This window comes from Empidonax traillii, unplaced genomic scaffold (assembly GCF_003031625.1).
Source record: "Empidonax traillii isolate 1590-97213 ecotype Southwest subspecies unplaced genomic scaffold, ASM303162v1 scaffold178:size2223814, whole genome shotgun sequence".
Lineage (NCBI taxonomy): Eukaryota > Metazoa > Chordata > Aves > Passeriformes > Tyrannidae > Empidonax > Empidonax traillii.
This window is the reverse complement of record NW_020955371.1, coordinates 857,105-1,001,283: the sequence shown is the minus strand read 5'-3', so window position 1 is coordinate 1,001,283 and position 144,179 is coordinate 857,105. Positions and strand designations below refer to the sequence as shown.

Genomic DNA, 144,179 nt, shown 5'->3' with positions numbered 1-144,179 from the left:
AACAGCATTGCAGGAAAGACAACAGAGTGACTGAACTCTTTATTTTACACATGAAATCTTAACTCTGAGAAGTTGTGAAGAAAGTAGTCTAAAGAATTATTTACTCAGGTATATATTGCATGAGTTATAAAACTCACGCCAACCTGAGCTCTTCAACAGAAATCAAATGCTGCTCATGGAAACGGATGCCTGGTTTTCAGGTACCAATTTTTCATAGCTGAATGATCTGGACATCTCCTTGGCTGCTTCCAAAGCTCTGAACTATCCTTTATCATCCTCTTCAATATGCTCCAAACCCTTGTGAGGTTTTTTTTTAATTAACAGAAGAAAAAAAGCTACAAAACACTAAATGTCTTCGAGCCATGAAAAAAGCATGTGATAAAATACCATAGTTAACTCTGAAAAATCAACCATATTTTTCTAGTACTATACCCAGCACGAAAAAATAAACCCCAAAATTATACTTGAACTAGAGACAGACTTTAAAATCCCTGAAGAACAGAGTGGGGAAGTCAAATAAATATCTTGGAACACCAACCTAAACATTTCCAATCCTGCTGCATCTTTTTTTGGTAAAGTTAATTGCAGACATGCTCTCATTCTTGCTGGGATTCAGCTGCCACTATTTCCCTCTGACTGCAGCCACGAAAGCCACAGCAAACGTGGCAGAAGTGAATTTGTGCTACCAGTTCCTCCAATTCACCACCCAGTATATTAATCATGGCAATAGTGAATGTTCAGAACTCAGCAGTGGCACAGACGGGTACCAGACACACCCTCAGCTGCCTCAGCTTCACCAACAAGCAAAGGGACAGTGAAGAGGCTGGGGGCAATGCCACCCTGAAGGGTTCTTGTTTGAGCCACAGAATATATCTGAAGGTAAACTAAGGCTTTGTGGTGAAGAGCAGATGCTTGTTGCTTCACTGAGAAAATGTTCCTATATTGTATTTTTCCTGTTGTTCACTGGACACTATTACTGTTTTTCCTTCATTGACTAAGCCAGATATAAAAAAAGGGCAAGAGGGAATAAGAAGAACCATGTGTTTCCAAGACTGCAGTTCCTGCCTATTAAAAGAACATTTAAAAAAAGTTACAGCTACATCCAGGATTCTATTTATCCAGATTTAAAAGTGGGAGCTTTTAGTCCAGTAAAGGAAAAAAATTTAAAGGACCCTCAAGCTTATTCCTTCTTTAGGACTTCTTTTGCAGTGTACAGTATTATAGCATTATAACCAAGTATTGTCTAGATGCTTTTAAAAAATGAGAAAAATTACTCCAGATGTGAAAGTCTTTGAGGCTGAAGAATTCAATAACACATCAATACTGGGAACATTGTGGGGATTAAAAATAGTAGCAGAAGCAGGTTTTGTGTTCACTTCAGTTCTACTGGAACAAAAAATGCTGAACACAGTGCAGTCTCCCAAAATGGCTGAGATGTCTCATACAGTCTTTCTCATTCTGAATCCCTTGCAACACAGTTGAACTCTTCTGGGATTATCCAGGTATCCTTTATTTTTACACGACCTTTTGTACGCTGCCCTCTTCTAGCTCCACTTCTGTAATCTATCCTAGACAGCAGAGTTCTTAACCATGCAAGCCCCAAGTATATGCCCACTTTTTAACCATGTGTTTCAGCTCTAACGGGCTTCAGTACTTCAGCCCATAATAAAAACACTATGTCCCATGCAACTGTGTTTTTACCTACACACTCCCATAAGCAAATACTACAATCCACAGTTGCACAACTTCACAATGCTATTCTGATATAAATTTCTTCTATGTGAGTGCCATACTGCAATTTCCAGCCAGTTTTTCACAGGACAATCCACAATAAAATGCCCCACAGCTTTTTACACTAGTCTGTAAAGAAAGATGTAAACACTTGGCTTTAAGTGGTAGCACTGTGCTCCCACAGTAGCAATTCCATTTCTCACAGTATAATGGTGTCCAGCTTCAACATACTAAGTTGTATCACTCTCACGTTTGTCAATAATACATAACTTCATGTCCAAATCTAGTACTTTTTTAAGAAGCCATATACAGTATTAGTTTCCTAAACATAAGAGCCTGTTCTAAGACCTAAAGATGAATCACCACTGGAGAACTTCCATCTGGAAACAAAGTACAGTTTAAACCTCCCACAGCACGGGAAAGGATGGCATCTAACAAGAACTGTAGTTCATACACAGGATATTAGACCCAAGGTAGGAAACACAGGGAGAACATTTTCATGTCTGTGTGCAATCAGCAGACATATTAATTTCTTCTGATCCGAAAGAAAAACTCAAACAAAACATCTATCAGCTCATGAATCCTTGAAATAGCACAGAATAAAAAAAAAAAAAAAAGGAGGGGGGGAATCACTGCCCATGTCTTGAGCTATTGCTACATCATTATTTATATGCTGAAGCGCTTTACTGACATGTTGGATGGAGACTTGACTTGAAGGGCATATATTTATCTAAAGATACTTCAGGAGAACTGCTTGTGGACATCAGCAAATTACGCTGCTGCCAGTGCAACCCCTGCCTAGGAGAGTGAAACTGCTGCAGCTTTGCTGCCTGTTTTCCTGAGGCTCCAAGAAGGAACCACTGCTTCTGCCCCAGAGCACGTATGTTCAGCCACCAGCCCAAGGACAGAGGAAGGGCTCTTGTTCAGAAGCAGCATTCACCTCTGTCTAATGCTGCTGGGGAAGTCTTTCAGCCAGCTTTGGGTTTCAAAGCTCTTTTGCTTCCATCCAGAAACTTTCTGTATGTCTGTGTCCCCATCTGCCAAATTGATCTTCCCTCTCTCATTATTTTCCCAACCAATTATACGAGTCTGAATCTGCTCCAGTTTTAAATTTGGTTCAGTGGGAGCCAGAGCATTTTGTAACAAAATGCCCCTACAGAGATCTCCAGACACTGCAACTGGAAAAGCACAATATGTTAAAGTAAACCTCAAGATATATACAGTAGAATTGTACTTTATTCACTGCATATTTTGAGGTAGCAAAGGTCATTATAGCTAATTGTTCCAAGCCAAAAGACATCATTGTAAATTCAGCAACAGCACCATGTAATTCATTTCATGTGACTTAATAGAAATATACACATCACAAAACTAACTGGAATAAAGATATCTGCTAAGTCTGTTTAACAACAAAAGCATCGGTGACTCCTTTGAAAGGGTGGGAGTCAGTATAAAAAAGCCAAAACACTACTGAGAAGCAATAAATAAAATAGGATTAAAATTATCTTCTTGTACCAGACAGTTGAAACTGAGCATCAAGAAACCCACAATACCCTGCTATGATTTAGAAGGCCTCCCAGTGACAGTGATCTGTCCCTTGTCCTTCTTGACCTCGGCTGCTATTTAAGGAATTGGGAGCATGATGGGGAAGGGGCTTGCACATCTGAGCCACAAAGCTGAGGAAAAATCCATGACTCAGAGCAGGGGTAACTTGCGCATGTCTATCCCTAAGGGAGCTGCTGCCTCCCATAACATTCCCTTAAGTGGGAAGATTTGTTCAGTTGACGAGTCAGTGTGTGAGGTTTTTCCTTCCCCATCTTCTGTGCATGTATATGCCTTTACATCTTTAAATATGCCTACATGCACGCACAGACTGCATGCAAAAATAATGACGTCTCTGTACTGATTTTTTACAATTTAAAAGCTACTTCCTTAAATATCTCCGAAAATAAATCATTGCCTCAAGAGGTGTCTCCACAGCTAAATTCTTAGGTTCTCTAATGTGTCATATTTAGCCTTTAATGGAATACATAGTCCTTGTCCAAATACATTTTCATGCCTAAATTCTAGTTATTCCATCAGTGACAGAGTAACTTCTTACCCTTCTCACCCTGTAGCAGTGGGTAGAAACAACAATTGTGCACCAGGTTTTGTAGACCATTCCTTTTACTGCACAACCAACCAAAAGTTTCTGTTATTATTCAGATCTTATGAAACACAGTAACAGAGGACTAAACCACCATAAATGCTGGGTATTACAAGAGGACCAGGCTCTTTGAACCAAAGCTTAATGAAGCAAAACAAACTCAGTGGGAAAACTGTGATGCTTCAGACCAAGTTCATTAGATCCCAGGTACACTGAGGAAAACACTGTAATGAACGGTAAAAGGAAGATGAAAATAAAAATGCAAAACTAGTCCTAAATGTATTGCACGATCCTGGACAGAATCTTCTATGTCGTGTGTTGATCACAGCAATACCTTCTCAAATTCCTAAAACTGATACATTTTATGCTTTTGCCATATGACATCAAAGGGCAAAGAAAGAGATACCTATCACTTGGCCTCTCCCATTCTTTAACATTTTGAAAATCCTCCAAAGAAAATAAAAGTAACTTCTCATCCATCCCTCAACTGCCTTTTTCCCATAAAAGAATGGCTTGAATACAGTCTTTAGAAGACCAGCCTGTTGGATCCAGATTTTCCGTATGCCTGAGCTGCAAACTCAGCCCTGGAAAGCAGGCATTTTTGTCTTTGGCTGGTGATGACAGCAATTAGCCTATGAACCACTTTTGTTACGGCAATCCTAGAAAAACCAGAATGGTTCCAGCCTTGCTCTTTCTTCGTTGCTTCCTCCCTCATCCTGCCTTGCAGCAAAAGGTAAAGAGAAACAGCCTCAAAACATCTTCTAGAAAATGGCTGGCTAGATCTCCTGGTATCAAGGAGGAAAGGCAATTTTTGCACTCCCTCATTTCCCCTCTGTCACTCACAGACATCAGGTATACTGAACACGAGGACCTGCCTCGGGGTTTCAAGGTGATTGCACACGTGTGGCTGCAGACAGGAGGCCCCTCTCCAGGACACGTGGCTTCTGACAATGCGATGCAGGCATATCGAACACATCCTTCACCAAAACACACATTGTGTTATATTCTTCCGCTGACATGCACTGTCTCACGGAGTTACTCCCTTTCTGTTACCTGGTTAGCCTGATTTTAAAGCGGATTCTCTAATATCACAAAACTTCACACTCTCCTCTCCTACCCATCTGAGAACTGGGGTTACCACTGTACCCTGCAGCACAGCAGGATTTTGACTTGCTTACATCAACCAGATTTCAGGCCTTGGAATGCAGTACTACCATCCTGACACCTGCAATCACTATATTTAACCTGAAGGCAACCAAAGACACTTCTTCATACAGAATGTGGGTGATACAATTCTGTTTCTGAGGCTGTGGCACAGAAGCGAGCTAAGCTTGAGGACCTCAAAACCCGTATCGTAAAAATGAAGAACATCATCACCCACAACCTTTTAAATCTACAAATTCAGTAAAGCACAGAAGAAGCATAGAAAATGAGACCCAGACAAGGACAGTTCTGTTGTTCTTTGTCGAACACCCTGAACTTAAATATATATAATGGAGCATCATTTAAACAAAAAATGCTTTAAGATCCCTCTCCTTTTACTAGGTAATCTGAAAGAAAGACTGTTGATCCCTTGATTTAACACTGACTCTGTTTTTTAAGCAAGCAATGAAGATGCCCATGATTTTTTTTTTTTCCATGAAGGAGACAGATATGCTCACTCCATGTGTGACAATTTGGTTTAAGTTAATCTGGCAGTACCAGTGAGACTGAAGCACATACTTAAAATGCTTTTCTGAATTGGGACCATACTCTACATAACTTTCTCTCACAAAAGCTATGTCCAGCTGCTCACTGAATAGTCAGGAGACGATGTGGATATGGAAGTTCTTCCATATATAAAAGCTGTGTTCATACCCCAAAAAATACGGTCCAGTTTCGCTTTTTATAGAGAGGAAAAGAAAGCCTGGTGGCTTAGAAAGAATTAATAGTGTGAGGCCAAACATTCATCTGAGGACCACAGTCACTAAACAGCTTTCATAAGAAGATTTACTGTGGGTCATTCTACAATGCCAAGGTATTGATGACTGATTTCTAGCTTAGTCAGAAGGACTCATTATTGCTTTATTGATGTGAAACTCTGAAAGAATATGCAGTATTTAACTGCATGATTACAGCTGCATACAACTCTCAAAATAGGTTTCAATAAAAATAATAAAAGATCTCATCAACATTCAAGATATTCTCATATCTAAAATCAGTGTTAATAAGCAATTGAACAAAATTATTTTCAAAGTCTTTCAGTTCTTTTCATTTCCCTGCTCCTGACAGAACCAAAGGAAATACTTTTCTACAGATATAAACAAGCATATACTTCCATCATACAGAAAAAAAACAGGAATTGTCTAATTGACAGTCATATACCTGAGTGATGATCCTAATGACAGTATTAAAATCATCACAAGCACCCTTACTCACGCTTGAATTCTAGTTAATTTACATAAGATGTAAATTTATTGCCACTATCAAGTTTTGCATACAAAACCCAATAACATTACTTTAAGTGAAATGGTTTCAAGATTAAATATCTTCTTAATGCATTGTGCTTCACCTCTCCTGTGGCATATTTTTGTTGACTATCACTAATGTGCACGTGGCATAATTACAACCAAAATTTAAAAAATCCTGTGTTACTGAAGATCTGGGGGCCACTGACAGCAGGTATGGAAACTGCAGGCGAGGCTGAGCTCGCCATTCCCAGAACCACATACAAAGTGTGGTTCTTCTTCGTCCACAAGAAATGTACTGGGAAACACAGAATTACTAATCAGTGAAAGGGTGGAAATTTAGGGGTGTATCACAGAATGGTTGAGGATGAAAGGAGGCTCTAGAGGTCCCTTGTCCAACTCTCCTTCCCAAGCAGGGCCACCTAGAACAGGTTGCCCAGAGCCATGTCCAGACAGCTTTTGAGCATCTCAAAGGAGACCACAACCACCCTCTGCAAGCTGTGCTAAGGCCTCTCAGTAAAGAAATGTTTTCCTTATATTCAGACAGTGGAGTTACATAAATTATTTTATTCGGCAGCAAAACTGGATTAAGATACTTCTATACATGCACCCCTTCCCAATGCATCCATTTTTTTTCTCCATTCACGCTTTTCAGATCCCTGTTCTCAGCATGGTGCAGTTATTTCTGAAGTAGCACTGTATAGCAGATTGCTGAATTGAACTTTAAAATGCTACAAAAAGAAACTTACTCAGGGGAAGAAAAAAAAACCTCTAAAAGATTCTCTTCCTTTTTTTGTTTTCTTGTTTCTTTTGCTTTTGGTTTTTAGTTTGTAAACCCAGGCATCAGTGGGATCATAACCCACCTGCAAACAGTAATATGGCAGCAGTGACAGTGTACAGGACTTTCAAAATCCAGCTTCATGCCATATCATGTAGCACCCTCAGTCCTGTTGTCCAGAGTTCGGCTCCCCAGGGAATTGTATTTTGTGGGTACTCACATTAACACCAAAGTCTAAACTGAGCATAACACTTGCACTGAGCAAAGAAACAGGATACAGCAATCATACAACCCAACTCTTCTCCTGAATATAGGCCGTGCTCAAAAATAGGTGCAAGTAATGTGACTCTGCCTCAGCTGGTGCTGAACCCACCGGAGCTGGGAAGTTAATAGAAGACAAGAAGAAGGCCCTTTAATAATTTTTTTTCTTCTTTTCCATACACAAGTGTGAAAGGAGACACGCTTCAGTATGTCAGGGATGTTTTACAGCCACACTGCATGCTGCACATTGTGCTAAATGACAGTGCTGGGGAGGGGCAGGGTGGGAGCAGGAATCTTTATATAGCACTGAGAGCAGTAATTCAGCCCCTGACAGTCACATGAATACAGCCCTGCAGAACACAAACAGTATCTTTCCCTGGTATTAGGCTATTAGTCAGATAAGGCTCCACTTTGGATTTGAAAGACTTAAACTGACAAACGATCTTGTTTTTCTTCACCCTGCTAACCGTGGCACAGAGCTGGAGGAATCTCAGCACTTTCCACTGCTTATATAACAGGTGTACTCATAAATATGCAAAGATGATTTGAAGATACAGTTTCTAATCCATGCTTTATGCCTGAACAATTTAAATGGCTTTCATCATGTAGACAGCATTGCCGGCTCTTTGCAAGCAGTTCCTTTTTAATTTTAGGCTCTATTAGCTGTATTTTTGTTTAGTGTGGGTTTCACGTGAATTTAGGGGAAAAAAAAAACAAACACCCCCATCGAATGGGGAGATTATTAAGAGAAACGCATTTTTAGATAGAAAATAGGTGTCATGACTTATCTCCAGATCAGGTTTCAAGAAATTTAAGATGCATATTTCTCTAAAAATGCTTCACACTGCATGGAGAACATCCTATCCTAGCTCTAAGCAAACATGATAAAGTAGAAGTAAACAGTAATAACCAAAAACGCAAGCATTGAGTATGATTAGCAGAACACATACCACACCAAGTATCTCTTTGAGATTCAGTAGTTTAACAAGTTTGTTACTCCAAGACAAGAATTTGTTTTAAATCAACTTAATTTCCATTTTCAGCACATTAGTCCTGACATGCCTCATGAGTACTCCTTCACATGCGAAAAAAAGAAGCTATTGCAAAAGGAGGCATCAGATTAGACATCATGATCCTGCACCAAGTCTCCTGCTTAAGAGTACTGATGGAAAGACAGATGACCAAGGAATGTGGAGCAGGATGCCAGACTGACCCCGCCACACCAGGGCCAGATGCCTTTATGGAAAAACCCTGAAGGTCAGAAATTAAACAATGGGTGGAAAACAGAGAGAGAGAAAGGTAAGAAGAAGGAAAAAAATGAAAAGGAACATGCAGCGGCTTTCTGTCACATAGAAAGAGGTGATACCAACCATGTGTTACCTTTCACTAAGGACCAGAATTTCTACAGCTTTTAATTGGTAACAACTTCTGTAAATATGGACAGGTTTCCCAGTCCTCAGTGAGGGAGGAAGCACCTCATGGTCTGTTGGTCCATATATGTAAACTCTCTGTCTGAAATGCAAAATGTTCCCTTAGAACCACCAGTGAGTAGACACAAAGAGAGGAAAAAGTATCTGTTTCTTTCTACATACACCCTAGCATAGGGCCTTAAATATCACAGACTGTTTCTGACTATTCAGACATAGCTTTAAGGGGAAGTACATCCATTAGTGCAGTCCTGATGCCAACATAGTTTTTGCCATTTATTTTTAGGTGAACTGAACTTCATTCTGAGAAAAAAAAATAAATACAAGAATATATTTTGGTAAACTTATACTCCCTCCTTATTTAAGACCCTGAAAATTAGGCTTCAGCTTTTACACCGAAAGTACTCCCATACTGCTATTTTGGGGTGACTTCAATCACCCTCTGACTGTGATTCCTATTGTAATTTTCCTGTAACTCCTACTTCACTCTCCTAGGAGCCCATCTCCATGAGGTGTGGCTGCATTATCGTCCGTGCTGGGCTCAGGGGTGGAATGTAGAAACCAGTGAGGGGAGTGACCCAGTCCATGACAACAGTTACACGATATTTTCAAAAGGAGCCTGGAGAAGAACAGATGTCACAGCATTTCAGAAGGATACAGTTACTCATATGCTTTAGCCTCTCCTAACTGTAACATAACCATGTGAGCAATTTTTGATGCATGTTTTATTATTACTTAAATAAGACATTTAGGTAGCATCTATCTCCTCCCATTTTCAAACTTACTTTTTAGAAGATCCTCACTAGCAGAACAACCTTTTAATCTGGGGAAAAGTCAGAAGAGACTTCTTTGGGTGTTTCAGTTAGAGCACATTTATGACAGAGTAAAAAAATGTAACATTCAAAACACAAAGCTGTTTGTGTTTAAAAAGCTCATTCTAAAGAAGAGTTGGCTTCTTCTGCCCAATTTAAGTTTAATATAATACTAGATAAATTGCTTTGGGCCTAAAAAGGTACAAAGGATCAAGTTGGCAGATGAGGCATGGAGTTATTTCTAGTTTATCCTGCAAAAGAATGGTTTGTAAAGGAAGTCAAACTTGAAACTATATTTATTATTTACCAAAAATAATCAATTATGATCATGAAGAGCAATGAAGAGCCAGTGTGCATTTCAAAAAACATACATATCTAATGTGACATTTTGAATGATGTGTAAAAGATGTAATATTGCAGGTGATATAATCTTATTAAAATATACAGAAAAGCATTTTGCAGGTCAGCCAAAGCCAGACCACCACCTAGGAACGACAAACAACATTACACAGTAAGAGGACTTCAAACTGAAATTCTTTAAGCTTCAGAGTTGCTGTGGTCTCTGCACGATCTTCAGGACAGAAAAGGGTCCAGCATATGTCTTGAAAAGTACAAGAGCTGGTGGGTGAACCAGCCTGGACTCCTGCCAAGACAGAGAAGTTGGCACTGATGAGCACGGGTCCAGGCTCCCTATACTTGTTAGAAAAGTATCCTATGGAGAGAAAACTGTTACAGAGTCGTTTAACCAGAAGTTACCAAGCGTCTCTGAAAGGTCTCACAGTCAAAGATGAAATTCAACATCACTATGGCTATTTCTGGCTCAATGCATCCCACACAAAGCTTCTTCACTTTTCCCAAGGTGACCCAAGTCACCTCTCTTGGCCACACAGCATCTTCTGTAGAACAAAAAACAGACAGGAGGCTGACCTTCAAAGCTGAAGAAGAAATATTGGACTTGCCACGAGCCCTCACCTTCCACAGAAGTACCACCAGCACACAATTCCAGCCAAGGCATCATTGTGCTCAAGAAGAAGTGTCTGGGCTCAGCAACAGCAAGTATCTTCTCCCACTGCAGACAAAGGAAAATGTCTCTGTTTCACTGTGCTCCAGAAGTGATTGCTGCTGGAGGTCAAAGATACCAGGCTGGTGAAGCTCCCAATCAACAAAAGAGTTTTTCACAGACCTTCAGATGGCAGCACAAAGGCACAGAGTCACTTTTACTGCTCCCACACTCCTTTCACCACAACACAGAGAGCAAATCCAAGTTGCCATGACTGGTCAGTGAGGCAGAAGCAAAGATATCAGAGCAAAGAGCAACCATCCTGATGAAAACTTCCAATGAGAACTGGGTTTGCCTTCAAAGTAGGAAAGAGCTTCTCATTAGCTGCAAGTTAGTATGCTGGAACAGCATGGATTCAACAAATGAATTACAGATAATACTAAAAACTTCAAGAAACACTAAAGGTAAATGAAAGAAACAATAATCACAGATCTGTTACCTAAAAATATACACCATGGTCTACATCTAAAGTATGAAAGCTAAAAAGAAATATGCAACTAAAGAAGGAAATAATACACTAGCTGACTTACTGCAACTCATTTCAGTTTTGAGTACAGACCTCACCTCCCTGAAGCATCAAGGATGCATGAAGGATTATTCTTCAGAGGAAACGAGTGCTCTATTATTTTTTATCCAAATTGTTAAAACGGACAATACCTTTTTGTAAAAACCAATGATCAAGCTAAATACAATAAAGTTTAAGGAAGCTTTTAAAAATATTATTGTTCTGCCACTCCATGCTTATACAGAAGTCCCTTGAGCTACTGGTAAATATATGCGTAGTCAGTATTTAAGCAAGTATTATCAGAGAGGCTGCATTTGATACCCTCTCAAACTCTAATGTATGCACATCCTTACAGTGTTCAATATTGACTTAAAACAAATTACTACTGCAAGTAAATGTCAAGTCATCTCTAGTAAAATACTGAAAACACACTAAACCTAAATTTCTCAGCTGTTGCAGTGCTTTTTGAAGGTACCAGCAAAACATATATCATAATACTGGACGAAAACATTTTTAAAATGCCACTAAAAAAGTACTTATTGTACTTAAACCAGTATATTTCTGGCCAAGGGCAGATTCAGCGGTTTATATACCTATCTACTTAGATACAGAGACTTCTTCCATTCAGTATGTCTTAGAAAGGAGTCATCTATCCATCCTGCTGGTGGGTAGGTATTTTTTAGAAAGCTGTTGAATCTTTTTTTCTATGCAAGTGCTTCAGTGTTTATCTAGCCTTATTAATATTTTCTGTCTTATCTCCAACCTGCATTTGTTTAATTTCCATTCCTAGGAGTTCAATTTTCTCATGTTTTGAACCATTAACGCTGCATTAACCTTGCACTACAAGAAAGTATTCTTCCTTGACCAACACTAGGCTTGTCAAATAACCAAAATAAACTCCCATCTTTCTCCTGGTAAACAATGTTTATTAAGACTGCTTTAATCCCCAATGTCCATGCTTCTACTCTTGGTCAGTCTTCCAGATCTCTTCTGAACTGTTTTGACAAATTCTCCCAAGACAGTGGTACAGATGCTCTTATGACTGAAGTCAGCATTTTTAAGAGACACAGATAAATTCTTGTGACTGTAATGTGCCAAAAACTTTAGCAGCATAAAATTCATAAACAAAAACCGCAAGATTTTTCTTCATCATCATTAAAAAAAAATTTAAATTTAACTGCTGCTAGTCTCTTTGTGGTTGCTCAACACAACAAATCAACTTTTTTCCATTACAGCATGGAGCCAATTTAAAGTAGAGGCCAAAGAAAAAGTACTGCCTGTAATTTCTTTTTTAGAAGTAAAAATCACAGTCCAACAGTATTTTTTCCTAAAACAGGTTAACCCCTCATTTCAAAAACTTAGAAAACTTACAGCATCTTCTAAAGAATGCTTTTTTTTTTAGACTAAAAAAATACGGCCAATGAAACTGGGCTCTTCCAGTGAATTCAGCACAGGGGTTTGCCATTATCATCATTCAGGAAAGAAGAGGGATGTTTCTGTATTTTGTTGTTTCACTAGGTTGTTTCACTGTTTTTTGCTCATCCTCAGGCATCTGTCAAAGAAGTCTAGCATTTGAAACACAATTTCCATTTTAAGATTCTTCACCAAAGTTGAACTGCTCACATGTCTCCATAATGCCGTCATTTTATTTGTTCAAACATTCATCAAAAATACTTTCTCATTATTTGAATGATATTTCTTTTAACAAGGATAAGAGAGGCAAAATTCTAAATTTTGCTCACTCTCCTTGCAATTGTAACCATGAAAAATATGAGCTAATATGACTTAGGATATCACCTCAAAAGAAAAAAAGGTGAAGTTTCATTATTTGCTATTACGTTGGTGCATGCAGCTGTATGAGACTAGTCATAGATTGTATGGATTTCAGAAGGAAATTTTCTGTACAATTTCAAAACTGTTCCATAATGAGATACTAGAAGCCCAAAGACCATTTTGGTCTATTTTCTCATTAAATGGCAGTAATAGATGCAAAAGCCCTGTAATCATCCTGCTGATACCACATAACTCTTTCTGGAGGGTCCACACAGATGGAACAGTCCAGGCCTGCTTTCTCTGAGGAGACTGTTGCTAAGGTCTCTTTATTTTGCCAGGCTGTTTATGGACACATGGGCATCCACATAGTAGGAAAAAGAGTGTCAGAACAGTTCCTTTGGGTCTCTAAGACAACCAAAAGTCTCTGAACTTTTGCTAGTCTAGGCAAACTTTCAACCAGCAGCCTACCAGTGAATGGGTCAGGATCCATTATTTACACTTCAATATTTGTCACAGAGTTAATTAAGAAACATTTTCCTGGCTTCTGAACAGCTCTTACCAGACCAGATTTACAAGATTTTTTTTTTTTTAAATTGTAATCTTACATATAGATCAAGACAAGATTTGAATGAAGAAACTGCAGATATCATAGTTAGGAGATACGGTTTCTGGATCCAGACAGAAATAGGACCAAACAAGTCCTAAGACCCATTTTTACTTTCATATTAAGCAGACAACATTTGAAAAATCCCTCAACTGCCACCATTCTGCAGACCCAGCCACACACATAAAAGCATCCTAAATGATGGCATATTAATGGTCCAGTCTTTGGAAATCAAAAACCATAGGAAATAATTTCTCTTCCGAGTTATCAAGATCCTTTATGAGAATCCTTTCTTTCTCTAGCTGTTCAATAATAACCATGATAGTCTTAAAAAGAGATCATCAAGACATCATGTATTTTTCACTGACAACCTCTGTTGTAAAATAACGTGGCAATTATCCACACCCCGGCACTTGATGCTGCTCTAAGCTCTGCAGGTTATGTGTCAAAGAGACTTTGCCTATCAAACTGCCGAGAACCAGCAAAGAACCCTCTTCTCAAAAGGGGGGACTACAAGAAGCACCCCGGCATGGCTCCCTCCATCCCCCGAGAGGAGGGGCTGTCCTGGTAGGATTTCACATGGCTCTAAGGCAGAAGCCTTCTCTCCTGTGGCCAGAGGCTTAAATCAAAGCTGTGGCCACAGTCTTCCCAGCATCTGTCTCAAGCTGTATTAATTTAAGTTTTCTATTCCTATATTTGCTGGTTTATTGCAGAATATCATGGCATCCCCAGTATGTTTTATACATGTTTCAAAGTTATATTTAATACTAGTGATAAATAATACTGGCTAGCAATTAGAAGCACTAGCTAAGATTACCCCCCAAAAAAACACAAAAGATTTATTTATACAGCTCTAAAATGAGCAATTCCCTAATGCAATGCACCAAGTGGAGTTAAATGAAACCAGTTCCCATTTTTTAGTGTATGTTTACCCTGGTAATACAAGGAAAGACCAGAACTCTGCAGAGAGCAATCATATTTTGGAAATGCCCCACCCCACACACAGCCAAGGGGAGAATCAGGGGCTGTTCTTAACAATCAGGAAAGGCTCTTCACAAGCCAGGAAAAGACTGCTGCATCCAGACCACTGGAGCTACTGACTGCAAGGAGGTACTTAAGAAGAAAGGGGAGGGGAAAAAAAGGCAGGCGGGGGAGGAGAGAAGGCAGAATGGGATCATCAGGAGTTTGGAAAAAATTGAAGCTCACCCACCGGGAAGATAGGGGAATATACATGCATAATTTTACATGGATTAAGAGTTTGTGTCAATTCTGTGATGTGCTGTGGTGAATTCTTATACTGCAGTGAGTCATCTTGTCTGACAGTTGCTGGGGAATTAAAGCAGTTATTTTTAAAAAATTATATGTCCTGCTTGATGCGTTATACAAATAGCCTCTTAAAAAATTAAAACGCAGTCAATGCATTTTTAAGTATAGGAGAGCTATGGTACATTTAGGATTCTCTGTACCACACCTCAGACATCCATTCGCAGCTACGAAAACCTAAAGGAGTCCATCGATATTCCTTCAGAGAAACTTTGACCTTTTTGATACTCTCAATCCAAATCTTGCCTCAACAACTAGTTTATTATATATGCATTTTATACGGCATGAAAATACTTTTCCCCGAGAAAAAAAAAAATAATTAAAAACAAAGAGGTGTGATAAACCTCAATCCCTTTGATACTGAAAGGGTATTTGGTTTGCTCAAAATCAAAATGACAGCAATCCCCTTCTAATGGATTAACAAAGGCAGGTCAACACCCTTCCAGAGAAAAGCAGCATGTTGACTCACAGCCATAGGTGCACGTTGCGCTGCTGGTTTGGCAAGGGGAAGCAGCGCTGGCTCCTGCTCCCTGCTCTGTACAGCAGCATCACGCAGACGTACCCTGAAGCTGCAAAGGGCAGCTCCTTACAACCGTGTTCTCGTTCTAAATACATTGCTTACTCCCTGCTTTGCCTATAAAACTGACACCCCCGTGGCAATTTTCGCACATCCTTGGGAGAAGTGTTTTGAGTACGTCAGTTGTGTAACACAGTAAAGATCATCTGAATGATCTATTAAGTGTAACCCTTGGGCATCAGTGCTGCTCAACATCAGCTGGCAATAAAGGTATATTTACAGCATGCCTTCGGGACAGCTGTTCTGGGAACATCCTGGAGATTTGCATAGTCTATTTTACAAGGCATTACCATGTACTTCAACTGAATGAGTAGCAGAGAATTCTTTTGACATGACACCACCCATTAGAAGCCCTTAAATCCAAATAGCACAGTAAAGTCAAGCAGGTAAAACAAAACAAAAAAAACAAAACAAAACCAAAAAAAAATAAAAACACACAAAAAAAACCCTCTTCAAATTTCAGTGCCTTAAAATGCAAATGGTTAATTCATGAGTGAATTGAACCTGGTTTTAAAATAATCGAGTTACTGTCCCTCTCCAACTTGAGCACCATCAGAGAAACAAAACAGCTGATGAGAAGAGCTTTATCTTACAAAGAAAGAGAAGTTTCTGTTGCCAGCACTCTTGATTTTATCATAACTCCCATGGTATCCAGTATATTTTCTTAAAAGCCTTAGATCTTGTACGTAACTGACGTGAAAATTTCAGCTTTATGTATTTGGAGTAAATTAGTCCTCTCTTTGCCAGAAAAAATAACCGAAAACATGAGCCAACTGCACCCCAATGACTCAAAAAAACAACAAGAAGCAAATGTGAGTATTGAATTTCTTAGTTCATTTCTCACCTAAACTGAGGAAGTATTAACACACTGTCATTGAGCAGGTGATACCCACTTGCTAAGCAGAGCACTATCTCTCAAGGAGTGAATTAAAAGGATGACTTTGCCTCCCGAATCACAGAGGTGTGCTAGTTATTGAAATTTTCACACTTTGAAACCTTACTGCGAGTGAAGAGCCGGCTGGCAAATGTTATGGAGAAATAACAACTAGAGGAGTTAACTACACATTTCTGGTCCCAACCCAGTGACTACATGCATACAACAAAAGATAGAATTTATATCTTATAAAATAATAAACCTGGCCAGGCAATGACTTAATCAACCCAAGTAATATAATCAAATATAATCAAACCAGTCGATACAACGAAAGCTGAGGACCAAATTAATTAGGTGACTGCACATCCAGTGCCTTTGGGAATCAGTAACCGCTCATTAAAGATCTGCTGAGACTCTTTCTGAAAGTGCTCTTTGGAGAAAAGTTCAGACTTTCAAAAAAAGAAACCTGCTATGCCTCATATGTTTAAAATGGAAGAGGAATGGAAGGATAGTGTGGAATACAGGGAGAACAGTTTCTGAACAGGATGGTTTCCACATTTTCCATGTGGCGTCTGTGGTTCTTTACGTGTTTCTGCTATGTTATCTGACACTTGGATAAAATACTGGAAGAACTATAGAGCATCTTTACCTAATTAATTTTGGTTCAGGAAGTAATTAGAAGGGCAATATAACCTTGTATACCATAAACTGAGGGTAAAATGAGAAAAGGGGTTGGAATTTTTTTTTTTAATTTTAAAGTGTTTTTAAGAATGGAGGGGTTGTAGAATTACTTTTTTTTAATAAGACAGCACATTTCAGGACTCCTGGTTTTATTAAATCAGTCCTTCAGTTAACAACCCCCAAGCTATTCTAAAAAACAGGATGATTCATCTATTTCCACCCAGTACAATTTTATACATCGTTAGAAAACTAAAGCCTCGTAAAATTCTAAGCAGCCCTGAAGAACAGCTACTGCAGTGACATGTTGATTGCATCAGCCTAGAAGGGCTACTTCTGAGCAATGCAAGCTTTAGTAGGCTCAGTGGAAACTATTGGAGTGTCAAAGAACATGTATGTAACATACCGGCATCAAGCACCTTCGCTCAAGCACAGCAAAACAAATGTCTCCAGAACATCTGCTGGGATAAGGATGATCCCACAACTTTCAATCTTCATAAAATTAAAGTGCTGTTGAGCCCCCATGTCCTGAGAAACACAGAAGCAATTTTCCCTTTCCAAAGTGACATGAAAACTACATCCAGAAGCATACTATTGATGCCCTAAGCTGAAAATAGTGTTACATGCCAATGCATCACTGTGAAACTCATCCTCAACACCCCTCAGAGTGCCAGTTGCCTCTGGCACTCACTCCTTGTGTGGGGCAGGCTACCTGCACACAGACATGGAGCAACCTGGCAAGGGTTTCTGGCTCTGACTGATCTTCACCTGACAAATCATCACAATGAAACTAACAAAATCGAAAATGGTTATTCTAATTTGCATCCATAGTACCTTTTAAATAGCTATGTTTAAACCAAAAAAAAGCCCATTCAGACCACAGCAAAGGGAAGGTGGAAGGCATGTGGCTTGCCCACAATAACCAACAGGTTAGGACTGCCACAGAGACGAACTTCGCAGAACACCAAGTAAACACCTTCTTGACCTTCTTCCTCCCTCTCAAGCAATGAGAAAGGCATTCGGCACTATCAGCTACTAAGCACATGCTACCTGTCCGGCAGACAATTCCTGAGGCTCTCCTGCCACATCCCTGCCACCAGTGAGGCTGTTCTGAGTGCGCAGCTTAAGGAGGAACACAGAATTTGGCTACAAGGTGGGGGAAAATGCCATGGCCAAATATAAACGTGTGATGACTACCGGTGGAGACTGTAATTACAACACCTGCACGGTGCCTGCTGTGTAAGTGGCACAGCACCCAGCAGTCTGGTCAGTCACACGGACACCAGATATTTTACGTTCAGCTTTGAGATGCACTGCGTGGGCAGGACCCACGCTATCACACTTCCTAGAGTTAGGAACGACACAGCTTTAGTTCACAGCCAAGGAATAACCTTGCAATAATCCTGCTGGTGCTCCTCTCTTTTCCACAAAGCAGCAGCTCTTTCAGAAGCTGTTCCTAAAGCTGCACTGTCTGTCCGTAGCAGGTTTTGGCACCAGAGAATCACGCTGCTTGGGTACAAGCGGCATTTGTAAGACCCACTGCACTCAGTGGCACCAAAAATTAAAAACTCACAGTCACAAACAATGCATGCAATGATTCAGCCATGCAGCACCTGAAAAAACATCCTCCTAGCAAGTCTAACTCGGAAAAGCACTTTAAAAAGGGGCACAAATTATGGCAGTCACTCAGCTCCCAATGTCATCAGTGAGACCCAAACACACATTTAAGGATGCAGTTACCTGTCTATTGCCTTCAACAGTTTCCTGCTTCACAGAAGCAGCAGAGACACCCTAACATGTCACAAGCATAACACGTGTTAAAACCTCAATCTTGCACATGCATAAGCTTATCTCAGTGACTGAACTCCGCTGAAGGCGCTGGACTGGCTCATTATGGACTGGCCAAGAGAAGCACATGCGTAAGGTACTGCATATTCAGGGTGTAAAGATGCACAAAGCTGCCTTGAAAACCATTTAACTCAAGAATTAGCGTGGCCAAAGTACGAGCAGACTTCTACAGCACAGCAAAACTCTACAAATTACTGATCCCACTATCTGGGACCAATTTTGGGAACTGGCCAAAAGTTGCAACATGGGATACCTAAAGGTAGGAGCTTTAAGCAGTAAATTGTTTCATTTTCTCAGGCACTGAGCACTGTCACGTACTTGACTAAGAACACATCAAGAGCATCTTGGGGAAAGACATTGAAAAGGATGCTGCCTTTTCTGCACCTGCCTCCCAGTTCCAACTGATCTTCATTTAGGCTGCCACAGTCAGGAAACACGAGCCATCCCATCTGCCGGGTGTAACATCAATGGTGCAGAAGGAAATAGATTGTCAGTGGGTTAAACTCATTCCACATCTAGCTGCAGGGAAGTTACAGCACTGCAGATACAAATGCCCAATTTGAAACCATGTCCCACTTCCTCAGAGCCTTCTTGGATTATGCTTACGGCAACAGAAACTGCACCGTAAAACTACATTACAACTTTGGTACACTGCATTAGCATATTTATTGAAGGTCTATGCCAGTTTGATTTGGGTTTTTTTGCAAGCATTTACTAACAGCTGTTTTAATTAGTATCTCATTGGTGTGTAGACAATGAAGAAGCACACCAAGAAGCATTTTCTGCATAAAGTGGTAACGTTACATATACCATGGCATAAACAGTCCTTCCTCCCACCCTCACTACCGTTGATGAGGGCCAATGGACAGGCAGTGCATCACAGAAAGGTAGTACTGTATTTAACTCCTCTTATTTCAAGTTTTCAGGGCACCCTCAGGGAGGGGGAGGCACAGAAATGAGAGCCACATGCAATCTCAGTAGCTCATTCTCTTCACCCTCAAAGCGTTAAAAGGAAAATACAATGTCAACATCAGCTCCTCCCTGCTGATGAAACTGGCTCCAGTGCATTTTACTTTCTGGCTCTGAGCCCTTACAAACCGTTACAAAAAGACAGAAGACAGACAGACAGCTCAATATATCGACCACTTCCAATAACTAATTTGGGACACGCTGGGTCATTTTGTTCCTTCTGTTAAGTGCTGTAGTCTCTCGGTGGTGAATGAACCCTGACAATTGGGGGGTTTTATTAAAAAAAAAAAAAAAAAAAAAAGAGGGGGGTAGCTAATAGCAGATTTGCATTTCAGGAAAGAGCCAACCCTAGCATGAGTATATATAAATACTCCCCACTCTCTTCCTCTGGGAGACAGATTGATCTGATACACTAAAATCGTCTCCACGATTCTGGGCGCTCAATGCCCGCCAGCGAGGGCAACTGACAGGCACTCATCCCTGCCTGCCTCTCGCTCCTAACCCCGGCGCAGATGCACATGGAAACGGGGAGCGGGAGTCGGGCTGAGGAGAGGAGGGCGGGCTGGGGCTCCTGCTCATCCTCCCTGCCACGGCAACAGCATGGGCTGCGTGCGCGCCTTCCCAGCTCGGGGACCGGCGGAGCATCACAACCAACCACGCCAAGGAATCACCGCGAGCTTTCAATTGCACATTAAAAAAAAATCCCGAAAAAAAAAAAGGCACCAAATATCGTTTCCTCTGAGTAACCTGACTGGTATTGTCCAAAACGACCTTATCACGGCGTGTTTTGCTGCAGCCGACACACACATCCACACACACGCTGCGTGGACTCCGTGGGAGTCTGTCGATGCGGCCACAGCGGGGTTTGGCACGCAGGTAGCACGGCACGTTTCGGTGAAGCCGCGTTTCCCTGGCAGGGCAGGAGCCCCTCCGATCCATCCCCGCGGATCTTCTCCCACCTCCCGCAGCACCACCGCGTGCGCGGCCGAGCCCCCGCCGCCAGAGCCCCGCTGCCGCCCCCGCCCGCGCCGCGCCGGAGCGCGGGGGGCTCGCAGGTAGAACAAAACCACCCGCGCCGGGGTCCCCCCGCCGGCTGCCGGCGGGAGGGGCCCCTCCGGGGAGCCCCCCGGGCGCCATCGGGCCGGGTCCGGCTCCGCAGGGCCGCAGGGCGGAGGAGGAGGGTGTGCGATGGGGGAGCGGGCCGGGGGTGCCGCGCCGCTGCCGCCGCCGCCGCCGCGCCGCCCGCGCCCACCGCCGCCCCTTTACCTTCGGAGAGCTCCAGCTCCAGCTCGGCCAGCCGGGCCCGCACCTCCAGCGGCAGGGACACGCTCTCCAGGCTGCGGTCCGCCATGCTCGCGCGGCGGGGACGGGCTCTCCCCTCCTCTGGCTGCCCGCTCTCCCCCTTTGTCCGCGGCTGGCGGGGCGCGGGAAGGCGGCGGGGCCGCGGCGGGTGCTGAGTCCTCCCCGCGGTCTCAGCCGGGCATGCAGGGGGGAGGCGGGCGGGCGGGCGGTCCGCGCGGGGGGACGGGGCGCGGAGGGAGGGAATGCGGAGGTTTCTCCTCTCCTCCCCTCTCCTCCTCCTCCTCCTTCGCCGCCTCCTTCAGCGGGGCCCCGCCATGGCTGCTGCTCCCGCCGCCCGCCCGCGATCGCTCCGCATCGGCTTCCCCGCTCCGCTCCGCGCCCGGCCCGCCTCCCCCGCCCGCCGCCGCCCGGCACCGCGGCGGCGGCTACCCGTGGGCTCGGCCCGGCCCCGCTGGCCCCGCTGTCCCCGCCCGGCTCGGGCTGGCGGCGGCGCTGGCGCTGCGGTGCCGCTGCCGCGACTGGGGCTGGCCGGGCACCGCCGCTGTCACATCCACGTGACCGCGACCGCCCCGCCGCCCGCCCGCAGGGGGCGCCCCGCGCTCCGCTCACAGCGCCGCCCCGCCCGGGACTCGTCCTGGGGCTCGTCCCAAGGGATCCTCCCGGGGCATCCTCCCGGGGCATCCTCCCGGTCATCCTCCCGGGGCGTCCTCCCTGGCCATCCTCCCGGGGTATCCTCCCGGTCATCCTCCCGGGGCATCCTCCCTGGCCATCCTCCCGCGGCTTCGTGTCCCGGCGCCGCGGACGCGTCCGGCGGCTCCGGGGTGATGCAGGTGAAGCGCTTCGACAGTTTTTTATTCAACCCTGAACTGGTGCTTCGGGTCCTCGTTATACCGAAGAAGGCGCGGAAGGAGTGGTGTGCCCGAGACAAGTGGAGATTCAGCACCAGCACTCCGACCCCCCTGCTTTTCCTTCCCCACCTGCTGAACAACTTCCTGAATGCCTGTTTTCAGTTTCATTCTCCTCATACAGCCAGTGGTGGACTATGTAGTTCCAGGTTAACAGTGGCACTTGATGATCTTAGGGGTCTTTTCCAACACAAAGCTATTCTATTCTATTCTATTCTATTCTATTCTATTCTATTCTATTCTATTCTATTCTATTCTATTCCTATTCTATTCTATTCTATTCTATTCTACTCCACTCTATTCTACTCTATTTTACTCTACTCTCTTCTACTCTACTCTACTTTACTCCACTCTACTCTCTTCTATTCTACTCTATTCTATTCTATTCTACTCTACTCTATTCCAAAAAAGCCAGGCAATTCTGGCACATATATATCATCAAACCCTGGGTGCACATTTCCATGAAAGAGTAGCATAATCTTTACACAATGAAGAAGAACAAAGTTGACTCTGTGCTGTGTTCATGCTTAGCACCAGCATGTATCAGTTGACACCAAGCCTATATCTGAGAAGCATAGTAAAAAGAACTTAAAAGGTAAAAAAGGACTCTTAATTACACCACTCCAACATAAGAAGGAATGTTTTGAAAACATTTAATAAAACTCCCTTTCATATCAACAAATATATTCCACAAGGAACATCTTCCTTTTTCTCTCTGTACATATTCCTGTCTTTGTTTGGGTTGGGGGTTAGTGGTTTGTTGGTTCTGGTTTTTTAAAATGTCTCGCAAGAAGGAAACGGCAAGATACCACAACACCTATGGTTTCAAGAACCCTTGGGGGTCCCAAAGGTAGAACAGGTCTTAGTGGGTCACAATGTCAGTAGAAAGGAAAAGTCATCATCAACCCAGGCCAATCTTGACTTACCAGCTTACCATTCCAGCCCGTGGAAGAAAAACAAGGATGTAGGAGTTCCTTCAAAGATAAAGCTTAGGCTGCCTCTATACTAAACAAAGTAGATTTTTAATATGCTGTGGAATGAAACCAAATTACATCATGTTACCAGCTGTGCTGAGCAGACATCTGCACATGGGAGCCATTCCTGCAGTATGTGTAGGGCTGGTGGTTTCTCCTGTTTTTGCTGGTTGCCAGCCCCAGACACAGGAGAGCTGTTTACTCCCCAGCATCACTCCAGCCAGACCAGTGGCAGAACTGGTTGGGATACTTTGATGAGTTTGCCTGCCATAAACAAAGCTTGAGCACACGAAGTCCCTTGGTTTTACGTTGCTGGTATTTGTTTTACTGTCATATATGTTGGTTTCTAGTAATCTCTTCTGGGCTACTCTTCAATGCAGTGAGAAGGAGAGCTGCCTGGTCAGCCTCCCTTGAGTAGGGCCATTGCTTTTAGCAGCATGGTGACACACACTATTTAGGGCTATACGAATGTCTCTCCCCCAGTGCTGTGCTACACAGGGGTAAGATTTTTACCTTTTGTTGAGCACTGCGTGTTTCAAATACAAACACTAAAAAAAAAAAATCCAGGTCTCCCTTGTTCATTACATCCAGACCTAAACAAAGAAAAGCAATTAAATCCAAATGTGCTCCAGGGTTCCTACCTGCGAATCTGAGTTTTGTTTGTTTGTTGTGTTATGTGGGATGAAATAGGCTGAAAGTATCAGCCTTCTGCAGGAGCAGCTTTTTCAAGTATGATGGAGGCAGCCAAGAGGGAGACAGGGGAAGGTTTTGCAGTGATCCAGCTTCCTCTGCTTATGTGTATCTCCAAGCTGCACCTTTACCTCCCTAGTCCTGATAGGTGCTGATTATTTTACTCATTACCTGATTGTTACAGAGTCTGTATTGCTAACATTCACACCGCTTTCCAGACTTTTCCTTTCATGAAGTTACCCAAAGGGACCTAAAGAGAAATAGTTCAATAATCACATCATTGTGCCTGAAATATTCTTAGTTCTTCCCTGACGTGCCCAGGGTTTCAGGTGTTGGGTGCTTTTAAAGGAAGAGCAATCCCTTGGGGTTGGAACTCACCCGGCAGAAATGGAAATGGCAGGGAGGTGTCCTGGTGGTGGCTCCTGTGGAGGGACTTTGAGGGGCAACAGAGGCCCTGCCTGGGCAGGCAGGGCCATCCCACCACTGGGACTGGGTACAGACAGTGGGAAGTACTGTGGGAGCCTTCATGTGGGACTCCATCAGCCAAACCCTGGCATCAGGATGCACACAGGGCCATGGCAACCTCCCTTGGAAAGCTCATCTGTTCACCTTGGGCTGATCACAAGAGGTGAGATTTCTTACTAATGCAAAGTATCGGAGCCCAGGCTCCAGGAATGAAATCTCAAGCATATGAATTTGCGCAATGGTTTTGATGAAACACTGAAATTCCCGTGAAAAAGAAGCAAGTCAGGAGATTTGAGCTAGCTGGTCTTAATTCATTAATCCTTTCAGGTTTATAGGTAAGAGTCAGGTCCTAATCATCCCTCAGAATGAGATGGGAAAGTTCAAAACTCCAAGAAGTCCAGGATACTATTTGTATTTTGAATGCAGTGATTAATTAGCATGGTCAGCATTTGTAGAATGCTTTTCTATCAAGACATGCTTTCAACAGGCCTGGCCATAGTTACATGGCATATGGTTTATCTGCCTTAAACAGCAGAAATGAGTCAGTGATGCCATTACAACAGAGACCCTGGTCAATGCAGCTTACAGTGACTTCATACACAAATGCTTTTGCTAAAGTGATTTGGATTATTAACACGTAAGGACCCATTTTAACGTGTGTATCTTCATGGAAATTAAAGAAAAAAAAAGTGTATTTTTATTTAACAATGTTTATGTAGTTGTCAAATCTTACTCGTAAGTACACTCAGTACAGATTGTGTTATGGTGTTGGTAGCTGAGAAACCTCTGAAGGACCACATAGAACTGACTAGATAAAAATTTCCTAGTTCTCTCACAGCAAAAAATGTATCTCATTTTGCAGAGATTTGTCCCAAAGTCAGGTTTATGCTAGAAAACATTCCCAGCATCCCATAACTTTAGGAAGGTGACAAGGCAATAAAGGTATTCGGAAAAAATTAAAAAGCTCTAGTGTAGAATCTGTTGCCTTAACCTAAAGCATCCTTAGCAAAAGCAAGACAGCCATATCTGTGAATGAAAGGGTGAGCTGCTTTTCTGTGTGAGGGGGGGAGTTGGCATTTGGCCAACACAGCACAAAAAACCCCAAAGTCAAAAGCAGGAGGCATTCACAGAAAAACAACAAAAATAATCAGCTGCCTGGAGGGATTGGGTTATAAGAGTGCTTACTCAGCTTGAGAAGCACCAGCCAGGGATGGCCCAGATAGCTGCCCATGATTATTTGAAGGGTGGAAACACTGAGGAAGTTGAAGTGGGGAAAAGAGCAGGGAAAAGAGGATATAACAGAATAATCTAATGGAAATAAGATAGGCAGCCGGAACACGTATCAGGGAAAGCTTCCAGGGGATGAGCAGCATTAGACTGCAGAAGAGGCTCTCAAAGGAAATGATGGAATCCCCATAATTTGAAACATTAAAACCAGAGTAGACAAAGCGATCATGAATATGCTGTAGGAAATAATCCTACCGTGGGATGGGATGAACATGCTTGTCTGGCATCACTTATGCAAAGATGTACTGCTTTTTTTTTTTTCTCCTGTTGAAATCAATTCATTTTTTCCCCCTTCACCTCTCCACTTCCATTCCCTCTATTTGCATCTGTCTGTTTGTGTCTCACAGAAAGATCAGGAAATGCATTACTCTTTTGCAGTTTCTACCACAGATGTGGTTGGATGGCTACTTGCTGCAAACTGTAAATAGAAAAAATATAATAATGTATTAGATACATTGATCAAGTTACCTGTGAATGGCATGCAAAGGGTTCTATAATTATTTACAAGTTGGATTCTAATTCCTTTTCACACTTAAAAATAAAATCACATTGTGTTTTCCAATTCCTGTCCTGGGGAAGGAAAAGGGGTTAGGGAAGGGGAAAGGGTGGGGAAGGGGAAGCAGAAGAGGAAGGGGGGAGAGAAAACAAAAGGGGAAGTGAAGAGGAACCACTCACCACTTATCATGTATGAATTTCATTCTCTGTTGTGCCATCCTGGCAAGTACCATGTTACACTTCTCCAAGCTTTTTAGACACCTTAGATCCCTCTAATTACCATGGGTGCATGTCAGATGTAAATTGCTGCGTATCTTGGCATTTGTTTCTCTGCCTCAATACTTTGAAATTATGTAGATGTCCTTCTCTTAATTCACTGTAGTTTATGAAAGTGAACCTGAGGAAAGCCAAACGAATACTGTGGATAGACTGATCTACTTCAGTGTACAGAAGAGTGTGTGAGCAAATCCTGGAAAACTGAGAGGAACCTTCATGATCCTCAGTCATTTTCTTCCTTTGCACCATTGCAAATGATCTCTGGTAGTGAAGGAACTGTGAAGTTCCTTTCTCCATCTGTCCCTGTGCCAGAGCTTTCTGACCTCGTAGCACAGCTGGCAGCAGGGAACATAAATTCATGCCTGAGCTCCTTCTGCACAGTTTGGCATATTAGTTCACATGCTGATGAAACTGGATTTGAGCTAAGACACATAAAAGGGAACTTTCTTGGCTAAAAGTGAGGTACTACATGGGAAAACGAAGGAAAAGGAAACCTTGGGAAATATAATTTCCCCTAATATATTAGATATTTCGCTCTCCATGTTACATTTCCATTGTTCTTAAAGGAACAATTTGATTGCTATCAACTTTAAAGTATTTTTTACAATGATATTTTGTGCATTTGAATAATTTTCCTACCTCTTTCGTTTTATTAAAAGCAAAAATCTAATAAAAAGCTTTTACTGGCACAGTTTAAATTAACTTTGATTTGAAAGTTAGTCCCACATAAGACATGTTTATTAGGCTCCTGCAGTCTGGCAAAGTTTATTTACAAAAAAAAAAAAAAAAAGAATGTCTCCACTGTTGCATTTCAGATAGGAATTTATAACACATTTCCCATGTTCAGAGAAATTGAGGGAACTGGCATCTGAAGATAGGAGACATCCCAATATTCTACAAGGAAATTCTGCATTATACTACAAGATCCCAATGCATACACATGCACAGTTGGTTTCTCAACACACATAAGAATAATAGTTCTTTGCTCTTTCATCAAGGTTTGAAGCTCCACTGATGCTTCCAGTTTTGTGAAAAGTCATCAGCTTTTCTTCAACAAAATTTCTTAAACTATATTCAGTGAATTTTTCAATCTACTGAAATAGAAACATGAAATTGAGTATTTGAGAGCAGATTTCCTGGAGTAAATTCCCTGGAGCAAATTCCTTTCCATTTTTTCTGTTTTCTGCTAATGTTTTTTTTTGAGGAAAACCTACATGTATGGACAAGGAACTAGTAATTTTTAATAGCTTGCCCTCCATTATATCATAATTTTTAGCAAAAAAAAAAAAAAGATTGGTGCTTCAATTTGAATTATCATTGACTCTTGTAAGCAAAAATAGTGCCTTTCTGCCATATCCAAATGACCCATCTCAATAACAATGGAAATATTCTGAAATGCTTTCACAATGTCTGTGGCAGCACCTTTATGTTTTCAATTTTTTATTTAGCAACAAAAACAGACAAATAAACAACACAAAGAAAAATTTAATTGTGTTCTGAGAAGTCATGTTGTAATTATCTTTACAATCTGTTCCAATTGCATACTGTCTTACATCTGACATTTACAATTAGCAATTTTGCACAAACGGTAGTAAATGTATGACAATTACTGGTCTCACTGCTTAATTGCATCAAGTAATTTCTTCTATCTTCCTGAAAGTAGAAAGTCTTTGCATTTCCGAGGCAGTGACTTGACATTTGAGAAAATACTGCTGTCATCATCACTTTCACCATCACAATCCATGTGAGAACGTAACTTGTAAGTACAAATAAATAATATTCAGTCTTAGCTCTTTATCACTTTTTAGTCTGTGCACATTGGTGCTGCCTCAACTAGAGCTAGATACTTGCTCCAAAAAACAAGTACACATTTTGGTCAGCCTCCAGCAAATGTAGTGCATCCTCAGGGATAACTTTTGGAAAGTCAACACTCATGTTATTCCTCCAACCTGTCTCAAGATCAATTTCTTATTCTGGTTAGGCTCTTCACCTCTGAGCTCTTTCCATAGGGAACCTATTTTTTTCTTTTTTTTTTTTTTTTTTTTTTAGAAAATCTTCTAATTCAATCCTACCATGAAACTCCCATCTCTATTTTTCTCTGAGGAGCCATTTCTTCCTTCCGATGTTACTATGAGGCTCTGACATATGTCTTCAATATTTCTTGATACTCAAGTTTGCAGTACCAGCTTCTGTATGAGCTGAAGTCCCTTAGGGTTTGCTGAAACCAGGAGAAAATTGAGAGAGCTGTACTAAAGTATTTCTCTGTAGAAATACTTCTCCTGAAAGGTCTAGCTTGCTTCTCTCTTTTTAAACTTTACCCTGCAAAAAATATTCTCACTGGTCCTTTACAAAAAAATCTTGCCAGGGCTTAAATGACCATTAATTAAATGGCCCAGAGGTTTTCTTCTTTGTATGCCATTTCCTTACTTGGTTTTGAGTGCAAAACCCAGGGCATTAAACTAACTTGGTTCTGCAGGCAAAAACTCCCATATGAAGCAACATCCCCACTTTTTATATAAGGTGCATGATTTAGCCCTGCCTTAGTGCAACACAGAAGAACTTCTTATTTGTGATTCTGTGTCAATTTTTGTTAATTAGTTTCATGGAAGTTGAGTTCAGTTCTGGAAACAAGATTAACAAGCAGTTGTTTTCATCTCTGTGTGCTCTCTGCAAACCCTAAAGTCATTGATTTAGTCTTCACCTTGCTTACACAGCAATTCAATGAATTATTGTTGTACTCGATGATCTTAGAGGTCTTTCCTAACCTAAATGACGCTGATTCTATGAATTAATGTGTACTTCTCAAATGAGAGGCCAGTGCTCAATGTCCCTGATGCATGAATAAATGCACTCTGCAGTGAGAGTGGCCACATCTGGCAGCAGAAGGGGACCAAACAGCTGGGCAGCACCAGTCAGGGCCTCAGACAGGGAATGGCTCACCACACTACTGCTTTTCACTGTGCATGGACTTTTTCCTTTCTTTTCTAAGCAAAAAAAGGTTAATGTTTGACTATTTATTTGGCTGAGTCTCCTTAAAGGCATGAGATCAGTGGACCATTTTAATAATAGTAGACAGTGCTTCCTGCCCCCTCTTATCTCTGGCCCTGGGAGCTGTTCTTACCAGAAAGTCCAAAACCACAACAGCACTGGCCTACAACCCCATGTCAGCAGCTCAGATTAATCATCCTTATACTGTTTAACTCTCAGTGACAAGGTTTTGCATTTGTGTTTTAAATAGTCCAGGAAATTCAGGACAGGATTGACAGCTGGGAACTTCAGTTTCCCAAGTTTAAAATTACTTTTTTCTTCATCTTCTTAATGCTTTTATGTACAGATACCTGTCTAAGGTATCTTGGCTTCCAGAGGCATTAGAGCTAACAGTGAAATCATTTTTCTGGACCATCATTGTCTAGAGAACAGGGTAAAATCTAGCTGTGTAGAAACATTATAACATTTACTTACATCATCAGGTGTTGTGAGGCTCAGTTATTAACAGTACTTGAGTGTTTCTCCAGGGAATGCCATGAATGCCACAGATACCATGTTTATCTAACGGTAAACGGTTTTTTGGCAACATAAGAAAGCAGTTTTACTTAAGAACTAAGACAATTCCTATGCTCTAAAATACCTTCAGTATTTCCTTCTGGTTTTTAGAATGTCCTTGAGATATTACAAAAATATCTTTCACTGTAGTTAAGAGGGGTAGCTTTCCAATTGCAATTTAAATCTTGCCTTTAGGAGAGAGCAAGAGAGCTTATTATTCTCCAAACAGGGCAACCCTGCATTCCAAGACTGGTAGTCTTTCAATCACACACTTTGATCTTGCTTCCTTCTCTTTTCTTGCTCTGTTTCTACTGTTTCTTGGTCTGATTTTTAACTGACCTATTTACTGACCTTTAAAACCTCTCCTGCACCACTTCAGGAGGACTTGCAATGTTATCAGATGTATGTAGTGCTGAACCACTGCAAGTAACTGAGTACCCAACCTCAGGTTTGTCTGGGTGATAATGAGAAGGGAAAAAAATAGGTGGGTTGAAATTCAAACCTTTGGATATTTTTGATACAAGCCTGTATATGAACATCTTTGATTTGATGTGAGGTCTCTGGGTTGCATGGAAGTAGCTTACAGACTGCTTCTAAGCAGTTTTACTTAAAAACTATCTAAAACACTTCTATTTCAAATTAAACTGAAGTTATATCAGTTAGCTTGCCTCAGCTGGGAACAAATCAAAACTAAGATGAAGTAAAAGTACCATTAATCCAAAATCAGAATGGCTGCAGCAGTTTAATTGGTGTGACTGTCTGTAATAGAGAAGACTTAGTGTCATGCATAGTTGAAATAATTTATTCAGATGAAATTCTGCCCAGGGGAAGGTTTCGAGTAATTATTTCATTTTTCTCAACCTTCTTTGCATAGAAAGTTTATTAAAAATCCTGATGCTCTGTCACCTTTTGTTATTGGCGAGAAAAATTTCTTCTTATTGGAGTTAACTTGTGTCCTTGGCTCTCTTATATGTAATTCCTCTGAAATAAAACAAACAAACAAACAAAATCCCAAACCAAGCAAATAAACAAACAAATTTTTTATTGCAGGAAAGTATTTGATTCACAGTTTTTTCAATATTTCACCTCTATCTGAGCTGTGATGTTGATTCAGCACAGGTGAGGTAACTCCAAATTTTTTTATAATGTTTTCTGGGAGTTCATGTGAAAAAAATCCTGATGTGACAATTTCACACATCCAAAGGAAGAAGTAGGATATTTTTATTTCTTTAGCCCAAGTAGTCGGTCAAGATCTTGCTTGAGTGCGTCTGTAGTATGAAAATACAGTTTACACGAATGTGATATATTCTTTCATGTAATGTTTTCATTTAGCAAAGACCTTGGTTTCTGAACACACCAGGTATAACTCTCCTAGATCCCCCGCTTCATCTTTCACTTCTTAAGCCAGATGTCTTTGTCTTTGCTGTCACTCACTCTCCACACTTCCCACATCCCTTTGTGCCCCAGGACCCTGCCAGACTGGGGACCTTGTGCTCCTTGTGACTTTGCTTCTGAAGAGACCCTGCACTCTGACCTAAAGCCTTGGCCAGGGCTCATCAGTCCTAGGGGCTTTCTTGCACCTTCTTCTCAGCCTGAATGAGGGATCAGCCTGGGCTGTGACAACTGAACAGTCCAGGACCTTGAAGCGACAATCAGGAGAGAGTCTGGAGCCCTGTGGGGCCGGTCCCTCGGGATGGTGTTGAAGAAGCTGCTGCTGGTGGGTGAGGAGAGAGCTGCTGGCTCTCAGGCTCAGCCCAAGCAAGGGATGTCAAATGCTACTGCTCCCAGGGACTGCTGTTTACTCACCTTTCCAGGTAACATTAATGGCAAGATTGGTGACATCTGTTCACCCTTTGCTAGTGACACCTGACCGGCTCACCACCTGCCCCATTATTTCAGCTGTCATTTTTCTGGGAACCTAAAAGGTTTAGCCAAAGTTTTGTCCCTTCGTGCTCATTTCTGTTACAGAAAGGGGAGTAAAACCTTCTGCTTTGTCTTGCTTTCAATTACCACAGGACAAGAATGCTTCTTATGTAGCTTGAAAGCATAAAATAGATGTTGCAAAACAAATCTCTGTTTCTTCAGTGAAATAGCCTTTTTTTTTTTTTTTTGTACATTACAGTGTAACCACTCTTGGACAATTTTTTTTTTTTTTTAATTGGAAACTACTTGCAGTTTAGGGAAAGAGTAGTATCTGGATCACAATTAGGATGGATAAATTAATGGAAAGGCATACAACAGAAAAAAAACACTCTGTACAATGCAGATATGATTGATTATTTTAGGGGTATCACATTAAGGTTAAATTACCACTGTGAACAAAGTGGCATTTAGAAACTCTTGAATTTCAGTGCTATCATTTCTGTGACCAATTTAGAATCTCATATGATTTTAGGATCATGTCTTGTTATGTGGCTGTATCATGGAAGTGACATATAGGTAGTTTTGCTTTTCCTTCAAAGATCTAGATTGTTATTATTATTGCTATTAGGAATGAAATGCTATAATGTTTTTTCTAATACAGACTTAAATGATGCTAATAAAACAAGGTACTTAGTCCACTAGCATGTCAATAAACCATTAAAATAATCCATATATAATTCTAAATCTAATTGGTAGTATATTAGCAGCCTGAGTTTTTCTTAGGGAGACAGAATAAATACTTATTACTTTCAGCTGGAGTTATATATGTTGTGGAGTGATGTACTGGATGACTACTGGGAATTTTGCTTGGTTTGAATGTGTTGTTTTTGTTCAGATGTGAGATTAAAAATGTACAATGTTTTTTTCCTGTGTTTGTTTTTATATTGTAAATATTGATCAGATTTGTTACATTTGGCTTATCCTGCCGAAGAATGAGAGAGAGAGACCTTTCCACTGCCTTCCAACTCTAATACAGGAGTGAGGATTTCAACCCTGTTCCTCCTCAGTCCCGGCCCCCCCAGCAGGGCACTAAACCTTAGCCCACCTGGGCTTGACCCACAGCCCTTCTCTCTGGAACAGTAATGGGGGTCTCCTTCCTCTGCCCACTGTCCATTTCCTTGAAGTCTGCAGGACTCCAGAATCTTTCTCTCCTCTGCCAAATTCAGCAGAAAGGGATAAAGATATGCTTATTAAAAAAAAAAAAATAAAATAAATTGAGCAGAAACAAAAAGGTGTTTCAGTTTTTTCCCCTCTTTGTAGGTCACTTACAGTAAACAAACTAAAAGATGATATCCAATGCCAAAAAGGTTGACACACAAGTAAAAGCTATTGATGAAAAATCATGGAATCATGGAATTATTTTTGTTGGAAGGGACCTTAAAGATCATCTGGTTCCAAAACTTCCATCATGTGCAGAGAGACACATTCCACTAGACCAGGTTACTCAAAGCTTCATCCAACCTGACCTTCATCTCATTCATTAAAAATGTTCTCAAATTGTAACCATGAAATAGGCTTTCTAATAGTCATATGAATATTCAAAGATATATTGTAGTCAAACAGTTCTGTAAAAGGCTGTAAAAGTGAATATTTCATAATGGTCTTGTGTCAGATATGTATGTGTATTAATTGAGACTTACATACCTCAAGTTGAAATTACTTCAAGGAGAAACATAGAATATAGTTCTTACTTCAGAACTATCTTTAAGATATATAATGAGATGGTTTCTGTCTTTAATGAGTTTAAATGAACTCATTTATGTTGGGAGTGTAGGAGGTGCCGGGTCAAGAAATGGGATAACGGTTAAAATGAGAACACGGAATGGAGTTACAAACCTTAATACCATTTAGTATGTAGTTTACTTTAGTACTCAGACATGTCTCTTACAACAAGTGGATGTAGACTATTATTTAATATGACTTTTTTCATACAAAAATCAAGCCATGCTCAGTAATGTACAAAAGGTCAGGGAGGAAGCCTTGAAATCTGAGCGCTCTTCAGCAGCTGGGCTTGCTGGTACTCCAGGGTATTTCTAAATCCACAGGAGCATCCAGCTAGCAAGTCACACTTCTATCTTTGGACAATAAAAATCACTGTATTGTTCACTAAAAAGGTAATGACACCTCTTGAGATATCCAGTGCTGCATTTTTAAGCTAGCAACAATGTACCCCAACGGTGATTATCTTTTGGCTAATCTCTTCATGTAAAGGGTGATTGATTGCTTCAGTGCAGACAGAAGTAAAACTGCTTTCAGAAGGTTGTCTGCTACCCCTGACACTAAGACACTGACTCAACACCTTAAGTAATTAGTACAGGAAAAAGGAAACTTTAGCATATTTAATGTCAATAGATGCAAGCAGTCTGTTTTCCAGGAATGCTGAGCTTTTCTGGGTCCCACTGAATTCATAGCAAACTTTAAATACCTTCGGTGGTAGCAACTGAGCTACCACCACAGCCCTTCAATGAACAGTGCCAGGTGCTCCTTTCTTTCCCAAAACTGAAGTTTGAAGGTGTTGGTAGCAGCCTATTTTCACTGAGTCCAAAAAAGAAAAATTTTAAGTGTCCACTTTGCAGAGAAGAGTGTGACTCCTGGTTGGACATGCTACTGATCGTCAGCTGGGCCAGGGTTTTGGAGCACATGATCGCTTCAGTCAGCTTGTAAATCAGTTTTGCTCAGTGTTTTACTTCACATTTACCAGAGGGAACCGACATGTATGTGGTTAGGGGCAGTGGCTGAAGTTGCCTGCGATGACTCATTAAACTGGGGAAATTGAATTGTGTGTCTTAACCCATACTCTCTCCATTCTGGTAGATACATCTTTTGCTATCTCTATGAAATCTGGATTCTAATTTATATTCTTGATGCACAGAAATATCATCAGCTTCTGAATGCATTTTGATATGTGCATAACAGGCTATAGCTTGGTGAACATGTGAAACAGTTTTCCAGCTCACTTTCATCAAGCAAGCTATATTTGCATCAGCACCATCTTGCACTAATCCTACCCACACAGCAAGAAGTTTCTGAGTATTACCAGAAATACTCCACAGAATTAACATGCAAAGCCCAGTAAAATCAGCACTGTGTTTCCTGGGCAGTGAGAAAACTCTACAGCTCTTATACTCCATCAGATTTCTTTCAAGCAGTTCAAGTAATTAATTCTGCGGACACTGGAATTACATTCAGGTAACAAGCATCTTTCCTTCTTATTTCTGTTTACATCAATTATTTTTATACAGGATTCTTGAAGATCACAGGTGATCAGCAAATCTGCCATCAGATATTCTGGGAGGTATATGAGGACAGCAAACCCTTGGTTTCCTTTGTCATCCTCAGTAGGATCAATAGTTATGGGTGGCAGGTACTGGAAGACCACAAGCTTTACAATTACAGTTTCAAGGTAGCACAGGTGGGGAAAATAAATATTCAGCCAGATAAAAGGGGGAAAAACCAACTGTGGAAAACCTGTGGAAACAAGTGAATTTGCTTCTGCATAAGACTTGGGAAGATATTGCAATGGAAATCTCTTTACTTAAGCTTTACTTACAGCACTCATTTCCCTAAGATTGAGGCTTGGTGCTTCTATTTACCACTAGACGAGTATGAAACATTGGGAAAGAGGTCCTGAGTGCTCACTCTCAGTGATAAAACCACACAACTTGTTGCTTTCAGCCTAATCTAGAATTCATACATAAGGATGGAATTTAAATTTATTAAAGTGCTTTTAAATCCAAGCTAAAGTGTCTTTGGCCATAATGGAACTTGAATTGCATCTCCACCAGCACACCTCAGCACATGACATGACTTATACGTCAGTTTCACTTAAACCATTCACTGGTGAAGTGGGTCTGCGTGGATCACACGCAGGATTTCTCACCTATGTACTTGAATCCAAGCTCCGTGTTGTCCGACAGAAGATCTGGAAGTGCTCTCTCTGGTGGTGACTCGGTGCTCCAAGCAGTGCAGAGCAGGGGATTGCTCCCCACAGTGATGTTACTGCCGACCAACAAAAGCTTGTTCGGTAGTTACGGGTCTGCAGAATCAAGGCCCCAGCCCGGCAAGGCCCTTTTCCTTCTGCTGGAACCTCGCCTTAGTGAGAAGGCCAGCGTGCTTCTCCTGGGCCAAGTTGACAGCAAAAGCAAATTATTTCCCTATGCCTGTTTAACTGAGAGACCCCCAGCAGGAGACATGACCATTCTATGTGAATAGAGCCAGTCCACAGTATGGGCCATTTTAGCAATTTTTCTCCTCTACCTTTCTTCTCCTCTCTTATTACAGAAACTCTTCCATGGCTGTTCTATCTCCATCTCTGCTACTTTTCATTTCTTTGTCTCTGGCCACATTACAATTACCTCTTCTGGAAAGGGACTCACCCCCTGTGTACTATCAGCAGTGGAAAATTTCAAGGTGATATTTTAGAAGGGAGTAACTACACTGAATATACAACCCATTAATATCAATTATGGGTGTCAGGTCAATACCAATAGCGGTGATGTTGCTTCAAAGCTTGAATTAATGTCATTATGCTGCCCATTCAGCTATGGGCATTTTCAGAGACAGTATGCTATTTGCATTTTATTATAATGTATCTTTCCTGAAAACTCCCATCATGGTGGGTACACCAGGGAAACTAATATTGATGTCATGAGGCAGCCATTCAGATAGGTGATATACAGTGCTGGGCTCAGAGGAGCACCCTGTGGTTGCACTGCTGTGATCAGGAGTGTCCTTGGGGTAGATCTTTCTCTCCCAGCCTCCCTCTACCCCCTGCCAGGCTTACCAGGTCTATTCATGCCCCAGTCTCCTCCTGGCTCTGTGCAGTTCCTGGGTTTCCTCACTGGTTTTGGTTGTGACACAGAAAGTGTCAAGCGCCACAGCAGGGAAAAGGAATATGATAAAGAGAAATTTGGCTTTTAAAAAAATATGTATTACAAAAACAATTGCTTAAGAAATTATAACTAATGCTCCTTTTTCCTCTTTTTCTTTCCAGACTATGTGTGCTTTGAGATGCCTGGGGACCTCAGCCTCACCAATTCTGTCTCAGCAGCCAAAAAAGCTGCCACTCCATCAGCTGGGTGCCCACGGGTATATTTTAAATAACCTCATCAGTCTGGGTAATTCTTATTGGTTTCTTATTTTCAGACCTATCAGAATTACAAAAAGAGAAAGACTCTCAGGAGGCTTTCCCCAACAAAACTAGGAAAATGTTATTGCCACTTACATAATGTACTGGTTAGTCTTATTGGAAAAAACCTGTACAACTCTAGCAGGATCAGGGAAGTGGGGACCAGCTTCAAGGAGACTCACAGAGCTTCACTTGTTTAGTCTGTCCAGTGCAGGCTGAGAGGGGTGTGATTACTGCTAAATGCATTGTGGGGTTAACATCAAGAAAGGAGAAGAGCTATTTACACTGAAAAGTTATACTGACACACTAGCAAATGGGTATAAACTGGTCATGAATACATTTGGCCTTGGTTTTAGAAGAAAGTACCAGCTATCCTGGAGCAGTGAAGAATAAGAATAAGAATAAGAATAAGAATAAGAATAAGAATAAGAATAAGAATAAGAATAAGAATAAGAATAAGAATAAGAATAAGAATAAGAATAAGAATAAGAATAAGAATAAGAATAAGAATAAGAATAAGAATAAGAATAAGAATTAGTGTGGGTCAAAAACTAGAGTTACTTTAAAAGCAATAGTACTATGCATTTATAGAGAGAGCTGTGTACTGCAGTGCTGCTGTGGCATCAATTTTGTGACCCAGAAGGATTGCTCAGTCCTATTTCCATGTTCCTCACAGCCTTTGTCAGAAAAATAAATTAATAACAACACTGACCATTCAGAGACAATCTTCAGTCTTCAGCCTACTGAGATGAAAGGTGGGAGATGGGGAGGGAGTTAATCTTTCACATCGCTATTGATTTAATATCTCATCTTATAACAGAGAATAGCATCACTTTTCACTCAATTCGTACTTGAAAGTTGTTTTTTTCCTCTTCAAACACAAAGATTAGAAATGATTTTGTTTAAAAATCAAAGCTCAGATTCTGCAGATGCTCAAGAATCTTTGATGGGAGCCTGGGAGGGACTCCGGATTCATCAGTGATTGAACTAAAATGTATTTGAGTAGGATATCGTTCCTTCATTATAAAAGATAATAGAAGAAGCAGGAACACCAACAGTAGCATTTCTTCCTCATTTCATAGTACTCAAAAAGCAATGATGTTTCCCATTCAGATCTTGGATTTGACAAGTAGCACTATCTGCTTTGCATAAAGTCTTTTCTTCTGAACCACTCTTGATGAGAACTGGATATATAATTTTAGAAAGTCAGTCTAACAGATTATTGTCTTTTACTCTTCATACAGTTTCTAGTCAGGAAACTGGCAGTCCAGTATTTCCTTTTCTCCTCATATTTTTTTTCCTTAACAGTTTCAGGTCCTAAAAATCAATTTAGGATAACAGACTCTTTCCTTTTTATTTTCTTCTTTCATGCTACTTTAGGAGATCTGTCATTCAGGATTAAAAGGAAAATATTCTAGCAAAGCTTGTGATTACAATTTCTTGATAATTTTATTCAATCTGCAGAAACGTTGAAGCCTTTCATGGGATGTTCCCCATCAATTTGTTCTTTTTAATGTAGCATCCCATGAGTTAAACCTTTATGTAATCCTATTCACCAGTGTCTGCAAAACCATTTATACAATGAGGAATGCAGTAAGTGGTCTCATTTGTCATCAAAATATTGAATTCCACATGTGGCTAGTGTAGCAGAGTACATGGTTGAACTAAAGACACCCTTTGCAGTTGTGTCATCCTGTGCTAATTATTTATTTTCCTATTTCTACATAGAAGACTGGAAGAAATTATTTTTGCTGTGTTGTAATTCAAGGCAGATGATTATGAATTAGCTCATGCCAGAAAGGCTGATTTTTCATTGAAGGAAAAAAGTATTGTTTGCCTCATCAGCTCATTTTTTTTTAAACATTAATTATTAAACTTTGCCAGTCATATTCATAAGGGGACATCTGAATCTTCCCTATACAGTTGCAAATGATGAGTTAGAAGCACCAGCTTTCCCCCAGTTCAGTCTTATCTGGATGAGCATTGGTAATCGTGCTGGCTAATTAGATGGAACCTGCAAGCAATTGAATTTGCAGCAAAACTGGGACTTTTTATCAAGAAAATCCTGACCAGCCTTGTTTCCTGCTGCTTCGCACATCAAGCAAAAGCTCTTGCCCCTGCCAAGGGATGTAAGACTCTACATAGATGAAATATGTATGAAAGTGGTGAATCTGTGGAAGGGGACCCATAACTAACATGCAGTAATCCTGTGTCCTGTGCTTAATCTGCAGTGATTCTGTGCCCTGTGCTGGAGCTACATCACAGTCATATGTGAGGGTTGTTATTCTGGCCTCTGAAAACTCAGATATGAGTACATAATAAATCCACCTCTGCCTATGTGTTGTTACTTTCATCGTGAAAAGCCTTCCTATGTCCGTACCTCAAAAGTAATCCCCTCAGCTTTGCATATACAGCTTTCCAGTTACATACTCGCTAAATCAAGGCACCTAGTGTTCAGCAGGTGGAAGACCATCACACCTTCAGAGCATGCACCAGAGCCTGGCAGAAAACCTCTCTCATGTCAGTCTGCAGTGGCAGCGAGTCAGCTCATGGGAAAGTGTGTGTGTCTGCACTGCAATCGATAAAATGCCAGTCGCAGGCCCTGCCTTTCCTCTCCGCAGGCAGCTGCCATGGGAATCGGTCTCTCCTTTCCCTAATGCTGCTCAGTGACCATCTACTCTCACCTCTAACAGGGAAAGACGCTGGGAAACAAACCTCAGGGACTTACGTTGTGCTGGGGCATCACTCACAGGCCCACATATATGAAGTTTCAGGCAGAGCAAAAGACATATGTGAAAGATGGCTTATTAAAATAAAAAAGAAAATTAAATATGCCACTGTATAAATGAATTCTAGCCAGATTTATGTTTGGGTCTACTGCTGGTTCCCAGCATCAAGGTAATGGCAAAGACACTACCATTACTTTCAGAGAGGACAAGACATGATGCAAAATCTACATGGGAAGAAGGAGTTCAAACATTGCAAAATGCAAGAAACACACAGAACCTGATTTCTGTACACATTCACTGGATCAAAGAAGAACTGAGAATATGTGTGAAATCAGTGGGACATTTCCACAGTAGGAGAAAGGAATTTAACCTGTCACCTACATCCTGGGCGAATGTTCCATATGTTGCATATGGCTATAATGAGAGCTGCCTCCTCTTTGAAAAAAGGAAAGGCACGTGTAACAATCTTCTTTTTGCAGTGCTTAGTTCTCACTTTTCTTCCCAGAGGATACTCAGGACTAGAAGGCACAATAATCTGAGGAAAAAATTTACATTCCATCTTTATCTCACCTTGGTGTTGGTACCTCTTATTCTAGGTACCCAGGTGTTACCCAGCTCCTACCTGTGGATAGGAAACATCTTCAGTCTGTTAGCTGTCCAGAAGCCAGGCACCAGCACACTCAGTGTGTTCACACCTGTTTTAGCTGTAGACTATTGTGGTGAACACAATGGGAAGACGGATGATGACATTTTTTATCTAATAATCTCTTTCTTTAGAGCAGAGTATAAACAGTTTTCAGTTCATAACACAGTACAGATAATGAATGACAAAACACTTGCCCACTTCGTGAGCACGCTTCTCAGCAAGTCATCAGGGCAAATCTATCAGCTGCTTAAGCTGACAGGAATATTTTATGATATCTGATGGACCATAGAACGAACAACATGGAAGTGGTGCATCAGACCTCTGCAGACAAAACCATTGCCACACAGGTCACAGGTGCAGGTCTGGTTCTCCCCTGGAGGAAATAAACTCTTTAATGGACTTTGCCACATTCATGACAAGCAATTATGTCCAGGTCCGTGACATTAAATGCACAGACGTGGCAGCACAGATCCTGTAGGCTGTCACAAATTGACACTAAATAAATTGTCCAGGACCCTGGCTTGGTACAGCAGTTGCTTTCTTTGAAAACAACACGGTGTTTTTTCTCTGCGGCCTGGATTGGAACAGCAATGCAATTGCTTTCTGTTGCGAGGATTAATTGACCCACTGAGTTACTTCAAGTCAGTGAAAGTTAAATGGGGACATAAAATCTGAGCATTAATCAGTTATTTAGACCCTAACCAAGGACTCCTGCTTTTATCACATCTCATTCTCTGTGTCTCATGTTGCCGAAATGTGACTGTACTTAAAATGATGACATACGAGTTTGTGCTGTGTAGGCAAACTATTAAAATAAAGTTGTTCAAGTTGCTCAGACATAGAAAAGAGAGGGAGTGACAGAGCTACGAGTTTAAATGCAATAAGACTGGTCTGTCCACTTTCCAACTTAGTTCCTAAAACAAATTTATTTATTTAAGATCCCTCACTAGTAAATCTGAATGGGAGATACATGCTGGTACACCATGTGACTCATGGCTAGCAAAATGTGCCATGGAAAGTAGAACCATCTTTGTAATGACTGAACAATCCTTTAAAGAAGTTTTAGCTTTTGTTTTGTTTTGTTTTGTTTTGTTTTGTTTTGTTTTGTTTTGTGGGGTTTTCTTGTGGCCTTAAAATCAAAACTACAAGCTCAGAGCTACAAGCTGTATTCCTCTTTCAAATTAGGTGAGGTCACAAAGTAAGACGGATGCTAAATACAGAACTGACGTGTTCCCCAACACTCTGGATCTGTAGCCATCTTCTGTACTCCAAAAAATAGATTTCTTTAATCACTGCTTTGCTGTATGTAATCTCAGCCTTAGCCACACCTAAGGTTGCCTGGCTATGAAGGAGGGATATTTGACAGACTACCTAAAGTGAATAAGAAGGTTTTCTTAAGTTGCTGACTCAGCTGAGTTTTCTGCCATTATGGGCAACATATTACATCTTTGAAATTATTGGAGCACCATTTTAAATCTTGAGATTTTTTTTCCACAGTAGGACGGTGCTTCTTTGCTTCTTAAATCTCAAGAATCGTCTTGAGTAAGCTGCAGTAATGAAGTTCATTAAAGCAATGTCTCTTCTGATGGTCAAACCCCACTGTGTTCCTTGTAAAATACCTTCCAAGTTAGGAAGGTATTTTACAAAGATATAGATACTTCAGTGAAAGAAAGAGCAAATTCCAAAAAATGAAGAGGAGGTGGGGCTGATGGAGCTGGAATTAATACATATATGTTCATTTTTTTGTATATAAAAAAATATATATGTATATATATATGAGACAGAAATGTATGTCAGTATAAGATGCTGGAAGAATAATCTCTACAGAAAAATCTCATTTAAACTAAGGACTGGGAAACATTTGCAGAAATGGTAAGAAACATTACACTGGGAATTGGTCTTCCCTGGAATACATAGGTTACTTTGATCTTCCATAGAATTAAGAGACTGCATGTTAGACATAATTGCTTTGCCCCTTGTTTTTAACCTTATAGTTATTCTCAGCTTTCTCAGACTTTGAGAAAGTCCTTAGAAAATATTATGTTTTCTCTTCAAGTTAGAGTCAAGCAGCATATATTGTGCTCTCTGCATGGCACTCTGAAGGGTTAAATTTATCCCATAGTTGGCTTAAAGGACAAATATGGCCCAAAAACTTACCAGCTTTTTTTTTCCTTATGTGTGAACTGGGAAGATTGTACCTTGGTGCTGAGCTCCTTGACTGTGTTTCCCCATGTCCCCAGTCAGTCTCAGAAAGAATCCATTGTAGACGTGACTTTCTGGAAGTCTTGAAAGAATAAGGAACTAGTAAAACCAAAATTAGAGGTAAATCTAACTCCTAATAGCATGACTGAGAGGTCATACTCTTTTATCCATCCAATGGGCACAGAAGCACACCCAGAGCATAAGGAAGCTTATTTGTATGAATAAATGCCAACATTTGTGAGTAAGGCTTTCAAAATCCTGTCTGACATTTTAATGTATAATGAATTAGTGATTTAGCAATGAAACAATAGGAAGAAAGGAGCCTCCTGCATCTTGCAGTTGAGACAGATGTACAATGGCACACCCAGCACTCAATCCTGCGAGTCAGTTTTAAATACAGAGTGTAAAGTGGGGAGAAAATAGAATAGTAAACATGCCTGGGGTAAACTGCAGTGAGAACCAGGTCTTGCAAGCTGTGGTAAGAAAAAGCCTCTCTGGCAGCATGTGCTCAGGAGATCCCAGGGTGCAGACTGTGATTCTTAACTTTCCTGGAAGCAGTTGGGTTCCGATGAGATTGGTTAATTTAGATATCACGGAAATGTCACCACACCCAGCCTTAAGGCAGGCCTAGGAGACAGGTAAAGTGACTAAGCTGTGTTTAAACCACTGTTTCACACACAGAAACCACAGCAAACCTTGCCATGGAAGTTATGGAAATAAAAACAACAGATTGTGCCAAAAAAGACCAGAAGAAGATGCTCCTCAGCCTTGGGGTATCCCCTCCAACCTCAAACCTCCAACTCAGGAACTCATTATAAGCCACGACTTAGGCCAGGGTTGGATTCAGCCCCTGAATGAGGGCAGAGATGTCCCTGTCTTGGTACTGAGGATGGAGCATCACCAACCACCTGGGTGAGCATGAGTGCAGGCCAGTGCTGAACTGGTGCCCAGCTTCAGTCAGTGCAGGACACTGTTGCAAAAGCAAAAATACCTGTCTGGGCTCAGAGTTGGGTAGGAATTAGTTTTGTCTGTATCACAGGTTGTGCTATATCCTTAGAGAGACTGTAGCCCAACTCAGACACCTCACTGCTGGGGAAAGACAGTTGGTGAAGAAGCAGTACAGAAAGATGTGTCAAAGCCTCTTTTTAACAAACTGGACTCCTTTTCAGCTTGTAACTTTGCTTAGTCTGTCAGTGTATTTGTAATATTTTAGCATCTGTTTCACTGAAAATAAGGGTTTTTTTAAAATCACAGTTTTATCTTTTTTTTTTTTTTTCTATTTTTACAGAGCACAGTATCTCTCCCTGCTAGTATCATTTCCCATCCAAGATGATTAACTGCTCATTAATTATGTTACAAACTGGCTAGAATTTGTCGTTGACTTCCACACATTCCCAGGAGTTTCTGACCAAACTGTCCAACTTACTCTTGGTCATGAAAAGGGAGCAACATAAGAGACACAAGGAAGTTCAGCACTGACTTTGCTAGTAGGTCACTCCTTCAGTAGGGAGACATTTGGGCCCAAATCCACAGTGTCACACAGAGTTAGCTGAAACCCTCATCTTCCTCACGTCCTTATTGTAGGCATGTTGCTGGGGCCGACCTGTCCATCCATCCATCCATCCATCCATCCATCCATCCACCCATCTCATGATTAACACCAGGGTGAGTGAGTCCAGCTTTGTGTTCTGGGTATGACCCCACAGCTGATCCTCTCACCATACATATGAGCCCCTGACTCTCTTTGGGATGAACCGTGAAGTAAAAGCCTGAATTGGGTTGTTATGAGTATTGGTCACCTGAGAAATCTGTGTCTTTTCCCACCCAAGGGTTGCATCAGCCCTCTAACCAGTTGTCTGTCATGGAGAAAAAGCCCCAGTCAGCATTTCTTCAAAAGTGAGACACAGCAACTCCAGGAGTAAATGAAATAATCAATCCTCTTTCTCTGCCAAGCATCACAGTCACTTCAGTGAGCTTATACTGAGCTCCAGGGAAACATCTATGCCACCACAGAGACCTCCACAGAATGATCACCCAGCTTTCCTCAATTCTTTTTCAACCAGCAGGACGGAGCAGGGTCTCTAGCTTTCTGCAGTTACTCATCTGTGACTGTGAAAGAAAAACAGCGGCATCCTCAAGGAGGTTGAAAAAGAAATCGTGACCTGGAAAGACCTGTAAAGATGGATTTTTTTTCTGCCAAAGGGGCCACAAATCAGTTCACAGTTTCCAAGGTGGTAGCGTGGGATGGGAACTGCAAAGTGATCTCAAGGCATATCAGTAGAATTCCCTTCCATTTCTGGATGTGCCACAAATCCCATAGTAAATAAAGGTTTTTGTGTGTACCAGGTGTCCAAATGGCAGAACTGAGGCATGCAGAAAAAAAAAACACTGGTTAAGCGATGCTTTCTGAGCATTGGGATGATTTCATTCAGAGTTCAGGCTAAGGGGAGGATGATCTTGTACCCAAAGTATTCTGAGAGATTCCGTCAAACCCTTGCTCTTTCACAGGGAGCTGTGGGGATGCGTTTGTAATCTGGTGGGAGGCAGAGCTGAAGGCCATATATGTAGATGAAGAGAGAGTGAAGAGAGAAGATTTTTTTGATTTATCCCTGCTGGCTCAGGCATACATCTTAACCCTTCCAGCATTACCCCTCATAAACACAGAGCAGTACCTCTGTGGGAGGCCAGGAACTTCGGTGTCTGCCATGAGCTGTGTTTCCTGGCTGTTTGCACAAAGCCCAGAGCTAACGGCAGATAAATCTGTGCAAACAAACAGAGGCTGCATAACTGTATCCTGAGATGGAACAAAATCCCCAAAGCTCACAATCATTTCCTAGAGAGAGCTGGATGGAGCCACAGGGCTGCAGTCCTAGAGGAGCTCAGACTAATGGCAGGGGAGGTTTCTGTTGCTTGAGGGGGTCCCCTCAGTGCTGCCCTGCCCTGGCTCCCAGCTCTGGTCTCATCACCAGAGGGTGCAAATATTTGTGGGACCTAGGGCAGGGGTAGCTGAGTGCTGCTGCACATGAAGGGATCAGGACTAGACACTTGGTAAAAGGAGGGAAGAAGAGGAAGATCTTGAAGTCAGAGGCCTGGAGACAAAAGCATTTTCGATCCCACTGTGAGCTAGAAACAGGGTGGGGGAAGAGTGATGGCGGTAATGTGCCTCTTAGAATCCCTTCCATACTGGCAGAAGGAAAACCCACATTTCATTTGCCCTCCTACCCTGTCCTTCCCTGGAGGTTGCAGGCTGCAGGTGCTGTGCTGGCCGCAGAGCACCTGGATGGGGCATTTTGGAAATGAGTAGAAGAAGGACCAAAGAGGGATGAAGCCACAATGACATTCCTGCTGAAGCTGCAGAGACCCCACCAGTTGGTGTCCTCCCGAGTGAAGACAAGGCTTCATGCTCAGATATCAGAGCAACCTCACATCAGCCTCTGGCCCCAGAAAGACCTCAGTGAGGACACTCGTCCCACCACAAAGCCTTTATCTGCAGAGAAGGATTTTGGAGACAACCAGACCTAAGAACTGGTTTCCAGATACAGTTGTTTCATTGATCATGTCTATCCATGTCATCCAGAGTGGCCAGGGGCCACAGTGAAGCACCTTGTTCCTCACCAAGGTCAGCTTATGCCTTCTGGGCTCTCCTTCGCTGTGTGCACACACGCAAAAATGCAATTACTTCTCCTGGAAAATGGTGCTGAGCATCACAGAAGGGCAGAAAACCTTCCACAACCTGCAGGGCCCCCACAGTCATGAGGGCAGTGTGGAGGGAAGAGCCTGCAGGAAAGTCGTGTCTCAGTACCATCATTTTCTTAACTCATCTTTCAGTAAAGAAAATGAATACAGGCAAAATCCTGGATGGACAATATGTCAGATAATAGAAAATATAGAAAGGACATTCCTATATTGCTCTAATCATCTCTACATGTGAATTAGGGCATAGACTTTTTTTCTTTTTAAAGTTCAGGAGAAAGTGAAAGTGACAGTCCAAATCTAACAGGCATTATAGACAAAAGTTGTTTGTAAAAATCGTCTTATTTTATACGATAGTTACATGGAAGTATTCCACCCTGAGTCAGCTACCTGAGATCAAAAACTCTACTGGGAAATTAGATTTAATTCCCTCTCCATTGCCATTTTTTATGTGATGCTGAACAGGTTCCTTAATTGCTCCACATCTCAGTTTCCCATTCATAAATAATTGTACTTCTTTTCCTGCAGATATTTTTTTCTTCATTTATAAATTATATTCAAAAAAAAGCTACTCAGGATGCAAAACTGTGCATTGCAAAGTTTGGAAATTAATGCTGCATTAAAATTGTCTTGGTTCTGCCTCTTGAACTTCCATTTTGGACTGTCCCTGGGGCACAAGTGATTTGACAATTAAATTCTGTAGCATAATGCAGAGAGGGGACACAATTAAGGCTGCACACTAATCACCCCTTTCCTTCATCTCCAATGCATGACTTTGAAGCCTAAATAGAATTCTTTTAATGTGTTGCTAAGTGTCACTTTCTATGTAATTTTTTTTTTTTTAAAGAGGTAAAAACTTAATTATTTAATGTCTGCTACTGCCTTTTTTTGGTGTGCATTCATTATACCATGTTACCAGAAAGGGCACCCTGACTCCTTGGCACTGCTGTCACCTTTGCCACCTCTGCCCGTGTCTGGTGACACCAAGTGGTGCTTGTGTAAAGCTGCCACGCAGGGTCCTGCTGACAGGGTGAGGGGTGACACACCAAGAGACAGGAGGAGTAGGGGGGATTGAAGAACCCAAGTCTCTCTTCCTATTTCCACAACATCCTGTCCATTCAGAGCTGTTCATCAGACCTGTAAGGGCCTCACAAGGCAGCTGAGGCCACTCCAGCTCACCCTTGCTCTTCTGTCTTGGAGGCTCCAGAAGTGCTCTTGGCTGGAAGAGCATGACCCACCAATGGGTCTGAGGTTGCCCTTCTCAGCACTCCCAGCCCTGCTGTGTAGGCTTTGGGGCACAGTAATAGTCACAATCAATTAGTTTGAAAATCCACTATTATCTTTTTCTCGGAGAAACATGAAAGGACAGGAGAGAAATTGCCATTTTCAAAGTTCATAACTCAGCAAAATCTAGATGAATTTTTATGGAAAAAGAAAATGCGTTTCCATAGCTCCAGGGATACCTTCTGCAACATTTCAAAGGCTGGCTGGGAAACCAGCAGTGCAGAACCTCTCAGTAACAGAAAGTATTAAATGGTCCAAACAGATGGGTTGGTGTTGGCAGCAGTGGCAATAACACAGTCCTGCACCTGTCTGATGATGCTGTGTTCAGTTCCCAGGTCAGTATGAGACTGCTGGGGTTCCTTGTGCTTTGTGTGTGTGGGTGTCACTGGGTGCCTGTGTGCTGGTGTGTGTGTTCCCTCTGCATCCTCCTGGGCTGCTGTGGAGACCAGAGTGCAGTGAGGTGTGTTGTTCCATTGTGCCTCCCTAAGGAGTGCTGGCAGCTCTTGCTGCAGGGGGAAAGAAAATTTTCATTGACTCTGCAAAGTGGCAGTCAGTGTGGTGGGTTTTGTGATTTATTTTGTTTCCATTTGGTACAAAACAATAGTATAAGTAAGTCCTTGTACAGCAAACGCCTACCCTGCCTGTGTTGTTTGGATTGCTTGGCAACAGGCGAAGACATCATGTCGGTATCAAAAACTAAGAAGACTTAGAGGATTGAAAACCTGCTAGTAACGTCATCCAACGACAAGAGCATCACTGCCTGCCTGTCCTGCCCAGGAGATTGTAGGAGTCACCTGCTAACCAAACTTCTGTTAAATGGTCCTCTCACCAAGAAAGTTAATGGTCTGAGCAGGAACAGAAAAGGAGTAGCTGGGATGACTCCTGTTTATTCACAATTAAAATGGAAGATATAACCATTTCTAAAGGGCTGATTAGAAGAGAAAAACAAGTAAAGAAGTAAACAGAATGACCAGGATGGGAGAATGGGCCATTTAGCCTCATTGAGATGTCAGGTTCAGCAAACACAGAACAAGCCTTTTCTGTGTTACATTGGTCAATTCAAACAGATCCAAGAACCATAGTTGTTTTTCTAGGTGCCAAGCCTCTTTCTTCTCATCTTCAGAGTTTTTCTGAATATATTTGGAGTTAAGAGAGCTGGTTTTGGCTGAGAGAGAGTAAATTTTATTCACAGTAGCTAGTATGGGGCTGTGTTTTGGATTTGTGCTGGAAACACTGCTGATAACAGGGATATTTTAGTTACCACTGAGCAGGGCTCGCACAGCGTCAAGGTCTTCTCTACTTCTTCAGTGACTTCCCAAGTCACTGATACACATGATGGAGCCTCTCCTCTCCAGAATACGGAGGAACACCTGCCTGATGAGGGGGAGTGGTGAATGAATTCCTTGGTTTGTTTTGCTTGTGTGTGCAACTTTTACTTTACCTGTTAAACTGTCTTTATCTCAACCCATGAGCTTTCTTCCTTTTAACCTTCCCATTCACTGCACCAGCCCACTGGGGTCAGTGAACAAATGTCTATGTGGAGATTAGCTGCTGGCTGGGGTTAAACCACTGTATTCTGTCATTCCAAGATCATTTTTCTTCCTGATGTATCTTCTATGGTGAACATTTCATATAAAAATATGGCCTTCCCTGTTTCACCTGTTCGTAAAATCCAGATCTGAGTTTAATAATCATCTGAGGGAGTGGTAGCTCTAGGCTCTGACCCCAAAGATTCACAGACCTCATCACGTAAGAAATTAAAGAGGAGAAAAAAAGAGAGAAATCAGATCTCTTCATTTGGGCACCCATATATCCAGAGTTATTTGCCAGCTATTTCATTTTGGTAGCACTTCAAAACAGTCTCAGCTTGGTGGCTGATGGGAGTTCATTGCACTTAGTGCTGACAGCACTCTTGCCTCCTTCAGAGCAGGAGTTTTTACCTGAGATGGCAATGGCTGCAGTATTTCAGCTGTGTGTAATGCCAGACCTGTGGAAGCACGAAGCCCCAGCCCCCATGGGTGGAGTGGCAGAGAAGGTCCTGATAGTCCCTGGCCATGGCAGAGCTGTGCATTGTGGCAGAGCTGTGCAAACCACTCCAGGATTTATGACTTGCCTGCCCAGGAGTTCAAGGTGAAATGGTGCTTCCCTTGACTCCCATGCAACACCAAAGGCTCCAAACTCCTGTCAAGAAACGCTTAAAAGGCTGCAGAAAAAGCCAGAAGGTGAGTGGGAGCAGGCTTTTCTCCCTGCTCCCTGACTGAAGAAACTGGGAAGTTGCCATAAAAAAAAATGGTTAGTGAAACTTCCTTTGTATTTTGCCAGTGTGCTCACTAGGACCCAGATCCACTCTATTGATTTCTTGGTCCTGAAATGTAAGCATAAGCCCTTATCAGAGGGTAAACATACTGCACCCAGGAATTTGTTGACCACGGTCACAGCAAAGAATGTAGTAAACTCACATATTGGATTATTTGCAAATTGCAGCAGTGAAACTAATCTAACCTTTCAGCGGCTCTTTTAAGTGGCATTATTATTAGCCCTTGTTCAGAGGATGGCAGGCAGGCAGCCAGTAAAGCACTTAGGCTTTGCCATCATCCATCTGCTCCTCTATAGATTTGAAGATTGTAGGAATTTTCCTTTTTAGGATTTACTTGGAATATGATTAGTGGGCCCCTTGCCACGTTGCTATTACAAGTGTGTCTGTGTGCTTTAGGCGGTATATGTGACAGGTATTTTATCAATGAGAGACTCTCAATTGAACAGTATTTCCATTCATTCCTCTGCTTGTTTATTTGTGTAGTAAAACTACCCCTGGTGTTCTCAAAACACAGATCAGGATAACAAACATTTTTCGCTGCAATAAGAGGGTTATACAAGCAGATACCCATTACTTTCCAGCTCTCCAGGAAATTAAGGTTAAAAATAAAAGACCTTATTTTTAAATACCTGAATGATGTGGTTTTGTTCTAATTTTGATAGCTGTAATTGCAAGAACAGCTAGTGGAGCAGTGTCTGGGATCCTAGGTGGTTGTCAGGGACTAGTATCATGGCAGTGTGGGATATGGAGAAGTAAGAAAAATGCAGCCGCTATCCCTAGACCTGTGCAGTCCAAGCAGCCATGTTATGCTTCTTTCCCTGTGATTTTTCAAAATGTAGCCTGGACAGCACTGGCCTGGCAGAGCTCACTGCAGAGCTGACATTAATGGGGCTGGAGACACAGTTCAACCCTTCTGATGAGGTACTGGCAGCAGGGGAAGGTGATTTACAGCCAACCTTGGTTCAAAGGGAGGGTTCATATAAAGTCAGCTCTTCCTTGAGTTCCTTCACTGTTTCATAAATATGGACAAGATCAAAGGTGTAATTATGTCCAATTATGTTAATTTACAAGAGCTACAATTTCCAGCCCTCTTGTGATACCACAGCTTTTACATGGGCTCCCAAAAGGCCCTGTAAAGCTCCTGTTTCACCTGCACTGCTCTGCTGCTCCTGGCTCCCAAAAGGTGCATTTCCAGAAAGCACCTTTTGTTATTTTCCTGTTTTTTTCTACTTACTCTCTGATGAGCTTGGGTGGGGATTGGGGCATAGCATCTCCCATTAAGCCTACAAAATCCCCAGCAATGTCTCTGAAATGGTCTGTGTGCCAGAAAGCTGGAGCTTCTCCTTCCAACAGGAAATTTGACCTGTGGGGAGGTGAGCTGTATAAATATATTCGCATTATGCTCTGATGACCATAGCACCAAACTTGCATCTTGGTTTCTAAATGCAACATCTCATGGTGGGGCAGTGAGTTCAATCAAAATGCTATTCTTACTCCAAGGATACCATAAAGATAAAATTTTTTAACCCAGAATAGGACATGGCAGTTTTATCCAGCACACCCTTGTCAAGGACACTGTGCAGATGATTTCCAAGAGACCCAGATCTTTAGGCTGTAGATAAGCCAGCTGTACCATGAAATGCATAGATGAACAGAGGGTCAAAATGTTGCTTCCTTAAAATTTTTACCTGGGGGATGGGGACAGATCCTGCAGAGTAGGTAGTACTTGTGAGAAGGGCAGCTGACAAGGTCAGAATTTGGATGTGGGACCAGATGACATGAGAGCTGACTGCTCCCACCAGCCTTGTGTTGGTCACACTGATGGGGTACGTGTACCCCTGCGAAATCTTTCCCGTGCTGCTCAGCCAGCGCTGCTGCTCCCGCCACACTCCATCCGCCTGGTTTTCCCAGCCTGTGACCTTCCCCAGACACACTGAGAGTGAGTGTCTGCTGACTGAGCGCACCACCAAACCTTTGAAGACCCATTTGGTGCGTCTTCCACGGGCAAAGTCTGTTACATAACATTTCCTCACAGCTTTTGGTGGGATTTGAGTAGGCAGGGGCCACAGGTTTTGAACAAACAGGGGCTAGAGTGCTGTGATCTGCAGGCAGCTCTGCTGACTAGTTGGTGTGGCTTTGGTACACGCACCAGTGTGGGAAGAACATAGAAACGGGGGGGGGGGGGGGGGGGAGGAATGAAATTAAAGTCTATGGCTTTGAAAGCGTTGAAGCGTGTGCTCAACTCCTATGGACTTCAACAGGCTGTGAGGAACTGCTGAATGGGGCTTTTGACTTGAGTAAGCATACTGGGATTAAACTTGGACAGAGGAATAACAAGCTCTTCCAGGTTCAAAAAGTACATCTTGTGGCTCATTAAAAGTGGTTTTCCCCGAGGCTCCTCCGAACATCTGCAGTCAGTGCTGTCCCTTTCTCCCATACAATACAGTCTGTCCAAATCCTTTCCTGGAATACAAATGTGTTTTTATCTGCGAGAAGGCCCTCTTAACCAGAGAGGGCCCCTCTCAATAGGGCTTCATGTCCCTCTATTTTGGTAACCTCTCTCTCCAGAGTATAGACCCTCCTCTGACTTCCAGGAAGGACAACCTCACACCTCTTGGCAGGCCCTAAAAAAAACCCATTCCATCACTGGTTCCCAGAATCCAGATGCCACTGTCTTAGGTACACTGGAAAATTTTTTGAGTATTCAAAAGTAGCAGTCTTTTTTTTTTTTTCTTTGTATCCTTTCTGCCTGGAGAAGACATAAGGAAAGGTGGATAAATGGCTTCAGAGACACTGGTGGCAACAGATTCCCTGCTTGAAATACCTAAGCAGTGGTATGCCTTTTATTTTCTGGTTTTCAGGGATTTTTTTAGAAAATACCTCTAGAGCACGTCTAGTTTTCAAATCAAGTTTCTCTGAAGGCTTCTCAAATTGGCTGTCCAGACATACCAATCATTTTTTTGAACATTTAGGATGTGAAACTCAGGCAGCTTGTTCCTTCTCTATATAAAACTAAAAGAACATGAGGAATAGGGGGGGAAAAAAAATATTTTGCATAGGAAAATGGGAGTTAACAACCATGTTTAAGAACATTGCAGAACAAAAAAGAAGTAAAGAACTTCTTCACAAAGTAAGGCATTTTCTCAGCACCTTAATTTTCCCACAGGAAATTAAGAAAGACAAAGCTATTACAACAGGTGTAAAGAACAGTGATGAAAAGTCAGATGAAGTTAACTCTGTACTTGGAGTTCAGACTATTTTTAGACAGCATTATTTTCAGGCATTTTTATTTTCGAGATGGCCTTGGCTGAGCCATGTCAGATATAGGAAAGGAGCACTGAACATGTAAAGACTTTCTTTACTAAATTATTTAGTGCTCATGAAAGGTGCCAGATGGAGAGCCTTGGGGACTCAAACCTCCTTTTCATCTGCAAAAATACCTTAGAATAAGAAGCGACAAATTTACCAAGCTCCTTTCACAGGCAGCTCCTCTGACCCGGAGCCCTTGACCCCAAGGGGCACAAGTTTGCTTTGCCACCTTGCCCCTGCAGCTCTGGGTGTTCTTGCTTGGGCATGTGATGAAGGTGACACGTGGTATGTGAGACAAGGCAGAGACCCAGATCTCCCCCAGCAGAAGGGCTGTTGCTTGCTCATCCTTCGCATGTTCTGCCATTTTGGTGGGTTTGAACTGGTTCAACAAGGTGAAATGTCCAGTGATAAATAAAACAAAAATCACTTATTGACAGGGGTGGGGCTGGATGATTTAATGGACTATTTATTATTATCTGTCTCCCACTTTAATGATCCTGTAAGTAATGAGCCATCCAGTCTTCTGAAGCACTCCGGATTTGCTAAGCCCAGTCAGTGTGTATGTAAAGTGCTTTGCAGCTAAATAAGCTGATGGATCTCTGTTCGTATCATCAAAGTCAAACATATAATAAAAAATGATACAATAAACAAGACAAGTGCTAGGGAAATCCATGGCTGCCATATGCTGAGGCACAAACAGGTAAAAATTCTCTTTTTGCAATTTTGACCCAAGGCAGAAGGGCAGAGCTGTTCAGTTTGAGGTGAGGTCCTTACCATGAGTGCAGCAAAAGTCTGAACTACAACTGTTCACCTTTACTTAATTCATTGCTGCAAATGGCAAACTGACATCTCAAAAGTGATCTGAGTCCATTTAAATGTATTTCTCTTCGAGCCAGAGAGGGATCACACCAGCCATGAAACAATGGACCATAGAGATAAGAAAGAAGGACAAAAAACAGAAGTGCTGACAAAGCTCTCGTCATAGCCTAGTGGTGTATAAAAGGAATAAGAGATAAGGAAGGAGCCTCCAGCCCACAAAAGGTGTGCCCATGACTGATATATGGGTTTATGCCAGGGGTTCAAGAGGAGTGTTTCCTTCTCCATCAGAAGAAACCTGATTGCAGAAACAAGCTCAGATTCTGAGAAGGTCCTCGTAGAAAACCGCATCAGCTACCCAGTGATGTCTGATCATAGACCTGTCAGATGGAGATAAAAGCACTGTCAGTTGCCTCAGAGGCCACAAAAGAGGAGGAGGGCTGTGTGTGCCAGTAGGCTCCATGCCAGACTACAAGTAATAGGAGTTTCTGCAGCCCCTGGAGAGGGAATGTGTAGAGGATCAGCTCTGATGTAGTCCAGACCTTGTCTGTGCTCTTCCAGTAGAAGTTTCAGGACACCTGCAAGGCAAACATTCTCCAGACCATTCCTCTGGAGACTAGCTGGTGCACCTCAGACTGATTTTGAGCCCTGAACCAGTGCCTGAGAGAGGATGAATGGGACCAACCTCTCAAGGACAAGGTGAGGAAGGGGCAAGAGGTCGACTGTCCTGCCTCGGAGCATGGGAAAAGCCTCCTGCAAAGAAATAAGCACCAGGAGAAGACGATATGAGGGATGGGTGAGCCATATTCCAGATGTTCACATACCTGATCCTATGGAAACACCATCCAGCTCCAAGAAGGCAAGCCCCGGAGGGGCCTTTTTTCACTGCAGCTCCAAATGAATGAACTCAAAGAGACTCAGGCAGTTGGATGCATCATTTTTGTGGATCTGAGCTGTGATGTCCCTACAGAATCATATTACATACTGAGAACTAAGACTCAAAAAGAAGTGAAAGGCCTCCCTGACTATTTTGGTAGTTTTCCATTCCAGTCTGCCATTGTCTTGTACAGGGGAGCCCCACACTGGACACTGGTGCAATTTCACACGTCCTGCATGGAGAAGAATTATATTCATAGCTAAAGCTAAAACAGTTTTCTGAGGAGTGGTTGGAGTCAGAAAACTCCAGCATCCATTGGAGACAAAGCTGTGGATCTCAGAGATTCCCATGTCTGTCATGTGATACCTTGTCTTGACCAAAACTTGGTCAGCAGAAAACATGTACAGAGAAGAAAAAGAAAAAAAAAGAAAAAAAAAAACTACATAACTAGGAGGTTGCTGAGGTCAGGTGGTGTTTCACTGCTGTGAAGAGTGCTGCAGAAGCCCAGATGTCAGGGAAGTGTTTCCCATGAGAAGCTGGGAGGTGTGAGAGCAAGAGCACCTCTAGTGCAGAGACAACACAGTTACAGGGCTCAGTCCCTAGGTGCAGGCAGGCACTCAAGATCTCAGTGAGAGCCAGGCTGCCAAGCACAGCTTCCATGGAGTATCAGAATCTTCAGCACAAAGTTTCCTAGCAAATACAAAGGAAGGGGGTAAGTAATCTCCTATCACAGAAACATCTAAGATTTGAATTAACCTCCCTAGGCCTTAAATTTCATTGCTTCACATGGGGCTAGTGTGTCTCAGGTTAATTGTATAGACCTCTGATAATTGGCCCAAATACAGCACAAGGAGATTTTCATGCTAAGCCAACATCAATACTGTGCATCAAAGGCTGCCCTGAATTCTCCCCCTTGGTTGCTCAGTCATCTTTGATCTAAAAAATGAAAAGAGTAAGGGATTTTGTTGTTATTTTTATTTCTTCTCCCCATCACAAGATTGAGGTTACTGAAAACATAAACAGAGAAAAGGTGGCAAAACATTAAAAAAAATTGTAAAGAGAAACAGGAATGATGGAGTGAAGTAAACAGAAAGAAACAGGATTAGAAAATAAAAGAGTTACTGGAAGAAAGAGAGATGCTGTACATATGGAATATGGCAGTGAATGGGGTGGTGAAGAAAAGCCCAGGAGAGATATTATGGATGAGGAAAAGGGATCAGCCCCTGACTTCTGTAGGGTTTGAGAATCTGATCCTGTCTCCTTAAACCACCTGCATTCTGGCCATCTGACCTCGCAGGGGTCTGCTTCAGAACCACCAGGAAGCCACTAAGACCTGCAACATGTGTGCAGAAAGGTCTTGTGCATTTGAACCTCGTTGGGAACAATAATCACTAGGGAAACAGATGTTCCTGCGTGACCCTCTTATTACTCATATAAAAAGCAAAGGGGACCCATGACACCCCCTTTGCTGCCTGCAGAGGAGGGGAGAAACTGCTCCATCAATACTGAGCTTGAAGGAGTAAAACAAGGCTCTTGGGCAAAAGAAGGAAAGCAGAAAAGCCAGAGAGAGTAATATGTAGAGGGAGGTGGAAATCAGAAAGGAGAGGACACATGGAATTTTGGGCATTTGGGTATTCAAAGTCTTTGCTCTAAGATTGCATTGGGAACTCAATTCTCCCATCATTCCTGAGTGTTTCCTCTTGGCAGCACCACAAGGAGAACAACTTGCTTTTAGCAACACTGAGACTGAGTAGAGTTAAGTCCCAGGATTACAAAAGTCTGGCTCCGGGAAGGGTTGTTCACAAGCTTTCTATTCAGACTTGAGCTTAAGGCCCATTAATTACAGAAGGACATATCCCCAGTGTGGAAATCTGGATGAACTCACAAAACGCACGAGGACACTCAGACCTTAATCCTCCATCCTGGCTTCACTCCCAATTTACAGACCCAGGAAATCTGTTTCCAAGAAAGCGTCTCTTCCTCATCCTGTGCTATTATCCCTCTCCTTCCAGCAATCTTGTATTCACCTCCACAGAGCACAGGTTCAGGGAATGAAACCCGTCAATGGGTTTCAGACAACAAAAAAAAAATCAGGAGAGATGGATTCATGACCTTGCAAAATGCAGTGTTTTCTCTTGTTTGATGCTGAGCTAACTTCTTAAAAGGGGTAAAAATTAGCTCCTGATGAAATATTGTGTTTCAAATCAGCTCCAAATGTACGTAGTCTACTGACCCTTTGTTTTCCGGATTGGCCACTAAACTGGAAAATTTGCTGTTTGCACAGCCTTAATTGTGAATAATTTGTGTTCTTGTCTATAAACACAACTTTAAAAATATGCAAACAGGAACAAAGAGAAATAAAAAATCAGGAATGCGTAAGAAGCAAAGAACCAAGAAAAGAGAGAAAGAGGAAATTTATTCCTGAAGAGGTTTGAGCTAGTTTGATAGAAACGTCACCAGAAATCTTTGCTGTATTCAAATAAAATGTCACAAAACATTTCTGTTCTGTAACTAAATAAAATAAATAAATACAACATTTCATAAAGGTGCTGATGTGAATTGTAAGCTAAAGAGATCCCATGATTTTTATTAAAAATTAAAGTTATAAAGCAAAAGAGAAAAATTTTATTGGGAGTGAAAGTGTGTTTGTCTGGGCATCTGATGCAAAACAGCATCAGGCAGCATCACCAAGGTAAACAGATGAAATATGAAGCCTCTCATGCATCACTGCCAGAAAAACAGCAGGTATGTTTGACATGCTAAAAATGTGCTTATGTTGACTTTTAATTGGAATTGCTAGAAAAAATGACCTTATCAAACACAGCTTTACTTTTTGTTGCTGTATTTTTCCAGTCTCACTGGTGGGCTCTGGCACTGCAGGCTGGTACCTGAGCCTTGTCTTTGCTGCACGTCAGGGCTCTCACCAGAGTGCCATCTGGAGCATCGTGCTTATGCAGAAATCACTATCAGTGCTCCTGCAAAGCCAGATAACGGGATGCACTTTCTCCCTTCTTCCCATTACAGTCTTCTAAGGGCCAAATCCTCCCTCCGCTTACAGACCAGAAATTTCCCATCCACCCAGTGATGTTGTGCTGCATTTACACTAATGCAACTGAAGGCTAATTTTGGACCTAAGTTATTTGTATATTCGAGTATTAACTTAATGTAGGACATTTTCTGAGCTTGGTTCCTCCCTGCAATGTGTATCAATTTACTGAAAGAGAGAGCATCCTTCTTAGCTTCCCGTATTGCTGGTGGATGTTCAGGGCATAGGCAGGGAGTTTTCATTTTGCCAATTATGGCTGTGGTGGCAGTAGGATGAGATTGACTCGCACTTACATCCATTACTGCTTTGCAATTTTTGTTCAGTGCAGAATATTTTATATAATGGGCTCCTTCTGTATCATTTGGCAATCAATCCTTCATAATTTGAAGTTCCCTTTCCTTGTTGAACTGCTTTCCTCCCGGTGGAGCTGGTTTGCATGTTGATTTGGAATAGAATGAAAACTCAGTGAACTACAAAAGCCTGTTGCAGAGATTTTTGGCGATGTATGACCAATGTTCTCTTTATTCCTGACCCATTATTTTCTTCAGCATCTGCTCAGCTGATTAGTTTTAATGAGCAGTAGCTCCACTGGTGCATAAGGGAATTCACAGCTCAGTAGGTTGGGGAAAAGAAAATGAGCAGTGGAAAATGGCTGTGTGCAGGTAGCTGTCTCCACAACAGGCACCTTTATATGCACATCAAACATGGGACAGGAGGAAACATCCTGCTTGTACACTGCAACCGCTGAGAAACTCCTCTGTTCTGGGTAGTGGTTTCCATTGGAAGAGGCTCTTTGAGATCCAAAACCACAGGGTTACAGATACACAGGGAAAAGCAAAGCTGTGTCTTGGAGCTGTTGTGGTTTCATGTACATGTAAATCAAGGCAGGTTATTTCCCTAAAAAATACCATGCCGTACTGTGCACGATCAGAGGAGGGAGTCTCCATACTTGGATTTTGAATTTTGCAGTTTCCCACTGTCTGGCACATTTTTTCTGTTGTTTTTCCCTGGGACCAGGTTTCCCTCCTGTCCTGTGCCTGCACCCGCAGCAGAGCAGCTCCATGCTGATCAGGGACTGCAAAGAACAGGAACCAAACCACAGCAGTGGGAGAGACAGCCCTGCAAACACTGCTTGCAGACTAAAGCTTCCTGATTCAGCCCTGATGTTTGCTCCAATCTCCATGGCTGGAACACCCAAAAACCTTCAGGGTCACCGGTGGCAGCAGGAGAGCACCATTCTGTAGGTCTGCATGCTGGCTGCACATCTGAGTTACAGAAATGTCAAGGCAAAAGAAGTCAAAACAGAAGGAAAACTGTCTTACTCCTGGCCTGGTGTCTGTCATTCCCTCGAACAGTGTCACTCTCTCCATCAATGCAGAAATAATTTCAGCAGAAGTCTGAAGATGACTGAAGAAGGTTGTAGAAAAAAAAATGCAGAAACGGTAATAGTCAGGTGGGAATTGTTTATTTTCTGTAAGCAGACAGTACCAATGGTGCAAGCCCTGCTAACAGAACCAATCAGTGAAAACATATGAAAGGGATCTCCTTACTCTCTCTGTTGGCTTTTCAAACTGAGACTTAATGAGAGTTACTCAGCAATCCCTACTTTTATCTCCCCACATAGGAAGCCCTGCTATTGCCCTGCTGGCAAATGTGCCAGCCACAGGCCACCCCTCTGGATATCTCAGCCCTTGGCAGCAGCGTGGTCCCTCTCCTGTGCAGGAATGCTGTGTGCTGCAATTTTCCAATTGCAATTGGCCAAATCTGGGAGACTGGGCTTGCGTGGGCAGCTGTGGTGTGGTACTGCAGGAGAGGCACTGCAGGAGAGGCAGAGCAGTGGTGCTGAGCACCAATATCACCTTTGCATATCTGCTCCATGTAGGGTTAACTGTGATCTGCCCTTAGGGTCCCCTTCCCCACCCATGAGCCCCAGATTTCAATCAGCTCTGGCTGTCTCCTCGTGAAAAAAAAAAAAAAAGAAGAGGAAAGGGGTTGGCTGTGTTGCTGCATCATTCAAGAGGCTGGGTCTGTCTGAATGAGCCTGGACACATCCTGCTGGGCAGCAGGACCAGTTTTAACACTCTCCCCTGCATCCATCCTTGGTGCTGCAGGAAACAAACAGTTCCTTCTTTCCCTTCCTGTGTGCATCTCTCCTCTCTGGAGTGGTGAGAGTATTTTGCAATATCATGTCATGTTTGTAAGGTATATTTGATAAAAGGAAAGTGTATTCTATTGTCCTGAAAAAAAATGGCATAAAAGCCATTCTCCAGTGCTCTCACTGTGAAGGCTGTTGGAGGAGTAGTTCTACCACGGGGATGCCTCTCACCATAGGTCTACTGCTGCCTGAAAAAATGCCAAGATCTACTGTATGTGTGGTCAGACTGCACTACACACAGCCCATATGGAGTCTATCTTTAGCTTTTAAAAAAAAAGGAAACAGTGATGGTTGCTGAGAGATACAGATTTTCCTCCCCTTTCCATCTTGCACAGAAGGAGCCGCCAACACAACGGTGCTGAGCTACATGGAGCAGAGGAGCCTCTTTGTCCCACCTGCTCTGCTGACAGCCAGCCTGGTCTCTGAGACCATGAAGGTGATAAACACCTGGAAAGGTTTCTCAGCAGCCCCTCAGGCCTGTGTGGCCAAACTGCCAATGGCTGCAGGGTCATGCTGGGTTGGGCTCTCATCAGTCCATTTAAGTTAAACACTTTTTTTGACTTGAATATTTTCAGCACAGGCTTCAAGAGGCAGGCTTTGGGAGCAGAATGGGCGTGTGGAGCAGTGGCGTGTACTGGTCTGTGGAGGTGACCATCTGCTGAGGTGGTGTGAGGGAGGTGCAGGGACAGGCTGGGGCAGCTGCTGCCAGGCCAGCAGTCACTCTGTGTCCCCAGCTGCCATTGTCAATGATGATGGAAACGCTCCCCTCACTTTCTAAATACTGGTCGAACAACAGAGCCGTGGTATCACACCCCACAAGAGGGAAGCTCACAGAAATCCTCTTTGTTCTCCCTTTTCCCCCTTTTCACAGCAAACATACATGAGTTATACAGCTTGCATTTATCTGGCTGTCTTGAGTGCACTGTTTTGCTACAAACCACAGTCATGGCTTTTGTGTGCTAGAGATGCCACAGCCAGGTTAGACAGGCTGACATGTGGGGCTGGAGGAAGCCTTGGTTATCCAGACCTATGCTTGTCCTTTGGTATAGTTCCTGGGACACGTTTGCACTGCAACACAAAACAATGTGGGGAGCTACCAGTTCCATAACAAACACAATTCAAAGAAGCCTGTACCATCCTCCTTCAAGCTTCCATCTTATTATGAGTCCCCTCAGGTGAAGACGAAGGAATAAAGTGTCTGCCCTAAAGAGCTTCCAGCTGAAGGAAAAAGATAGGACAGAAATGTGCAAATGTTCTATTAACAAAATTATTTCACAGAGCACTCTATGACCAGCCACACATTGGTTTATTCTGACAAACAGTGAGAGAACCTGGTGACTCTTGGACTCCAGAAATTTTAGGAAAGATGGACATCTCTCCCATAGAGTGATCTCATGAGGCAGACATGCCGTTAGCAGTTTCCCTGCAGGGATTTTGAGGTTGCTGGTACTGTTTATGTTATATAGCAATACTATCAGACATAAAACTGAAGTTTCTTGTCCGTGAGACCCATTGGTCTGACACGTTCGCTAAGGAGTAGAGCAAACACAGATTGATCAGCGGCTGTTTAAGGCCAGCAGGACTGAACACAAACACTGTCTGCCTGAAACTGGTTATTTCCACTGGAGAAGTAATAAGTCTTATTCCCCGTGAGGATAATTTCCTATGCTTGTCCCATATTTCTATGTTCCTGTTCATATATTCCTGACATCTTCCAAATATTATCCCTGGTAAAACACTCACTTATTCAGTCACTTGAAATCTTGTTGATGTTATAGGGAAACCCCAGCCTGGATGCCCCTTGCACATATTTTGCTTTGATTTGATCGATTACTCTTTATTCACAGTTTATGACAAACATTTTTGTTTTCACATTTTATTTGGGAAATAATCCTAATTCCCAGCAAGGTATGATCCATTCCTATCAAGGTATGTGTTATTTGCTGAACAACCTTTACAAATGAATTTCAGCCAATGGATTACTTGTTCACCTAAAAATCTGTGTATGAGAGTGTGTCTTCTATTAACCACTTTCTGAGGTTTTCTTTCAGTCTTTGAGTTAAGCAAGGTCTAATTCTGCAATCAGGTGTCACTGCAGAAGTGTCGTCTGTCCAAACATAGAGTAGAGTTTGTGTCCAAGAGACAGCTCTTCCTTGATATTGTCATTCCATTCATCTCCCCTAGGGCCAGGAGAAGGAGCTGGACATTGCAGTGGCTCCTGAGGGCCAGCAGTGTGGGCCCTTACAGCAATGAACAACCATGCATTAGACCATGAACAACACTGACCTGCTAAATTACCTCCAGGACGCAAATATCAGCATCCTGACATTGCAAGGATTGCAATGCAGGAAACAACCACTGTTGTGGTGTCTCTGCACAGAGCTTCAGCACAGCTGGGACCCAGGACATCACTCCTTCCCAGGTGCTGCTGCAGCATGTGGTGAGACAAGGGAGTGCTGGGTTTGGTCCCAGCTTCTCTCAGCATTTGGTGCTCCTGTGGTAAGATGTAGTCAGGAGATTTCACAGTTGTTTTCTCCATTAAGGAAATGCTGATCTGTTGAAATCAAAATTTTGTTTGAAGAAACAGTGTTTTTCTTGGAAAACTCAGCATAACATAACAAAATGAGGGGATGATAAAGCCAGTGTCAGGTCTTCCACAAATTGGAGTACCTACAAGCTCTTTTAGTGTCCTTTTTACTCTCAGCATATGTGAGTTTCCTTTTCCTCTGTGGAAAACAGAATAAAATTCTTAATCTCAGAAAGTGTGGCAGACTGTGAAAACCCTTTTCAGCAGGATTTCATTTGAATTTAAGAAATACATTTTCTCTCCACTGCCCACAAATGTTAGATCATTTCATACTAGTAAGGTGATATGCTGAAGAGATGAACTGAATAAAAAATAAAAACGAAGGATATTTTTAGTCTTATTTGCCGATTAAATAATTACTTATATCATGCGTGCCAATTACAGACGTTGCAAAAATCAGAAGAAAAATGAAATTAATTAGTTCAACAGGAGCATAAAACCAGGGAGTTGCCGTGGGTTGCCATCTGCCCCTCGCCCTTCAGCCATCGAACAGCAGCAGCTGGGCACGCAGAAGGAGCTGGTTCAGTTGGTTTCTGCTTCTCCTCATCCCAGAGCAAAACCGGCATTAAACTCACCGTGGCTTTCCCACGGGGACTCCTCCTTATCTACAGACAGCAGCAAAAATCCCAGTGGCCACGGGGCCTCCTGACCGGGGCACGTGGTGCTCAGCCTGTGGTGCTCAGCCTCCCGCACTCACATGCTCTTTTCTCCTCCCGACAAAGGCACTCTGGGAACCGGGGGCATCCCTGCGGGGTGTAATCCTCCGTGCCACAGCCCTGGTGGCTCCCGCACAGCGCTTCCCTGGCAGGGAGAAGGAACATGTGATGAAGCATCCGTCTGTGTGCTCCATGAAAACGGCCTCTATCTTCACTGGGTTTAATGAGAAATCTCTCAAGCCTGCTAAGAGCTGGGGTTTCCTGGCTTGTAACGTGGCTCCATCACCACTCCCCGGCAAATTCCACCCTGTGCATCCCGCTTACCTCCCCCCTGCCCTGCTTTGGGGCTGTGAAACACCCTCTCCCAGGCACTGGGCTGAGGGAACAAGGCTTTCAAAGGAAAGGGATGCTAAGGATAGGCAGGCAGCCTTGCCAAAAGGGCAAAAGCAAGTCCTCCATCACATGAAGTCATTTCCCAAATTGCAGAAGCCACCAATGCCCACTTTACATCCAGAGCAAACGTGGGTGCTGCTTAGACAGGGTTCCTGCCAAGGACCACATAGGGTTGCTTTGCATTGTGTTTCCTCTGAAACACAACATTAAACTATTAAACTTTAATAGCAGTAAAGAGGCTGGGGCATGAAATCCTTGATGCGCACTCGTAATGGGCAAAGGGAAAAGCCTTTCAAGATGGATTTATTCCTAGACCCTTGGATAGCTGCTGAGATAGGTCTGTGTTACAAGGTTCCACCGCACTTCCTTCTGCCCTCTAGTGCCAGAGAGAAAAATTAAATGTAAAGAAAGGAGTCTGCGATTTTCTCCTTCCAATGCACAAGAGAAAAGGAGGGGGGAAACAATATTTGTAGCTGCATGCTTTGATACCAGTTTAGGTGAAGCATTCCAGAAAAAATTATGTCACAAAAGCCACTGTCAACAGGGTTTATAGTGCCCTTTGGTAGCCAGATGTGCCTCTGCAAAGGGCAAGTTGGGTACACAGCATGTTGATATTGCCTCTGCTTTTGAACTGGACCCAGGCCTGCCAAAAGTGATGGAGACTCCCAAGTAAGGCAGGAGCTCAAAGTTTGTGCTGCAGGCTGAGACAGGGGTATCTCTGTAACCACCCAAAGTTGTGTCTGTTCCAGTCCCCCTGATTCCTTTAGGTTTAAACCCTGGACTAAGTTTTGAGCCAAAATGTTTACACTGCCGAAGTGCCTGCTGCTGAACACCTTGAAACTCATTTAATTCACACTTGCTCTTAATCTCTGCCTCTGAACACCACCTCTCTGGGCTGAGTCAGACCCATAACCCTGACTGCTCTCTTCCAAAAACATGGTGGGAAAGGCAGCTGAGCTGGGGAAGTGCCCTCATGCCGGTGTTCACTTTTGTGTGTGTGTGTCTGTACTTGACACCTTTTGTTCAATGGAGATGTAAGGGAAAAGCCACGCTGCCATGATTTCAGCATCTTCTGTAAAACAGAGGAGCTGTCACTTGCATATTGAGCTGCCAACAGTAGGTGGGAGCTCCAGGATATCCCAGGTACAAACATCAACAGGAGAAGACATGAAAGGGAGATGAAGGACTGGCCCAGTCTGAACAACTGGGCTGACTGATGCAGCCCAGGGATGATGCTGAAGATCCAGTAAACCAGTACGTGGGGCTGGGAATTGGCTGCTCCAAGTGACTGATGCCAAACAAGCCTAGTGAGGACTAACGGGGCTGAGCCAGCTTGGCCACCAAATGGGCAAGAGGCCCATGGGAGGACAGACAGAACTCCATGGAGCCATGGAGCAGTGTCACACTGGTCTCAACTCTTATCAGACTGCAGTTTTGAAGGTCTAACATGCTTCTGATGCTCACGGAAGCACAACGGATGGGAGTTCCTGACCAATTGTTCAACCCTTCAGAAGGTTCCTGCCTTGGGATGTGTGAGTTCTTCTTGTATTTCTTCCAACTTCACTATTTTTATCCCTTCTTACTCTCCTGCTGCTTTGCTTTTCACCTGGCCCAGCAAAGTGAGACCCTGAACCATCCTGTCCAGTCCAGGGGCCTTCCTGCCACCAAAGGCTCCCTTTGCACTGCCATGGGCACCAACAACATCCTGAAAATAGTGTTACCCCCCCTCTTTTCCCATCCTCTCCCTTTTCCTCCTCTGGGCCTATCTCACAGTCACAGAGGAAGCAATTAGGAAAAGTGGCCAGAACTAAGTCTTCCCTTGTCTTTGTTACTTGACAAAACAAGAGTTTTAAGCCACATCCTCCCTTTGAAAAAAAAAGTTGTGATTGTGTACATTTTGCCTAACTACTCAATTTCAATTTCAAAATGCTTAGTCCTGTTTTTGATCTATTTCTCTTGTGTATCCTCATCAGGATGTTTCAAAACTTTGGCATGAATTTTTCAGTGTGTTACCCCCTCAACTCCAAGCCCTGCAAGGTGACGAGCTGTTCAGTGTCACACAGCAAGAAAAACTGGTTTGAATTTCTGCTTCCTTTAGTCTGTTTATTTGTTCAATTAGTTCCTTGAATTTGCCTACAAACAAGATTCCTGCCTGCACAGGTCATGAGCAGTGCAAGGTACCAGGAAAGTTCACCAGGGAAGCCACTGCCAGTTTGGGGTTCCCTACCAAAACAAGGATCCAGGGGATTCGCATTTGAGAGGGATGCAGGAGAGGACACAGCAGTGCAGCTTCAGCTAGGATACAAGGAGTGAGCTATGATGTTGCTACTGGAGAAAAGATAACAGAACAACCCCCCAGCTTTATTCAGGGATCTGCTGTGGTCCTTTTTCCAAAATCAAAGTTGAGGTTTCAGGAGGACATTCACTTTTTTCCTTTTTCTTCTGCTCCCTGCTGTTCTCGGAGACTTAAAATCTGACATAGTAGGAAGAAACTATGGAATACAGAAACTTCTTATGGCAACTGCTGCAGCAGACTGGTACAGCAGGACATTTCAGGGAAGTTACCAGCCTCCACAAACCGTGCTGTAAGCACAGTACCTGCTCATTGGTCCCTTTTCCAGATAGTTGGGGTAAGTCCCAGCCTTTTTTTATAGTAGAATCATCACAATTCCACAGCAAAATGGCAAGATCTGAACTCACTTAAAAAAACAGCACTAGCAAGGTACAGGGGGTTCTCTGAAGGTAGTGAAACAGAGGGAAAAAACCTGGAAGAGGACACAGAAAAGGCATCTTGTGCAGGCAAGCTTGGATGGAAACTCTGAGGGAGAGCACTTCTGAGGTTCATCTTTGTCCGCCAGAGGCTGAAACTTACCTTCACTTCAGTCATTCCTGTGATGCAGGAACTCCTTGCATGCTCTTTATGAGTAAACAGAGTAGCATCACATAAAATGAGCTTTCCACCATAATATTCTCCTCATTATGGAAACAGTTCTCAGGATGGCTGAACAACTCTCTGGTCACATAAAGAGTAATGCACTTACACACAGACCTGTGTCTGCTCCTTGTGCTCACACCCCCACAAGAACATTTCAGATGTGACTCAGGTGATGTGCCGCTGCCTTCGACGGGGACAGTCACAAAAGCACACTGAAGGATGCTGAGAGATAAGTCAGCCTCCTGTTCCCTGCCCCATAACATGGAGTCCCAGCTCCACCAGCGCTGTGCCAAGTCCACAGGCAGCACTGACCCCACCCTGGCACTGCCTGCTCCCACCCATCACTAATCTGCCTGGCCAAATGAGTGCCACAGCAGCCTGAGACTGGTGTCCTCCTCAGTAAGCTGTTATATTCTAATGCCATCTCAGCCTGAAATGATGCTAAAATCTCTGGCCTGCTACCAGTTAAAACCTTTTTTATTTTATTTAAGAAACAATCCAAATCTCTTCTAGTTATCTTCTTAGGGAAAAGCTCTCAGATAGGGCAGCTAAGGGAGGGCAGCGCTGGAAGCCACAGGCTTTGCCTTCATGTCACAAAGGCAATTAAAAGAGAGAAGAGAAGCTCCTTTCTCCCTCACCTACCACTCAATCTCCCTCAGTCTAAAGATAATGTGTCACTTTATTGTGCTTTAGTGAAGGTGAGGCATCCATCTCTCTTGACACTGCTCAATAAGAGGAAGAACTCAGGGGCTTCATGAGTAGGAAGACAGCACCAGAAACAACTTGCTGGAAACTATGCATGGCTGTGCCAGCTGATCACATGGCCAGCAGGAGCTGGGGAAGGGATACAGGAGCAGTGCTATACAATCACACATTGACTGGCAACATCAGGGACTTTTGAGATAATCCAGTCCAAACCCCTACCTAAGCAGGGTCAGCCAGAACAGTTTTTCAGGGCTATGTATTATCAGGTTTCCATACCTCCAAGAATGGAAACTTCACAACCTCTCCGGGGAACCTGATCCAGTATTTGACCATCCTCACTGTAAAATACCTTTTTGTTATGTTTCAGTGTACTTTCCTGTGTTTTGGTTTTTGTTCATTGCCTCTTGTCCATTCTCTGGATACCCTGAGGAGATCCTGCTTCTGTCTTCTCTCATTGCTTTCCTCAGTGTGTATTTTACACACAGAGATACCCCTGCAGTTTCTCTTTTCTGGTTGAACAGTTCCAGCTCAGGACTGGAGAAGAGATGCAGCAGGAACAATGTAGGTGATGGATAAAGAACCAGCAACAACTCCATAAGCAAGGTGATGAGGACCTCATCAACAGCAGGTCCCCCTCAGTGCCTGCTGGTCTCGGTGATGGCATGAATATCATAGCCCAAATACAACCCCTTCCCAACCTGGCCCACCCTGCCCCCATGGGTGTCCACAGGCACTGGGGCTGGAGTGCACCAGGTGGCTGAGGCACTGAACCCACATCTGAAACTCAAGGAAAGGAAGGGAGATGATGGTGCATGAGCTCTTCTTACAGCGATGGCACTTGTGTTTTCCTTACAGATATGTGGTCCTCCTGGGTTTTATTTCATGTTTTGTTCTCTCTCACTTCTCATGTTTGTGTTTGCAGAAACCATCCCGCAGCTGCTATGTGTAAATATGTCACCTGTCGAAGTGCTGCTTCTCCACAGAAGCCTTCCTGTCCCAAGCTGAGTGTGACAGATGCATCCAAGCCCCATGTCATGCCCTCTGCTGCTGCACCCTGTGGTGAGGTGTCTGAGTGTACTGCCAGTCAGAGCTGCACCGTGGGACCCACTGCCACACAGCCAGTGTTTGCACACACTCAGAGTGATGAGTAACGCAGGATCCCGACGTGGTCCAGGGAGGTAGTTCCTCCTCTTCCACCAGCTCTGGTAGAGTCCTTGGTCAGGCCCTGCCTGTGACCTCCTCCTACCCAAGCTCCCCCAGCTGCCTGCCTGCCCCAGCTCTGCAGCAAAGACTCTTCCTTCATCCAGCAGTTTTGCCGCCCCATGTCAGGTGTGTTGAATTAAACCCACAGTTCATCGCCACTGGCGTTGATCTGGGTTAAGGCCAAACCTCTGCTTCTCAGCTTGGCACCCAGAAGAGATGCTTGCTGTGGGTGCCCTGGCCCCTGAAATTCCAGCAGCAGGGCCTGATGGCTGCTCCGTGCCTCCCCTGTGTTCCCTGCCGTGCAAACCCATCAGATTCCCCATAGCCTGGTCCCTGGTGACTCAGATGCTTCGGAGGCACCACAGTGCATCAGCTGCTGCAGAGCAGCACTGACAGGCATGCCAGGGAGAGGAACAGCAGAGAGGAGCTGAGGCACAGCCAGAGGCTCCCGACGTGAGACAGCGTTTATTTTTAGTGTGGTAGCACTGAGGATATGGAATGAGCTGCTTCCCTCTCATCATGCTGACGCCATCACCCACCACCCACGCGCCCACTAAGTGGGTTATCACAGCCCATCAGGCTCCCAGGGAGAGGGAAAGAACACAAAAAAGTCACTTCTCTCCTCTTGTCAACAAACAGCAGAATACGTACAGCGCTGTGATGTTTGTTAATGGACTTTGGTTTAAAGCGCTGAAGGCGTCTTGGGCAGGACATCGTCTCTCCTGCTGTGCAGAGCTCCAGGACCAGATGTAAGTCACTGTCCTCCCAAACCCGTGATAAACACCAGATCTAGAACACTTATGGAGAGCTTTCCTCTGTCTCAGCTGATAAGATACTCCCTGTATCCTTGAATTTTCCCTGACCTGTCAGTATCCTTTCCTCTCAGCTAGACATCTCCAAAATCACTGTGATCCCAGCTACCAACCCTCTTCTCAGATGCCTTCTCTGTCATTTTAATTTTCCCACCTGACATATCAAAATTCACACTTTTCTGAGATGTTTGTGTCCTTTGTGCCATGGTGTTTACAGTGATTCTCATGGGATGTTGTTATCCTCATCTAACACAGTGCAAACTTCCCATCTTCCTTGCCACTGAGAGATGAACAATGTGCTCAAGACAGCAGAGCCCATCCCAGCCCTTTGCACCTCAGGGTCACACTTTACCCTCCTTGCCTATTTTTCCTCCAGTTAGAGTCAATTCACTGATCCACAGGCCCCACTCCTCTCTATTCACCATCCTGCATGTCCTTTCAGCACAGAACTCCTCACCAGGAAGTTTCAGCCCATGCTGTTGAAGATTTTTTCTTCCTCCAACTTGCTTTTTAAAATTTCTGGCACCAACAAGGTTCTTGCTGAAGTAGTGCCTCTCTGCTCTTCATCTGCCTCACCATCTGCTTAAGAGAGCGTGGGGCAGGGGGATTTCTGCAGAGATTTGTAGACTGAAGGCCAGAAAGAACCAGGAAAATCTATATCCCCAGCATATAATAAATGCTGTAGACAACCAGAGAGCTGTTCCCACAGCCAGTCCTTCATCACTCAGTGCTCCATCCCTAACCAGTGCAGACCCAGACTTTTTGTCTTTTCCTTTTTTTTTTTTTTTTTTGGAATGGCACTAATTAAAACATTTTTTGTACTATGAAAACATGTAACTATTCAGGGAGGGGACAGCTAAGGGTTTGGAAACCTTAATGACCAGATTTGGGAAGGCTGAATTCTTGGGAAGGCAGCAGTTTTTCAGGCACATGTACACACAGAATGTTGAGCTTGCAGTTTAATTAGAAAACAATTCCATCCCGTATAATATGTTGACATTTCTAAATGCTTTGCTCCAGTGGATATTGACACCCATCTCCTTGGGGAGGCAGGACCTGTTACTGTGCTGAACGTCATCCCTTGCCTAAATCCAAAGCTGTGTAATGGAAACCTCCTACTCCTGCCAGCCCAAACACTGATGGAAGAAGCCCTAACAGCACATGAGGCACTACAGACAAATGCCACCTTGCCATCCAGCCATGGTTCAGTAGCCCTTCAGGGGGATTACTGAGTCACTAACCCCATGACTCAGGTTACTCCAAAGACTCTCTGCAGCTACTGATCCTGGGTAGCTGTGCATCCATAAGCACAGATCCAGCTTTCTCCCTGCCACCAAAAAACTCATTTCACCTGACCTGGAGCATCATCATCATTCCTCAGCCTCAGGGGACTGAAGAACCTAAAATTCTTAACCTAGATGGAAGTCTACTATGCTCTATTCCCAGTCAAGGAATACATGACAACAGAGGGGTATTTGCCCAATCCTATCTCTATATGGTGTCCTACAACTCTTCATTTTATTCCTGCCTTCCAGGAACACTGCCAGACCCAGGGAGGACTAAAGCCTCCTCACCCCACAGCCATAGCCAGTAGACTCTGATTTGGTTCTGGCAATAAGCTTGCTCTGACTAGCTCAAGCCAGATCTCTCAGTAAGTCTGCTCAAAACCCTAATTACAGCCTGACCACCGACATTAACACTAGCCTGGACAGTTCTAGGAATTCCCTCCTTGGTGTCAGAAAAGGTCCAAAGCTGAAGCCCAGCAGCACAGCTCTAACCTTTACCCCAGAGCCTGAGGTGGGGTTTGACTGGGATGATTTAATCAGGTCAATCTCCCTGAATAAAGAGCAAGAGAAGCTAACAGATACAAACTCATTAAAAATGTGCATGGAAGTATATTTATTTTCTTTCTTTTTGTTAAAAAAACCTTTTAAAACATTAGTGCTTTCTTTTTAAAATACGTCTAAAGCTTCCCCCAGTACAGGCTAAGTCTCTAACACAAGACAGCGTGATGCACGGTGTTCATTTAGGTGCAGACACGTGAGAACACACTGCAGGCATATCTGTGATACAAAAAGTCATTTTATGAAGCACTTCACAAAGGGCTTCAGCATCTCCCTGGGTAGGAGCTGACACTGTGCAGGTGGTTCACTGGGGCCTCCCACGGAGAGGAACACAGAAGCAACACACAGAGCTCCCCACTGCAAGCCAGTGGGAGCAGGCTGGTGTGCCAGGCTGCTCGGGAATTTCTGTCCAACAATATCTATGTAATTGGACAATCTCTTAAATACTGTAAAATATAAACAGGATCCTACAAATCTTTATCTGCAGATTTCTTGTTTAGTAAAAACCACATTCTCGTGGTCAGAGAGAATTGACACTGATAATGTAGCATTTAATGCCATATTTTAGTAATTCTAAGAATCAATAAACTCTAAATAGCGTGGCAATTTGCTATCTCGGGCAAATACCTTTTTCTAATGATGGATTTAAGCAAAAGTAGAGCAGTTGAGAGATACACAGTTGATTTAGCAACACTGGTGACTAATTCTTTTGGAAGACACTCTCCTGAAAGGATACTGCTTTCTCTCCAGACTTCTGGGCTTAGACTCAGGGTTCCCAGCAGGAACAGGCAATGTGCAGTAATCGACCCCACTTGTACCCTTTGTCTCTATCAAATGCAAGCTGATCCCAAGTTAGAGGCGTGCACACACCTGCAGGGCTGGGGTCTTACTGGCATCACGGAGACATGGGGGGATGGCTCCTAAGACTGGAGTGTTAGAATGGAAGGATACAGGCTCTTTAGGAAGGACAGGCAGAGGATACAAGGAGGGGGTGTTGCCCTCTATGTCAATGACCAGGTGGGGTATATGGAGCTTTGCCTTGGGATGGATGAGAGCCTAAGGGTCAGGATTAAAGGGAGGGCAGGGACAGGTTACACTATAGGGGGTGGTCTGCTACAGGCTGCTCCAAAAGGAAGACCAAGTGGATGAGGCACTCTACCAACAGATAGGAACAGCCTCATGTTCACAAGCCCTGGTCCTCACTAGGGACTTCAACCACCCCAGTATCTACTGGAGGGACACACAGCAGGGCATAGGCAATCCAGGAGTGTCCTGGAATACCATGATGATGAATTCCTTCTCCAAGTGACAGTGGAGCTAACATGGAACAGTGCTATGCTGGACCTTGTTCTCACCATCAGGGAGGGTCTGGTGGGGAACATGAAGCTCAGGGGCAGCCGGGAGTGCAGCAACCACGACATGGTGGAGTTTGAGATCCTTGGGACACTGAGGAAGGCACAGAGAAAACTTGCTACCCTGAACTTCAGGAGAGTTTGGTAGAATCCCATGGAATAAAGTCCTGGAGGGAAAAAGGGCCCAAGAAAGCTGGTAAATATTCAAGAATCATGTCCTTCCATGCTCAGGGGTGATGCAACCCAACAAAGAAGAATCCAGGCAAAAACACCACGAAGCCTGCATGGAGAAGCAGGGAGCTCCTGGACTCAAACACAAAAAGAAAGCCTATGGAGTGTGGAAACAAGAACAGGCAGCCTGGGAGGAATACAGAGAAATTGTCTGAGCAGCCAGGGATCAGGTCAGGAAAGCTAAAGCCCTGATAGAATTAAATCTGTCCAGGGACATCCAGGGCAACAAGAAAAGTTTCTATAGGCATGTTGGTGATAAAAGAAAGACCAGAGAGAATGTGTGTCCTGTCCGGAAGGACACGAGAGATCTGGTTGTTCTGGTGTTGTTCAAATTGGAGAAGAGAAGGTTCCAGGGAGACCTTAGAGTACTTTCCAGTACCTAAAGGGGGTCTACAGCAACGATGGGGAGACAGTCTTTATGAGAGAGTATGGTGATAGGATGAGGGTAACAGATTTAAACTGAAAGAGGGTAGATATAGATTAGACATTAGGAAGGAATCCTTTACTGTAAGGTAATGAGGCACTGGAACAGGTTTCCCAGAGACGTTGTGGCTGCCCCGTACCTGGAAGTGTTCTCAAGGCCAGGCTGGATGAGGCTCTGAGTATCCTGGTCCAGTGGAAGGTGTCCCTGCCCATGACAGGGTGGTTGGAACTGGATGATCCTTTCCAACCCCAAGCCATTCTATGATTCTATGATTATTTGAGTTAGTTCAGCCCTCTTTCATACAGTCCTAAACCAGTGCTCAGAGCAAGAAAAAGCAGATGCATCCAGATGATTTGCTTCAAACAGAACAGCTGAGCCACATCCGAATGACTAAGTTCGGATAAATTGAGCCATCAGATGCCCACTTAAGACAAATTAGTTTAGAATGGCCACGCTGCATTTGTCAATGGTTTAATGCACTAAGTGTATTTATAAGACAGGGCTAATTTCCTAGTCCTTGAAGGAGAACACTTTGAGAAAGCAACTGCTCCACCTAGCAAAGTATTTTCAGATGCAGCCAAAAAGGCATTTGGAGCATTAGTTTACTACAAAACAGCTTTGGCCAGGAGTCACTCTTCAGGTGAGGAGATATGGTCTTTGGTTTTTACAACTCAAACAGCTGAAGTAAATGGCAAAACACTGAAGACATCAGTTCTCTGCTTCTTCTCTTTGACCAGATTATATAGCAGCTGCAATGCAAGACAGAACAATTACTCCACCATATTTTATAAATTGGATTTTAGAATTCCAGCAGGGAATGATCCTCTTCCTTGAACATCAGCAAAGCATTTCACTTGAGCCAGTGTCTTCTGTCTGGGAGAGGTTTAAAAAAAAAAAAAAAATAAAAGGCACCCCACTGGTGCCAGCAGGGTGGGGCTGCTGGGACAGGGAGACCATCCAGCTTGTGCAGCCTCTTCCATCGCTGGCACTGCTGCCTCACGGAGGTGTACAGGGCACTGAAACCCTCTTCACTGCAAGTGGAGCAAAAAGCCTAATTCTTTGGGACTGGAGCTTTATTCAGCTGGGCAGAGAGGCTGAGGGAGCTGGCACTGGTCAGCATGGAGGTGGGGTGACTTTGCGGAAACTTACCTCCAGCCCCCCAAACCTATGGGGAGCCATCAAGGAAGCAGAGCTGGACTCTGCGCATCAGGGCAGAGGGAGGATGAGAGAGAACAGGCAGGGTTTAAGGAAAAATTTCTCCCTAAGGACAGTCAAACATCAGAGCAGATTGCACACTCTCCATCCTTGGAGACGTTCACAATCCAAGTGGATAATGCCCTGACAAAGGAGCTCTGATCCTCCTTTGAGCTAGATGCTGAACCAAACACCTCATGAGATCCCTTTGGGCCATAAGCATCTTGATTGGCTGAGTTTTGATTCTGCATCTTGATCAGCTTGAGTAGCTCTTCAGGCTCTGATGAAGTCTGAGCATACATATTTACACAGCTTGTATAGAAGCCGATCAAGATGCAGATGAACAACTCTCCAGGCTCCATTGCCTATTGATCCAATCTCCATGGACTAAGCAGACAATTCAATTTATGTGCATCTGCAAGCTGAGTCCCAAACGCTGCCTAGTAGTTTATAACTTAATTTCTGTGTATTATGTACACATTCCTTGCTCTTTTATGCTGTATTAGCAGACAACAGCCTAACACAATCTCCCATTTAAGTGCTTACAAGACAATTCTCGTGTCATTTTCTTGGGAGTTTTTACCATGCTGAGCTCAGTCTATCTTGGCAGCTGCGGGCAAGGGATGGTAAGACCTTGTAAGAAGCAGAGGAGACCACCAACTTTTTATACATCTTAATGGAGAATTGTCTTTAGTCATGGTGCTCAAGTCTCCATGGAGCGTGAGAAGCCGCTACAATCACCTGGCTCAGCCTGCTGTTTTCTTCCTGGTGCACAGGAATTTTTAAATCACCAGATCTTAGAGAAATTGATCAAAGTCAAAAAACATTTAGATGTCTCTGGAAATGCTGCTAAACACCTGAAGGTGGCTGTGGATCAGGTGAAGCGGTGTCTGGTGAGAATGAGTATCTCCATGGATGGAGACAACCCCTCTAGGCAACCTGCACCAGTGTTCGATCACCCTTAGAACCATCAGAGGGGTTTCTTCTGTCTGAACTGAATTCCCTGTTTCAGTTTATTCCCACTGTTTCCTGAACTGTCACTGGGTACCACTGGGAAGAATATGTCTCCATTGTCTTTTTGCTCCCCATCAGGTATTTGTACACATGGACAAGATCTCCCTGAGCTTTTGCTACTCCAGGTCGAACAGTCCCAGTTCTCACACTCTCCTTCTGTGATAGATGCTCCAAATCCCTCAGTCATCTTCACGGTCCTTCACTGCACTCACTCCAGTGTGTCCATGACTTTTTTCGGATGGGGGAGCCCAGCGCTGGCCCCAGCACCCCAGATGTGCTGAGCAGAGAGGAAGGATCATTTCCCCTCACTCTTCTGGCAATGCTCCTCCTAGGGCTGCCCACGGTGCCACTGGTCTTCTGTACTCTGTACATTGCTGTCTCACATCCAACTTGCACCCAGATGCTCCTTTTCTACAAAGTTGCTTTCTCGCTGGTCACCCCTGGGTGCACAGGGTTAATCCTCACCAGGTGCAGGACTGGGCATGCCCCTTTGTGGAACCTTGTAAGATTTTTGTTGGCCCATTTCTCCAGCCTCGTTGAGATCACCAAGCCTACAACATTCAACAAGCCTTTGATATACCATGGCCAGCAATACAGTGGATGAACATCAGCAACTCACCCTCTTACAGTTAAAAGAGCAACCCTCAATAGAAACTACAGCTTTAGGTCACAGGAAAAGGGGTTTGTACACCTGATTTCAGGCAAGTCTACATCATTTAACGCAGAAACAAAGGAGTGACTTTTCACACCAAATCAGTGCTAATGTCTGCTGTGCCCTGGGATGTCAGAACCACCGAGACAGCAGCACCTGCCACGGCTGAGCACTGAAGCATGTGGTGTGCTGCTTGCATGACTTGCTAAGTCCAGCTCTATTGCACTTCCCTTCCTTCCCATTTCAGAACCACTTGGGGCACCTATAACCCCTTTTCCATGTCAGAACTAAAACACAGTTCCACAGAGCATCTCTTGCCCTTTTTTATTTTCAAGTTCAATGTACTTTAAGCCTGGCACATAACTTCCACCTATCCCAACCCAGTAGATTTCCTAGGCTGAGATGAAAGCATGCCTTTAGCACTCAGGATGGCAGCCAGCACGGCTGAGCTTCTGTCTCCATGGGAAGGGCTAATTCAAATGAAAAGTAAAATACAAAGGTTTATCTGAAGCAGGATTTGCTAGCAAGGAAGCATTTGATTGCCAGTCCAAGCAGTAAGATCCGCTGAGAAAATCACTCCAGCAAATCTGTCACTTCAGTGTCTACTGTCTGAATCAACAGGTCTCTCCAGCACTTATTTGCTTCAAGGCAGGCATCTTCCCTCGGCAGCAGTATGAGTCATACCAGAGAAGATGGAGCCAGCATTTGCCAGCATGTAGGAAGCACACAGAACTTAGTATGTGACAAACACCATAAACCCAGCAACAGCTATAAATACTCAAAGATAGAGCATACTCTTTTGAATTTATTGTATACATTATAGTTTTGGACACATACCTAGATAATCCTCCTTTGAGTGCCAAACTTGCTTTAATGAGTGGGAAAAAATAAAAAATTCCTGCAAACTGAAATGATTCAAAGTGCCGAGTCTATTGTATTTCAGAAAATAGGTGCAATTCTTAGAAGCAGGGATCAACAGTTGCCATCTACCACAAGCAATGTAGAATGAGAACAATGAATCACTAGAAAGGAAGAGGAAAATTTACCAGGAGAAGGGAAATGACTCAATTTTACACATCCCATTTATAAAGGGGAACAAGATAGAAATTGCATTCCTCATCGAGTAAGAGACTGTGTAAGGCCAGGTTGGCCACAAACATTATGGACAGTCAAGAAATTCCAATTAGGAAACAGGCCTGGGAGACCCCCCTCCACAGTCTATTTAACTGCCCACCTCCAAACCTTCTTTCCCACCACAATGCATCCTGTTGTTCTCCTGCTGGAGAGGCACACAGCAAACACTGCCGCCTCCCACAGTACACAGGGTTGGTTTGTAGGGGTTCCTCCACCATGCCGAGCCAGCTCTGCTCCATGCTGACATCCCAAGCCTGAGCCAAGTACGATGACGTTGGAGACAAAAGAGCAAAACGACAAAGGTTTCTCATGCCTGCTATAGCCTATGAGCTGTAGGTTCCTGGAAAACACCCCCAGCCTTGGAAACAACAGGATGGACCTGCTGGATTTCACTCACTCGTTCTACCTGGGCTGACATCTCAAGCAGAATGGAGAGCATATGTGTGACTTTGTTTTGGAAGACATTAGACAGATTTCATTATGTACCACTGATTCCATCCGTGTAGATTTCCTAGATCCATCCAGCTTTGGTGTGTTTTATGACTCTAAATTCTTCCATTCTCCTTCCTCAGAGCATCCTTAGCCACGGTAGATTTACTGCTCTGCAGACGCTGCCTGCCTACAGCAAATGGGATGTGAAGCCATCAGACTGCAGGATGGCTTCCGCACCTCACGTGCGTAACACAAGCACACAAAGCAATTTACTCCTCAAAACTGATGAGAATTTAAGAGAGATTAGTGAGTGATTTTATCTTTGACTCCCTCCCCACAGCACATACCCCTTTTTCTCTCCCTTTTGCAAAACAGTGAACCGTGTCCAAACCGGTTGTGAGGAGACAATGCACAGACTCCTCATAGTATCTCACCATGAGACAGATTTAAGATTTAGCACATTTACAGCTTGTACATAATAACCATACAGGTTATAGCAGAAATTGGACTCCTTCTCCTCCCCATTGTGAAAACAAGGCTCAAAAATGACCAAGCTTGATGAGCTGAGCCACATTCAGCAGAGTGAGCAAGGCTACAATTAAACCAAGATTTTTACCTTCCATTTGCCATAAGCCAGTTGTACCAATGTTCAGCTGGTTTACTTCAGCTGATTGTAACACTGCTCCTGCCAGGACCATCACCGCACCAGTCTCCTGTGGACATCAGTTGTGCAATCCAGTCCATTCCTCCATTCTGCTGATGGTACAACAACAGCTTGGGACCTATTCCAAGAAATCCTTTCTCAGTTACTTTTTAGACCAACCATTGTGCTGAGGGAGCAGACAGGCAGGATGGACATGACATAGCTGAGGCTGGTCAGCCTCTTTACAGGATTTCTGTGCGTATTTGGCATGACAGCGCAATATTCCATGTGTCACTCCAACAGGAGTTAAATTTCTACCTGATCAGCTTACGCTGGGCATTGAAATATAAACAAGATCCATACGCACGATGAGTGTGGATGCTGCAGTTACTGGTTGGCACCAGGCTGTTACGCAGCTTATTCTCTCAAAAGCAAAGTATGTAACATGACTTTCATCTACAAACCAGCAAAATTTGCAATTCCATCACTTCCCTGACTTAAGTTGCACCCATAAAAGCCCAGCTATACCAGGAGGTTTTAACTGAAAGGTCTGTGAAGTAAAAGCGCATTAGAAAACTTAAAACTTCATAAAAACTTTTCTCTAAAGAAGCCTTAGGATCAAAGCGCAATGAATTACAGTTTCTGTGATAATAAGTAATCTCTGGATGCTCAATTGCATGTAATCGTCCATATTCGCTCTTTCTCATTGTGCCCAGGAGGAAATGAAACCATGTGTTCGACATGAACATTGGTGCAACCACCACCAAACATCACCCTGTTCTGGGGAAAACTGGCACTAAGGGGACACTGCCCAGTTTGCTGTGTGGACAAAATAGCTTCTGTCAAAGCTGGGGTGCTCCTCGAGAGCCACACTAGGATTATGGCAACATTGCTGACAAATTTCCATGCATTTTTACACAGTAAGGGGTAGAAAACTTTGTCCCAAGGGCAGAACAGGATACTCCATGCTGAAGTGAAAACCGGTTGCCTTCAACTACTTGTAGTCCAGGCCATCACCAAATTCCAAAGTTTAACTGACTCTCCCAACATGGAGAAGCTCACAGTGCCCAGTGTACACTGGTATTCCTGTGTTGCCTTACTCTGCTGACAGACAGCAGTGGGGAAGTAAATCAGCAAGCACTTTAACCTGTCGAGGAGCTTACAGAACAACCAGGCTGAGGAAGAGCAGTGCAATACTTCCCAAGATGCTTACAGAACATAGTCACTGTTAATACTTCCATGCTTACATGGAATTTGTTCAAATACAGCTGAATGAGAGACAAACCTTAAAAGAAAGGAAAAAGGTGTATTTCCAAAGTATTTTTTTAGGTAGAGAGAAGATATCCCAGAAGCTCTTCTTTCCTAGTGGTGAGACCAAAATAATCTCTAAAGTCTGCTAAAGTAAAAAATAAGTCCACGACATCTCCACATTTGAGAGCCATGAAACCAAAGCACCAACCCAAACGTTAAAATATATATTTAAGACCAAGTCAACACCTTACCTAATAATTTGATGAAACTACTAATGAAGAGATCTTCCAGTAAACAAAAGATCATGTAAGTTTTTTTGTTTGCTTGTTAACCAGTCATAGCTCCCTAACAGAGATAGATACTGCTGCTTTCAGAGATATGTTACAGGGGTTCCTGTTGCTGCTACGTAGCCTTAGGTGATGGTTACAACAGCTGTGTTGAGTAGGAGAGCAAGCAAACATTCTTTTCCCAAAATCAGAAATATACAATTTCCAAAAATGGGAGCGAAAGACAAAAGGTAATGAAAAATACTGCTGAAGAAAGGTTTAATTAAAAAAATCAGGAATTCAACAGTGCCTAAATCTTTATTTTTCATAACCTACATATTTTTTTTTCAAATTAGACAGTTTTACATTTTATGACACAAAAGGAAACTTAAATTACTGATAGTTTACATGTAAGCTTGATTCCAGTCTTAATGGAAGAAGAACAAAAACAAAAACCCTCAAAAAGGCTCCCATATTACACTTCTGTTTCATGAATTGGCAGCTGTTAGGTCTCCTTAGAAATCTCAGATTGTCTGCTGCTATTAGTGTAATCGGTTACAAAGCACAAAAGTCCCTACCTGTAGCTACTGAAGGAGATACAGAGATAGGTGTGCACCATTACAGTCAGCTGTTGCTTGTGATACACTGCCCCATGTTCCAACAAGGGCCTTTTCCATGCCAGCTGCTCAGGGCTTTGAAGGGTAATGCAGCAAGGTAAAAAAAAATTGCCACTGTTCGCAGATTTCCAAGTGGTGACTGACAGTGTCACGGTGAGGGACTGATCTGAAACAACCTTTGGTTTTGAAAGCAATCTTCATTTTTTTAAATTCCTGGAAGGAGAGTCTCAGATCCCATTTTGACTTGTTTTCAAAATGAAAAGCATCACCACACAGTCCTACGAGGTAAAATGCCAATTTTAATTACTGCATCCCTGAACTCAGCTACTGCTTTTGGGAGGTTTTTCATTTTAAAAGCCACATTTTAATCTCTCTCTGTATCGTAGCAACAGTCTGCATGCAACTTCACAACTCTACTCTGAAAACTCCATTTTGTCACTGAGTGGAAAAAAAAAAAAAAAAAAGGAAAAAAATCTCAAAGTAAAATGCAGTAAGAAGTTGTATGGTATGTTACACAGCGATTTGGCGTGTCACTTTGTTTGTTTTTTTTTAAAAAAGCTATAAAAACCACGTCAGAGGAAGGTTTAAACTTTTGGTGCAACAGACTGTTGCTGGGTAAGCAGTAATTACAGTGTATTGACCTAGCACAAATGGCAGCAGAATACATTAGAACAGCACAACACACCCCGCTGGTCTCAATATATCACCTCAGGTACCAGCTGAGTATCATGACGAGCCATACACAGTCGCTGTAAGGAACCACTCGCGATTGTTTGCAGCTGGAAAGCCTTTCACTTGCAGCAGACAAACAAAATGAATCATACAGCTGGCCTAAACCATACACAAATCTAGCTACCGTGTTCACTGCTGCTGGGGAAAGGAGAAGCGTATTAAAAAAAAATAAATCCAATGACAGAACGAGTTGAGCGCTTTTGGCGATGTTGTCGGGGTCTTATCTCCTCCCACAGCGTTCACAAAGTGCGCTTTTCAAACGAGAAAAATTGACAGACTCCAGCATGCCCTGTTTTGACCAATTCTGCAGCACACAACAGGCTGGATTTTAGAATCTCAACTAGTTACCAATTGACGCTTGTAATAGGAGATTTATCAGGAGTCAACTTCTATAGTTACTTTACAGTTCTGTGAATCATGCACTGATACTCTTGAAAGCACACAAGTAAGCTTCAGTGTATATTTTTGCAGCAGTCAATTTTTTCCCCAATTAGACTTGATTTTTATTAATGACTTTAAAATTACAGTTTGACTGCTGAAATTCATTATTTACATTGCAGAACACTTTTGAATTGGTTAAATCGCTTGTTTTTAGAGGGACTTTGGGAAAACATTTGAGGGCTTGCAAATAAGACTTTCGTTCCATTTCCCTTTTGCAGTGAAGAGGCAGAGTCAGTTCAACACACCAGAATAAAATAAGAAAAAGAAAAAACAACGAATTAAAGTAATATTCAAACCACAACATTTAGTTTATCTACATCCAGCTCAACAGCAACATTTATAATATCAATAATTTTTATCAGATTTTTTTCTTTAGGGTACCTTTTTATATGTTCTGATTATTTACAACTGTACAAGCAAAGCACACACTTCCAAGTGCACATATTTAATACAGTATTGACTATTTGCATTTACAGGTTTTTCAACAATCTGAAAAAGATCAACTGTTTAAGATCTTTAAGGTATATTACAAAAACTGCTGCTAGTTCCTGTACTACAGTATGTTTACCCAGTAAGACCAGTGACAATAGATACATACTGTAACTGAGTAATTCTGTATTCCATTCATGCTAACCCTCCACGGGGTCAGACCTCATTAACTCTAAGCTGTCTTGTACAAAAGTTAAGGCAAAGTCATTTTCAAGTTTAAATAAAATTCAAGTCTTTAAATATTGGATGGAAATAATTCTTTAAAAAAATCAGTTGTTTAAATAAACATTTTTGTGGAATAAACTGTACTGTCATAGTCAGCAGGAATGAGTTTTGTCTGAACTTCCTGCAGTTTAAACATTTAAAGAAAAACTTTAGGCATCTTAAAACAAAAATAATTTATATTCAACTTTATTAGAAACTTGCTAATTTAGTGCATCCTTGTCCTTCAGAAAGCGCATCACTTCTAAAGTAAATAAGTGTGAGAAACCTCATCCCAGAGGTAAATATCAGGGATCTCTTCCTCCACCACACAAAACAAACACCACTATCTCACGTCTTGAAAAATTTAAATCCATATGCCAATGCTTGTAGTTACAGGAAGATGTCAACACAAGGCTGACTAAGATATGAACTCTTTCAAAGAGCACTTGGGGCAGAGCTTAAAAAAAAGTCTACACAGAGCACAGGGGTAACCAGAATATACAGCGCTGACTCAGTTAACTCCCTTACAAGCACAGGGAAGCTAAAGTTATCACAAGAAGGCTACACTGCTTTCTCCTGATAACATCCACTCACTAACAGGCTTCACCACCATAGAAGCTCACAGACTTGATTCTTTCTATTCACAATGTGCTTTGTATTTGCAAATTATAACATCAGTTTTATTCTGGAGTGAGAAGATGGTTACTTGCTTGCAGTAAGTCAAAAAAAAAGGAAATATTTTAGAAAGACTGCTATGGTGCCCCGTAGAATTAATTTTGTGTGTGCAAAACATCAAAAAAAGATTATTTTTTTTTAAAAATACTAGAAACAGCTACTCATTTAACCTAAAAGTGCAAGTTCATTTGCTGACACTTAGTACAGCAGCCCAATAAAAAAAAAATCTTCAAGGTCACATACTAATTTGTAAAATATGTTCTACTTCCTTGCACTCTACACACTAGCTGCCGTTATCAGTCTTTTGGACACTTTAGATATGTACTTGCAGACCTGTTTATTAAAAATATTGCAGCAGCACATTTCTGCTTAACAGTTTAGAAAAAACTCACTATACAGAGCTTGCACTCACACAGCCACAGAGAGGCTTAATAAAAAGTTGATTTTTTTTTTAAAGACAAATATTTTACACCTTGAAAAAAAGGAAAAAAAAAAATCACACTAAGCTTCACCTCCAATTAAGCACCAATCTAAATGTAAGGTTTAGAACAACTATCCAGAAATACCCAGAAAAATAGAATGTTTGTTCAAGAGGGGAAAAAGTATTTCACAGAAAAATAACTTGCAGGCATTGTTATATGCCCAGTATCACTGCAAGCTCCTAACCAGCAACTCATTCTCAGGTATCTTAGTGGGAACATGGGTTTAATTTGTGGGAAGCAGACCTCTTCTCAGATCCCTCCCAGGTGTTAGTTTCACTGAGGAGATTTTGGAGGGGTACTCTGTTCTTTATTTAAGCGTTTGCCAACGGCTGGAGGGGACGATCTGCGTCCTGACTGTCTCCTCTGGTCTTTGGGTTGTCCAGGATGTGACTTTGCAGGAGGAGGTTCTCTGTTTTTCTCTATTGTTTCTGTGGGCTTTCTTTCTTCTTTCCCACATGCTACAGTGTTTGGCTTCTGTTCTTTCTGGGGTTGCAATGTAGGAGGATCCTTAGTTGTTCTCTGGCAAATTTCCGCATAACTAGGTTTTCGCAGTTCCTGTGAAATTGGAAGCAAACAGGACAGAGTTAAGCGAAGCACTCTAAGGAAAAAACAATTTACTTTTATGAATAGAAAAAAGTTTAAGTCCTTGTCCCCAAAGACTGCTGCATTAAAATATGCAGATGAGTTGTAAACTATGAAGTTTACAGAAGCTGTATAATACAATCAACCTGAAAACAAGGTAAAATGCAAAACAGTGTTCCAGAAAAATGGGGTACTGGCACAGGGCAAAATACTTCCCACTGAAACAAACTCTAAACCAGCTGAAAGATGATGAATACCCTGGTTTAAATATCAACATATGTACTAATGCTTCTACCTCAAGTATACTACCAAGGAGAGGATTTGGGTAAGGAGCTATGTTTTGCACTCTTAGTGGCATAATTGTATCATGCAAGTGATCATGAAGCCATCGACGCACAAATTTAAAGCTGCTCGGCAAATTCAGGGTTGCTAGGCTCACATGATTAAGCAAAACTGGCTAGCAATAAATACTCTGTTAAATGCATCAAACTGTATCATTAAGAGAAAGTGAAGTAATAAGGTCACTTACTATGGCAGCCCCATTGACTTGTACCGATTTACATGCAGTACTGAGTGTGGAAGAAGAAAGTCTTTCTGTACTCTGTGTCTCTCTCTGCTGTTTATCCACAACCTTGGGGTCCCTGTAAGCATCCAGCAGGAAGCAAAGCTCATGAGAAGTGAAACTTTAGGAGAGATCAATGATCTAATAACAGGTCTAAAAAGTTTGAGTAGGACTACAAGTAGTTAAGAGATATAATTTGCTTAGCAAATTATGACTAGCATTGCTTTTTAAAATGCTATCAAATTAAAAAAAAACCCAAATTTCTGTGGAACTTGACACTACCTGTAATTTATGATGTTCTGATAGCATTTAGTTATCTTTCCCCGGTACTCAAAACACCTCAATTTGATTTGCAGGTTTCAAATAGTGTATTACCAAAAACTTTCATTATAGTATGGACATCAGTACTGCCCACAGGGTCATGGGTTTACTCCCCATGCTTCAAAGCTAGCTAAATACAAGACAGTAAGGTATTCATTAAACTTCTAAATACATGCAGAAACCAAAACACAACACTAAACTTTTGTCTGCTAAATGACTATTATGATTGAGTCACTGTTATATTGTTATATATATTTATTGCCTTTACTACAAGTACAGTACACAACAAAATATTACTTCTTTCACTGATTAAGATTTTAATAGCTATTTACATTGTTCTGCCTGATGAAAGAAAATGCAAATGTGATTTAGAGCAGAATAATTATAGCCATGTAATTAAGTGCTTACTCAGAAGACTGGGGTGGCGAAGGAGACCTTTCAAAGGTCCTGGGTAATGTAGAAGAAACTGGTAACAAGGGCTCTCGAGGAATTCCTGATGGAATAGTGTTTGTACTTGCATCCACATTAATGTTCTGAAGGAGGAAAAGAGGTACAGAAGGACAATCACAATATCCAATTAATATGGAAAATTAGCACAACCTGAAAATTAGCACAACCAGGAAACAGCTCACAATTTGATTTATAAAGATAAATTAACTATAGGAAGGTACAGAAGCGGTCAATATATGCAGTATAACAAATATGTTATTTTTTTCCTTTACATTTATTTAGAAACATAGACAAATAAATAACACGCTGTGGTTGTTTCCAAAAAAGTTGTAAGCTTAGGTCCCTTTGGGACATATCTAGCTGTCAAACTTACTTAGAATCACAGAATCATTAAAGTTGAAGAAGACCTCCTAAGATGAGAGCTCAACCTTTGATCGATCATCACCTTGTCAACTAATTCAGCTGTTTCCTGAACACCTCCAGGAATGGTGACTCCACTGCTTCCCTGGGCAGCCTGTTCCAGTGCTTAATTACCCCTTCAGTGAAGAAATTTTTCCTCATGTTCATCCTGAACTTCCCCTGGCACAGCTTGAGGCCACTTCCTCTTGTCCTGTCCCTGGTTTCCTGGGAGAAGAGACCAACCCCCACTTGGCTACAACCTCCTGTCAGGGAGTTGTAGAGAGCAATAAGGACTCCCCTGAGCCTCCTTTTCTCCAGGCTAAACAATCCCACCTCCCTCAGCTGTTCCTCGTGTAACTTCCTCTCTAGACCCTTCATGAGCTTTGTAGCCCTTCCCTGGACATGCTCCAGCACCTCAATGTCTTTCTTGTAGTGAGAGACCCAAAGCTGAATGCAGGATTTGAGGTGCAGCCTCACCAGTGATCAATCAGGTGGGGGATACAGGAGATACAGGGGAACAATCACTGCCCTGGTCCTGGTGGCCACACGATTTTTGATACAGGCCAGGATGCCTTTGGCCTTCTTGTCCACCTGGGCACGTGCTGGTTCATGTTCTACCGGGTGTCAACCAGCACATCCAAGTCCTGTCCCACACGACCACTTTTAGCCACTCGTCCCCCAGCCTGTAGCACTGCAGGGTGTTGTTCTGAACGAAGTGGAGGACCCACCACTTCCCCTTGTGGAACCTCATACCCTAGCCCATTGATCCAGCCTGTCCAGGTAACTCTGCAGAGCCTTCCTGCTCTCCAGCAGATCAACACTCCTGCCCAACTTGGTGTCATCTCTGAACTAACCGAGGGTGCCCGCAATCCCCTTGTCCAGATCGTTGCTGGAGTTATTAAACTGGACTGGCTCCAATACTGAGCCTTGGGGAACACCACTAGTGACTGGAACTATTGACTTCTTTCAACCTGGAGATTTTGCACCTGCTGGTGACAAAGTAGGCTTTGCATCTGTTCATGTAACCACAGGCAGCCTATGAAGACAAAAGTCTCCTAGAGCCATGCACTAAGAACAGTCTTCAAAGCTCTAACTCTGTATCATCCCAATAGCTGGTGCTAATAACCCCAAAGCCTAAAAAAAAAAAAAAAAGAAAAGTTTCTGCCAACTAGGATCTGATCATCATTTAAAAGTCCCTTTCTTATGCTATAGCACAATTTGCTACCAAGCAAAAGAGGCTTTTTCCATAGCCCTCAAAAGATTCTCCTGGTGCCAAGTGATATTGTACTTCCAGATAAAGGCCAAATAGGTTCAAGATGCATGCAATGAATTTAAATTGTCAAAAAATAAGAAAAGAGAAAGACAAATTTGTATCCTGAAAAATATTTCTCACATTTATAACCATTTTGTTTGTTTTAAAAGGTGCTACACTCTTTGTACTGCTTGTGATCTGTTTGACCCTAAGAACTCTAAAACCTGAAAAGATTCTGGTATGCAGAAGAGAAAGCAGAGGGAGAACACAAGCACAGAAGGAACAAGATAGCCATTCCTTTCCCCCAGCCCAACCACCATTCAAAGGGCACAAACCCTAAGACTCCTGTGGTCACTGTTAGAAAGGAAAATGGTATTTGATATCACTGTTTTAAAATCAGACAGCACAGATTATTGCAGTAGATCTAGGCCTAGTCTGACTCAGAGTAAAAGTAAGACAGTAAAAGGTGGATGTTTAGAAACAAAAGAACAGTTTCTCTAGTTTTACTCACTATAATAGTGTGCAAAGGCTTGAAGTTGCAAGCTGCTGAGCATTCTGGCCCAAGTGCATCGGAGCTTCTAGGTACATAGTTAAGTGTGAATAGTTTCAAGTCAAGCAGACAAGCAAGTGCTGTTCCTCGTCAAAACAGCCCTTGACCTCACATGCTGCATTTCCTAGTTACAAACTGTGGGATCTTTACTACCTGCCGTTCCCCAGAGCGACACCTAGAAGAGCATCACAATGCAAAGAGTATAAAGATATGATGCTTGGATAACTATGTTGGGAATTATACAACTTTAGTCCACTCAGCTTCTGTACATTCAACTTGCCTGTGTATAAAACAAGAGCAGCACTGTGTAACTCTGCTTCAGCGCTCTGTAACCCTACATCAGGTGACATGAAAAAATATTGAGATCAAAGTGAAAAGCAGACTGTATACATTGGCAAGATTCTGATGTTAGCTCAAACACCTTTGTAAAAGAACACAATCGCTCTTTGGAGCCAGCTGCCATTACTTTATTCTTTATTTAAATGCCAACAAGGAAAGGCAGCATAATCCCTTTCCTCCACACAATGGTACAGAATAACTCCTGGAAACTGGAAAAATAAACTTGAAAAATGAAGTATACTTTTTAATGTGTCAGTGCATTGTACTATCACTAAACCTCAGAGGCTGACTGATAGGAAGACTGCCTCTACAGGGGAGAAGCCTAAGTTCTTTACAATAAGTGAAAAGCAAGTACTAGATTTGTAATGGGGGAACAAGGGGTTTTCAGCTGCAGGATTATTAGCAAGTGCTGGAATTATATATAATACATGAAATACAACAGTCAAAAAAACTAACAGTCATAACTAATAGAGGCACAATACTTTAAAAAATGAATACATCTTGGCCAAAAAAGAGCCTATAATGACAGTAAGTTAAACACTGCTTTTACCATGGCTCTGAACTGCACATTCCCCCTAACTGCAACCCTGGAATGTATCTGCCCCTCTTACCACTTGCAGGAGAGAGTAGACGGCTTGTCTGTACAATCACTGCTTTGGGTGCAGGTTGCCCTGCTGCTTCCCCTTCCCTTGACCACCAAATACCCAGTACCCACCCCTGACACGTGGGCCCAAAGAAAACATTTCTCCAACAGGATGGTTTTAGAGACGACATGAGAGATTTTGGTGTTTCACCAGGTTGATTTGAATTCTAATCCAGGGGTTAACTTCTTAAGTTGTGGTACAGTTAGAAAAACACAAGTTAGATTAGAGTTAGCAAAAAAAGCCAACATAGACTTCCAAAGCCTAGAGTGTTCCAGAGTGCAGAGGGTTATATGAGTCTTGCTGGAGGAGAACACGCTGGCACTCACAGATGGCATGGGAGAGACAGTTCTAAGAATGAAATCTATGAACAGCTACTGAACATTAATTTTCAACTGCATCTCTACTACATCTATACAGCAGTGGTTGCCAAGTTATCCTGGTGTATTTTTATCTTTCTGAGCAATATGACAAGACAACGCTGGGATCCAGCTGGTTTTGGTAACAGCTCTTGTTCCAGCTATGACGCTGTGTGTACTGAGATCATGTAGGCAGTTTCATTATTTTGGTGCTTAAAAGTTTGTCTCTGTCACTTTAAAGTGTTTTATATACACCTTATAAGTCTTTCAAACAGGAGGAAAACTTATACTTTTCACCTGAGTCTATCAAAAAGCCTGAGGCAGTAAAGAACAGCAAGGAGTATATTTTCTAATCTCTGCTATTAACACCTACTTATTATACTGATGCTCATATTCTACACTAAGGAGAATATGCAAGAAATTCTAAGACGTAAGAGAAGAAGGCAGCAGCACATCATTTGACAGCTGAAAAGCATTCCTTACAACCCACGTAAAACCACAAGTTATTTCCACGTATAAGCCACCAAATCTGAAAACACCAGGTATGCAATTCTCTGGTTTCCCAACAAAAATGAACACCCACTACTCACTCTTTCTTTTGACGTTCCTATTACCACATTGGACAGTCGGTTTTCAAACAGGTCTTCAGTCTTCAAATTGCCAGCAGCCCCAGGTAATGGAGGAAAGCTGGATAAACCCAATTCAAAGCTGGGAGATGGAGGTTTTGGGGGTGGTGGAGACTGTGTTTGGCCTCTCTGGAATAGAAGTAACATGTTGAGGTTACTGCATGAGATGACAGAAAAGACTCGCAACTCTAAACTGTATTTTGCAGTTGATTTATATCAGCGAAACCCTAGAGAAGCTCCCCCATCCCACCTCTCAAGAAAACTACACGGTACCAAGGAATAGATGCTTTCCTTTTCCAATGTTGCCCTTGAAATATGTAATTATTATTTAAATGGGATGGCATATGCATAAGTTTTAGTGATACTGGAATAGTAAGAAAAGTCTTCTCCCTGACCCTTCCTTCAGGACAGACACACTGGTACAGAAAGGAAAACACTGGTTTAGGCTGTCATGATATAGTGAAAATATGAAGCCCATTTATGTGCAGGTAGTAACATTCTAAATAAAAGACAGGAGTCAAAAAGAATGTTATTTTCAGATGTATCAAGAAATAGCAAGACAGCATGCCTTGTGTGTAGTACAGACAACAGCAATTTTCATCTAATTAGTAAGAACTTACATGGTCACTATGTAAAAATGCAAAGATAAGTGTCAAAACTATTTTTGAAATAGAGAACTCACTAAAGATTGACTAAGCCTATGAAGAAAAACAATGTCCCAGGCAAAAACTCCCAAGATCAGTGGGATAAATGCAACTATTATGCAATACAAACAGCAGTTCAGGAGTTACAAGTACCACAGTTAAAGATCATTTGTGAGGACTGCCTGTAAGGATTTGTAAAGCTACATACTATTTACACAGAAAAATAAAGTTCCTTTTGTAATATGCTGTAACTGAAGTTACCAATTAACTCCACCTGCACGAGGCAAGCAAAGAAGTAACTGTTTCTTGACTGTGCTCAGGCCTGTGCTAAGATGATCTCTGCCACAAAATGCCAAATGCAAAGCACTCTTTGAAACAGCTCCTATTTTGAAAAGGAAAAGATGAGTATATAGCCAAGATGGTCTGAATAGGAGAACAAAGCTTCTGGACAAAAAGAGCAACAGATACAAGACCACCTTTGAGTTCTTTTCACAAACTACAGATTATGTCAAAAGAAGTGTGTCAAGAGGGAAGTGGGGAAATAATAAATACTGAGGCAAGAACAATTGCAACTCCCAGGACCGCCATTGACCCAGCATTACCCCCAGGACACAGTCTAAGAGTGCTACAGCAACCAAGACTGCACACCTCCAAAACTGAAGTCTGTGACCTTTGGCAGGTCATCTGAGAGAGACTACACTTATCCAGCTCAAACTGCAAGAGGAAAAGCTTGGGTTTTTCTAAGAATCATTCTTCAAATTATAGCACTTGGTTTTCTTAAAGTGGACTGCAGTTCTGCAATAGAAAGTGCTCGTATGTTACAAAGTTACACAGTTGAGTCTAAAAACCCCAACATATTAAGAGTCAAATGGCATTAGCATCTTAAATTAGCAGGATGAGGGAGGAGTTGAATGAATTTTAAACTAATTGCATAAAATTTCTCAAGTTACTTTGTTACAAGTTGAGTAATTATGACTGTAGCCTCAGAAGCAATCTGATCAAACAGTTCCATGCTCTTTTTCATGCAAATATGCATACTCTCTAATTTTTTTTCCTTTTAAAGAAAGATCTTCTAAAGAAGTCATTACTCCATTCAAATACAACTGGTTTTAGTGATGTCCTGTGTACACTATCGAATGGCTAAGGCATCAATCACACAAGAACTAGGATGCCGGAATCAATTATTTCCACAGTCTAAAGGGATCAAATTTTAATCTTTTGCTTCAAAGTATGCTCCTTCCCACCGTACACGGTCATGTGTGTGCAGCAGCTCTCACCTCTGCTCAAGGTACATCACTGGACAATACAGACTGAAGATTCCTGGGCCAGAAGAGACTAGAAGGAACCTGGCTGCACAGGTTGCAATTATAGCCTGGTGCTGAAGAAGAGAACCATGGGTCTCCAGAGAAGTCATGTCTTCCTGTTTTTATACTCCGAGTTACAATAATCTTTGCAGTCAGCTCAGTCAGAAAGTGCCACTCTGCTCAGTAAGAGTGTTCAAGGCAATCCTTTCACTCCAGTCACTCACACACCTAACCTGTACCACTTCCTTGTTCTTTCAAGTACAGAAAAAAGTTTATAGGAAAACTTCAATCTAAAAATTCAAGCGGTTTTGAAAGGGCTAAAGAAAGAAGTGAAGGGAACCCTACATGTAATCTGATCTCACTGGCTTTGGGAAGTTTGACAAGAACTAGAAGCAACCAAAGGGAAGGAATCACTTGCTAAACCTTCATGCTCCTTTATCTAAGTTCACTAAGGTTACTCAACAGCAGGAGCCAAACACACAAATGCAATGATTCCAGATCCTTAAGGAAGAGTTATGGTTCATGCAGTGATGTTACTTTACAACTGTAACATGATAAAGGAAATAATCTGGTCCAATGTCATGAACATGCCACATGTGGCAAAAACAAATTGCAGAGAAATTATTGGTTTTATCACATCAAACCTTAAATCCTATAAAAAAAGTTTACTCTTTTCTACAGCATGTCTAGTGCAGCCTTTTCAAGTATCAAGGTTATTTTGGTATTAACCTTGAATTTCAGTTTACCAAAACCACAATATTTCAGTAGTGTCAGCATAACCTTATCAAGTGGCTCTTGAAGAGGCATTTAAGAAACAGAACCACCTCATAACTAATATTCGTGCTACACATTATGACACTAGGATGTATGTCCTTTACCATCTACATGAATGTATAATAATGAAGTATCAAGTGTTTTGAACTTCAGTTTAGCTGTTTAGCTCACCCCAAATGTGAACACCGGTAAGTTGACAAAGTAACACTAAAATGGAAATTTTTTGCTACTGTAAGAGTAATTTTGACTTTGCCATCTGCTATTCCACCAAATATCCATACTATTGCCTTGTTACCCTACATTTACTATAGATGAATAAGACCACAAACACTCACTGTAAACTTGTCCTCCCTTTTCTTCCGGTAGCCATATGAGTTTTTCCTAAGGGAAAAAAAGCAGATATCAACACCTTGCTTACAAATGGATGGAAAGCAGTTAATGAAACCAAGTGAAATTAATTCAAATTGCTATTTGATCCACCTTTGTTCTAGACAGTTTATTCAAAAATGTTTTGAGGAAAAACTCTCATTCAAATAAAGGCATAGATCTTATGCAAGTCAGCATAAGAATACACTGGTTACAAGTAATTGCTGTGTTAAAAGCATCTCAGTGCTGGTTACATAGAAGGGCTAGACAAAATATTACAGCGTCCAAAGTAAAGGTTTAAGGAATTTTTTTTTTAATACCAATGTAACTTTTCAAATATAGCTTACTATTTTCAGTTCAGGTAAAGCTCCATTAGAACATTTTCAGCCCTTTTCCCCCAGTCCTGTTTCAGGTAAAGCACCTCCAAGCAGCAGTTTAAAATGTGCAACACATTTTCATTTGGTTTCAATATATTTTTTAAGTTTTTTTGTTTGACTTTTATTATTCTAAATGCATTCAATACTGAAACATCAGAATATAAATCTAAGTACTGATTATTCCTGTAACTTTTTTGTAGTCTATAGTTTGAGTAATCTTGTTTCCTAAGTTCTTATCATACTTTCATCCATTAGTTATAACACAATTTGGTAAATTAGATTTAGACAAGTATTACAGTACTTGCATAAAATCCCCACTTAATTTTGCAATGATACAAGTCTAAAATAGGATCATCTGCAAAACACTCGAGTTATCTTCCAATTCAGTAAGTCACTCAAAATGTGATTTACTTAAGAGACATAAACACAGTCATTATCAAAGCCACACAATCCTTTTATAAAGCACTTATTAGAACCCCATTGTATTTAACAAAATTCCAAGATAACTCTGCTAAATTCTCACATCAATTTTGTCACCACCAATTTTCAGCTCCCCGGATAGCTGGTTTTGGGTTTTGTTTCTTTGCTTTTTAGAACTACATAACAATAGTTTCCTAGTTGTGTGTAGCCCTTTTTCCTCCCTCCACACCAATCCACTGTCTTTGTTGCTGTCTATGTCAAATTTGGTCAAAATTCTGATCTTTCAACTGAAAAAGTTAAAAATGGACACTGCTACTAGAGGTTCAGGTGCACTGCTGAACAATGGAATGGGCAGAACTTCCTCATTAAAGTCAAGTAAATAATATACGAAAACTTTCTTATACCAGATGAAGAAAGGAGGAAGGATCAGATCTTATGGTTGTACACTGTTCATCAGTTGCCATTTATAATTCTCATCTGCAAGGAAAGTATGCGAGTCCACTTCGCACCTGTTCTATATTTAACACTTCCTTGGAAGTACTTTCCAAGATTTTATCTTTGAGGGGAGAATCTCATCTTAAAGGAGTATTAAAAACAGTGACAACACCGCACCTCTTCACTGAACAGAGCAGTTTAAAAGCAGCAATACTTGGCTGTCCAGAAGACAACTCCAGAGAGCACTCACCTTCCTCTCCCCAGTCCAGGAGACGAGTCAACGCTGGTCTGTTCCATCCGCCCAGTTCCTACTTCCCTCTTGGTGTAACTCGTAGTAGCACTCTGCATCCGTGTCCTGCTTTGTCCCGGCTGCCGCGTCTGTGGACTCCTGACGCCATTGATTAAACGATCAGCAGAAAAGTTGAATATTGTAGGACTGTCTAGAAGCCCAGGTCCCCTCTCTGCACTGGGTATTGTATGTCGTATATGAGACTTGCTAGGATTCCTATAAATTCAAAAGTCATTTCAACATACATACTAGGAGAGATCTTCTGAGGCCTAAGCCTGTACACAGGATTCAGAAGAAGCAAGATCTTTAGTCCTTTATTGTGTATTTCATGTACAAGAATGATCATCATTCATTTTAACAGGTCGTGTAAATTATCATAATTAACCTTTTCACTGTCTATTTTCAACTAAGCCTTTACTAAAACCCACTTGAACTGGAAAATACTATATGAATAATCCTGCTGATCATGTCATCTTTCAGAATATTTTCAGCTGAATACCCTAAATCATGGAACAGACAAGTTCTCAGCTTTCAGACTGTCCATTTACATTTTGAAACACAGTTAACAACGGGAGCACCATCTGCCCTTTCACCTCACTTAACCTCGCACCAGTTTCAGTTTCACAAGTAACCTCAAGTTAGCTGGTGTTACTAATATAAGCAGATGAAAACCCCACGTGCCAGATAATACAAGAGTTATGTATGTTGTCAAAAGACAGCTGAACTTGCCTGTTCCTGGGAGGATATTGTCTGAGTGTTGTCAATGGAGAAGCAGCAGGCTTGAAGGTTGGAGATGTGAATCCATTGATAAATCCAGTATTTGGAAATGGCGTTACCTAAAAAAACCCAAACATATTGCATGTTCATCACTATAAAGAAAATCAGTGTTATTTTTTCTTAACTCTGTATTTTACATCATTCCATGCAGGACAGGACTTAAAAGATAGGCTCAAATAGCGATAAAGCAGTTGTCCAGTGCCCTGTAACCAACTTACAAATGCTGTTTTTTTGAGAAGACAGCCACTACACATATTCAACTCCTGATAATTAAAGAGGGTTAAAAAACATCAAGTCAAAATTCTTGGAGCTAAGTTAAGTAATTCTCCTTCTATTTCACACCATACTATGCAGGACTTTGGAGTACAGAGATACCTCTTTGTCAAAGAACCTCTAATCTATATAGTCTGTAATTGTTTTTCCTACAATTCATATATGAATCCCTCCCTAAAAAGAAAAAAAATTCTTTTTAGTTACTCATTTAACTGCCATGTGATACCTAAATAAAGCCCAGAGAATAAATGGATGTTAAGTGGAGCTCTGATGCTTTTCATTATCTTACCACCTTATTCCACATGTGAAATACTTTCCTCTTGCCTGAAAAAGCAGTATTAGCAAAAGATTTCCTGGCGTGGGTGCATATCAGTGTCTTGCATTAACAGGATATCTCAAAACCTGAAGCATGTTCAAACTCACTAGCTCACTTTTATCTTTTTTATTTAAATGTACAAGTGAGTTTCATTTAGGAAATGTTATTGTTAGCATCAGCAAATGCTCACTGCTCCTCTCCCCCTGAAAATAACTACAATGCAGAACACTAAGAATCTTTCTATACTTTATTAAATGATGAGAAACAGCTGGGAGTAACAGCATTTCCTATAAAGGGATCTTTGAACTTGACTGAGCTTTCTTGCAGAAGTTAAAACAAATCACTTATCGATGGAAAAGAAAATTTAACACCAAAGTTGTCATGTCAAACTACTGTTAGCCTAACTCAGCACGCATGACAGCAAATGCAACCTCAGACTCCACAGAAAGGCCATTAGGAGTGTAACAAAGCTCTTTGAGGAACAGAGTTTCATCAAAATACTGCTTTGAAGTACTTTCTGGTTTCAGAGTTACAACTTGAATGCTGCAAAATTCCATAAAAGCTCGTAAGCAACTACTGAGCCTGAATAACGAGAAGACACTAAACATACTAAAGGAAAACAAGTTTAACTCACTGCTTAAAGAGACCTAAGCAATGTTCAACTCTTCTTTCTTTATAATGATAGATGATCCTTTTGGAAGAAAAAAATGTTTGTTTGTTTTTTTCATTTTCCAATAATACCAAAAGCATCTCCACAGAAGTCACCTGCTGAAACATACTTTCTTTTGAATTTTTTTTTTTTTACCCAAGCAGGACAAACTAGATATTTTCTCAAATACTATAAAGTATATGATGAAGAATTAGGTAGTTTTAAAACTGAGGACACGTGTTGCCATATTCTAGTTTCAGAACAAAAACAGTATGGCCACACTACTGAGTGTATTCAATCTCAAATTAGAGACCATAGAAAGCACTTTTAGTGCTTCTGCTGAAGCAGGAGAGAGAAACTTCTGCTACAGAGAGCACAGAATTCTCAGAATACCCTGAGTTGCAAGGGACTCACAAGGATCACAAGGCCATCTCCTAAGAGAATTGCCCATACAGGGATCAAATCCACAATATTTTCATATAAGTCTCTACATGCAAACTATAACCCTGTCTCATGAAAATTATTCCTGTGTCATGGCTCCTCATGGTCCCTGTTCTCCTCAAGTGATTTCTATTCAAATATAGCTCTTCCTACAAAAGAATCAAGAAACATCACGTTACATTCATGTACATAAAAATGCAACTAACCAATGACAATACACTGCAAAACAGTGGGAGGTAAAGCTCAGATAGTTAATTTTCTGTTTTGACTAAGAAAGGTATGAGATCTTTAACGCTGGCAAACTTGTAATGTCTTCTCCAAAGGACAGGACTAGTGAGTTTTCTGGAATACAAGAAGTTCCAGGATAACATAAGGTAGGTACATAGTGTGCTGTGGCCAATTAATCTATGTCTTCTACAGCAGCCTAATCCAGCTACTTCAGACTGTGCAGTAGTCAGTTTACCTAGAGGAACATTCATATTCATTGCTTCTTAAAAAGGTAGCTTTCTCTGGGAATAACATTGCTCACTATGCTACCTTGTTGCCACTGCATTCTTCATCCTCCACGAAAGCCTTCCCCTGCAAGGGCTCTGATTGAGTTTCCTGCCTGTGAAGTCTTTAGCACACCAACTTTTTAATTAGCTTGCTATTCAGTACACAAGAAGTTTGCTCAAGTTTGTTCAAGGACACCTTAACCCTCTGCCAAAAAAAACCTCAAAAGAACTGCTAATTTTTAGCATTGCTACCGTCGTTTTTTTAAGCTGCAGGTAAAGAGGCATTTCCAGAGGGAAGAAAGAGGCTCCAGCTAGGAAACCTGAGCCTCCCAGTCATTAGAGGAAACTATGTCCATGTTAGTTTTTGTGGAATAACAAAAGCAGACTAAAGGGGCCAAGGTAATTCTGATAGGACTGCCACAATGAAGAAGATGGAAGCAGGATTCCAGGATGAAAGAGTGTCCCATTAGAATATATAAGGATTATTGCTATCACTCTAGCTATAAGGCTTATCAATAGCCTCTTCAAGAAAAAAAAAAAAGGCAATTTAACAGTGATTTTTGTAATTAGCAAAAGTAATTTTATTTTTTTATTGCCAAAAGAGATTTCTTTAGCACAAAAAATATTTTGCTTTAAGAACATGACAAATAGCGTAATTCAGCATGTCAACCTAGAGCCTAATTTCCTCTAGAAGATCAAGATACCACAATACCCTTAGCTATCTGATTCTATTAAGTTTATTCTGTTCATATCAGAATTGCTTTTTCTGGTATTCATATACATATTCTGAAGATCTGATTTCTAAAGAAGCTTTCAACCACAGCTAAAAGAAATTCTTACTTTCTTTTGGTAATGCTTCATTAATAACCTTGACTAAAGAACTGCCTCAAAAAGAATCACATTCCAGCTTGAGACCACATACAATTTTCAAATAATCCATCTTTGTATACCATGGGAAGGATTCTGAAACTGTTTTTCAAGAAGAATTAGAATCTTAAACTCCCCTCTTCAGGACTCATATACTTCCTACACACCAGTAATTCTTAAGAAAATAAGACTAACTGAAAAAAACAGAATTCTTTCACAATCAGGAAACTTACCAATGAAGGGTCAAGGTAGCTGTGCGTGGCTGACCAGGTCTGTGGGCCAATTAAGCTGTACAATGGGAAGTGCTGCTGGGGACTGTATACTGGAGGTATGTAAAAGGATGTTGTGTAACGCTGCTGCGTGTAGAGGTTCATATCCAGAGGTCTATATCCATTCTTTGGCAAAAATGTGTTTATAGCTATTGCCTTTGCTTTTATCCTTGCCTGCAAAGGAGATGAGGTTATTTACTACAGTGGCCTTTGAAATGAAATCAGGATGGTTCAAATTAGCAGCTCTCAAATTTTAAATGGACACTTGTCAGTAACTGCTTTCTCCTTCAAGGACAGCAGCAGCAGCTGAATGCTTCCCTGCTGTCTGATGCTGGGCTGGATATGCCACTGTCAGAAAGGAGGAAAAGCAGAAGTAGCACAGCATGTGCTACATTTCAAAACCCAACTCTAGGTCACATGGCTCCTGAGACTGCACCACTTAAATTTATATTGGAGAACACAGTGAATGCCACAAAAACCAGAACATACCCACAAGCTTCCCCCCAAACCCCATAAAGCTCTGTTTACCTTAATTGGTTTTCCTTGGAAAGTTTTCACTTCTTCTCTAAGGTATCTGTAAGCCTTTAAAAAAATTAATTACCATATTTGTCACATATAATTTAAACACAGGAAACTCAAATTTTGACAAGGCTAAGGCTAACAATAATTCCTGGAGTGCCTGCTAATGTTACACCATAAAAAACTCTCATATATAATCTGCATTAAGCAAGATTTAAATTATCACTGCAGAAGTGCTTCAGTAGCACTAAAACAGGACTTTAATGCTTATGACTGAAGCACTTCAATGCTTCACCCAAAATATCAATGTTCTCTGTACAAAAAAATCATAGCTTTGGCCAGGACACCAATGATAGAGATGAACAAGATAAAACTCTCAGGAGTTATGGTTAATAGTACTGAAAACTCAATACTAGCTCAGAGGTTTGGGTATTACCCTTTTAACATTGTTACACATTTGTAATACTGTTTAAGACCTGTCAATTCACCCTCATCTCATTCTTGTTTACTGTTACATTCTAATATGCTTCAAAAAATAGTGTTACCTGCTGTGCATCAGCTTCCGATTCAAATGTGATGAACCAATTGTCATTATAGGCAAACTCACAGTTGATGAACTTAGGCAAATTGTCTCCTTTGAAAAGTGCTTCAACCTCCTGAAGAAAGCGGTTTGATAATGAGGTAGAGAAAAGGGTGGAATAAAAAAAAAAAAAAAAAAGAATGGAGAGATGAAAACATCAATTTGAAGTGCTAAACTTTGGAACTCCAAGCAAGAAAGTGAGAAAGTACTTTCAGGCTTACAGAACAGAACTGAGGAGTTCAGAACACCTCCAGCAGCAATTGCTCTCTATAATTTCCATGCTAGCTAGGAGGAATTCAAACAAGCACTAAGGCCATAATGCATGAGAAGTTGCCTGCTCCCTTTAAATAAGGAGAGATAAACTACTTAGGTCATAGACAGACATTTAACCTTGGCATCAAGTGCAGAAAGATGTCCACCTCTCCCCTGTTCCCAAAACCATGGAGCCTCACAAAAATCTGTGCATACGGCACGGGACAGGAGAATTCTGCCCTTTCAGCAGAAACCTGGAGATAAGCTTCAGCTCAAATGCCTACAGATTCACATGTTTGAAACAGGGTTTATGTTACCTCAAACATAATCAGCTAGTTTCTAGAGCAAACACACACCTTGGACTTCATAGTTGTTTTTATTTATTTGCCTGTTTTTTGTTTTTCTCGTGGAGTTGAGGAGAGCAGCATCAAAAAGGGAATACAACTTGGGAGGCCTTAGAGTATTCTGGAACTTTGTTGTCTGATACTGCTGTACCAGAAAACACAGGCTATTAAATCTGGCCAGTCAAGTCTAGATGTTTTTCAGTCTGGCAAATTTAAACACAATGTATAAAACACTTCACTTGAGACCAACTCTTTTGAAAATAAAGACTCCTCAGAACTTTGTCTCAAACTTTTAAGAGTGACCACCCAGTGGTAACGCATCCAATGTGACAAACTGATGACAGTAGTAAAAAAAATAAATATTAAAAAAAAATCCACAACACTAAAACCTAGGCAGCCTTTGAAAGGTTTCACTTGACTTGGAAAGTTAGAAGAGGCTATTATCTTTAAGCTACGTACATAGCAAATATCCAACTTCTTCCTTCCAATTCATTTTATCATGTTCCTATTTGTTAAGGCCACTTACTTTTTTGTTGTACGTTTTTAAACTGCAGTACTTTGATTTTTGTCTGAAGACTATCAAGAAGAGCAACTCTTTCAGAATCTTTAGTCTTCCTTGTAAAATTAAATAGAGGAGAAAATAAAATATCTACTCATCAAGAATCTGTGCCTTCTCTCCCCTTTTGAAAAGTCAAGATGGTCTAATCAACAGCCCCACGATTTTTTCTAATATTCCCATTAGTCATAGTCCCACCTACTTCAGAGTTGCATTGAGGATCTTTCAAAGAATCAAGTTCTCCACTGTTGCACTTGTTCCACAAGCCAGTGGAGATCCTTAAGTGACTTATTTACAGCTCTCAACTCAGCATTATGGAAGCGTTTGCAAAGCTTTAAGTACTTTACCAGAACAAGCTTCAAGGTGCAACAGTGGCATTTTCTAGGCTAAGACTTATCTTCCTTCGTCTTTGCTATTTATCCAAGGATCTGAGCACTAAGTGCACACGGATAAGGCAGCATGCAAGAAAATGATGGCACCTCTACCAAAGCCAGCACTGTCTCAGTTTCTCAGCCCCCTGCAGAGCTACAGGTCCTACCACAGTCTTCCTAGGAGAAACACGCTCCTAATAAACATATTTATTATCCAAGAAAACACAATAAACTAAGTTTAGGAAATGCTGTGAGAAACTAGGTGTGTTAAGAAATGCAACACGCCTATTGAAATCTAGAAGAAATCTAACTTCCAAATCCTAACGCAAAAAGTATTCTTTACATAACAAGGAAACACTTACTTCAATGGGAGTAGATTCGGGTACTTCACGTAAAATCACAATACAGCGATTCTGATTTGGCCTAACTTTTTCCCCCTTCTCATCCACTTGAACTAAAGGCAACGCTAGGAGAGAAGAGACGGGAATGCATTTCAGAGGTCAGCAACCATAATAGCTTAGCACACCAAAAGATGCTGCGAACACAGTTATGCAATGCAAAGTTTCAAGTATTTTTGAACACTACGAAATATGCAGACGATGACTGAGAACACTTTCAAACATATGAAACCAAGTAGACATGTTCCTTATAATTTTCATGCTCTTCCACTGTAGAAATTGCCAATTCATTAGCTTTTTCTTCTAAAGCACACATTGAGTCCTGTTCTTTTCTTGATTCTTACTGTAGTGGTAACGTCCACTAGCCTTTCCTGAGAAATTATTCAAAGAAAGAACACCAGGTTGGAACTCTGGTAAAACCTTTCTTGGCAAAAACATGGTCTAGATAGGATGGTCCAGCTCCCTGTCCAGCTGAAGTAGTATCTTCAAAGTATGCAAGTGTTGGGGAACGCACTACTTCCTTGGGAAGATTATTCCAATGCTAATTTCTCTCACTGTGGAAAACTTTCCTCTTGTGTCCAATTTCCAATTGTGTCCAATTCTCCCAAGAAGTAACTTGGACCAATTACCCCCCATCTTTACCATGTGACTCTGTATAAAAGGAGTCTTCATGTTCTTTGCAGCTACTCTTTAAATACTGGAATATGGCAATAAGGTCTCTGTCATAGAATGTGATCAGGTTTGTCAAGCACAATTTGCTCTTGGTGAATCCATGCTGATTTTTTACCACCAGGTGCTTCATTTGACCTGTGATGGTCCCCAAGAAGACTTGTTTCATAACTTTTGCAGGAAATGAAGTAAGACTGATGGGCATGTAATTTCCTGGGTCCTCCTTAAAGCCCTTCTAATAGATGGGGGTAACATAAGCCTTCCACTCTTCTGGGACATCCCTCAATCTCCACAACTTCTCAGAGATTATAGAAATCACCATTATCATTGATCTCACAATGATGTCAGCCAGCTGTCTTAACACCTATGGATGGATATTTGTCAGGGTCCATCAATTTGTAGGGGTCAAGCCCCTGAAATAGTTCACACATCAACTCTTCCTTCACTGACAGTGGGTCTGTGTTTACATCAACCTGGGTCAACCCTGTTCCCAAGGTCTGGGGCCCAACAATGCTGGTAACATTTCTTCACCGCTTTTAAGTGCCTTTTCAGTGTCACTGGTGACCAATTCACCTCTCCTGTTTAACAGAGAGTCATTATTTTCCTTCTGTTTCTGCTCATTGTTTACATACCTGAAGAACCCTTTCTTGTTGTTTTTGAGATCTCTGGCCAAATTTAATTCGAGTTGAGCTTTTGCTTTTCTAATTGCATCTCTACACACCCTGGCAATGCCCTCGTAGCTCTCAACAGGTATTCATCCACTCTTCCATCTCTGGTATGCCTCTCTTGTTTTGAACAGACTCAAAGGCACAGAGTTAAGCCAAGGGGGTCCCTTGATCCACCTACTTCCCTTACCTTTAAAGGAGATGAAATGTTTTTGTGCTTCCAGGAGAGAACTCCCAGCACTCATTAGCTCCTTTATCTTTCATGGAAGCTTCCCATAGAATCCCTCCTAACTGTGCTCCGAACAAGCTGAAGTTTGCTTCTCTAAAATCTAAAACCTTAGTACCAACCCTCAGTGTGCTCAGCATGACCTCAAAACCCACAGTGCTGTGACTACTGCAGTCAAGGCTATCACTGAGATACTACAAAGCAGGTTTTCTTGGTTTCTGAGTAGCAAGTCCAGCAATGCCTCATTCCTGGTCTGCACATCTGACACTTGTATGGGAAAACAATTCTCTACACATTCCAGAAACCTGATGGATGGTGTGAGCTGCTGTATTGTTCTTCCTACAAATGTCTGAGAAGTTGAAGTCACCTGTAAGAACCAGGTTTGGTTGACCCAAAACTTGCTTAAGTCACCCAAATACTGCTTTGTTGGTCTTACTGTCCTGGTTTGGAGATACTGTAAGATCCCCCCTTGGAGACAACCCCTCTGGTCTTGACCCAGAGGTTTTCCACAGAGCTTCCACAATTGACGTAGTTGACTTCTATACATTCAAGATTCTCCTTAAAAGATAGTGTGACTTCTCCATCTCTTCTTCTCCACCTGTCTTTACTAAACAGCCTTGAGACATCCATTGTGATCCTCCAATTATGAGTTATCCCACCACGTCCCACAATTTAAACTCACATTGTTCTCATTTGCACGATCATTATCCAATACCTATAATTTGATAAAACTGCACTTCTGTAACTGTGATGGTCTAAACTGGAAGCTGCTTGGGTTGTTTAGTGCTTTACAGAAAAATAATGGCCTATTATTACAATACATTAAAAAAGGAAAGAGACTGAAAATTCAGATGAATAGTCCTATGGCAATAACCAAAATGCTTTCTAAAATTGAGGAACTTTTACTTACATCTCAGCACTTCAACAATCAAATCCATATCAGTACTGAGTTTCTTGACATGATCAAGGTTTGCTACGGTCATTATTGGCACATACTGATCACTGTCCATCTGTGATATAAGGTACATGTCACTGGCAAGATTTTCTCTGTTGGGAGAAAAAAATAAAAATGGAGAAGTGTCACAGATACAACTCTTTCCAACGAACTTGAAACAAAAACTCATTACGTAGTAGAAGGCAGATTCCTTCAGCATTTTCACTAACTAATTAAAATCATCGGCTTAAATAAAGCTTAAGTTTCTCAGCTTTAATTTGCAAAAAACCCCAAACCCAGTAAAGGTCATAAAAATTCATCTGATCTGTAATTGCTTGTAACTACTCTCACTTCAAATGAACATATTTGCTAGTTTATGCTTTAGGTTTCATGTAAGCTTTAAGAGGTACATCAATATGATACTCCGAAATTAGCATATTCATTTCCCCAAATTCTCATCCTTTCCACTTTAGTTTTAAGTGACAGATGAGAAATATATGAACACACATCCCAAGTTAGGTACTGGGCCTTGTTAGTTATCCTAAAGTTTGCTATGTTTACGGATATACATACCTAGATAAACAGAATTCCAGTGTCTTTTTCAGTAATTCTCGTAAATCTTCCTGACCTTCTGGCTGCAACTGCTCATTTCCACCTATTAATTGAAACACTTCATTTTAAAATGTAGTTCTGCTGTATTACACAATAGATATTTTAATCAAACCATCATGTCTATTACTCACTATATAACTAGTAACAAATTTTCAGATTCAATAGACGTTCATTATGTATTAGTTCACCAACCACCAAAACTGCAGGAGAACACTTTTTATTTAAGACAGAGAAAATATGTCTGATTTCACTCTGTTCTCTAAATACATGAAAATCTGAAGCATTTTAGAAGAACAGCTACATGCCCATCTTGAAGTAAATACTAAATTGATTTAGTTCACAGGTCTGTCTTCCATTCTCAGGAAGCTAACCCATCTCTAGCTGACTAAACCCTGACTAATGCAGCAAGCGAGCAATGCAACGGAGACACCCCATACTCCAGTCCTCACTCAAAATTACCAATACACTAACTCAGGAAAGAGTTCCAGAAATGAGATTATAAAATATCAGCAGATACACAGTCTACAAAGAACAGATGTGTAACTGACAATCAGTTAAGAAGGCAAAATTAATCTTTTTCTTATACTTGGGAGTTTCAAAATTATCACATGGAAAAGATGGATTTTATGTTCATTTTAAATTAGACCCAATATACTAATATCAGTAGAGGTTAAACTAATTGTGCCAGTGGGAGAACTGTTTAAAGATTAGAAGTTTAGTGTGGCTTTTAGAGATTTATAAAACATCTAGTAACATGTTATTTAATATATATGTGTGTAAATTAGATTTTTTAAAAGTATTGCCCTCTACACCCTTCCTTTTAGTAACTTTCATCCTTTTCTTCAGCTTTCCTTAACCATTCTTCTTCCTAAAGCAACTTCTAATTTCCTCCCACCACGCTGTCCTTCATGTGTTCTACTCTGAATAAGATAATGCCAACACCTGAGATATATACTTATGTTCTACCCACTATTTTCCTTCCCCATCTGCCCTTTCTTTCTTGCCCAAAACCTAGCAAGGACCAAAATTATATGTATTTTAAAAAATAGTTATTAAAAATTAAAAATCAGACTTCAGATATGGGACCACGTGTGTCACTATTCATCAGACAGAACAGATCCAATGTGCTGCTCAGCTGCTTACAATACTATCTGACTCTTGTTAAAAGTTAACTATTTTGGGCACATAAAGAACATGCTGACAAGTTTTAACACTAGTGTGAAGAACACTGTTCCTTTTAGACTGTGAGGCATCTTTAATACAATTTTCTATTTGCCATCCAGTTATGACTTAATATTTCCCAACAGTACCCTTAAGTGGAGTCAGAGAGACCTTTCAGTTTTTCAACATAAGCAAGGATGATGCCACAACTGTGTCTGATTGTAGTTGTCTTGATTTCCAGCTATTATGGATGCTCTTCTGGTAATTTTAAATACATGTTATAAAATCAGCTAAGCACAATGAACAAGGAACAGACCTCCCGTGAATCTCAAGAAACACCCAGCACATTTTCCTCTCCTTCCTATCCCTCATCTCAGTTCAAGTAGTAAGCCCACATGCATCTTGCAGACCTTCTGTCCCTTTCAGTGAAATATAAGCATGGCTAAATCTCTATGCTACTTTCCAGAAAGTTCTTAAAACATACCATCTGGTATAGACTACAGCTACGAACAGTTGCACTGAAAAAAAATTCCCAAAAGTTCATTAAATAAGAATGCAAAGAAGTTAGACTAAAACGTTGCTTATTTTAGCATTTCTGGACTGGTCTTTTCACACATTACATTATTACTTGAGACACAAACCCTATGTGAATCTCACCTCATTACCTGACCCAACTAGAACATGCAGCTTAAACTGGTAGATATCTAAATGTAAATATCTTCACCAGGGATTTTCATTCAAAATCATGTTCCAGAAAATACTCACTTAAACCCAGAACATTTGTGCAGCATCTCATAAGACTTATACCAGGATGAGACTGATCTCCAAATATCCTAAGACAGGATTTTCTAGGGCCTGTTTACAGCATATATTGAACAACAAAAATGTCGTAGTTCGGGGGGCTTTTGGGGTATTTTTAGATGTTCACTGTTCAACTCAAAACACGTGACTATTTCTTTCAAAAGCAAGTCCAAGCAAGTATTAGTTTTCTCTTACCTGTCTGGGTGGTTTCATGCATAGACTCATACTCAGAATGATCGAGAGTCAAAGGGTTCATATCTGTCTGGTCTGACACCGACACAGCTGGTGACGGCTCCGGCAGCTCTGTCAGCACTGCATTCTGATGCTTTTTGTCACCATCACCGTTGGCATCCAGTCCTGCAGCACAGATGACAAACACTCAGAAAGCATTCTTTCTAATCACTGTGACTTCACAGTTAACCCTAAATCTGAATTAAAGTTGCTTACACATTTGGTTAAATTATTTTAAAACAGAAAACTAAAATTGAGAAAATTCTGCACTGGATTCTAACTTTTGCTTGAGCAACAGCTAGAAAATGTCATTCATACCTTCTTTACAAGAATCTGGAGGTTGGTCAGGTATTTCTTCCCACGTTTTGCTCACACTACCATCAGTGGCACCACTTGCTTCCAAGTGTAACATATGATTTCCCCACACCTTTGCATTAGGGTTTAACTCGGAAACCTTGGTTGACTCCTACAAAAAGAAATTGATATGCACTTTGTGGATGTACAGCATGCATCTGTGTGTAGATATGCATAGTTTCAAATAACAGTATTAGACATACAACTCAAGACTGTGCTGTCAATTGTTTTCCACACCTGAATATATTAACTGAATTCCAATAATCATTGCAGGTACAGAACCAACTGAATTGTGCTGCACAGAATTCATTTCCCTGATTAAGAATCACCAGAGAAGGATAGTCAAGCAGAGCAAACAACAACAAACATTTCAAACCTGTACTTGACCTAGACTTCAGGCAGTTCTCTAGTACACATGTCTACTTGATGTTGACTATATTGCCATTGTATCTGTTTCTACAAAGCAACATTAAAGAAAAAAAATAATCAAGAAAATACCAAAGTGCAGGTTTTTTTTTCCCTGAACTTATATAAACATGTAACATTTTTAATGAAGCATTATGGAAAATTGAAATAAGACGTGCATGACAACTTCTGTCATTACTTCAAGAGGAGGAACAGTGCATTAGGACAGATAGGATGAATTACCAGATGCAATTAAATCATCAAGACAATCTCCTTTAACCTGGATTGGAAAGGCACACATTTAATAATTATACACGGTTATATATAACCACCATACAAATGGTTATATATCTATGCTTCAGAGAGATTGCTCTCTGCAATGCCAGCATCTACAATACCTTTTTGATAGTAACATGAGACAGTTTTCTCTTGTGTTGCTAATGTTTGAGCAAAATGCATTAAATTATTCCATACCAAGAATATACTTGGAATGTTTTAACATAATCATACTGGGAAAGAGGATGGTTCATACTAAGACACACACTAAAAAAGCTTATTAAAGATTTGTTTTGTGAATTTATGGATGCTAGGAACATTGCAACATTTAAGACAGGCACTTCAAAACTCCATGAAGCTTTAAATCTTCCCTAACACATGCACTCAGATAGTTATTATCACAGTGTGTAGAAAATATAACCAGAAAGTAAAAAGACCTAAAAAATTTCAAACACATCTGTTGAGTGACAGAGAAAAAACTTACAAAAAAAAGTGGAAGTGTTTGGTAACTACCTGAATAGTAACAATTCAAAGATGACAGCAAGTTCCATCAGTTTCCATTTTTAATATAAAAAGTTCCCCCAGGAGACAGTAAACAGGCTCTAGTACAACCTACTGCCCACTCTGCAACTGCTGGGCAAGGTCAGAGCAACTGCTCCACCACAGTCAGCGAGGGGAACAATATCCAGCACTGGCTCTGCTCAGCAGGGAAGGAAAAGGAGCAGCAGCTGTTGCAGGTTGGCTTTCACAGAGTGAGTAAGGCTGGAGAGGACCACTGGAGGTCATCCTGTCCAACCTCCCTGCTCAAGCAGGGTCCCCTAGAGCTCCTTACTCAGGACTGTGTCCAGACAGCTTCGCTTGTTTCCTATCCCAGCTTTCCAAGATCCAGCCCAGCTCATTCCCCTCGTTTCTCCTGCAGCCACTCCTTTCTCCAGCACTTCAAAAGATCATCTCCAGAAGTGAGCACATATTTCCTAACTGCTACCAAACAAGAACTTCAGGAAATCCACAAACATTTCTTCCTATACAAAGGTAAAGAGCACTATTATCAGTCTGCAGAAAGCTTCCTTTCCCACACTGAAGAGTTTATCTTGAGTTCATCTGGAATTGAGAATCTGCAATCAAGTCACTTTGCCCAATGTTTAAACTTTCACACAAAGTAAAGAGAAGCAAAAAGAAAAAAAATATATCAATATTCAGCAACATTTTGAACTTCTGTATTCTGTACAGCATTCAGTTTTGCCAAGGAAAGGGAGCAGTCAGCTTCAGGACAAAATAACATGATCTATTTAACTAAAGAAACCACAGTTTGACTTGGCTTAGTCAAACTTCTAGCTTCAGCTTTAACACAAAATCACTTCTGCAGAATACTTACAAATTCATCTTTATTTTGCCATCCCCAAGTACCAGCATTTTCTGGGGCTAGCAGCTGATACGGGTATCTTTCCACTGCGTATGAAGCACCTGTTAAATCTTCAGCTTCATTCTGGAAGTTTTCACTAACTATACAAAGTCTGTCATTCCTCATGGTATCATTAGAAACTGCATTATTCCATAAAAAGCCCACCAGATATTCACCACTACCAGCAGGAACCATGTCAGAAAACAGCTGATTTGTCCAATCAGCACTGTCAGTCTGAAGACCGATGACACGTGGCCACATTTCAGCGTGGGGATTTTGTCTGTCCAGTTCATAGGAGTGCTGCTCTTGGTCACTGGATACATCTCCCATCAGATCTAACACGCACTGCTCACTGCCTCGCTGAAATCCTGCGGCACCAGGAGCGGCACTCCGTATTTCATAGGAAGGAGTAGCAGCGTATTTGTCTACCTGCTCTGGGTCAACACAAACTCCAACCTCTTTGTTTGAGAAAATCTTGTGATCTGGCTGCATCTGTTCCCAGGTTGTGGTCAAGTTATTTGTTTGAGGATTTAATATGTAACTGGTGTTTTTCAATTCGGTAGTCTTGGCTTCTAACTGCTTCAAATTCCCTCTGGTAAAAGGCTCTGTATTCCCAGTTGATACACTAAAACCAGTGAGGTTCTCCTTAGAGTGGATGCCGACACACTGTTTTATTTCACCATCCTGAAGATTACATTCATTTACATCACACTTACTTTTTTCAGGAGTTTCTGATCTTTCTTCAGTAAAAGGCACAACAGAAACTGCGGTGTTCCCAACCTCTGGCTCTGGACTGGCACAGTGATGAAACTCAGGCTCTTCCACTGGTTTGTCATGCACGTGAGAACATGGATTTTGACACAATGATGGTAAACAATTATGGGCTTTATGTAAGAGATGACTGGCATGTTCCAGATTTTTAGTGTCATCTTTTAATTTTACGCTCTTGTACATACAACTGTCCATGGCTGCAGGTACAGTGGAGTCAGAGGGAGAGTTCTGGCTGTGAGACAAGCCTTCATTGCAATTGAAGATGCCTTTATCACAATCAACAACGTCAGCATCCAAATCTGGGTTTACATTTTCCACATTGTTATCAATGGACTCATTTAGGTGAATGTTAAGTTTTGTCTGTTTTACAGATTCTTCTACATCCCCAGCTATTTTAGCTGACTCTGTCCCTGCACTCCATTGATTTTCTACTGCGTGGAAGAAACATGCATCCTGTTGTTCATCTTGTCTATAGTTCAAGTCTATTTTATTCATATCCTCACATTCCACAGGCACATAAGAGACATGGGTGTTCTTATCTGAATTTGAATATTTGCATACTTTAACTTTACTCCCTGATGACTCTTGTGAAACCTGGCATTCTAGGTTGTTTTCCTTTAGGAAAACGTCATCTGCGCATGGGTTCTGTTGTTCATGAGATGCCAAAGTGCCAGCACTTACCCAGGGGCTAGTTCTGCTCAAGTTACCAGCTTCCTCTGTCACGTCACCAGTGACACTCTCACAGACACCTTCCTCTGTGCCACTATGGCCTGCAGCTTCAGCCGATGTCGTGATTTCAGTGCAACTCTGAATTTGAGTTTGAAAATCAGAACTTTCCTCCAAGTTTTTGTGTATTTCAGTCATATTCAAAGCTTCACAGCTATGCAAAATTGTACCTGTGCATTTCTCTCCATCTTTCAAGGACTCTTCAAAACTGCTGTGATGTTCACTACAGTCTGGTGCAAACATTTGGCTATCACCATGAGTTCTTTCAAGTGTTTTCTTTTCCACATTTGAGTTTACTTCACTTTCTGGCTCCAGAAAGCAGACTTCAAGTTTTTCTACATTGTCCATTTCATCTACCTCTAGTGATAATTTGAAGTTACCCTTCATGTTCTCTGCCATCTGTTTAGTATTTGTTTGCTCTACAACACTTAAGGGACGCCCACTTAAACCAAGTGGTATAATATCAGAATCATTACTTCCCTCAGTTTTTCCTGAATTACATACTACAGTGTCTAACAGGACACTGGAAACACAATCACCGTGTTTCACCTTTTCTGAGTTAGGGCTGTCCTGCTCCTTTTCAGCAGCATCCACAGGCTTTACAGAATCACAAGCTGTATGGAGTGATTCATTCCAACTGACAGCACTACTTATGGAATATACCTCCTCCTGCTGATTCTCAGGGATGATTTCATCAGATACTTTTGTTCTTAAGACATCTGTTACTGTATTGTCAGTATTTAACTTATGCACCTGACACCTGTCAGTCAGTAAGTTATCAAAAGATTGGATGTCTATGCTACAATATTCCTTTCTGTCCTTTTCCTGTGTGTTTGGCCTATCCGCTTTTTTATGCTCAAACAGTTCTTCCTGTGAATTAAACTTAGCTTCCACTTGTGCCAATTGCTGCATTGGAAATTCCTTCTCAGTGTCTAGAGGTCGTGCCATGCTGCACATTCCTTCATCAGTAACAGCTGAGTTATCTATGTCTGCTGCAGTCTCTTCATGCACAGTAGCTGGCACCTCTTCGTCCCCTGTCAGATCTTCGGCATCTACAACACAAATGCTGTAAAACTCCCTGTCTTTCACATTTTGACTGTTGTCTACATCAAGATAGGAAAGTGTTGGAGGGACCTCTCTGTATGAACTTGAAACTTCCTGTAGGCTGTCACCCTTGCTGTCTTTAACATTTACTGTTGTTCCATTTTGCCTTGAATGGTCACACGTCACTGCATAATCGTCCAGAAAATTTCTATTTAAGGAAATTTCACTCTGTAAGCCTTTGTCCAGAATGTCTGCTACATGTGAATTTGGGATATGATCAAATAAGCAATGCTCCTGTACAGCTACATTTTCATTACTAATATTACTATTAATATTTTCTATATTGTTCATGTGCTGACCATTGCTATTAGATTTTTTAAGTGCTCTTTTTTTAATAATCTTGTCTTTCTTTTCTTCACTTTTCTGCAGATTTCCATGTGTACCAGAGACTTTCAAGAGGTGACTAAAGGAATTAAAGAAGCTAAAAGGTCTGTCATATGTCCTCCTAGAGCTCTCATGGAGAGTATTCCCCATGCTTTTATATGACGGATATTTCCCTTTTCTACCCAAAAAGCCGGATTTAGAATTTGACACTGCGCAATCATCGCTACAAACGCATTCACTGCTGACTGTCACAGCCGCCCCGTTAACTGTCCTTCCCACTGTATGCAGATCCTGGCTTTCCACAGTTCCAAAAATTGAAGAGAAAGTTTTACTTATCCTTGACTCTGGTGCTTCCTCTTCCACAGGTTTTTGTAACAAGCTGGTTTTCTCCTCACTCGTGCTGTTACTCAATTCTTTACTGAAGCAGCAGCCCATGTTTAATTAGTAGTGTCAGAGGGTCTTCTCATTGCAAATCACCTTCCTCTTACACTAAACTAACTTTCTATGGCTACTGAGGAGAAAAGCCAACACCCAACTGCCAAAAATAGCCCACTTTAAAACCATGCAGGGGTTTCATATGTCATTGCCACTCAAAGTCCAAATCCCAGTTGCTGAGCAATGTTTCAGTATTTCATCATATGCACTGTAACATTCAAGTCAAATAATTCTAATGAGATTACAGTCTGCTTACTAGTATTACCGAGTCTTATGAACTTCTATTGTTTAATTTCCTGGAGAGTTTCGTTCGTCCAAATCACTAAAATATTTAAATGACACCTTTCACAATGTCCATGTGTGCCAGAAAATACCTGCCTTCATATTTCATGTAACACCCACTTCCTTTACAAGCATAAGCGCATTCTGGCTTCACACGTTTAAATCCCATGTCTAGATCAAACACATTTCGGACCATTTTCTCCTTGTCCTCCCTTCCCCCAGAGCTGAACCTACACCACAATTACTTCTTTAGGAAAAACAGGCTAAAGATAGATAAGACCTCATGTATTCCATTGAGCAGTCATTGTACGTTATCAGAAGCTAATTCTGTTCCAAGCCTTTTTTTTTTTTAATTTGTTATCTGCATGAAAAAGAAACAAACCCAAACCATAATCCCTCAGTGACTTACAGCATTGGAAGTGGCCTCAAGATCATTTAGGTACCTCATGGTACTGTGGCAGAATTAACTATAGTTAACCTCCAAAAAATTTGTATATCCTTTTAAAAAACCCTCAAAAATATTTAAAATTATTGACTAAATGCTACTCCTCTTCCAAAGGAGTCTGTCCCCAGTATAAGTTTTCACTGATGTACATAAACTGATTTCCTTCTAACCTTATGACAAGTAAAACATTTTTAGACACATGTATTTACATACTGAAATACTTCTATTACTCTAAGTCTTTTTAGCTGTTAAATAAAAGTGATTCTGTTTCTTAAAAAAACCACAAAACAACTAAAACAACAACAAAAAAAAACACAAACAAAAAACAAACAAACAATAGAAAAAGCTGAAAATAGCCAGCAATCTTTTTCTGCTGTAAATGGAGTTGTTCTTATTTGCCTTTACCTTATCTCACATCACTCAGACCTTCTCTCAAATTCACTGCTATTATTTCCAATTTGGACCCCATCCTTCACAGCCTGCAGACTGTACAACTACAGCACCACTCTACTCTGTTACTTAAAAGATACTGAAAACACAGAACTCTGAGTGTAAGACAAGACAGACCCTTAAACTCAATTTCAAATGTTCTCTCAGCTGTACATTGAATTCAGTGCTATTTTTCCACTGGTTGTGCACCTTAAGGCAACCAATACTCCACTAACTCTGGCCATAAAAGAATATTGCTGAATTGGCTAGAAAATACATGTCCTCCTCAGCACAGTCGGCTTCGAAATTGCAAAGTAAGAACAGAGGAGGACTATCCTGCCACCCCCAGCTTATCCAATGCATGAAGCCTCAAAGTGCCTGCAGCTACACTGATCCTAAGGATAGGAAGTTTGATGCATCATTGCTGCCATCTGCTGCATTTTTTTTAATTCTCCCGTGGGACAAACTTATTCAACGTGCCTGAATCCAGACTTACAACTATGCCAAGTCACTCCTCTCTTTAGCATTCCCTGGAACCAAGAACAGGGAAAGGGGGAGGGAGTTACTTATAATAGGTTTTTTTTGAAGAAATGCCATGAGCAAACAATTTAACTGTTTTTAATGTCAGCTTAAAGTCACAGTAATACTTGCAAAGTTCACAACTATTCACAAAACTCCTTCATCAGGTAAACAAATAGCAAGATTTTCCCTCTGTGATTTAACTAACTCATGCTTTCCAGAGAGGAACTAAGTGTCTTTAAGAGATGGACCAGAGCAAAGTCCACTTTTCCAGTGCCTTAACAACCATTTCTGCTATCAACTAATGGGGAGAAAATGGGTGAAACAGTTCAGGCAAGCAGAAACTTCTTCCAGTTTTCCCATACCCTTCTTATGTACAAAGGCACATTTTGTTCTCATTTCTTTGGTTTTATCTAAGAGTTCCAGGGACAATTTCTATTTTTAAGGACCTATAGTACACATTCACAAAGTCACATTCCTCAATACTGTTTATTGTGGGATCACCACTTTACAGAAAAAAAAAAAAAAAAAGACCAAAAAAAAAAAAGACAACGTGAATTTAAACAGAAAGTGCCACAATTGTTATGCTACATCATCGGAGGCTGCTTGTTTAACTTCCAAGACTCCTTAAATCTTAAAAACCTTCTGGCTAAGCTATACACTGCCACCTGACTTGAGAAGCACTTAACAGAGCTCGTGCTGTGCTACTTCAGAGTCCAGCTCAGCTGGGGAGTAGGTTTTGTTTGTTTTGTTGGGTTTTTTACCCTTTATATATGCATATTTTAGCTCTGGTATATATTACTCCTCTACTCAAAGCCTAAACAGGTTTTCTCTCTCCATGAAACAAGAGTGCTCTGAAGCAGCACTTTCATTACCTGAACAATTACCTTTTTTTTCATAGGTATTTAGTCCTATGCCCTGCACACACCTATGCAGAAGGCAAGAAGTCAACATGCTTATTAACAGGAGTATACCTACCTACTTTCATTTTTCCGTGTGCCTATTCTTTGCAAAGGAATAAGGGTTTATCCCAGATACAGTCTTATAGGCCCGAGTTTTAAAATACAATCTTGTGTTACAATAGCACAAGTCCAAACAGTCCTTACAACCTTCTGACATCTAACTTCCTTTATTCTGTTTCTATAATCAAGTCATGCAATTGTAACAAGCCCTGAAGAAGCAGTGATTATGCTGCACTCCTAGGCCATACGATGTCATGCCCACCACCAGTTAAAGGAACAGAGAAAAGCAGCATCACAAGAGATGTCACAATGTCACTACCGCGGGCTTTTGGAAACAGCTGGTCAAATTGCTTAACTTTCCCTCCAATATATATCAGGGTTAATGGATTGCTAAGAGTTTAAATAAGTGTTTTGTAGATTAAAACAATTAAACATTAGCATTAGACGTTATCTGCAAGTGCAAAACCATTCGGCGCTTTTCTTAGGGCTTCAATCTACAATACCATGAGAGAAAGAGGAAACACTGACCAGTATTGATCCTTCAGGATTCTGATACCATACATGTCCAGTTTAAGTCTAATCCTCCCATTTCTTGTTTAAAGCTATTTGTGATCTCTTGAATTATTAAATACCACCTACTTGTTACACAAACTGCTACTTAACTCTTAAACGGCAGACTCTGCATGTAATACTGTGTATTGACAAGTGACTTGAGGATTATATGTTGTAGTGAATTTTCACTGAACTGTTACACATGTTCCTATATTAAATTAGTAAATCTAATTCCCTCACTTCCTTTTTATTCTGAGGCTTATCCTTGAATGGGTTGCAAAAGGATTTTTGAACACCACAACCTAGCAGCTTTAATCCTGAGACATCCTTTTATAGCATCTCCTAAGAAAAACATTTTTGGGAAGTACAATTAAGTGCCATCTTTCATGAATTTTTAGTTATTTTTCTTATTCTTAGAACAAACAATATGATTGAACTTGAATTTACAGTACCTATAAGCACTGACAAAAAACAGTGTACCACACTGATTTGAATTCCCATTAACAGAAACCCATGGCAGCACCTGATTATTATTCAACTAGGGAAAGAATGGGTGATGCTGATATTGCAATCAGGCAGCAAGTTTAAGCGGCCTCATTGCAATATCCTCCACTGGAACATACCAACATTCGCAGAATCCGCTGTCACTTGAGGGCAAGAATCCCGTCTTAAGTTATTTTCAAACTTCCACATCAGGTCTTCAATTCAGCCAATCAAGAAATACAAATTCTTTGGTACTTGGAAAAACGTGAGCACGGCAGAGAAGGAGTTTAGGATCAACAGGCAAGGAAAAAGGCTATGTGTGCTTTTAGCACCAAAAGTCAGTTAAGTCGTCTCTGGCAGGGACAGGTCATACAAGCTACCTCCACCATGGCCTTTGGGTAGTGGCCTCTTCCCTCAAAGTAACTTCTAACTTCTAGCGGGACAGTGTTACTATCGAAAAGGAAACACAGAGGTGAATTAAATCAGAGTGAAACGTTTCTTAAAGGCTGACCTTCCTGGGCCCAGCCTCACAAGGGCTTTCTCTGAAAGAGTAACTCTCAGTCAGGATACAAAGAATCCAAGACAGACCTCACCTGAAGTGACAAAGCCTACCTTTGGATTACAGAAGTTGGAAAAACTAGTATATTTAACTCTCAAATTTATCAAAGCTATGAATCTGCTAGTATCCTATAAATTATGTACCTCCAGTGTGTAAGTCTAAGCTTCTATTGACAAGAAATTGATAAGGATCTTCAAGTTTCCAATTTCTTTCAAATGACTTGTGTGCAAAACCACCAAAATTCTGCTGTTAAATACTACTAAAATCAGCAAAACACAAGATTTATTGTTAGAAATGAACCATACTAGGCTTGCAATTGATCTACATTACGCATTAAGCAATAATATATAGTTTTACAGCTACTTCAAGGCAGAAGAAAAGACTTTGCCTCCCTCACTATGAGATTAAAACTTTGAAAATTATTAGTAAACAAGGGAGCTCTGTATTTTAACATCAGCAACACTGGTAAGTGATTTCTGAAAGGGTTCCATCACAACATCAAAACTTCAATTTTAATTTAGTCACTACTGAGAACCTGTTCAGCATTACTCACTGTAGAACGGGTTCAGTTTTGTTCCAGCCAAACAGAATGACTCAAGTCACAATTAGAAAAATTTATTTATTACTAACAGATAAAACAAAAAGTACTTTATATAACCACTTCAGATAAAAATTAGCATACTAGTTATTTTTTCAAGATCTCTGGAGGTGCATCAAAATTTCCCATAGGAATTCTACAACTTTCCTCCTGAACTGTCACAAAAGCATTTGGACTACAGATCAAGAGATCCTAGTGGAACAGCACACCCTAAACAGCTGAAAAACATTTCAGCACATTTCTTATAAAGTATATTAAAAAAAAAAAAAAAAAGACTCCTAGAAACCTCTCTAGGTACCACGGCAGTACGGCCCTGTATCAAATACACACTGAAGTAGGGATCATCACAATCATGCATCCATGCCTTTATGCAGTCTAACCCTCTGATCTCAAAATCATTAAGACACAAGAAACAGCAGGTCAATTTCACTTCACCTGAAGCATGTACTTGCTAAAGGAAATAGTCAGCATTCCAGAAGTTTTTCTCCTGCCTACTGTTTATGGAAAGATGAAAGTGTCTTAATGATTGTAGTTTGCTAATTTCTTCATGCACTCTGTGAAGTTTTACTCCAACTACAACTTTGTTCCCAAAACTTGCAAGTGTGTCCTGGAGTACTGGCAAAATTAACTTATGTAAGCACAGCATTGCGGAAGAAACCTTTATAAAAACACCACTTTTAACAGAATGTATTCTGCTCATACAACAGAATGACCTTCTGATGCTGTGTATAGAAGAGTATGAGACTGGTACAACTTAAAAAAAAACTTAATAAGCTACAGGTCTCATCTTTTTCAGATATTCAAAGGAAAAGCTTTAATCACAAAGCAGTAGTTATTTGAAATGTACCATTATAGCACTATGGATACATTCTAAGATATCTAAATTGACATCAGCCACCCGTACTAAGGAAGAAAACAGTAAGGTCTCCAAATAAGCAGGAAAGAACAGAAATTAGGATTGAGATCCAAGTTTCCATGTAGTTTCATAAAATCTAGTATGTCAAATTAAATGAGCTAGCATCTGTATGAAGACTAGTCAGACTGCCTTTAATATTAATGCACCTGTTGAAATGCACTGACTCTTCCAAGCTTTTGAAGCAAATTTGCAAACACCTCTTATTCAAAGCCTACACATTGCTTTCTTGGCATTAATGCCCTGTGTACAGGGGGAGAAAAAAAAGCAAATCACAAAAGCTCATTTTTCAGATGTATGGCACAAAACTGGGTAGAATTTTTTCCTCTAGTGTGAAATAGTCAAAATTCCCATCTGAGAAATGTCAAACAGAGCAGAAGGGAACTCAGAATGAAAAAAAAGGGGGAGAGGAACAAGCCACAAGTCCACCAGCTTGTTTATCAAAGAAAAGCACAAGTTTAGAGTGTTTTTCAAAATTCTCCTTAGTGCTTGCTGCAAGGTAAGTCGAAGCAGGCAGCATCTGCTGCTCAGCATAGCTTGAGGAAAGTGCCTGGCAGAACACACACCGAAACCAAACTCTTCAGTGTCCCAAGAGGAAACATTGCTCCCAACAAAGATGCAGATACGAACACATTTGAATACAAATCAAGTACTCAATTTTCTTGAAGATGTAACATTTACTACAATGTATATAACACGGTACAATTCACTGTATGATCTGCCAAAACCATCCCAATACAGAGACTTCCTGGATCCTGCACAGTAGCACGGAAACAGCAGCACGTGCCATTTGGCAGAACTGACTGAGCAAAATTCCTGTTACAGATTGCTATTTCCTATTTATATGGGTTTGTACATTCTTCAATTACACACACCAAGTACATTTCCTGCATTTTCCTCACATTTTAATGTGTGAGCAAGATTCTATTCCAAGACTGGTAAAACAATTCTTGCATAGTCTGAAAATCCCTGTACCTTAAATGAGTGCAAACTGCCGTAATTTGCAGTTTATTTAAATCCCCCCATAGAGTTGAAGGAAAGTTAAGGTGAAGTTCCTACTCCATATGGAGAATTAGCCACCTCCAACAGCTCTGTTCTAGCTGTTTAATGTTGCAATGCTGTCAGCTGTCTTCTAAAATGTTCTGACCTACAATTTTGATTAAGACATCGTCAAAGAAAAAATGTTTCATACAACACTTATACCAGGAGAACATGTAATTATAATACTTACTAGATGAGAACCGTCCTTAACTTCTTGTACTTGCTGCACCTGCGGTTCAGCCACAACTTTAGTGTCCTGATCAGAAGTCATGAGCTGTCTGCTTTTTGGCTGCTCAGAGAGAACTTTACTGGTCACCTTTGTAAGCTGCGGAAATAGGAAGACAAAAGATCCTGTAAGTGGTTGCTGAAATTCCCAAGAACCCACAGCCATTCCAGACACGCTATGCTGATTCAGATCGAAGGTCCAAAGAACTTCCACACAATATGGTCAGGATTATGCATCCGGAGAAAATATTATGGCAGAAGATGAGGATACACTCAGTTCCCAGTCACTGGCTGCCCTGGGAGTGCAGATGAACACTGGCTACAGCACTGAGCAGGGAAATTCCACTGGGAAAGTTTCTCTTGATTCTCACCTTAATTAATGAGACTGGATTTCAAACCATGACTTCTCCACACCACCTGGAAGACTCCACTCACTAAGAAGCATTTAGTCACAAACCAACCTTTGTGTTTTATAACTACTCTGATGGTCACTTTATCTTTGCAACATTTCAGAAGCATGTTACCACAGTTCTGCTCGATTAGTAACGCTCAACCAGTTGTTCTGCTCTGTCATCCCAAAGTGTTATTTTATTTGATTAGATGAGTAAAAATCTGAGTAGAGTTAAAAGTCTAGTGACTTTGCTTTGAAATTTGATGCCACTGTTTAATGCTGTTATTTTTTATAAAAGGTATTTAAAAAACAATAAAAGCTAATTTAAAGTGTGAAGTCCCAAAGTAATACTGGGGTGTAAAAATCAGGCCTTTGTTATTTTTTCTTTTGTAAAAAGACATGATATGCTTTTATAGTTTCTTATTCACATGGAAATTCCAGTACTGCATCTGTAACAATGCAAGACACCAAACTCCTCACAAGCTCCTTTAAAAAAAAAAATTATTAAATATTAGCAGCACATGGAAATTAATAGCATAGTTCCATTCTTTAGCAACCTACATGTCTTTTAGGCTACCTTGACTCCAAAAGGCTGGAGTTAAGAAGTATTTCTCTCAGTCTACGGCATTATGGCCTTCCACAGAATCTCCTTTACGTGGTATTTTGAAATGGACAAAACCAAAAGCCTTTCAACACAACTAACTAAATACATTCCAAAATTTTCAAGTACAATTAAGACATTCACCTATGAACTGATTCAAGCACCTGTACTATGGATTATACAAAAAATACTTTGTACATATAGTTGAAAAAACAAATATACTGACATCTCCGAGAGGATGAACCATTCAGTTTAGATGAACAGTTGCTTATCACTTCATGCTGTTGATGTAAAGTCAGCATGAAAAATACATTTTCAAAAGAAACACATGTACTGTGTCACTTTTATATTGCCAGAAGTTTCTTTTCCTAACACTCTGCCTCTCAACTCTGAATAGAAACTACTTAAATAAGGATAAAAATGGCACAAAAAAAAAAACACACAAAAATGAAATTAAAAAAAATTATGCTATTCCTCACATACACTGCAACACACACATAAATATACCCACAGTTTACATAGCAGAAAGTCCGGAACTCATTCAGGTTGTTTGTATTTTACAAAATAACCAAAAATCATCCTCAGAATGAAAGCAGTTTTTCAAAAGCAGGTATTAAACAGCCAAGACTCCTTATTGCTCAAAGCCACGCATGGGAAGATGTAGGCACATTAACACTACGGACGGTGTCTGAACTTCTTGGAGAACATTTCTGTTAATATTCTTTAAAGAAACTGTGTTTAGCATTTCAAAATTATGGATAAATTTTCCTTTCTAAAAAGAGTTCAAGACTCTACTCATTTTGTGCTCACTGTATATAACCTCCGCTGATGACCATACTACATTAGTCCATACACATTGAGCACACACATTAGTCCAGATTCACAAGCCAAAGTCTACTTCACAGGAAGGCAAATGTATTTCAGTAAGCAATGATGTTATCTACCCAGCATTTTGATCCCCAAATCAATGCCAAGGTACTTCTTTGCATCCTTCTGTCACCTGCTTATTTCACATATTCCCATTCCCTTCTAGGATCAGCCTGAACTGCTGCAATGTCTTCCATCTGCTGATACACAGTGCTAGCACCAGAACTTCGTAAATCTATGGATAAAGGGAAGGAAAACAGCTAAGACCATGTGAGTCTATCAAAAAAGAGTAAAGTTCCACTACACATATGTCCTTTAAAGCATTTGCTGACTGGCCATCAGGCACAAAATACTCAGCTAAATCATTAATTTCAGCTGAGGGTAGACAACTTGTTAGCCAACTTGATAACACAAGACTGCAATGTGCACACTGCAAGCCAGCAGCAATTAGAGCAGCATATCACCCTATTGCTTTTCAGAAGCCCCTTAGATGAGATTATGCAAGATGCTTATCACAGGCCAGGTCTAGATTGAAGCTCTAGGTAACTTTGTTTGCACTACTCAAACTAATAATTATATTATCATTAGATACGCAGATTTGCTGTGATACATACCACACTAAACCCACCCACCTTGTAAACAAATTATTTTTAATAATTACAATGCCAAACCCATATATTTAAGTTGCATTTTGATCATTTAGGATCAAAATGGCTCTCAAAACAAGGGAGATATTATAATTTGTTTGAAGAAGATGCCTTCCAACTCCCACGATTTTAACAATGATGAGCTATTGCCCTTGTGCAAATGGATAAGCCACATGGAAAGATCCCAAACACAGAAAGAGCTTCCTTTACAATTTTCTTCACTTAGTACTATCACACTGCTAGGAGTCCCCAGGATGTCAACTGCTCTGTTGCAAAATCCCATCAACTGTGATGTACTTCAAAACGATTCCACGTGCAAGGTTGCTCTGGAAAGTTAAAGCCATCAACTTTTCTACTGTACAGTTGTCACTAAACAGACTCCCAAGGAACAAAACATACATGACTACAGACTTCCATGACTATCATGTCAAAGAATACAGTGTTTGTGGAAAAATGCAGCATTACTTCAGAGAGAGAAACAATAAAAATCATGGAATGTTAAAGGTTCTTCACAGGATATGTTTTAGCATGCTTTTCATGTATTGATTTATATCTTCATATAAAAGCTTATTTACACAAACCACAGTCAATAGCCAGTAGCTCTAAAAACTACAGATAAGGATTGATGGTTTGGAAGAGTTTATCCTCTTTTGATGCTAGTTTAATAGCCAAATTAGTGAGCAAGTTAAATGGTGCATTTCAATGCAGCAATAAAAATTATCATCCGACCAAAGAGTTAACTTGCCCATGACTTTAAAAGATACACTGAACTGCTGACTGATAAACCATATCTTTGCATAAATACATGTTGCTGCAATAAGCAGAAGACATTCAAGAGAAAAATGCAAGTTGGCAAACCTGTTTGGGATAGAGATAGCACTACCTACAGCAGAACACTGAGCTGCCAGAATCAGATGGCAATTTTTTCATTCATAGAATCACAGAATAGTGTTTTAGTTGGAAGGGACCTTTAGTTGGAAGGGACCTTTACAAGTTAATCTAGTTCAACTCTTCTGCAATGAGCAGAGACATCTTCAACTAGAGCAGGTTCCTCAGAGCCCCACCCAGCCTGACCTCGAATGTTTCCAGGGACAAGCCAACCACCACCTCTTTGGCCAATCCTCAGTGTAAAAACTCCCTTATATCTAATCTGAATCAACCCTCCTTCAGGTTAAAACCATTACCCCTTGTCCTACCACTACATGCCCTGGTAAAAAGCCCCATTCAAGTACCAGAAGGCTCCAGTGAGCTCTCCCTGGAACCTTCTCTTTCCAAGCTGAACAACCCCAACACTCTCAATGTTTCCTCATAGGAGCAGTGTTCAATCCCTTTAACCATCTTTATGGCCTCCTCTGGACTCATCCCAAGGACTGGACTATGTCCTTCCTGGGCTAAGGATCCCAAAGCTGGATGCAGCAGTCCAGGGATCTCACCAGAGTGGGGCAGAATCCCCTCCCTGGACCTGCTAGCCACATTCTTGGGGATGCAGCAACTCTCCGGGCTGCAAGTGCACATTGCTGGGTCATGTCCAGCCTCTCATCCATCAGCATCCCCAAGTCCTTCTCAGCAGTGCTGCTCTCAATCCCTTCATCCCCTAGCGTATGTCGATACTGGAAGATGCCCCAACCCAGGTGCAGGACCTTGCACTTGGCTTTGCCAAACTTCATGGAGTTCCAACGGGCCCACTAATTCAAGTTATTAAAACAAGAAAAATCCACAAGAAAAACCTTCAGAGACACATAATCTCATAAATAAGTTGTTAAATAGTATTCCTACTTTATAGTAAGCTGTTTCACAAAAATATCTGTTTTTCACAAATTATGTCTACATATAGTCTACAGAATGGACTGCATTTAAAACTGATTTAGAAGCAACCAGTTATAATTTTGTAATAGCATATATAATTTCAATTCTGTAAAGGCATATAATAAATCATTACGCTTCCTTCTGGCTTGCCATTTGGTCATCACAGAGTAACGAGTCAAGTTCAGCAACTTGAGAGTAAGTCTGCCCTTGACATATCTAGAGACACTCAAACACTTATTTTGACAACTCCCTAAACCAAGAGGAACTGCATAGATTTTACTGAGACTTATCAAAAGCAGTTTGAACTTGGTTTGTAAGTAAGCAAGACACAGAAGGTTAAAATACATGGTAAAAACATGTTTCTTCAGAAATTCCATAACATTTAACCATGAAGTTCTTGCTGTTCCCAAAACTGTAATACACTGCTCAATCTGCCAGACTGGTAATTGAAACAGGAAAGGGAAGAGCACCTTAATACAAAAAAGTTGTTTTCTCCTTAGTTTGAGGGCAGTGGGGGCAGTCAGCCTTCCCTCGCACAGAACTGTCTGTCCCTCTGGACACCTGGTCAGTAGTGGTTAATCTGAGGACTTACCAGAATATTCTCAGGTGAGACTGAGATCACCTGGCTGAGCAACATAGCTATTTCAGGCTAGTGGTTTCACCCTGCAATATCCACAACCACCTTCACAATTAAAAAGATGGGGGGGTTGTTTGTTTTGTGGGCTTTGTGAGGGTTTTTGTATTGTTGCTTTTTTGTTTGTGTGGGGTTTTGAGGTTTTGGGTTTTTTCAAGTTGACAGCATTGCTCTTTACTGGCAAATATTTTCAAAACTGTCTTATTATAAGAATTCCTTAATTTCAGAAGATATTAGATACAAACCAGCAATGGCTCACAGGATGACTGTACAGATAAGTGCACACAACCACATGATCACTCTTGTCTAGATGCCAAGCCAAGCAGAACTGGGACTGCTCTCATCCAAAAGCCACACGTGTGTGTAAGTGTGGTGCCAGTATCAGACTAACCTTTACACTGCATTTCAGTGCAGGTTTAGGTATCCTATAGTACTGGTAGAGTTAATGTTCAACCGTCAGAAGGTATTTACACACACACTGCATCCCCATACACCACAACCTTGCAAAAAGTTTGGAAAAGACATCTACTTGACTGTTACACAGCAAACAAAACCACTGCTGCCCCTGCCAACCCCCCCAAAAACCTCCCTGGAGTGTAGCCCCTGATACTCCTGCCTTTCATTAGCAGTCAACTCTAATTTTTCTAATTCATATTCAAAGGGTGCTTTTATGCAACCTGTTTCACTGTCTAGAGTTACTAGAGTAGCAGCATGCACTCTCAATCAAATCAGTCAGATCTGTTATTTAAAAACATGCAAAACCCCAAACAATGCTCTAGGGCTGAGATCTTGCCTGCCAACTTTCAGCCCAGAGTAATCAGCCCTTAAAAAGAGATTTACAAATGCAAGTGCTGACAACTAACTTTCACCCTGCAAACAGCAACACCATAAAACAAAAAAGCTCACTGGAATAAAAGAACTTTTCACTACTCTTCCAGCAAGCACAAACAAAAATTGATTTGAGTTTGGCTTTGTGCAGAACTCTTCCTAGCGAACATTTTAGAAACTTTAAACACAGATTAAGATAAACTTTTCGCAAGGTTAATACAGAAATACACTTCTAGCAACATGAGAAAGCCTAAGATGTTTTCCAAACAGAGGTGCACTGCTTAACTTAAGCCTCATAACAAGCTTCTAATTGCAGGCCAGGAATCCTCTTTCTACTGTGAGAGATAACATACTTTCCCACCACCTATCACACACATATGTACCATGAGGATCCTGACACCACAGCAGAAATGATCAGAGCCACCACTGACCTCAGCTCTGAAAAAGGGTTGTAGCACCTGCAGAAGACTTCATATAGTTTGCAGGTTACATTTTCTTTATTAGTTTCACCAGGGTTCTGAATACCCAAAGCATATGTACTATGTCAAGAGTTAATCATGTTCTCGGTCTAGGTAAAGCTGCCAAGTCAGATATGGGATATTTTATCTTAAAGGTTACAGAGCATCATCAAGATAAACTGACAAAACCTAATCCTCAAAGGCTGCAAGTTTCCCTCTTAGTGTTATGAACAGTGATACAAACTTTCAATTTTCACCAGGTGGCTGTTTCAGAATACTTTCAAAAAAAGATTTTGGCTGTTAATGTAAGAGTTGAACCATCATCCTGCTGCACGGGGCACACGTTACCATTCTGCAGATGAATAACCTTACCATGCTCACAGAGATGCCTGTGACAGAACTCATGGGTTTCCATTTTTCCATTCAAAGCAGGAAATCAGTTTCTTTACAGAGCAGAATGTGACAAGCAATCTATCTTTCAAAGGATGGCAGTATTGAAAATAAAATATACTGCAAGGCAGTTCCATTAGCACAGTGGATAAAATAGCTGTGAATGAGAAATCCAACACCCCCAAAAGCATATCTGCTCATGGCGATCTCTGCAATCATCACTGTCCCTACATCAGTTGTAAACTCTGTACTACACAACAGCAATTAAAAAGCTGACATGACATAAACATTTAGTCACAGCATGTGTCTACAGAAGTCTTGAATGCACTACTATTAGAAATCATCACAAGGCTCTCAATTTGTTTAACTGTTAATTAGCTAAACAGTTGTGAGAGAAGTTGAAAATTCACCTCTGGAGCTTAATGTTTAGACCTAGATATTTATAAAAGTCTGTCAGATGGAGGTTTCAAAATGTACATGCATCTAGTGTATGTGCCAGCACAGTAACTGGAAAGTTAGACTCCAAAAAACCCCAAAAAAGTACCATCTGAGTTGTTTCAGTTTTCCTTCCTACCAAGAAAATTACTTATGCCCAGGCAACCCCAGAACATCACAACTTCTGAGTTCTCAAAGAGGAACATGGACATAAGCACTGAGGGCAAATCCACAACAGGACACTTGGCAGACCCAAGGCATTTTAAAATCCACAAGGCAACTGAGTGTTAGCAAGAAATACACTGTGTCACGAGAACCCAAACTTTAATGCTGTACGTTTTTAACATTCTGCAACAGAAAATGAGCTCAAATCATTTAGAGCTGCTGCTGCATCGACTTCATAAGTTGCTTTCTTAAAAAAAAAAAACAAACAAAAACAAACAAAAAAAACCTTCTGTTGTTTTATAAGGTTGATAGCCTCCAAGTGTTCTGCAATTCTATTAATTATCCCTTAAAATGTAGTCTCTCCTCTAAGAAAGCCTGAGCTTTCAAGAGAAATGGCAAACCTTGCTATTTAAAGGGAATGCTGCATTTCCTTATTTAAAGATCTCTGAAACATTTCTGTGTGAGGTTTCACAAGCAATTTACAACTCCCATCATTTGCTGATGAGCTTTCTAACCCACACATACCCGTGCAATGAACAGCATGCCAGAACTGATTACTCTGCAAGTCTAGAAACTCAGATCATTACAGTAATTAGCTGTCCAAAAGATGCCAAGCAATAAGTTACTAAACAAAGGTGATAAAATACCAAAGAAACCTGATAGTGGTAAACGATAAGGACTCTGTACAGAGGTATATGAAAATCTCTTTCAGTCAAGAGCAAGAAAAACGGGAAGAGAGTAAAGTTACAGTCTTATTCACTCACCGAATCCCAAACAGGAAGATAACAGGTTGACCCCTACCAACAAACAACTGTGATTATCGTTTTCATGTCTAGTCTTTTATGCACCATATTTTAAATATATATGCTTAAAATGAAAGGAAATCATTTCACTACACTCAAAGATCTCTCAGAATTTCTCCAGTTCTTCTGCACACCAAGAAGTTTTACATGAAGTTACTATCTGATGTGCACTCAAACATCACTTCAGAGACAGACAGATCACATCCTCCTCAGTAATGCAATGCACCAGATGTGTAGTAGTATAAAATCTAACAAAAATATAACCATTTAAAAACACTAGGAGTGCCTACCAAGCAGAAATAAACCCCTGGACAGAAATTTTTGTGCCTGTTAAGTGTCATGTGCCTCTATGACAAGTGTGATTGTGTCATGAGCAGTTTCCAGTTTGCTAATGGCTTGTTCTCAGTTTTCAAGTCTTAAGCAGCACTCTCCTGACTGCAGGCTGAAGCACAAAACACTAAAACCCACTCATTAATTAACAGGGGTTGCTTCATGTAGCACATCCATCACAAAGCCACAAGCTTGTTTACCTCACTGTAAGTGGACTAACAGCACACACCCTGCAGGTTATAAAGATGCATATTTAATTTGTATTACAATTATTGTGTCAGATATTTATCAGATGATAACTTCAAAAAGTACCACACTGTTAAATAAAATAAATCTCTCGATTCTCCCACTTGTACATTTTCTGAACAACTCCTCAAATGGCAGAGTTAAGTTGTTAGCAGCTCAGCCAAACAATGACCATTCTGAAAGGAAAGGTGGGATGCTACTTAATAAAAAGCATCTGTGATCATAACTCTCCACAACCTTATTCTCTCCTGCAAAGCTGAATGTAGAATGATACATTCTACATTCACTACCAAGGCCTACAAAAAGCAGAAAACATCTCACACTGAAGGGAAAAGGTCTTTTATCTTTCTCAAGAAAGAGATCAGGAATTTGCTACTCAAGTACATTAGGTAAGTACCTCAAAGTATAATGATTTTCCACTAAAATACTCCACCACTTGCCCTCTTTTATGTTCGTGAGCATTTGACTCCCACCCTACCTCCCAGCTCTGGCATCAATTTTTACTTTTCCAGGTCAGAAAACATCACCAGCAAGAACAGAATTTGAATAAATTTGAACTCTTTCTACAGTTAAACAGAGAACTTACACAGTAGTTGCTTCCACATGCACTTTACTACTGGGACCAGGAGTAGTAGAGGAGAAAGGATCCAAGCTGAACTCCTGATGTCATTAATCCTTCTGTCCTGTGCCCTAGGAAACCAGCAGCAGCAGAGCACTGCAAACCCAGTACTGCAGCTCTGAATGGAACTTAACAACTCGAGTCCATATCACTCTGCCCCTGCTGCTGCTGCTATTGCTCTTCCTTACAAAGCATCACAGGTAGTTCCCACAACAGTAAAAAAAATGAGGAATCCAAAGATGACAGTAACATACCTGCAGGACTTTCATGAGAGAAACTCCAGCAGATTGCCTGTACTGAATTAAAGAGTGAAAGGACAGCTCAATGCAAACCACTGCACTGAAATAATCAGAAAACTAATTAAGCCTAAACACAGGGCAACAATGCTTTAAACCACCTGTGGAAGGACAAACATGGAGCTGGACCCCATGCTCTGCACTGCATTTCACACCTGCCTCTGCTTTCAAACTGTACAGGACAGAATACATTTGTTAAATTAGGATAACTATAGAGGTAGACTAACTTTTCATATAGTCACCTAAAACGAGCCAACCTATATAATGGCTCAGTACATACAAAACCCTCATATATATGCCTAACATGGGTTAAGAGAAACTGCAGAATGGGATGGAGTTCCCCCCTTTTGCAAGATTTTTTTTTTAATTAACACATTTTCAAAACTGATGAGGTTCTCACCACAGCACACATATCACTGCTCACATTAATTTCTTGTGGCACTCCCATCCACCTCCATTTAAGTGTTACTCTTCCCAAGCTATGAGGCACCAGCCTGTGCTTGCAGTGTCCAGTGTGCTGTGATTCTGGTCTGCAAACACAAGTCACAGCTGAGGTAATGCAAAGAAAAGTATTGGTATTTTTACTAATATACATAATTTTAACTGCTAAAATTGTTTACCTTCTACACAAATATTAACTCTAGGTGCTTTGAGGTGATTTTTGATAGGCTAACTGCATTTTTTCTGAAAGTCAAGGCTTCTCAATAACTTCAGAGATTTTTACGTCAACTAATTAGCTGGGACCTATTCCAGGCATTTGAAGTAATACCAATATTTAGTACCAAAAACTGGTCATTAATGCAGAAATTAATTTTGTCACTTAATAGAAGTGTTAAATGCAAAATGATGGAAAGTATAATAAAAATCTGGTTTTAAATTTTAGCATCATCAAATACAAAACCTCACCTAAATCATCAACTATCATCATCCATGTTGCTTGTTTGCACTAAGGTGACATGAGTTAAAAACTGCACAACACTTCCATACACACAGAAAGCAGAAGAGGAAGATAACTGATTAGAAACAGTAAATTCAGTTGGAAAGAAAATTCAAGATTGCTCTGGAGTGGACAGGGTAAGCAGTAAATACCTGTTAGCACTAATGACTATGGATTTCACAAAGTATTGTTCATTTCTGTACCAGTACTATTTTTAAATAGGCATTTACAGAACACTACATGGTAACCTAAACTCTTGAACTCTGATTTATTTAAAATAGGCCTATATTGCTCTTTCCCACAGCCAACCAAGACACTGCATGAAGAGATTAACATGACTATCAGAAAAAGCCACATGAAAGACTTCTCCAATATTTTTTCCTGTGACCTGTAGTTCTTTATTTTCAAACACATCTTCTTTCCTGCAAGTGAGTTTACTTTGGCACTCTGGACACCAAGTCTGTCTCATCCTATCATACTCTATCCGAACTCAGGCACATATGAGGAATTATTATGCAAAGATAATATCTTGCATAATAATATATTTTCCTTGTTTCCCTTCCTTCCCCACATAACTGGCTTGCTCTCAAACCAAGGGTTTGGGTTTGTTTTTTTTTTTTTTGGCATTTGCTTTTCTTTAAAGTACCTACTGAAGGGAAGTCAGAGATTAATTAGTCTTCCTATTCCTCTGCTGAAGGAAGCAACAATTAAGCATGCTAAGAGCCCTCACAGGACAATGAAGTTTACAGAAACTGTTGCGCTTTCACGAGGAGAGACAGTTTTCATTCCAAGACTGAAACTGATTCCTGACTTGGAGTGAAAACTAGAAAAGATACAGAACTTTGCTGGATTATGTACTCACCAGAATCTCAGCATGACAGATTTGCTCTAAGTGGATCTGCCATTTCATATATTCTGTTTATTTAACAAAACAACTGCAAGTTCTACAGTATTTTAGTAGCTGCTTCAAGTTTTTAAAGCTAAGATAGTCTATCTGAACTTTCCCAACTCTTCAAAGAAACATCAAATCTTCAAATGATATAACACATGACAAAGGAGGTTTTGCACTTGCCTAAACGGAACAAGTTAAATGTTGTGCATGAAGAGTGTCAGTTTAGCAATGCTGGGAACAACAAACTTCCTTGTTTCAATTACTGAAGGTTCCTCCTCACGATTTACCAACACCAGCTCTAAGTTTTCCGCATACTTCACTGCGCTGCGAACCAGAGAGTGGCTGATGCACTCTCACAATGCTGTCTGCGACTCAAGGTAAAGATAAACGAAATTAACCCAGCTCTGCTGGGCAGGATCTTATGAACAGCATCTTCTTCAGAAAAATTCTGAAGTTGGAAAAAGAGGATGCAGCATTTCATGATGAAATACAAGATTAAAAACATCCCTAAAGCTATAAGGTTAATATTTAGTGCAGTTGCAAGGGTAAGATTACAAGTCTGATGTTCTTTAACAGGTCTTAATAAGTCTTATCTTAGAATATTGCTATTGGCTTCCATGTTTTAAGCCTGCAATCAGTGCTGTGCTTAAGCAAGAGGAGGTCAAAAGCTGCACTAGGAACTTCTAGGACACTTTATATTTTTAGTACTTTGAATTATTATTTAAGACACACACACAGCTTCAAAGCCAATTTGCCAAGTTCTTTATCATGACATTCTCAGATCACACAATAAATACCTAATTTAGGGCAGCAGAAATCTTACACCAAGGATCTCAAATTCAGATGCACAAAGAACTAGAATTCTGGAAAAGATTTGATGCGAACCAATGGGACAGCCCTTACAGTTCTCCTAGAATGTATCTTTGGTCACAACAGGCCTAAGAGGAAAGATCTACACCTCCACAAAGTCCAGGTGAGAGGCCTATAAATAACCAAATAAGATGACACCATGACAAACAAAAAGGTACAGTGACAAGTTTTCTTCCATCATGAATGTATACAACAACCCTTGACTATGCAAAGATTATTTCAACAAACAGATGTTCTGCAAAACAAACACCCTAGGATGAACTCCCCTCAGGCTCTGGGGATTAGTTTTTTTTCAGATGACTTGAAAAGTATTCCATTTATCTAAAATATGTTAGTTTTAAGTTTTGGAACATGTTCAGGACCATATCTAAAGTGAAATGAAACTACTTACAGATGAAGCATCATTTAGCTTTAAGGTTTTGTATAAGAAAAGGAAGCTAGTGTTTTTGCCAACAATTATTTCATTAACTTCTTTGCCAAAAATAAAATTTAACCTAAATAATCCAGTCATTTTAGTATCACTTCCTCTTTCAAAAAAGGCCACTATCCTCCACTACAAACTCCACCAAAACCAGAAGCAACTCTTGCTTTAAAACTAATTTTAAAACACTGTATGAAAGACTCTATCACCTACTGGGTGCACATTTGTTCACAGAGCACCCCACCTTCTTAAGAGTTTCACTGTAATCAAAACTACTGGTAATTCAGGTTTTGACTCACTGTTAAAGGATGGACCGCTTCAATATTTTAGCTTGGATTGAATGTCAATAATTCTTCCTTGCAAGTCAAAATAACTGGGCACAGACCCTCCTAAAAATTCCACTGATTCCTTGAATTCAGGCAGTTAAAACACACAATGTTAACTAAGAAAATCGTAATCATAAAAAAACAGTCTGCAGACTATGCTGCAACACATGATCATTTGAAAGGGTCCCTTCCCTTCTTTATAGTACAAATCTTTGAGATATTTATTATGAAGAATTGGACAAGAAGCTTTTAAACAGGAGCAGGGACACAAACTCAAGATCCTGGAGATGCGCCAAAGTAGACAATGATATTTTGCCCAAATTGTTTGCTTTGCTGCTTCAAACAGCAACATGCTGACCGTTTTCTGCTTCTATCTGTCTGAATGGGAATGAAACGGAGATAAGACTGCAAATTCTGCGCATATAGGTAGCTCAGCACTTGGAGTAACCATGCCCCACTGCATTCTTCACTTTTGCTCTACTTTTAATTCCTAGAACAAGAATCAGAAAACAGAAGGATACATCCAAACATTTGAGCATAAGCCCTCGGCACCAGGGTATGGAAAAGCAAGCTACTTTGGACATTGGCCTGTTGATTCATCAGTTCCTTGTTTGAACAACAGTCAGTCAGACTGTTGTGGAGCAACCTGCAACAGCACCACAACCTGTGAAAATACGCATATGGATACCAGCACTGACCGAAAACAAAACCATAAAGCTGCCAAGAAACATCACTGTAAAGCTTCTCAAGCACTTCATTACATTTCTGCCAACTGAGGTTTATCAAACAATTACTTTTTTTTCCTCAGCATAGTTACTATTTAACTAATATTTTTTTTCGGGTTTCCCTGTCAGATCACTGACATTCTGTAATTATAAAATACTTGAAAATAGATTGCAGAACATTAGGCTTGCCCAGAAACATGAATAAACACTTTACAGAGTAACAGAAATCTACAATGTTTTAAGCAAGTTTGCAACTCCACTAACAAGACAGATGGAAGTCTGCCTTATGAATACCATCAATGAAGTATTAACATTCACCATTGTTGCTTATTTCCAGAAGACAGCAGGGAAGACCATTATGAAGCTGAGGGAGAATTAACCTTTCCAAAGGGAAAATACTGTTCAGATACTTGTGCAAGAAACAAGCAATCTAAAAGCAAAATTAGGTAATACAGTACTTAGACTTGCAAAAAGCTTGAGATAAAACAACTATGTTCTACAACTATACTGAAAACAGTATTTTCCTGAACATGTCCCATGTGAACAACTGATAGCATCTGCAGGTGTAATTTCCAAAGTCTATATTGCCAGTGTTTGTTGATTTCAACAACGGAAATGATATTGGCATTTTAGAAAGGAGTCCCTAACAGATAAAGCAATTCTGTGTCTAATTCATCATAAGCTACTGTGGCAGGTAGATTTCCACACATTTCTAGAGGCACCTACGTTTCTATCTATATGTGCAACAGTCCAGAACTAAAAGGTGTGCACAGCTGCCTTAAATACATGTACACTGAACTCGAGACATCTGTGAACGCTACATGGACACAAAGGCAATCCAGAATAAACCTTTACTGTAGGATATACTCTCTGAGACACCAGCTCCTTACATGCCAACAGCCTTGTGTGAACAACAACAGAGCTGCTGGAAGTGCAGAGGTGGCAATCCATTCAGCTTATGAGCGACTGATTCCTTTTGTATTACATCATTCAACTACCCATTAAGGAGCTGGACTGACAGGATCCAGAATATGCATAGCCAAGCCCTCCATGGTAAACGAGAGCGTTCAAAAAGATTAAGACTCAAAAAAATTGGTGATTCATCAGGGCGTCAAAACAGCGTTTCCCCAATTCCCTGCAATGTTCCAGGCCAAGCAGAGAGCCACATATTAGTAACCTCTGTCAGACTTCCAATTTTGGAGTTAATTGCCGTTCCTGAAACACATACCCAGACACAAAATACCTGCAGCAGCACACATCACAGAATGAACACTGTCATGGTTCTCCTAATCGCACAATTATGCTGTATTACAGTCACACCTAATTTAAGTACTCCAAAGTACCTTTGTTGTCTCCAGGTATTACTCTGTGGTGCCTGCTTCTGAATGGGGAGGCACCCTCCTTTAGGAAGGGTATGTAACACACACAAGTGTGAAAGACCAGGGATTTTATACATATTGGGCTCCATCACATCACCAAAACTTATGAAATATCAGTTAGGAACCAATTAACAGAATATATTTCTATCTCGCACTACTTTGTGGAATTTGAGTAGGTTAATTTAAATGAATGGGTGGAACAGAAATCTAGTTTGTTTCTAAGAAGTTCATCAAACTTACTGGTTTTAGACACTATGTTATCATAAGCCAGTCAAAGTCAGCATATCCCTAAAGGGAAAGAAAAGGTTGCTAGAATAGCAGTGGGTCTTCTTCAATTATCCAGTATTTACAGCACTAAAATATTTTTGTTGACCAGGTGAAATATCACTGAGTCACACACTAGCTTGCCTTGAGTCTAGCACAGAGGAGTTAACACACAGCAAAAGAAAAGAGAGTTTTCCCAACATATTAGTTTGAAAATGTTGTAACTGGTACCTTTGATAAAGTACATTACCAGTTCAGGGTGAAGAGGCTGAGTGCGTGTGCATCTTCTCTTTTTTGAGGGATCACATAAAACTAGCACTATTGCACAGGTTAAGTTCTACATCACTTTCCCCTCCCTAATTTAATGACTGGTTTCTGTAGCGAAACCCACCCTCTTAGATCTTGTTTTATATGGACTAAAATGATAGTATTAATTTCAGCATGTGTATGCCTTGCTTTAGGAACAACATTGCTCATATACCTTTCCGAGGCCTTTACTACAAGAGTAGCTTTTACTCTCATCTTCTACACAGCTCTCCACACACCACCACCTCTTTCAAAACTGCAGGGAAAGGGGTTAACTTTCTTCCTAAGAATGTCCTGTTTTGTAACATCCTTTCTTTCCGACTCATACCTGTGTACACATTCTGAATACAGATATGTCAGACTTCCACTGCTCCTGTTAGTTGAATATCACTGATTGCACACAGGAAAAAATGCAGCCTGAGATTATTTTCTACAGTTATGTCTAAGAGTTACACAAACTATTTGTCTAAAAATGCTATTTTGTGAGTAAATGCTTTAAGGAACAGAACAGTCTACAAACTACATTTTTTACAACACCTTACGTCACCTAACAGTTCCTCACACGTGCGTGTACATGCACAGACACAGAAATCACACTCCCAAAGCTTAACATTCTCCAGACTTGAAAATGTGTTTCTTTGCTTTTCTTCATCAGGTCTCTTTGCCCTTTTCTCTCTGCCAGCCATGGCCTTCCTGCCGCTGCATTTGTGAGCTGCCTCTACGGCCACCTTCACCCCTCCAAGGCAAGAATTCTCCTCTTCTCCAAGATCGATAGGGCCATGGCCTTTGCAAAACATGCTCCTTCCAAGACAGGTACTAGAAAAGGTAAGTCAAGTGCCCTGTGTGCTTATTTGCGTACCTCACCTGTTAATTTACGAGAATGCGAATGCCTGATGAATATATACAGACACCATGGAATTAAACATTAATGGCGCTGAAAGTCCTAAAAGCCACCTAGCTTACAAAAAATCAAACTGATGGAAAACATCTACATCTAATTACTTTGGTTTTTTATAACTCCTTTTTTGCTACCTTTCACCTGTCACTTTATATTTGCCACGCATTATGGTCAGAAACATGCCTTTTCCGTGTCTAGCATGTGCATTTTGTGAGGTAATGCAATAAATATTTAACAAAGAGTTTATATTACCATGCCAATTAAGCTCTCAACTGATTTAAAGCCAAAGCCACTGCGAGATACGAGACTAAATAAGAGACGCAGCAACAGATCTCCACGGAACATGTAGATTAGACAAGCCTGACTGTATTTACTTTGCATTTCAGCAAATAAACCAAGTAGTTAATTTCACTCTAATCGAATAAGACATCATCGCTAGAAACTGCCTACACAGTTACTGCATGTCTCAAAGAAACAAGAAACCTCAACAAAATCCCAAAGCCCCCACAACTGCCTCCACTTCCAGATCTTCTGTCTTGGTTATGTACTGAAGCAGATTTAAGTTCCAGCCACATATCTAAGTAATATATATAATATCTACATATCAGTCCTTGCTACCTTTCTATGTGTATATTTGCACTAGAGCAAGCCACAAAAAGCAACCAAGGCAGCGCACACTTGTGCTGACACCTTTATTCCCTTCAGGTGTTTGTGTTTAAACACTTACAAAAAAAATCCAGAAAAAATTACAAAGTAAACAATTCAATCTAACTCAGAACACTGTGTGCACTTAAGGACTTGATTACATACACATATATTATTAAGGAACATTCAAGAGGTCAAATGTTTACTCTTCATTCATTTAAGCAAAACTTCTACTTCAGTTCCCATAAGGATTATTTTTCCCCAAAAATCTAAGACCAATTAAACATAAGAATAATTGTGGCTTCCATATAAATAGTATACATAGGTGAATGACAATATACCTGGAAGAATAAGATATTATATATACAAACATACTTTCTTCTTTATGTGTTTTATCAGGCCTCACCCTAGCTTTCACCTTCCTTTCACATCTTACAAAAAATAATTAAAAAAATAGAAAATATCAATGTTGCTGTAATAACTAAAATTATTAAGCTGATTAGCTTCATATCTCAAGAATTAACTTGAAGAAATGCTTACAAGTCAGCAGGGAGAAGTGAAAGTTCAACTGATAAAAACAGTTACCAGACCAGAATCAAAACCCAAGAGTTGTGAAATCCCAGCAAGTTAAAAACCAAAAAAAAAAAAAAAAAAAAAGAACATTCTTTGACCTTTGAGAATTTATACAACCTGTAAAAAACAGATAAGTTGGACACGAAACTTAAACCACACGACAGACCTTTCAATAGCAATCCCTGAGTCAGTACTTAAGGAAGATCCGTTCTCCAGTTTTACTAACGATTCACACAGAGGCCAGCAAAACTAGGCTAGCGACAAGACGCAGAATCAGAAGCCAGAATTCCCAGGTTTTACCCCAACCGTGACTCAAGTTTAAACAGTGGTTTTGAATCCAGCTCTCTCTGTGGCCACAGGCAAGTCTTAAACACCCTGCCTCAATTCGCTCACCTGCAGAATAAAAATAATTATACTTATCTGCCACACAGGAATCTCACACAACAAACACTGTCTGGCAAGTGCACCTCTGTTTAAGCCGCGGAGAGAGCTGCTAAGTGCTAATTCTGAGCACTTGCACAAACTGAAACTGAGAGTGAAAAACAACTGGGACGAAGCAGCTACCGAAGGGCCAACACCACCACCACCACCACCACAATCCTGGCTGGGGGTAACACACGGCCTGCGCGGCGCCTGCTCCGGCAAGCGTTGGGCAGTTCCCCTGCTCGGGACGCGGCTGGTGGAGACGTTCGGGTGGGAACTCGGCGCTGCCCCGAGCGATGGGCCGGGGGCTGCTCCGCGGGGTCCCATCGGCCCCGGGGGGGGGAATCCGGGGAGGCTCCAATCCGGGCGGCTCCCCCGGTGCACGGCAGCGCGGGGGCAAAGCTCATCCACCGTGCCCGGCCTGCAGTGCGGGAGCGGCCCCGCGGCCCGCCCGCCCTGCCCCGCCGGCCCCGCGCCGGGATCCTCCTCCCGCCGCCGCCGCCGCCGCTCCCCCGGGAGCCGCCTCGGGCGGGAAGATGGCGGCTCCGGCCGCCTCCCCGGAGGGGAGCGAAGGGGTGGCGGAGCGCTGGGGGCGGGTGTCTCCCCCCCCGCACACCGGGCGCGGAACGGCCCCGGCGGGCGCCGCCGCCCGGGGAGCGCGGGCCGGGCGGGCCCTCGCACTCACCTGTCACCAACAGCCGCCGCCGCCCGCGGGCCGGAGCTCGGCGCGGGGGGTACGGTCGGGTACGGAGGGGAGGGGAGAGAAGGGCTGGCTCCGCCGGCGCGGGGGCCTCTCGCCGCTCCGCCGCGCTCCCGCTGGCGCCGGGGCCTCTCTCGCCGCCGCGCCGCCGCCGCCGCCGGATGCCGTGAGGAGGAGGAGGAGAGCGGAGCGCGGGGCGGGGCCGAGGGGGGGGGGGGCGCAGCGGGGCGGCGGCAGCGCCGGAGGGGGGAGCGGGCGGGGGGCGGGGGCGGCGGCGGCGGCGGCTCCTCCGGGGCCCGAAACGTCTCTGCGAGCCGAGACTCCTCTCAACCACCCGCTCGCATGAGAGACCCGCTTCCGGCCTCCGGCTGGCGGAAGTCCCGCCCCCCGCCCCGCCGCCGGCGGAAGGGATTGGCTGGCGGGGCGGGCGCGCGCGGAGCCCCGTGTTCCGATTGGCCGAGCGGGGTAAAGCGGGGGGGAGGGGGGGGCGAGAGGGGGGCGCGCTCGCGCGCGCGCGGCGTGTGACGCGCGGAGCGGCGCGTGAGGCGCCTGACGTCACCCGGCGCGGAAGGGCGGGAAGGGAAAGGGGAAGGGAAATGGAAGGGGAAGGGAAAGGGGAAGGGAAATGGAAGGGGAAAGGAAAGGGAAGGTCGGGTCGGTTTTCGTGTCCCGCCCCGGTGCCACCGGGGCGGGGGAGCTGTGGGGGCAAGCAGGGGACATCGTGGTAGATGAGGGACTTTTGCCAGAGGTGAAGTCTCTGTAGGACTCTTCTGGCTCCCCGGAGTTCTCAGCCTCGGTTTGCCTGGGGAATAGAGTATATCTTCAGTTGTATAAAACTGCAAGGGAGCTCCACAAGATTCGGGAGTTCTTTTGTTTGACCAAAGAACCGACGGGTTTTGTTAAACAGTCCTAGTTATTTGGTGCAGATCATCGTTTTTTGTTTTTAGCTACAGTTAATTAGGCAAATAGAAAACATGTGGTTTCTTCTCAGGATTTAAAAAGGAAAAAAAAGAAGAAATCTGTGAAGGATCATCTTCCAGGATTGCTCCCAGTCCTCAGCTCATCTTCGATTTCAGGAGTGGCAAAACTACAACACCTTGTAATCAGTTGTCAATAATCACCTGTACCATGCATTGCTGCCTCTCTGCATCTCTGAAGCTAATCCAGACAGGGCCCTCTGGATCCTGCTTTTAATCCTTATTGATAAGAGTCATTTGCCTGCCTTCCAGCTATCTGCTAGACATTCCCATTGAGACAGTAACAGCAATTAACTTGGAAGACCTAAGGACACCCGAGTACCCTTTGGAACTGTTTTTGACGTTATTGTATTGTTAAAAGTCCCTGGCTGGTGGAAGCAATAAAGAACATCACAGTGCCTGGAATGAGCTCAGTCCTTATCAGACACGAAGCGTTGCTGTTCGTCCGAGGGAACTTGTGTCTCAGTGTTCACTCTTGGGCAAAGCACGGGGTGTTTTCATTACTAGGTTGTTTCAATTTCACAGAATTGTTATGAGGAAGAAACCCCGAGCCAAGGAAGGTGGATAAGGTAGAGCCTGATAGGAAAAAGAATTAACCGGCTCTGGGTGTTCAGAAGGACAGACAATTCCTCGGGTAGTGCAGGAAGTGTGACTGATCCATTAGATGGCCACCGTGGAGTTGATATATAAAGTATTGATTGCTTAAAAGTCTAAAACAGCAAAACAATTGCTCTTCCTAATTTTTTAAAATTTATTTTATAAAGGAGTTCAAAATTATTTTGTTCTTTAATGCCAGACCATTTTTCAGCATCTTGTCAAGGAAAGGAAAGTAGAAAAGGTCTAATTTTAAGCTCTTAAAACAGGGAGCGCTGTTTTGAGCACTCAAAAACTTCATGAGCCCCATTATATCCTTCTTCTAGAGGGACCTCAAAACTCCTGATACTTATCCCTTTAGGCATACAGTCTTCACATTTCCCCCAAGCCAAATCCCCATGCAAGACTTGAGCAGAAAACCAAACCCATCAGACTAATAAAGAGACTGCACTGTATTATTCCTTCTGCTGACTCAGGGTTTATGATGGCTGAGCTCATCATGAAGAAATGTGAGAGAGAAAATGGTGATTCCTGTCAAAAACCAGCTCATGGGCAGAGCCTTATCGTAGGTAGGAGTTTTCTTTAATGCACAGTTTGTTCTGTTTATCTTGGATTTTTCCTAAAGCAGCTCAACTCTGTTATTAAAGAATAAAAATACTCTGACACTAATTTTTTTAAAAGCACAGTGTTATAAATGTGTTATACATTGATAGACATGTCAATATATGTGTGTTGGGTTCATGATTTTTATTCCCTAAAGTTTAGTATAGTTGAGTAACAGTCAACTTCTTCTGGAAAGCAGTAAGAGTTTTCTACTTGCCTGGGCCACTTCTAATTCTCAGTGTGGGGGATGTAGAACTTAATCTCTTAATGCTTCCATTTTTTAGTGGCACACTGCTGAGATCAAAGAGGCTTGATGTTTTTCCTTGTTGTGCTGGTAGCTGAGGAATGTGTGCCCAGATAGGAGTAAAATATTACAAATCAACAGTGGATGCTGTGTGGTAATAGAAACTACTACTGGTTCTTCTACATCTTAGACTCAGCAGTCTGGAGAGAGAATGCATCTCTGAAGGAGCAATGTCCATGAGCAATCGGATTTTTAGTCCAGAAAAATCAAGGAAGAGTAGACTAACTGATTATTTTTTCTTGATCTGTGGTCAAACAGATGTAGAAGGGACTATGTAAGTTACTTCTTAATGTATTAGTGATACATTCTTAAAATTATATTTTAAATTTTAGCCTGGAGAAGTGGAGGCTCAGGGGGGACCTCACAGCTCTCTACAACTACCTGAAAGGAGGGTTTAGCCAGGTGGGGGTCAATCTCTTCTGCCATGTCTCAAGGGAATGGATGAGAGGAAATGGCCTTTTGTTGTGCCAGGGAAAGTTCAGGTTAGATATTAGAAAAAAAGTTTTCACTGAAGGAGTGGTCAGGCATTGGGATAAGTTGCCCAGGGAGGTGGTGGAGTCACCATCTCTGGGAGTGTTCAAGAGGCACCCGGATGTGGCACCTGGGGACATGGTTTAGGGATGCTGATGGTGGTGTTGGTTTGACAGGTGGACTAGATCATCTTGAGGGTCTCTTCCAACCCTGGTGATTCTTTGATTCAGTGATTCCGTGTGGTTTTTAATTAGGATTCATAGTTCAAAAAAAGAAAAAAAAAAAAAAAAGAAAGAAAAGAGGTAGTTGGTGTACTTAAGAAGGTAACTTCATAGGAAGAGGAACTGCAAATAATGCAGGATTCCTGGAAGCTAAACGTAGAACTGAGTAGTCAGAAACTCGAACGCTCAAAAATCACTAGATATACTGGAATACTTGGGCTTTACAGACTTTATCGTTTCCTCAAATTATAATACAAGGGATAATATTTCCTTGCTCACAAGAGCACAAAGGATTAATTTGTTAAAGTTTGTGAAGTACTTGGGTGATGTGATAAAAACTTCCACTAACACAGGGCTAGATTTCTGCTCTGCAAGGAAATTTTGGGCTACCTCTTTTTTTTGGGGGGTGGGCTTTTTGTTTTGTTTTGTTTGTTTGTTTGTTTACTTTTTCACTCTTTAAAATATGCTCTCATCAAATATTTCATCTTGCAGATTTCTGGGATAAGGCTTCATGAATCACCAGTATTTAGTAATTGCTGACCTGGAACACTTGCCAAAACCCACAAACCACTCAGTACGTGTCAGTCTGTGAGACCTTATGAGCCAAGTAATATTTTAGAGTTCCTGAAGCTACTACCCAGCTTTGCAGGAAGAGAGAGATTTTGAAAGGTAAGATACCAAATGATTGTATGCAGTGGGCTGTTCCTGTCATAAAACGTTCATAGAATCCTGTAATCAGTCTGTATGGCACTGATTCGATGAGTGTCAGTCTTGATAAAAACAGAGCTGATAATCTGGATCTGTTTATTTTCTAGTTGAAGAATCGTTTATAACACAGTGGCGAGGCTACCATGAGACAATTTGTGAATTATATCCAGTGCCAAAATCCAGTTGGACTGCACTGGTATTTCGGTGCCCAGGCAGCAGTGCTGAGTACCCACACATGTGAATGGCAACGTGAACGTGTGCACTTTGTCTTTGTTGGATCAGCTGCTGTGTTTGGTATCAAGCCTTGTAAAGTGCTGCTGTAGAACTAGTTCAAACAAACCCTCACTTAGCAGATTTTCTCCTCCAGCCTTGTCCCTTCAGCAGGTTACTCTGATTTCTTTAAGACATAAAACCATTTTAAACTAAGGCTGTAGTGTAAGTGCCAGCTGTTGTTAAACCCTGGGTTTCATTACCACACTGTAAAAAAGGTCTAAGCTGTAAATGGTACCATAAATATTAAAACTGTTGTTAACAGCAGCTGATTACAAACTTTCAGGAGATGATTTAACAGTAATAATTACTGTTAATTGAGCAAAATCACAAATCTGAAAATTATCATTCAGTTTCATGGACTTTGCCCTATCATCAAAGTGACCAGGCCTGACTCTGTATGTAGCAGGTCTGCAGCAGAGCCAGGACTTGTAACCAGATCTTGCACATTTCAGGTCTGAGCAATATACGGTCTTCAATTTATTTGTTTTTCATCTGTGACATATTTCTGTCTTTAGCTTGAACCCATTTTTAAAAGCTAATTAAACCTTAATGAGAAATCCTGTAATTTGCATACATTTTGTGGCTAAAAATCTTCTGAAGGGATCTGCAATCAACTCAGATTTTCTTAGCAGTAAGGATCTTGGCAATTTTCTACCTTTGTACATATTTCCATTATTCTATCACTTTTGTTTCTGAACACTTCACAACAGTCTTTAAATACCATTATAAACCCCATGTGTGAAGTGTAAGTGTATTTATCAACAGGTGGCAAACTAAGGCATGAAGATGTTTGAGCTCAGTGGTGTAACTGGGCCTGTGCAAAAGTTGTGCCTGCTCTGAAAACTGATGATAATTTTGTAGTTCTGTCCTCTTGAACACCATATGGAGATTCTGTAGTGATCATAAATACATGTATTTTTATTCCCCAGCTTTACCATTTCAAACATGAGCATGTTGAACTGTGCTTCCTGCTCTTCTCCTCATAGATTATAAAAGGATTTTCTGTTTCTATTTGTTTGTTTGTGTGTTTGGATGCAATTTTAATTCTCTCATTCCCTATCATGTTGGACATCTGCAAGGAAAATGATGTGAAAATTTCAGGCCACTAATGAATGAGTTGCAAAGTAATGGATAGCAAATGCTTCTACTTACAGAAGGAATATATTGCATAAAGCGTAACAGTGAGCTGGGTGAAAAAGTTGTTTTACTGTGAATTTTACCTATACTTGCACATATATTTCAAGACAGATTTTTTTTTTTAAGAGTCCAGAGATTCCCACTAGCCTCTGCCTCCTCTCTGATAAACTAACTCCAAGATTCTTATAATTCTAAGGAAAGGGTCAAAAAAAAGGGACAGAGCAGAGCTGGTTGTGTCTGAGCTTCTTTTTAAGAAAATCCGTACCCTTATCCCCTGTGTTGGAGGGTCAGAGTGGCTTTGTGTCTTGCACTTGGCTGACTGTGCTTGTAAATACTTGGATATTGCCACATATCATTACTGGAGCTTTTACTTGTTAAAGAAACTTCTGCTGCCCAGTCTTCAGTTACTTTATGCCCATAATTTACAGATACAATATAACATGTACCCACTCTAATTGAGTCCTCTGACGTGTCTTGTGCTCTGCAAAAGCAGGCAGGCCCTCAGAGAAAGAAGTAAGGTTCTCACAAAACCATTATCTGCTGATATTCTGTAAAGTGATGTCTGATTGTTCTTTGCATCTCTTCCGCTCAGTCAGAGAAGACCATTACTCTCTGGAGGCCTGTAAAAAATTAATTCATGCCCCTGAATCCTAGAAATTGTCGAGATGATCTATTCAGTACAGCCTTATGATTCCTCTTTTCCCCTTATGATTCCTCTTCCCCCTTCTCCATGTCATGAGGATTCATTTCTGGTTTTCACCCAGCAGAGATATTCCAGTAAGAGGGATGGTTTTCACACCAGGATGAGAAATGCAGATTTTTAAATCATCCACAGGTTGAGCAGGGCCAAGCACTTGGTGGCTGACGCCACAG

General features: G+C 41.4%; 3 protein-coding genes across 13 annotated transcripts in view; all 3 read right to left on the bottom strand.

Moving 5' to 3' along the window:
• Positions 1 to 21,308, bottom strand: part of DIP2C (disco interacting protein 2 homolog C) — a 307,685-nt gene extending 286,377 nt beyond the window's left edge. For all 5 annotated transcript variants that reach the window (XM_027886135.1, XM_027886137.1, XM_027886136.1 and 2 more), the window contains exon 1: positions 21,080 to 21,308. In XM_027886135.1, the coding sequence (XP_027741936.1) occupies positions 21,080 to 21,164 (85 nt within the window). In that variant the 5' untranslated portion in view covers positions 21,165 to 21,308. The remainder of the gene's footprint in view (positions 1 to 21,079) is intronic.
• A 58,594-nt stretch (positions 21,309 to 79,902) lies between these two features.
• On the bottom strand, positions 79,903 to 138,070 carry LARP4B (La ribonucleoprotein domain family member 4B). 7 transcript variants are annotated; one of them, XM_027886130.1, is made up of 17 exons: positions 138,004 to 138,070; positions 119,109 to 119,243; positions 106,657 to 106,804; positions 106,303 to 106,464; positions 104,107 to 104,188; positions 103,510 to 103,646; positions 101,004 to 101,107; positions 99,084 to 99,194; positions 98,548 to 98,601; positions 97,984 to 98,193; positions 94,663 to 94,769; positions 93,895 to 94,149; positions 92,382 to 92,427; positions 89,289 to 89,453; positions 85,117 to 85,241; positions 84,355 to 84,466; positions 79,903 to 83,798 (listed from the first exon to the last, which is right to left on the bottom strand). In XM_027886130.1, exons 2-17 carry the CDS (start codon positions 119,187 to 119,189, stop codon positions 83,517 to 83,519), a joined length of 2,181 nt encoding a protein of 726 aa, XP_027741931.1. In that variant the 5' UTR covers positions 119,190 to 119,243; positions 138,004 to 138,070; the 3' UTR covers positions 79,903 to 83,516. The 7 variants fall into 7 exon arrangements, with proteins under 7 accessions (XP_027741931.1, XP_027741932.1, XP_027741933.1 ...); XM_027886131.1 differs by lacking the exon at positions 138,004 to 138,070 and adding an exon at positions 137,515 to 137,705; XM_027886132.1 differs by lacking the exon at positions 138,004 to 138,070 and adding an exon at positions 137,557 to 137,705.
• LOC114058618 lies at positions 107,613 to 131,348 on the bottom strand. The gene is made up of 4 exons (XM_027886134.1): positions 131,345 to 131,348; positions 124,419 to 124,426; positions 108,749 to 110,121; positions 107,613 to 108,395 (listed from the first exon to the last, which is right to left on the bottom strand). The coding sequence occupies exons 3-4, from the start codon at positions 110,039 to 110,041 to the stop codon at positions 108,348 to 108,350; spliced, it is 1,341 nt and encodes a 446-aa protein (XP_027741935.1). The 5' UTR covers positions 110,042 to 110,121; positions 124,419 to 124,426; positions 131,345 to 131,348; the 3' UTR covers positions 107,613 to 108,347.
• Positions 138,071 to 144,179: the final 6,109 nt, after the last annotated feature.

Coding starts and splice junctions, on each gene's coding strand:
- LOC114058618 (XM_027886134.1), bottom strand. CDS start 110,041: ATGAATAAAATAGACTTGAACTATAGACAAGATGAACAACAGGATGCA. Junction 108,396..108,748: donor GGCAAAATAAAGATGAATTT/GTAAGTATTCTG, acceptor ACCTTTGTATAG/GAAGAAATGTTTGTGGATTT.
- LARP4B (XM_027886126.1), bottom strand. CDS start 112,135: ATGGGCTGCTGCTTCAGTAAAGAATTGAGTAACAGCACGAGTGAGGAG. Junction 94,150..94,662: donor CAATATCCTCCCAGGAACAG/GCAAGTTCAGCT, acceptor TTGAATTTATAG/GAATCCTAGCAAGTCTCATA. Junction 83,799..84,354: donor AAGTCAATGGGGCTGCCATA/GTAAGTGACCTT, acceptor CCAATTTCACAG/GAACTGCGAAAACCTAGTTA.